Raw genomic sequence first — 122741 nt, forward strand, 5'->3', positions numbered from 1 at the left:
GAGCAAGGTACTGGCTGATTCAGTGTCTAGTGACAGCCTGCTTCCTGGTTCATAGATGGCACCTTGTGGCTGTAATTTTACACAGTGGAAGGGGCAAGGAAGTTTTCTCATGCTTCTTTAAGAAGGGCACCAATCCCACGCATGAGGGGCTAAAGCACCACCAATGAAGAGGACCAAGTAGTTTCATGGACCCACTGCTCTAACCCTTCCCCATCAGTCAGGACCGCAATCTGCCACAAACCAGTTCACGGTTATATGACGACAGAACGAGGCTGAACATGTTCACAGTCAAGGTGGCAAAGAAAATAATCAACAAAACACTTTCCATATTTTTCATGATCTTTTTTATTTAACATACATTTTACATGTAAACAACTGGCATAAAATTCATAAAAATACAATACTCCTATGCAATACCACTTTATTCCTGATACATCCTTTCATTTTCTCCTTAATATCATTGTCCTATTTTAAGACTACACTTTTTCTGCTAGGTATTTTTAGAGGCTTATCTTTTTAGAAATACTGCCCCAACTTTGTTTTTTTATGTCACAGCAATAGCTATTTTTATTGCCTCCTTGTCCATCCTCACCTTCCTCATACTAAAGCAATGATATTTTTAATGCTAAAAATGCATAAAATACTGAGCTTTAATACTGTTTTGTCATGGATATCGAACCTACTACTACTCTATGTTGCCATAAAAGATATTTATAATCTACAGCACCGGCTGCTACCAGATGTGACCAAGGCTGAGTGTGCAGTGTAGCCCAAGGCCTCTGTTCTAAACTGACTGGCCTAAAATATAATCATAGCTTGCTGGTGGAGTTACATTAATAAATTGTTACAAAAGGATTCTTCTGAAAAAATCTACTTTGACTGCTTTTAACTTTTCCCAGCATATGAAACAGTTCTAACAGTATTTTAATGTTTTTGCTGTACAGAATTTCCAATCATTACACGTGAATTTATTAGGAAGGGATTAGAGGGTGGGAAGAATAACTTTAAAAGTATGATTTTTTAAAAAATTGTAACCGCTGGATGTACAAAACAGCCACATTCGGGTGAGAAACAATCCCAGACAGGGCAGGGCATACTCCCTTCTTCCGGCTCACATCCAGGGCAGCTCTCACCCTCCTGGGCCTTAAGTGCCCTCGCCCTGTTTTTCTGGATTGCTGCATCATTGCTCAAATTCTACTCCTAACCCGCAACTCCCGGGCTGCTTCCCTGTTCTCTGAAACTGGCAAAAGCCCAAGAAATAAAAGTCACCCAGCAAGCAAGAAAGAGGGGCAGGCACCTGAAGACACTGACCGAACCTCGGGGTGAGGAGGAGGCCCCCTGGGTCAGAAGGAGGCCCCCAGGGGAAACATGGGCTCTGGGGCAGGCCGGGGCTGCACACTCCTCAGCCGAGGCCGTCTTTGCAGCTGTCTGTTCTAAGCAAGCTAGTGCTTCCCCCAGACCAGGCTTGTCCTTGGGCTCTGGTGAGAAGGCAGAAAGAGAACAGCTCTTCAGTGGCTCCCAGGAGCGGGCACTGGAAACCATCCCTGAGGACTCAGGTCTCAAGGACAATCCACAATGAGGTTAATCTGCCTGTGGTTAATAAAGAGAACACTGTATAATTAAATGTGTAGTCTGCCAGAGTCATGGTTTGCTTAGAATTTAAAATCTTAAAACCATTTCTCAGAACTATGAGGATTCACTGTTTTGAAGAATCTCATTTCACACAAATTAACTTCTAAGAAACAAAAATTCATACTAGGAATTCAAAGCAGGTTTGAACATTTTTCAAAATAAAAATAAATAGGAAGGAAAAAAAATAAAGAGGAAGGCTGAATATATTCATTCCTCATACTGAAATGATGGTTTTTGGAACCAAAATTATAGCATAAGGCTTAAGGCTTTGTCTTATTAAAGACAGGCAATTTTAAAAGCAAATATAAAAACTTCATTCACTTATCATTATTCATTTACTTTTTTGACAGAAAAATTATTCATGTTTTATTGTATCTTAATAGTAAAATAAAAATTACCACATACTACAGTCTACTGTTCCACTGTAAATTATGTCTACTCAAATATACATTAGTTTCTAGACGCATTATATTTGGGGTTGGTCAAAATAGTTTTTCTTAAAACTACAATTAAACATGAAAAATTTTAAAAGTGGTTTAAAAGTATTAAAATATAAACATTTGAATAATACTAAGGATGAGAAAAATACACAATTGCGACTAAATTTTTTTTCAACCAAGAATAAGTACTTGATAAACAACTAAATGAGTAAATAACACTTATCTGACAAAGAATATTGGGAGAGAAAGAGAGAAAGACACGATAATGCCACATGGTTGACAGTTACAGGAATTTGGTCCTGACTATCAGGTCCAAGAGTTTGGATTAATAATGGGCAGGAAATGCTTCATTAACAAGAGCAACAGAGAACAAAGGAACGTGAAGTGAAATAAACAGAAAATTCTACATAGCAAATACCCATGTCTGCCCCATCTACTCTTACTGAAGTTGATGACAGGGGCCGACATGATTGAGGAGAATTCAATAATCACTGAAACGTCCAAAAGACAAGAGCAAGAGGCAGAAAAAGAAGCAAGGGGCATCAATAGTCCATAAACTGTAAAATCAGCCCCTACACGGTTCAGAATGGACTACAGTTTCATATTATCCTTGGATGACCCATCATATTTTTTATACAGGTAGTTTTGCTCACTTTAGCACAAATAGTTAAGTCAAGTACAAGCATATACTCATTTGCATAGCAAATTCTATGGGGTGCATTGAAATAGTAACCAATTGATAAAAGTGTAAGTATTTTTACAATCAGAATGACATTCAAATTGACCAAATAAAACGTTTTCTATTTGAAAACAGTTACCCATAAAAGTTTTTGGGATTTGAATTAAAAACAAGGCGTGAGTTATTAGCAAAACATGAAAACCATGACTGATGTACTTCTCTGTGGGCAGCAGTCACTCTTCTATGACTTCCAAGACTTTGTAAACACTGTTCTGGAATACGGTGGTGAAGTGAGGCTTGGAATCCTTCACCAAGAGGTTACATAAGGGAGGTTTCCCAGCGTTAGCAGGATCTTCCACATCCCAAATTTCAGGCATACTGCAACCAGGCCTAGAAACGTTAACGTACAGATTCAAAACCAAAGTACATTATGTAATGGCAGATAAAGCAGAGCACACTCTTATATTTATGCTCTCATTTCATTTTTTTTTTCATTTTAAATTAATATAGTTTAAAAAAAAATCCTTTCAAAATCATTTATATTTATAAGCTGCCATAAATCCTCTTTAGAACAAGGTGAATGCAGCAAAAGTGACTATAAAGAAAGAAACAGACATACAAAATACGTGAATTCAGGTGGTGGGGTAAGAGAGATCTCAGTTAAATTCTGCCTCAGCTCCTTTCAAGAATCCATTTTTCCATCTCAATACACAAAGACCTACATTATTCTTTTAAATAGTTGCTAGCATTCCTACGTATTATTAACCATTCTTTTATGGATGGATATTTTAATTGTTTCCCATTCTGTCATTATAAAACCACACTGATAGAAACATTCTTGTGCCTATATCTTTCTGCAAGCTAAAATTCTAGAAGCAGCACTGTCGTTATGTCAAAGGGCTACCCAATTTGCCTCCATCAGATTATCTCCCAAAAAGGTTTTACCCATGAGTGTTCCCATGAAGAGTGTTTGGTGCAAATTTTTTGCACATCTCTCAGACACTAGATTCTATCGCTATCGAATACATGTGATAAGATGACTAGGCTTGGGCTTCTACCCTTTAACTTTCTCATACATGCCAAGGCCAAACTGTTAGTACACTGCAGGCCAACGGTAGTAGAGAGTGAAACACAGCAAGGAGAAAACTACCCAGCTACTCAGTTCAAATGCTTTCATGAAAAAGAGGGCAAAGCTGCCTTTCTGAGCTCTGTCTGCCTAAGCGTAACATCCTCTAGTCCTTATCTGAGTTCCCTGAAGTTTCCCTAGGCCAGCCAGCTCCATCTTTAAATAGCATTTAAAAATGTGAAAATTGGAATAATTTTCTTCTGAATTCATGTATTTTAATTTTATGTCAACTCTATTATTGGAATTAATGGGAAAGAAAGCAGAGAACTGAGAATAAAAGAGTAGTTAATTAAAAACTCATCTACAACTTGCATTTGAGTGTATTTTCGTACTTGTATTTGAATACAGGGTGTCAAGTATTTAAGGGATAATCAAGCCACACAATTAAGCCACTTGAAAATGAGATCACATAAATATAGTGCTCACTGTAAGTCCCAGATAAATATTAGTCCCTCTCCCTTTCTTTCTCTGTTTGAGTTCCCCATTTGCTCCCCCAGTTCTGACATATTTTTCTGTTCCAGTAACATACAGGAGTCTCAGGCTGGCATAACTGAACTGGAGAGAGGGCCAAGGCAATAAAGGAGATCTCAGCGCTGGGAGAAAGCTCTGTCAAGAAACTCAGTTCTTCCTACTGCAAATGTCAGCACTACACATTAGTCCTTCTTCCCTTTCCTCTCCTGAGCTCACCCTTTGCTTCCCTGTCAGAACAGACAGCACAACTTGTGTGTTTTGTTTCCAGGTTTAAGCCGAGTGCACCTGTCTAAGGTCTCCTGAGATTTACAATCCGTCTGGCTGAAACCTCACAGTAGATGGAGAGTGTTGTTTTAGTTACTGAGTGGAGAAAACAGACTAGGGAAAGCGTCTTCCTTAGCTTCCTCTTCTCCACTCCTGCTGGAGCAAACGCAACACGGGCAAGTGAAGGTCCAGACAGGGAAATCCAGGAGCCTCCGCCCCCCACCAGCTCTCAGTCTTAGTGCCCCTAGTGAGCTCTAAATGCAGACGACCCGAAGCCAGTGAATTCACTGCTGACCTTCTTCAGGGTGCAAGATTTGCTGCCATACTTCCCAATTTGTCTTTTCATCCTTTCTTGTGTACAAAAAAAGTGTTCTGACCATCAGAACATGAGATTACTAAAGCTATGCAAATTCAAGGAGCTCCATCCCCATCTCAGAACTAAAGTGCCCCAGCCTCCGCAGTTTCCACAGACTCACAACAGCATTCAAGGGCCTAGAGAACGCGAAGAACCTTGAATCATGGCTCGTCATTAGCTTGGGGGGAAAAAGGTCATGAAACTTTATTTTAACGTTCCAGTAACCTACAGGTGTCTCAGGCTGGCACAACTGAACTGGAGAGTGGAGCCCAAGGTAATAAAGGAGACCCCAGTGCTGGTGGAAATCTCTGGCAAGAAACTAAGTTCTTCTGATTGCAAATGTCGGCCCACCATTCATTTATTACAAAGTCCTCAGAAAATTGTTATGAAAGATGCTTAAGACCTTTTTGTCTTAAATTTATATGACAAAGCTAATTAAAGATGAGTACATGAATTTTATATATAGCCTTATTCACAAGGACTTAAACCATTTTCTAAATTATGACTCTAAGAACAATAACATTTTCTATAGATTCTAATTAAATTCAAGTCACGTGGGACATATTCATATGCAAATCATCCGGCAATCAAAAATTGTTTGAATTTCCTTGTGGGCAATGCTGATATTTTGTCACAGAATTATTTTTACTCCTGAGTCAATATTTAGTTATTTTGTCTTAACACTCTTGTGTCTCACTGAAATAAATGGTGGATGAGTATGATTAAGCCACAGATATAGCAATTTTCTGAAGGCTTCTGCTTAAAGAGTAGTGAGAATTTTAAAAATAATAGTATTCCATAAAATATCCTTGATTTCTGATGAAACTACCCATGTCTGTGCTGCTCATGGAGCAAATGCATTGGTATTTTAATAGAAAGCTACTGTCTTCTGCTGTCTAGTCACCCAAGTGCAACATTTCTACACACTCAACTTTGGAATTCACGTTTGCTTTTAAGATCTTACCAACTCTTGTTGCTATACTCTGCTTAGTGAACTTTTCTGCGGAAATAGATACTTCTTAAAACTATAAACTCAAGAGACTGTGGGTCACAGAAAAGTTACTTACGATCTCACTCAAATAAGATGTGAAACAGCAGAAAGAAGTTGCACTCTCAGCTGATGCTGGGAGGGGGTCCTGTCTATCACAGACATGGTGTGGTGCAGAGATGTGGCGTGGACAAACGAGGCCCTCACTGTCTGACTGACTTAATTACAAAGAGACTCTTCATTATTTAGTCTCAGACTCTGCAAGTCTTTTGAAAGAAAATACATCCAACTTTGCATGAAAGTTTAAAACGTTAAAGACAAATATAAGCAAACTGGGACATCATATTTTTTTTTTCCGAGGCAGATCAGCCCTGAGCTAACATCTGCTGCCAATCCTCCTCTTTTTACTGAGGAAGACTGGCCCTGAGATAACATCCGTGCCCATCTTCCTCTACTTTAAAGGTGGGATGCCTGCTACAGCATGGCTTGACAAGCAGTGCATAGGTCTGCACCTGGGATCTGAACCAGCAAACCCCAGGCCGCCGAAGCGGAATGTGCGAACTTAAGCGCTGCACCACTGGGCTGGCCCCAATATAATATTTTTAAGCAAGTGTACACATGCAAATCATTATTTAAAAAACAGATATTTATAATGAATAGAAAAAAAAGTTCAATTTAAGTGATTATCTAAAAAGTTTTTTCCACCTATACTTTGCCAAATGTTATATGCATCTCACACATATGACTAGTAAAACACTTGCCGTGAGACTGGATTAACTTTTTGCGTCTTATGAATATAAAACATTAACTGTGTTGAATACTCACTTGGATCTTCTTATACACCATGACTCTTCTAGAATGTAATAATTCACTTGTAACTTTATCAATTCTCGCTTAACTTCTTCAGCTGCTTTTCGACTATACATCGAGTATACTATTTTCGTTCTGGCTCTTTAAAGAAACATAATTGGGCAGAAGATTTTCAAGATTAAAAGGAAGCAATCAACCTACTAGGAAGAAAGACTACACAGAAGAATCAGGTCAAGAGAACATTCTTCATGGGAGTTCCTGCTAAGGGGCATCCGGGAGGTCAAAAGAAAAAGGCAGAAGTGGCATAAGAGTCCTGGGAGAAGAGGTTCAGTTTAACACATCCCTTCGTTTCCAAACTTAGCCTATTGGTTCATTTCTTTGCTTGTTTTTGTTTTAAATTCTCCATCACTCTATCACCAATAAGAGGAAGGCACCTTGTGTGTGGACAAGGATGGGCTGCACAAACACAGCTACAGGACTACTTCAAAGCCGCAACAGGCCCCACTTGGATACCAGCAATAACCAGTATGAAATGGCTCTCCATTTTATTCCAAGATTTAAAAGAAAACTAAACTTATTCAATACAATTGCTCTGGAAATTAGCTTGCTGAAATTGATTTTTTAATGAAAAAGCTTTTTATTTATAAAGTGTATGTCCCACTGCTAGACAAAAGAATATATTGATAGAATTCACCTAGTCACTTTGGAAATTAATAGCTTGACCTACCCGAGAAACTTCACGAAAATTAAATCCATTTCCTTTTCAAAGAGAACACAAAACTCTAACTTATGAACAAATAGCAAAAAACAAAAAAAAGATCATTCTAGCAGGTTATATTGTGAAAACCAGAATAAAACTTTCTTTGAATGGATTCCATTTCAACTGACTCCTGAGAATTCAAGAAAGATGGCCTACAGGAAAACCTTAATAACAGCTATAGGCTAATGACTCTTCGGGGGCACTTAAGGATGAGGACAACTAACGAGGCCCTGTATGTTCTACAGCCTTGTTAACCTGGAGAAAACTGATACGGTAAGATCCCTTTTGTGCTGCCTGGTAGAGAAGATAATCACAAAGGTTGTAGTTTTATTACCCTATTGAGCCTTGCCAGTTTTGTACCTAACTTCACAGTCTTATCTCAGCACTCCTCTCTCCCCTCACTATAAATCCCAGTTCACCACATCCTTTTGGAAACACTCCTCATTATTTTGCTGGTTCCGTCATCCACTATTTATATGAAAAATGCGTTTTCAACAATGTGAGAGTTGTGTACTGACCTCAAACCCGCATCTTCATAATGTGGATGATTCACAACGGGCCGAAGCGCGGAGAGTTTGACACTCGCCATTGTGGGCATGGCTCCCGCAAACACTGCATCTGCAAAGCAGGAGCAAGGTCTTAGGAAGCCACTCAGTGAGCGTCACAGGGATCTCCTTCTGGTCAACTCAGTCACTTCTCAGGTGAAAGGTGGAGGCCGAAAGAGGCTCGTGACTTAAAGATTCAATGGCAGGACCAGAATGAGGTCGGTGGCTGACAAAAGTAGCAGTCAGCAACTAGGCTTGGGTAAACTATTTTTCTTGGAATATAGAGCCTCATCATCTCATCATTGAGAATTTCTGGTTGTTTTTTTCCCCTAATGTTTAAGAAATCTTTCCTGATTCCAGGAAAGAGGTATCAAATTGACCAGAAAAGTTCTATAGCACCAAGGAATTCTGGAAGATGGTTTAATATTCAGTCACTTGATACTCAGATGACAACAAAATCTCCCTTTCTAAAGACGAATAAATATCAGATTCCATGAGTTCATTTCAAGAAGGAATGTGAAAGACTAAGATCAAAAATTCGTTAAGAAAATAAGCATAAAAATTATTTTAAATTGTGGTGGGTAAAACTGGATAAATTTTGAAAAAATTGGAATTTATGGAAAATAGCAAAATAAATTACTTAGAAAATACGTATAACATTTTCTTTGCAAACCACTTAAGTAAGACTGACATCTCCTTTTCTGGATAATCTAGAAGCAGTGCTGCTTAGAAAGAGTAAGACCACTGGAAGTAAACTGGGTTAAGAATTTTGCAGTGGTATATAAAATCGTGGGAAAAACAGTAGCAAAATAATATTACTTTTTTACCTGGCTTAGTACTATATTTGATCCATTCTATAAGTTCTTCTTGTGGCAAATTGCTGAATTCCCCTACAATATTCCACTGAGTCTGCAGATTTGCTGAACCTTGTATTGACATTGCTGCTAATACAGCAAAAACAACAGCACCAGGATGTACTTTGCAAAACAGCCATCCAAACAGCTGAAACCAAATTAAGAATACATTGACAATTGTTAGTACAAAGCAGCATGTATCCAATAAGCACTGGATCTTCCCAGAGAAGAATACAATCTCTGATAGAGTCTCAGATAAAGGATTAATTATCCTAAGGAAAAAGTTCCAGAAACAATGACCTGAGGGATCAAAAGAATTCTAAATCAGCCATAAATAGGTGGGCCATGATTGAAGAAGCTCTTCTTTCAACTTGTTCTCTCTACTCCCAGATTCAGGTAAGGCTGGGCCTACCACATAATTCATCAGGCCCAGCATCAAATGAAAATGTGGGGCCCCTTGTTTAAAAATTATTAAGAAGTTCAAAAACACCAGAGCATCAAACTAGGTGCAGAGTCCTTCTGAGTGTGGGCCCCTGTGCGATCACAGAGGTCCCACACCTGTGAAGCCAGCCTAGGGCACGGCTCTTTATCCTAAGTCATGGTGCAGGGTGGGTTTAAGATGAGAGGCTTCCCACCAGCCTGTTCTCCTGTCTCCGCCTGGAGGAGTCACCTGGAAGAGTCACCTGGAGGAGTCAGAAACAGTGGCTTCACGCCCGGGTCAGCCTCTGGGAAGCAGTGCCTCTTTAATATAATACCAGCATTCTGATTGGGAACCTTGAGGCTGGCTAATTTTCTCCATATTCAAATAGGTCACACTCAGTACAGTAGTCCCCACGACCCACGAGGAATACATTCCAAGACCTCCAATGGATGCCTGAAACCAAGGATAGTTCTAAACCCTATATATACTATGTTTTTTCCTATACATACATACCTATAACAAAGTGTAATTTATAAACTAGGCACAGTAAGAAATTAACAGTAACTAATAATAAATTTGGCTTTGGGGCCATTATTAAGCAAAATGAGGGTTACTTGAACACAAGCACTGCAATATCTGAAAGTCAATCTTAGTAGCCAAGGTGGCTAATAAATGACTGATGGGTGAGCAGTGTACACAGAGGGGACCAAGGGATGATTCACGTCCCAGGCAGGATGGAGCAGGATGGTGTGCGATTTCACCACACTACTCAGAATGGCACGCAATTTAAAACTTACTAATTGTTTATTTCTAGAATTTTCCATGTAATTTTTTTGGACCATGGTTGACCGCAAGCATCTGAAACCTCAGACAGTGAAACCACAGATAAAGGAGGACTACTGTAGTATCATTTTCTCTTTAATATTTTTTCGCTACATGTCTGTAGAGCTGGATTTCAAGTTTCCGGAGGGCATACATATACTTTTGATTTCTGATTTTCCTAACTACTACTTTACCCTCATCACTAGCGCATGGTGTAGCAATATTCAGCAAATATTTGCTAAATTTAAAAACAGTAATGCTGTTGCACCTTGGCTACCTGATTGATGAAAAGATGACACTATGGAGAAGCAGAGATTTGTGAATACAGAGCAAGGAAGCAGTTATCCAGGAAAAATACCCAGCAAATAAGAAGATGGCTTAAACTAAATATAAAAAAGTAGAGTTGGGGAGGTACATACAAATGCATACTCGTATAAATGAAAAAAAAAATGTTTAAACTTGATACTGAAAAAGAACAAATAATTTGAAAATACTTGTAACTTGAAATCAATTGTTAGAATTCTTTGTGATACCAATGTCAAAACAAAAAAGGTTGTTTCTACAATTTAAGCTCTTCTTTCTGTCAACATCTGTAATAATCATTCATGAATTCAGCCTGCACTGATTGAGCATTTGTTGTATGCCAAGGACTATTTTAGAAGTTAGAAGGGCAAATGGTCTGCTTTGGCCCTTACCCTCAGGAAAGATTAGTAGAAAACCACAACAAACTTTAACTGTAACAATTTAATTTGGGTAACAATATTATTTTAGGGCCACTCAATAACAAAGGCTGGAGTAAAATTATCATAGTAGCTATAACACCAACCTAACAACCATCTTACCTGTCTTGAGCAGATCAAGGAAGCCATAACACACATATGTGGTGTCAAGAAGAGTTTTAGTCTCATAATTAAAATACCAAGGGCTGTATATGCTAACAGTTGCAATGCATGATAAACCAGCTGAAAGAAAGAGAAAATATTTTTTACTCCCACTATTTGTGGAGTTTAAGAATAAATTGTTAAACTGGTGAATACACAGAAAAGGGGTCTTTTTCTTAGTAGTAATATTTTGATTTCTGAAATAAGTCTTAAAATTTACTTTTGAACTTTTCATTTTACTAGAGGACTAAAATTATAAAGTCCCTAAGACAAGTGGTTCTATAATTCTGCTCAGAGTCCAGCCTGTGGCTAATAAAGCCCACATTTCTGAATCTACACTGGTGCTACCACCAGACTAAGGCAGGAAAGTGGTAAACAACTGCTGTTTAAGATCCCAGAGCTGCACCTTGGAACAGCCATCAAAACCAAGCTGAATCACCAGGAGATGGGAGGAGCACCCATCACATCTCCAAAGCCTCAGGGCAAGGTGAGCAGAGAGCAAAGAGATCACCCGTCATGCAGAAGATCCTCCACATACGTATGCGTCTAACTGGGTTCCAGAGACAAACTGCTATTACCCTGAGGATGATCAGAGTAGACCAACTGAGTTCCCACTTAATTGTTTTAACAAATGGATGGTCATGTTTGTAGTATTCTTATAAAAACACATACAGGCCTACTTTGAAGATGAGTAGTGACAATTACCAATAAACTTACAACCTGGAACTAGAAAGAAAAGTCCAAATATATGCAAATATTAAAATAATGTAAATTTTAGCAATATCAGCCTTTACCTCTCCATGATCAAACTGGGGTTTTCTGAAATGGAAAAAGAAATACTACTATTCAATCATTCATGAAGCACTTACTTCAATTATTTGCATTTTTATCTTATGAGTTTTATGACTTCTATAATATTCCCTCAGGACACACATACATACAAAAGTCAAAATAACTAAAAGTTATAAACCAAAACTGGTGCTACAGTCTTTTAAGACAGTTTATTTTTTAAAAAATGACTATGCTGCATATCCTGCATAGATGAATACAGAGACTGAGTAGGCCAACAAAAGGCATGCTGTGGTGCATCCAACACCTCACGGGTGATACCCTGGCCAGCCGGGAGCGAAGGGGAACTCAGAAGCCTTCACAGTCCCATACCCCTGCTTCTCATTCCAAGTGGTCCCTCAGCTTCCTCATGAACTGGAGCTGCTATAGAGACAATTTAGGAAGCCACATAGGAGATTTTTTCAGCAGCAGCTCTGGAATATACCAATAGCCACAAAATTCCACCTTTATTAATTTCCAGAGAAAGGATACATGCCCAGGGCCCCACATATCCTCCCCATATCTCACTGAACCCTCCAGCCCGTGCTGATTCTCATCATAGCAGGGAGAGCAATCTTTTGGAAATGGGAATTCAGTCATGACGCTCCCTTACTTAGAACCCTCCAGTGGAGTCTTATGTAATGAGAATAAACTCTCAAATTCTTACCATGCTACACATGGTCTTCCTAAGCTGGCCCCCATTTCTCCGCCTTGAAACTCCTCTTCTACCATGTTCCCTCTTGATCACTGTGCTCCAGCCACGCTAGACTAATTTTGCTCCTTCAAACATCACAGAGGCACCTGTGTCTCCCCCGTTCAGTGCCCCTCTCCTTAACCACTCCTACTCCACTTGTCTGCTTTGTCTTCCCATAGAAAACCAAATTTCCATTTATCAGATTACTCAGTGATCATGTGTCTCTCCCTACTAAAATGAACCCTTCAGGAGTAAAAGGTACAAACCGATCCCTCCACTCAATTTCATTGAGCACAGATGACACCAAAGAAACATCAGTAAGCAGGATGGAAAAAAACCTTTGCCCTCACAGAGCTTACATGTAAATCGAAGGAGACAGACAAAAAGCAAATAAATAGAACATCAGATGGCAGTAAGTACTACAGAGAGAAAGGAAACAGGGTAAAAGATGAACAGAGTGTTGGGGGACTGGAAAGGCATCTATTAATCAGTGTGGTCACCAATTGAGTGACATTTCAGCATGGCCCGAGGAGCTGAGAGGTTGAGCCTGAGATCCCTCAGGGAAGAGCACTTCGGGCAGAGAGAACAGACAATGCAAAGCCCCATGGTAGGAAGGTCCTCAGTGGGCTTACAACAAAGACAGCCTGATGAGAGAAGAGAGAGCGTGGGGGGGAAGGGTGGTGCTACGTGAGATGGGAAGATGCAGGAGAAGCATGCTGGCAGGGGTACATTCAGAGGTTCAGTTTTCTGTTCACAAAATTTGACACTTCCACTGGACACTCAAGTAGAGATGACAAACAGAGAGTCACATGTACAAATCTGAGTTCAAGGGAGAAGTCTGGGTCAGAGATACAAATGTGTGAACTGGTAACACACACCTTTGCTATCTTGAGCACTGATATATTTCCAAGGCCTAGAACACTGCCTGGCACATAAAGCTCAATTTTTTTTTAAATGAATGAACAAATGATTAAATTAACCCCTAATCCAGGTAGCACATAATCTGACTTGAGAATTTGGTTTCAAAAATACTGATGTAGTAACAAACTCAGTAAAATATAGGGCAAATGAAGGAAGTGAAATGGATTTTTCTTTATTCTTCTTTCATGCCAAGCAAAAATTACCAGTTACCATTTATTGAGCACCTACAATGTTAAAATGCTCAGTATATCCCATTAACTCTGATCTTACAACTATTTATTATCCCAGTTTACAACCAAGGAAAGCGAGTCACAGAGCTGCTAAGTGACAAAGGCAGTTCTATATTTTGACTGATCTCAGAGGCAAAATATTTTCTACTACATCATGCTGCCTCTATCTTACTTTACCCCTTAGGTCCCTGAATAAAGGGGATACTCGTACTCACATCTTGATAACTAAAATGTATCTCCTACCCATCCCCTTTTTATATTGGCGTATTACTTTAGAACTTATGTAAATGAAATGTCAATGTTCCATCCTCCTTTCAAAAAAGCTCTGATCCTACTTGAATTGAAAACCCCATGAAGTTCAGTGGTTTCGCAATTATTTCTATAGGTTGAGTTATTCTTCAAAGGCCTGCTTTGTTTCTGTGAAAAGTTCCACCTTTCTCTTCCAGAGCTTCATACTATAGCTGTAACTTCATAGCTCCTTCCCGAGCTCTTCAGAAATGACTTCATCTCAAAGTGAAGAGAAATTCTGGCATTATATACCAGAAACTTTTTCCTTTTCCCCTGGCCTTCAAAGCTTCAGTATAAGCAAGGGCACAGTTACAGCAAATTGTTTCTAAATAAGAATAAGGATTGTCTCAAGAGTACATGCAATAATTTATCACTGGTTGGTAGAAATTTGGAGGTGAGAGAATAATATATAAGGCTGTGTGTATTCCAGTTATAAAAGAAAATACAGACACACATAAATTCAACAAACTCTACCCCCTAAAAAATCCCACAAAAGAATGAAAGTAAAATTAAAACTTTCTTTACTCCAATCTCCAATCCCATGCTCTTAATAGTTACAGGTTTTATCCTCCAGATCCCTCCTATGCACAAATAAGCACACAAAATCTTCAAATTTTAAACAAAAGTGTAATCATTCTATATACTGTTTCGTAATTTTTTAATTCAATGACGTATGATGGAAATATTTCCATAAAGATGGCCCAGCATTCCATTATATGATTGGGTCATAATTAAACCAATGCCTTACTAGTGGATATTTTGGTTGTTTCATTTTTCATATTACACACACAACCACAACAGGCATCTCTGTACCATTATCGCTGCATCCCTGTGAGCATTTCTAGAGGACACATTTGCATTGGTGGGACTGCTGGGCTGAAGGACAGGCCCACTGTAAGTTTTGCTAGTCATTGCCAAACTGCCCGCCCAACTACTTCCTCCCACCCCTGCAAGCACTGGGTATGATAAATCTTTACAAACCTGATTTAAAAAAAAAAGTTCTCCTTTACCTTTATCAGGGGATTGAGCATTTCTTCATCTATCTATTAGTTATGTGTCTTCACTCACTCAACTACTATTCTTTACTGTGTGCCAGGCATTGCATACAAACTGTTCAACATAAATGACCCCTCCCCCTTCAGGAGAGACAGGCAACATCAGTATTTAAATACAAATGGTGACAGATGCTGAGAGAAAGATAAAGGGTGTGATGGTGGAGAATACCAGGGAGACTACTCAGAAATGATGGTCAGGAAAGGCTTCTTGAAGAAAGAGACATGTAGGAGGTGGGAGGCAGGGAGCACAATTACGGGCTTAGTACTACTGCAAGACTGCCCAGGCGGGAAGCAACTGGCCGTGGTTCAAGGGAAGGAGGCCCGGGGGACGCGAGCGCAGTGGGAAAGGGAAGATGAGAACTTTTGTCTCAATTGCCTGCCTGTGTCCTTTACTCATTTTTCTAATGGACTTTTAGTATTATTCTTATTAATTTATAGAAGTTCTTTATATATGATGCTCATTAGTCCTTTGTCATATATTGCAAATACTTTCCCCAATTTCTCTTTTTCTTTGAACAATGCTTACAGAACTTACCAAATCAAGGTATTTATTTGGTCAACCTTGTCAGTCTTTCCTTCTAGCTTACAGGTTTTATGTCATACTTAACAAGGCCTCTCTAAGGCTAAAATTATAAAAATAATTCCCCGGTTAGTTTCGAGGTTTCATTTTTTTCTATATTTAAATCTTTATTCCATCTGGAGTTTATTTTGTGTAAAAAGTAAGGTATGGATCCAGTTTTTTTTCTGAGGAAGATTAGCCCTGAGCTAACTTCTGCCAATCCTCCTCCATTTTTCTGAGGAAGATTGGCCCTGAGCTAACACCCGTGCCCATCTTTCTCTACTTTATATGTGGGATGCCTACCACAGCATGGCTTGCCACATGGTGCCATGTCCACACCTGGGATCTGAACTGATGAACCCCAGGCTGCTGAATCGGAATGTGCACACTTAACCACTGTGCCACCGGGCCAGCCCCTGGATCCAGTTTTATACTTCCCTGCTCTCCTCTGAAAAAGCAGTCCATTAGTCCTAGAACCATCAACAGAATAATTTATTTTCCCTGTTCAACCGAAGCATAAAGCTGTGTCCTTCAAGTATAGATTATGTGTAGGGTTCCTGTCAGATTGGACTGGATGGGATGTGAGTATGAATAACTGATGTGCTGAGCTCTGCACAGACAGGAAATAATGAGAGAAGCAAAGAAGGGGGATGACAACAATCGAAAACGTCAATTATCAAATGTTGAGTGTACAACAGGTAACTATAAAATAAATACATTGTAAATATCTACTTAATGAATGGAGGAAGTAACAAAATTATTAATAGCATATTTACCTTATATGTGTCTGTTGTTTAGTTAAGACACCCCACATGTCACTAACAATCTGCAAATAGATTTTGAAACACTTTAAGACAGCTGTTTTGGGAAAAACAAAACTTTGACTAAAGCATCTTCTAAACTGTCAAACTTTTACTTAAAAATATAACAAGTATGGAGATGACTCAGAAAATCGTAATAATTACAACATAATCTTACATTTGTACAGTACTTGACCATATCTAATACCCAACAACCGTGTTCAGGCAGATTTTATTATCCTCATTTTGTAAATGAGCAACAGGCTCAGATGCATTAAACGATCTTCCTAAAGCCGGACAACAGCTAAGCAGCATTTCTGGGTCTTAAAACCTGATCTTTTGGCTTCTGATTCACATTCAGTGAATTCCACCATTCCAAGGTTGTTGGCAATGCCTCTCCTTAACCATACACACATGTAACTGGAGAACTGGCTCAGAGACTGATAAGCACAACTAGCTAATGCTGTGTTTTCATAGTTAGCAGTACCTGGCAGGTCATCTAATCTGAAATCCCATCCCCAGTACGGATGTCCTCTATGACACTGCTGACAGGTTTTAATCCAGCTCTTGGAAGAACCACCCAGCTGCTGCTTCAGTCTACAACACTTTCCTACTCAGTCCAGACCAATTCTGGTCAAAAGTCCTACCTCCTGGAATTGACCATAATTCTAAGGAGCCAAAATGAGTGTAATCTTATTTTCATTTGGCAGGCTTTTAAACATTTGAAAATAACTGTCCACTTTCTATTTGAGTCATTCTTCTTTAAATCAAACATCCCAGCTACCTACTAGGATGCCCGCCCACACAAAGGATGCAAAAGTACGAAGGGAGCAAAGAGCCTGGCACACAGCAGAAACTGACTAACCATAAACTGATCAGACTTGAAACGGCTGTGAGACTACAAAACTGAATACTATCTACATCCAATGAGGGGGGAAAGGTGCAGAGTCTGATTCTTGCTCTTCTCTTGCTTTTTAATGGACACGATGTAAGACAGGTAACAACCTCTCTGGTCTCCCAATTCTGTATCTGTCAAAATGGGGATAATAATATCTGTATCCCACAGGGCTGTTGAATAACCAATTGAAATAACAAACCTGAATGTTTTGGGAAAGTACAAATATATAAATGTGAACAATAATTATAGTACGGAATATTCTACAAATAATATGGCATTGTGTTAACACAGACATCACTACCTACAAATCAGAAAGCTTTCAGGGTCTATCATCTGTTTTTTGATTACAGATTAATCTCAATTCATTCTCTTAAAATACTTGCAGTTACAGAATTCACCAACTCTTAAAAGAAAAAAGAATATCACACCCGCTCTTCACTAAAGATTGGAACTTCCCTGGCCTGATTCATATCTGGGCTTAGAATTTCATTATCAAAGCCAAGTTGGGAGTCTAACTATTTTATCAAGTTTAGTAATACATTGTTAATATTCTATTTTTTCTTTCAATTAATAATAAACTCGATCCAGGAGTTAGTGAACACTGCACAAATTATTTAGAAAGGCATATATTAAATATTAGGGAAATATTACATAGAAGAAAAGTGAGTCAGTAATAATTTACACAGGCAAAAACAATTGTCTGGGTCAATATGGCCTCTATGATCATGTCTTTCCAAATACACGACTATCAAAACTTGAGCCATCCTTTTCCTATGTCTATTTTATGCTGGCAGATACCAGAATATATTTAAGGCCTATAAATTTTCATCAAAGGTTATTAGAAAGAAAATACAGAATACGTTTCAATAAATCTAAAAAACATTGTGTCTAACACATAGTCTAGTATATGTAACTACTACGTAGAAACAAGAAAATGTTTTATTATAAGAAAGAGCTCTTAAAGCAATGGACATACCTTTCTAACAATTGCAATAAACACGACAAGAACAACCGGAAGCAATAACGTCTTTGTATACCGCAGTGGAGTCTGAAATTCAGAGACGTTTTGTTAGAGGAAAATGTTGTTTTAAACAGACAAAATTTCATTTCAAATAATGAACCAAATGAACTTTAGAAAGCTAAAGTAGAGAAACATGAGCAGTCACCCATCTAGGGTCCAATCTACCCACTGATTCCCATCACAAAAATGAAGATGCATGTCCATAGAAACAAAACTCTCCAAAATGTTGAATTGAAAACACTAACAAATACAGTCCCTAAACACTTGTTAGTATAAAATGTGACCATAGAGATCACCGTTCACTTTTTGCACACTACTTTTCTAACTAGAGAGCCCAACTTAATATTCATCTAACATCAGCAGAACCCCTTTAAACGGCATGAACTTTTCCTGCACATTTTGTGGGGGATAAAAATCTTAACCATGATCCCACGATCCATGCACATACACACACGCACACAAAATAATGACCAATGTTTGCAAGAGGAATAAAAGCATTTTTACATTTTAACAACAAAGCCCCACACACTGCAATCCTATACACATGTCAATCATTTGACATCACAGTTTTAAACAACCCTGGGCTTGAAATTTCTAAACTGCAATTGATTTGATTACCACCACACTTTTCCCCACAAAAATAATCTTATCAATAATTATTGAGTCAAATAATGTATGCTTTCCCAAATATGTTTATAAAGAGAAATCTAGCTTCAACCATATTAAAAACACTGGTACATTTTAATTCTACAAAGTATACAGTAAGTAGCATTTTCTGATTTTGCTTTTCATTAGTCCAATTTTCTCACTCATTGTTCTGCATCAGACAAGTAATTTTGATAATTTATTATACAAAATGCATACTTCATGTGTTAGAAGTCCCATTAAACAGAGAATTTTTATGTTTTTATCTTACTATTTACCTTTATAAACATTTGGATAGTATTTTATACTTTAAAATACATAAACATAATTCTAACGTATAAATTTTAAATTGTCTTAACCTAAGCAAAAATAATATAACCAAAACTATTTTACTACTTGAAAAATTAGACATTTGCTAATAACAACAATAAATGTAAGAAAAGTTGTAAGATACAGGTGTTTGCCTAAAAAAGGCAATGTGTCAAAATTACATTAAACATATTTATATTTATATTTAACAAAATTTAACAGAGTTCAAACAATTTTAACATTACATTCCAGGAGTTTGCTTAAAAGGTATTTTTTAGTATTTCTCTTAAAAAGAAAATCAGATTAGCATCAGATTTGACAGCAATACTTTAGACTAGATGATAGTGGAGTAACTTATTCAAGATACTCAAGGAAAGATAGATGAGCCAAAGATTTTGTATCCAGCCAAACTGACCTTCATGTACAAAGGACATGGATAAAATATTTTGAACATGTAAAAACTCAGGCGTAAGGCTCTCATGAGCCCTTCCTGAGGAATCCACTGAAGAGCAAGATTCACACAACCAAGAAATGGCAGGGAGGGCTTCAAGCCCAGAAATCATAGTGAGCATTAAAAACAATGACCTACGGAACTACAACAACAGGGGTGTATGACAGTATGAGCAGTTATACGTGCCGGCAATGTAGAAGTAATGAGACTCTTAGATGAGGTAAGAGAGGGAGAATATATAGGAAGTAAAATCATCTCACTGATTATAGCATTACAATAAATTACAAATGTGTGGGAAGTAGGGGAGGGGCAAGAAGTGACTAAGTTTAGGATAACTCTCAAGAGGAAATCAATACAGGGGACCAAGGTTAACATATAAATGTGCTAATATAAACGAAACAAAACTATGAAACTTCCTGAGTACCAAAAGATATGCCAGAGAGTGTATACGCACAAGAACAACTGCAAAGGACACAATCCACACCTGCATGTGTGTGTTGTATTAGAATTACAAGTCCTTTTATTTTACTATTTCGTTGTAATTGTTGATTTTATCCTAAGCATAAAAGTAGTTATATACGCTCATTGTAAAAGCTAGAAAATGTAGCAAAATAAAGACGACAATCAATTTTACATTTTAATCAGTTATCAGTATTTCCTCCCCAAAGGACTGTCTGTTCACAGTCTTCACCCGTTTCTGCATGTGTGTGGGGGGTGGGGATGTGTTTTCAGTGGTGGGGAGGGAGAAGAGTCCTTGATAATGGTTTTTATTGATTTGGACAAGCTCCTATAGTAATTATATTAAGCTCTAGTTTCATTTGTTCTATTATGGCAAGAATCATTTCAGTTAGTCATTTGCTTCTTAATTTTTACAATATTTCATGTACAGATGTTTTAAGTTACATGCAGACAAATCTATTAAGCATTCTCATATAAGTTCTTATACTAGTATTATGCTCATTAAAGAATGAAGTTAATATTCATTGAAATGTCTCTCAAATTTATTTTTCAGGCTTCACTTATTTTTAACACACAAATCAACTATAACGAAGTTTGATGTATAATGTGATACAAGGCTTTCACCTGACCTCCCAGCCCAAATCCAATTTTTTAAATAATATTCCTTAAATAATACATCTTTTACCCATTTATCCACGATGCTGCCTGCAGTTCATATTAAGTACATACACAAAAACCGTGCTAAGTACATACACCTGGGTCTACCCAGCATTGTCTATTTTTGGCCATAAAAATGTTCCTGTCTTAGTATCCGTATACTTTAAATACTGTTGCTATCCATTTTCATTTCCTTCATTTCATTTCCATTTCATTTCATGTCATTTTTAATTCTTTTAATAAGATAATACAATTAAAATATGATTATTGTAGAAAATTTAGAAGATGCAAATTACAAAAAAAGTTAACCATTGATTATCTCTCTACCCAAAAACCACTATTAAAATTTTGCTCTCTTATACTTTATTCTGTGTGTGCTAATTATAGGTAAATAAGATCGTACCATTTTGCTCACTCCATTATACATCATAAGTGTCTTTCCATATCAGTATGATATCATGTTAAACTGTTCCCTTTTCCCCACTATATGGACGTACCACACAATGGATGCACTCTCTGAACTGGCACCATACTCTTGTCTCTTCAGCACAGTCCTTGTGAAGATATGCATGGAGATGGGAAACGGCAGGCTAGAAACAGCTCTGCCCTTTTTTTCAAATTGACTGAAGTCATGCTATGCCTCAATAAACAATTTCTTCTATCACATAACTGATGGCTCATGCTCTCAGGATGTAGCGGCATGTATATCCTCAATAATGTGAAAGGACTTCCAGTCAGTTCTAATTCTCTGCTGATGTTTACCATCTACTTCCTTTACCACTTCCTTAAGAGAGTCTTGATTTGCTCTGAACAAGCATTTTAATGTCTTGCAAGATACTCTTCCTTAGTTTCTTTAGTTTCTTTAGGCAGGTTTGAAACTATCACCTGTACACTTTTTACCAGCCATTACGTGTCAAAATCATTTGCCAGAACACAGGAAATGAAGACTGACAGGTTGCTGGAGTAAACAGTACATCTTTAGGACACGCTCAACTCAGAAGGCCTGATTGACAAGAGTCTGCAGCGTGATGCACTATTGTCCACTGGTCTGTAACTCAGGACATGGGGCTAACCCAGTGGGGCTCAAGGGGGAAAACGAATGTGTCAACAGAGTACTGATGGCCACTTTACCACATATACACATACAGCTTTGAAGGAAAATGTTTCACTGATAATAAAATATAATAAATCAGGGCCACATGGGTGGTGTTAAAAAAGACATATTATGTATATGTGTTTGTTGAACTAAACCAGCTCATAAAGGACTGCAAAATAACATTTTATGTAAAATACCATTACAATGTCAAAGTACTTTCCTATGTTTCTCATTTTGTCCTCACAATATCTGTGTGTAGCATACTACTAGAAACACGTAAGCTGTGACACAAAGAATAAGCGTCACTTGCTCAAGCACAGCAAGTAATATTGCAGACTTCTGTCTCACAAGCCACTACTCTCTGCTTTCCTGCCACACATCTGAATACAGTTTTAGAAAGAAGAATGCTGTTGGAATGAAAAACTTGTACTCAATGATATTTTAAAGCAATGAGATCATTCAAACAACCAACCACAGAACAAGCGGAAATGTAAGAGCTCGAGAGCATCCCTGAATTAATACCATTCCTGAAAAGAGGCCACTTGAAAAGCCTCTATGTTTACTTATCCGAAAAACTACTGCTAGACTGAATATGTTTCTAAATTATCAAAATGAGAAAAGACCATATATTTCAGGGAGCTGTACTAATGTAAATAGGAACATCTTCCTCTAAGCTGCCAGATTTTCCCTTCCCTTCAAACTGAGCTAACAGCACAGAGGAGAGAATCTGAAATAACAGGAGCACCCTTTATGCAAAACGAACGGACCAAAACCTAAGGAAAGAAAATTTGAAAGCACATCTTACCTCCTTCTCCATAAAGTCAAACTCTGCTGCACAGGTATACAATAAAGTATCAAAATCCTTGTAACTGAAGAATTTTGATGTTAACAGGTTGCCAATATGAGCCTAGGAAGGAATAAAGTGACGTACCGTTAGATTATGTCATGTATTGTACTAATGCATTTAACCTTAATAGTATCTAAAAGTAGTCTTCACCCCATTATAGAGCTCACTGTTCCCATGCCAGGCATGCTTCTGTTACAGAAGAAAGTGCCATGCCGCCCAACTTCAGTTCTCCCTTCTTTTGCTGATAGATGATAGCTCCAACACCATCCTGCCTTCCACAATCAATCACTGTCATCCCTAAGGCTTTTATCCCTGGGTTTTCCCTGCTCAATGTGCTAAAGCTGGTGAAATGCACTGCACAATATCTCCTTCGCTGGAATGGGCTTGGTAACACACACAGATGTCTGTCAATCACAAAGGGACAAGTGCAATGGAGTTAAGAATAGGAATGAGTGATTCAGATTTCTGAAAAGGGGATTGACAAGACTTTTTGAAAGAAGTAGAAATTGGGCAGGACATGGAGTAAAATGCACCTTTTGACTGACAATCAATATTGTGTAGTTCTTTACAAGTCACCAAGTGCTCTCACTTATGTCACCTCATCCACTTCCCACAAAAGCCATGTGAGGAAGGTGGAATTACTTTCATTTAACAAATAAGAAAACAGTTACCAAACTTTCAATTCATTATTGTCTAAAAAAGCAAGGACCAAAGAAAAGGGGGGAAACTGTATCTAAGACAAACCATAACTAAAACCCTAAAGGAAACCTACATAAGTAGGGGATGTGGGCGAGAGTAGAAATTAAAGGGTGGTGGGAATGTGCTGAAGAATCTCAAATATTTTCCCTTGTTGGGGAAGAAATATACGCTGATAAGTTTAAGAAACAATAGGGAGAATATATAGCGCCTAAAATAGCATAAGAAAATTATCTATTCAATGAACAGGAGAAAAAAATCTAAAAAGCAAGTAAGATAGTTGAAAAATCTCAAATAAAATGGAAGAAAGAAGTCCCAATATAACAATATTTGCCATACATATAAAGGATAGATCCTCAAGTTAAACTTAAGGAAAAAAGATCCAATATTATATTATCTACAAAAAACATACTTAAAACAAAAGTATGCAGAAAGGTTGAAAATAGAAGAAAAGAACAAGATAGACCAGATAAAGTGAACCAAAGAAATCTAGGTTAGCAATTGTAATGTTTCACAAAACTGAATTCAAGCAAAAAATATATGAAAAGAGAAAACGAATGACAGAATATGCTGGTAAAATAAACAGCAAAGCAAGATCGTACATATCATAAACATATTTGCAGCTAACAGTGTAGACTCAAAGTGTATACAAGAACAACTGAAAAAACAGTAGGAAGAAATTGATAAGTTGACAGTGTTCACTGGAAATGTTAAAAATTTCCCTCTAAAAGAGAAAAAGTAGACAAACGTTAACATCTAAATAATACTATTAATAAGCTCACAAACAGAATACAAACTTCACAAAAAGAGAACACATGTTATCCTCAAACACAAGTAAAATTTTTATTTATTTATTTTTGCTGAGGAAGATTGGCCCTGAGCTAACATTCGTTGGCAATGTTCCTCTTTTTTTGCTTGAGGAAGATTAGCCCTGAGCTAACATCTGTGCCAATCTTCCTCTACTTTGTATTTGGGATGCCTCCAGAGCATGGCGGATGAGTGGACTAGGTCTGTGCCCAGGATCTGAACTGGTGAACCAAGGCCACCGAGGAGGAGCACAGGAACTTTAACCACTCAGCCGTGGGGCTGGCCCCAGAAAATATATTTTTTAAAGTGTTTACACACCATGCCAAAATAAATTTCAAAGAATTCATATCATACAAATTTTTTCTAATCATAAATGCAATAAAATTGGAAAATGAGAACTAGAAATGACTTTAAAAATCCTTTGGCTAGAAACTAAGTAACATATAACTTAACCCTCAGGTAAAAATAAAATCAGAAAATAAAGCTGGTTTGTAAGACACACAGAAAAGTGCTATTTATAGGGAAATTCACAGCTTTAAATGCATTTATCAGAAAATAAGAGAGGGTGAAAACAAAAGAGCCAAGCACTTTCCCTCAAGCATCAGAAAAAGCTACAGAACTAGCCCGAAGAAATGAGAAGGAAATGAGGATGACTGAATTCAGTGACAAAAAGAAATACGACAAAGAGGACTTAAAAAAGGGGGTACTTTGAAAATAGTAGTATGATAAATAGAAAGTAGGAACAATAGCAAAAAGAAAAGAACATCTCTTTATAGGAGACTAATAAAATATTGACTCTAAATAAGAAAAACTACATAAAAGAGTATAAAAGATCATTCCATATATATGCAAAAATTTCAATAAGAACTTTTGTCAACTGAATCCTACAATAATTTTTTAAAAACAAGATCTGTTTGATGATATATATGATAACGGGTACGTTTCCTCTAAAGACATAAACTACCAATAACTTCTTAAGGAAGCAGATTCGTAGTAGAAAATCCTCCATGAAGCAAACTCCAGGCCCTGCGGGTTTCACTCGGATTCTACCAAACATTTAAGGGAGAAATAACACCAATTCTACACAAATTCTCTTTGAAAACAGGAGAGTAAACACTTCCCAATAATTTTAGGAAGCTAATGTTACCTTAAAACCAAAACCAGACAAAAACATTACAAGAAAATAAAACTACAGCCTAATACTACTCATGAATATAGGCAAAAATCCTTAAAAATATTAGCCAACCCAATCCAGCAACATCAAGAAAGAATAACACATCGTGAGCAAGTGAGGTTATCTGAGAAACACAAGGCTGGACCAACACTCAAAAATCTAGATGTGGCAGAGGAAGACGCGGGCAAATCCCCTTCCCCAATAACAACTACAAAATTGGACAAAACTCTCAAAAACCACATCAGGTTCTAGAAATTGACCAAAAGGAAAACAAATGGAGAAATATTCATTTATTTAAAAAAATGATGAACTTTGGGTAGAAATAGTGGGAGTCTGGCATTCTTGCCTAGGTTGCTCCCACCTACCATGAGCACCACCACCACCTCCCCCAGCTTGGTAGGCATAGTAGTTCCACCAGGGCCAGGCTGGCCATGAAAAGTAGAACCTTCGCTCCTGGAGGGAGCTAACTTGTTTTGGTGCAGAGAACAAAAAAATCTATGCTCAGAGGCACTGTCAGTAAAAGTAGCAAACTCAGTAGGAAATGAAAGGCAAAAGCTCACAGCTCTGCCAGCTTAAGGTTGCAGTCCCGGTGCTGTGAACAGCAGACTGGCAAACAAGCTAACATATCTTAGAGATTCTGGAAATGAGACAAGCAACAAGGGGTAGGTAAGTTCTCACATCCCTGGTGGACCAGAAAGCTGCATACATGCGCTGGGGGATCCAAGAGAGCCCAAACTCTCTACAAATCAATGACTGACTGGGAGGTGCTGTATACATTCATGGAAGATCCAAGAAGGTGGGGCAGACAGAAAAAGAAGGGCCAATCTGATATTCAGATAAGAGTTAACACAGCAGGCCTGAATGCTATCCTTTGAAAAACCTGCTAGCAAGGCTGGCCCTTGGCTGGCATCAGGAAACATGATTTTGGAAGGCTCCCACCACCCTAAATGATAACAGTGGCTCACTGTACCTAAACTGTACAAACAACGTGCTTTATGCTGAACACCTACACTCCTTCTGGGAGTCTGGAATTTTGACACACGCTAGGCAGAGGGTGCCTATGTAACCAGACTCCAGTGTAAACCCTGGGGCACTGAATACTGAGCTGCCCTAGTAGACAACATTAGGCTTCTACCAAAAAGAGAGTTGACAGGAGCAGGGATGGGAAATCCAGGATATACTAAGAAATAGCTCACTTGGTTCTGGGAAGGGAAGTGCTTCTGATTATCTTAATAGAGAAGGGTGGGTGGAAATGCTTCTCAAGAGCTATGCAACCTTGCCATTCCTTTCCTTTGATCAATGTCAAAATTAAGAATTTATGAGCTGATGCCCTTGATCAATGTTATAGATTTCTAGACATATTAAAGTTGCAACTAAATTATTTCTAATCTGGAAATAACTGTTATTGTAGCACTTCTTTTGGCCCTGGTACAACATCAGGCTGTGACAGAAATGACAGTAGTCAATTCAACCTGAATCAATACCTTAACTGGCTTGCCTTCCCCCAGTGAGAAGACAGACTCCATAAACCTAGGACTTGGGCTATCTCACTTCTCCTCCTCCTCGTTCTCTGCATCCTGGCCAACAATCACCTTTGAGCTTCCATCTTCATCCCTGACTTGTAGGAGCCTTCCCTGACTCTCCCCCTGTGGATTCCTGCAGCACTGTGTACTTATCTTTACCATAGCGTATTACATTGCATTATATTTGCTAGAAACCGTTCCTATCTCCCACTAGACCAGTGGTATTCAGTTTTGTTTCTCTAGGATGCATTCTACTGCCAGGCGCATAGCAAGTACATATTGAATGAATGAATAAATACATTTTAGACTACAGTTTTATACTTTTAAAAATCTTTTCACAGTTGTAGACTACTCATTTAAAAGTTCAGTTGTTTTCGATCTTTTTTAAGTGAAACATTCCCTTATCCATACGAAAACCTGTATAAATGTCCAATATGTAGGAGAATAAAGTAAACTGCCCTTGGCGAAAGAGGGCTGGCAGGGGGACTGGGAAGCAAACGGATGCCACAGAAGAGTCTTTAGAAGTCCCAGGACTTCACAGAACCCAGTTTCAAGTCCATAGCTTTCATCCACCACAGGAGGAGGAAAGATAGCCAATTCAAATAAATTGCAGAAAACACATGTGATTTACGTTGCTCTTTCTGTGTCAGTTGTTGTGTTGCTTTCTCTTTTCATTTAGTTAATGTGCTTACTAAAACACCAAAATAAAACAGGCAGCGCAAAATTATGGATAGGAAGAATCCTTAAAATAATAAAGCAGAATTCTTCTCATTTTATTTTCTCTCCTATCCAAATACCAAAACAAAGCAAACAAACCAACAACAAAACCTCTCTTAAGAGGACTAACTTGGATTAAATTACCTATAAAGGCTTATAAACAAACCTTTCACAAGCACTGACCAGAAAACTGGAGGAAAAAGAGAATGAGACTATAATACGATGTATATAGTTTAAGAGGCTCTGAGGATGGCATCTTTATTTGTTACAAGAGGGGATTATAAAGAAGCCAGAGAAAAATGCCTGAATAGAGCTTAAAATTTGAGGTTAAGTCTCTAGAGCTTTCTTGCTTTAAAATTTTAAAATCTTTATGATGTAGAAAGACCAGTAAAATGAGAGAACTGTGTAAAAAAAATTAATTGGGGAGAATAGAGACTATATTCATAGTCACATTTACTTTCTAGTCTAATAAATAGATAAAATAACAGGTGAACAGACTTCATCTTAGAATTTGGTTTCAATAATGGTACTTTAATAACTCGGGTAATCCATTCTTAGCCTGTCTGATTTCTGTTCAAGCCTTTCAAGTTTAAGCAAAAATGCACTTACATCATCTGCAATGCCAAAGATTTTAGATGTCAAATACTTGAGTATGACAGTTCCAAACAACCAAAAACATCCTTGGATAACCTACAAAAGAAAAATATAACAAAACAAAAATAGACCAACATTTCACATAGCCATTCCATAGACATAGCCTAGGAAGAAAAAAAATAAATGCTTTAATCATACATGAAATAATTATCTCCAGATCCAAGAGAAAATACTAAAAAATGCAACTTAAATTAAAATAAAGAACGTTACTCCAAAATCAAGGGGCTATCAGTAAAAACAAAAATATACACATACAATCTTATCAAAATTAATATATTTTATAGGAGACATACAGCAATTGCAGTTAATTCTCCTTCTACTAATAGTTTCTTACACATGCATTGCTCCTCAGAAAAAACATGGCTAATAAAATAAACAAAACTGAAATTCTTTAACTGACTATTCAATATTAATCTTAGCTTGCTTCATGAAAAGGGCAATTTGGCACATTAAAATTTGAGCCCTAATATGTTACAAAACTATGAGATCCCCTGAATTACATAGATCATTTCCTTAAAAGTAAAACATAAAACTAAAGATATATTTTACAGAAGAAAAAATATGCATTCAAATAGATTGATTCTTACCCATAAACTAAGTTCAGATACATTTATTCTCAGGAAATGTGGTTTCATTGCCAGTATACCCTGCATGGAGAAAATAGCATAGCATACAGTTAATACTTATAGACATAAATTCAAGTACCAAAAAATATATCTAAATATTAGGACTGTCAAGAATCTAAAATTCAGCACACTGTCGATGTTCCACATAGCATTACCACATGCTCACTGCCTTCAAGACATAGCCCTCTGTTATCCAACGTAGATTAGGGCAGTTAGTGAATTTGTAGGGTTGAAAACAGAATCACCATGTGTGTGTATATATATATATTTCTATGGTTGATTTTACATCTCTGATTTACCTAAGTAGTATGTAATAATTTTAGAATTTTAGACAGGTGTCTTATAGTCATAAGGTTTTCCTTAAGTTAAATATGATTAACTCTTAGAATAAACTACAAATCAGTTTTAAATGGATCAGCTAAGTACTTCTCCTCTATCAAATCTTGTGTCTTTCCAGGTCCATAATAGCCTCCCAAAGTACAGTACCTATATTGATCCAAATCTACTTCAAACTTGGGGAAAATATGGCTGGAGATCAAAATACAAATATATGAACCAAAATTAAATCTTTTCAGAAGTTTCTGAATATCTGAGAATACAAAATGTGATAAGGTTTGGATTTCAAACTAATAAGAATAAATAAAAATAGGCAAACGTGTGTTCATAGTTAAATATTCAAAAACATGCTATATTCTGTAATGGTTGGCAATACTTATTTTTACACATCAAAATATATGAAATATACACAAATCTGCTCAGTTCATACCTAAGACGCACCTTGGTGTCAAGCACCTAGTAGGAAAATTGACACACTGTAGGTGTTCAACTAAACTGAAGAGAAATTTCCTGCAAAATGTACTTAGATTAGACTTTACTGATATGCAATTTTCCATTCAATGGTTTCCCTGTACGCAAGTACCAAGAGTCAAGACTTTAACCTGAGTAATACCAGGACTTGTTTGCGTATACATGTAAAATACAGAACTGAGTACACTGTCACATTTCCTAATTACAAACAGAATTCAATGATTAAGAACTATCATTAATCTCAAAGCACAGCAACTCAACTAATGATTTTTTTCATTGTTGAAACACAGCATCACCATATGCTAACTGCTAATTTCTGTGATTAAGTACACTCGAGTCACACCACTTGAAAAGGATGGCAGTCTAGACTGGGAGGAGATATATTCTTGGGAAACGGGATCTTAAATATTATTTGTAAAATGGGACAAAGAAATAGGAGGTCCCAAATTTGTTCATTGGTTCTAGAAATCAAGAAAGCGGAAATGACCTGAGTAACCTAAATGATTATGCAAGGAGCAGGATACATTTCAGTTAAGACAGCACAATATCCTTCCTCTTCAGGAAACCGGCATCATGCTAAAGCACATGCACTTTAAACATAAGGAAGAAGTTCTTTCCTCTTAGGTTTGCAAAACATTGTAATGGTGAAACCCACTAATAAAAAAGGCATAACCACTTCCGGAAGTCCTTAAATTTAGGGAGATTTATATTTAGAAAGTCATCCTGCCAAAAGTGGCAGAAAGAGTTAGATGACCTTTCACAGTTTGCTCTAATTCTCTAAGACAGTCTCCTGATAATCGAAATCTGTTTTTTATAGTGAGTTAGCAAAATATAACTGAATCATCACCTGATTTAAACTACCTGAATATTTCACGAAAGGAGACAAAGAGGGAAAAACCTGCAAAACCAAGACCTCAAGCCTCTGATCACAGCGGAACAAGGAGGAGAGACCGCTGCAAGATGCCAGAGGGAGGAAAAGAGAGTGGAGCAAGAACAGGACAAAAACTGAAAAAAGGCAAGGAAAAAAGCAGATAGCATAGAAACCTTTCTAAAATGAACCCTGGGGCTAAAACTCAGGCGACAGAAAAGATGAGGAAGGAGAAAGATAGGACAAATTAGGACTAAGAGGCAACATGCTATGTTTTCCAATATTAACTTTTGTTGTATTTCTTTCCCGATTTGGAAGTGAGGACTTGAACACTCCATCACACATAGATGCATTCAGTAAAACACTTGAGCGGTTCTTACAGAAAATCCCTCACGACTCCTAAACCAGTGATAAAGAAACTGATGAACCATTAGTTTCAAAAACAGCCATGTAGTTAAGGAACACTTACCCAAATAATTACCAAAGAGGAAGCATAATAAGAAGTTAATAACATTGAGTTTCCAAACATCAAAACAAAACAAAGTGCAAGAGAAATCTGGAAAAATCCAAGAAAAATATAATTAATGCACAGAAAGCAAAAAAACATTTTTTATTCTGAAAATTGCACATGCCCACGATAAACAAAATTTAAACCGCTTTCAAAAGGGAATATGCAATGAAAACAGCCCACGTTCTATCCCACACTTCAAAACCTGAAAGATCACCAACATTGTGTGCACCCTTCCACTGACTCACGTGTACAAATTCTAGCTTACATTTTTTAAACACCACAAATGCAAACTTAGCCCATAAATTCTAGTTTATATTTTTGCTTGTTTTTACTCTTAATTTGTTTCAGAGAGCTTTCCATATCAATCCAAACCAATCTAATTCATTCTGTTGACTAACTGAAAAAAGTAGTCCACTCTGGAGTTGTGCTATAACTTATCTGACCAGTCCTCTGACCACTGCTGAACACATTAAGTGCTTTCTAGTTTAGTTTAGTTTGTTTTTCCCATTGCAAACACCACTGTGATAAACGTCCTCGTGTGTATCTTACATACATGTCAACATATTCACGAGATAAATTACTAGAAGTGCAACTGATGGATCAAGGGTACACACAAAATAAATTTTGAAAATACACATAAATTAAAAGTTGAAAAAGTACTGACAAATTGCCATACAAAATATTGCACCAATTTACTCTCCCACCAATCGGGCGTGAGTTCCTGCTCATACACACTCCTACCAACACTTTTAAATATTTGCCAATCTAAGAGGAGAAAAATGTTGTTTCAGTGTTTCACTTTTCCATTCTTTTAATAGTGGGTGAGACCCAGCATCTTTTCTTCTATTTGCTGTTTATGTTGCTTTGTGTGTGTGTGGGTATGAATTACCTATTCCTACCGCCCATTTTTCTATCAAGTTATTTTCCTTAAGAGCTCTCTTTATATATTACAGAGAACATAGCTCCTTACCAAATAAACATATTGTAAATATTTTCCCAGTTCATTTTTATCTTTGTGGTATTCTGTATTGTGATTATTTTCCAGATTTTTATGTTAGTCAAATTTATCACTTGTTTCCTTTAGGTCTTCAGGATTTAGCTCCATTATTAGAAAAGCCTTTAAAAATAAAATAATTCACGTTTTCTTCTAGAAGTTTTATTTTGGGTCCACTTATGTGAATTTCCATATGAATTTTAGAATCAGCTTATTCTAAAAACTGACATTTTAACTAGAATTGCTTTATTCAATAATGTACATTACATTAATCACTATGTCTGTCCAATATTGAGTCTTTAAATCCAAAAATAATACATGTTGTTTCCAATTCTTTAAGTGTTCTTCTGCATATGTTACTAGGAGGTGAAGTTTTCTTCACATAGATTCTGCATGTTAAGTTTATTTCAAAGGATATTATTTCCTTTGCTATTGTATCAGAAATCTTTTTTCATCACATTTTCTCATTGTATATAAAAAAGTTATGTTAAATATGCATAAATAAATACAATCTTTCATTGTTTCCAGTAATAATTAGTTTATTAATTTGGGGTTTTTAGGTATTCAAAATCATATCACTTGCAAATAATAATACTTTTATACCTTCCTTTCCTATTTTTGAAACTTATTTTTTAGTTAATTGTATCCACTAATATTCATGCAACAATGTTAAGTAATAAGAATGGCAGTAGGCATACTTATCAAGCTTCTGGCATTAACGGGAATAGTTCTATTGATTCAGCATTTTGTGTTATTAGCTTTTGGTTTAAAATATATGTATTTCAAATTTCAATGAAAGATGTATTTTCATTTTAATATGATCTTAAAATCAGAAATAGATGTTGAATTTTATCAAATGCCTTCATAGCATCAAAGGAACTGATCATATTGTTGACCTTTTTAAAAAGTTATGAATGTGATAAATTATATTAATAGAATTTCTAATGTCAAATCATTCTTGCATTCCTGGAACGAACTTAACTTGTCATGGTATATTATTCTCATATACATACTAAACAGGTAAACAAGAAAATTCTCAAAACTTTATGACAATAGTTTTTTTCCAGAAGTGCTAAAATTTAAGAGTAATTCTAAAACTTTCTCAATTTTGGCAAAAATTAGCAGAATACTATCATTTTGAATAAACAGGTTCATAACCAAGAATCAGGCAAAGCAATGCCAAGAGTATTCAAGAGAAAATAGAAGGTAGTATAAGAAAGAAGGTACTAAAGGTCTGGGGAGATGTTCAGGGTCCATTCCCAACTCAGAAGCAAGTGTGATCAAACCCTCCAAGGGCTTTGATTCTCACTCCAAAGAAAAGCCAAAGGCCTTACAAACATCTACACACCCTCTAAGGTCTGCCTCACTCACCTCTGGGACCTCATTTCATATTACTCTTTCCTCTCTCACTCCAATCCTGCCACATCTTGCAGATCCTAGAACACACCAGGTACACTCCCACCTCAGAGCATTTATGCTTGCTGTTTCCTTTACCCTAATGGCTGCTACTTGAGCTCCCTCATCTATCCCCACATAACCTTCTCAGTGAGGCCTTCTCTTCTCAGTGTTATAAATTACAACCTCCCCTGTTACTGGCCCTTAGTTAGTATCAGCCCTGACATTGGTTCCCCCACAATGAACCAGGCATATATGGGTTAAAAGTAAGGCACACATTCCCAGGTCCCCGGTTCTTTAGTTACACTCATACGTAAATGCTTCTTTAACCTCTGACCTCCTTGAGCTATAGAGCCAAATAGAAGTTACAAATTCTTAAAGTCCAGATGGCCTCACGCTGGGCTCCCACTAAAGCTGTGGCTAATCACAGGACCTTGAAGTTCTTTTACAGAGAAACTAATGTCCAGAGAATATCAAGAAATAGAAGCTTCCCAGGCCCAACTCCTCAGCTTCCTGATGTCAGAGTCTACCTTCACCATAGAGATAAACAGCCAAGGACACTCATCTGAGAAATCCTTTGTCTCCTCCACTAGAAAAAGACCCAGATACAGGCTGATGGGAAAATGCTGACCAAGAAGGCCACAGACCCCCTCCCCTAAAACCCCAAATAAAACCCCTACCCATTTCTTAACGGGGAGCAAGCAACTTTTGGGGCACTGGCCCTTGCTTTGCTCCCTCTGCCTGGCAAAGTAAAGCCTTTCCTTTTTCACCCAAGACTCTGTTCTCGTTATTTGGATTGACATCAGGATCACAGACCGAACTTTCAGTAACACTCCTACCTACTCAGCAAATCCCACCTTCCTCGTCTGCTTTATTTTCCTTACTGGTACTTACTCCCATTGAACATCTTGTTTATCTTACATACTTGGATTACTTCTGTGTACACTAGAATATAAGCTCACGGAAAGAAGGGATTTTTTTCATTGTTTTTATCACTGCTATATCCTCAGGACCTAGAAAATGTTTGACAAACAACTGGTGCTGAAAAACATCAGTAAATTTAAATTTGAAGAAGAAAATTTGAACATTAATAAACTAAGAAAATTGAGAATTTAGAAGGTACAGAACAAAGGAGAGATTATTACAAATTATCTTAGTATCTATGTCTTTTTTGAGTATCCGTATTTTAGCAAATTAAAAAAAATAAGGCAACACTGTGAAAAACCATGTTAGTGAACTTTAAAACTTAGATGATACGGGAAAATTCCTAGCAAAATAAAAGTTACCAAAAAAATGACTCAAGAAAAAAGTCTAAATTGTTCTATTATCATAAAATAACTTAGATCAGTAATTTAAAATCTGTCTACAAAGAAAATGGATATCTACAAAGCTATATCTGTCCATATAGCTTAACAGGCCAATATCTACCAAACTTTCAGGGACTATTCCTTCAAATCTTACACAAAATCTATCACAGACACAAAAAGTAGGGATACTTTACAATTAATTTTATGGGGTAAGAATAAATCTGATATCAAAATCAGTCAAGTGTAGCTGCAACATTCTTGGAGAAGGGCAGGAATCTGTCTCCCCCCAGACAATAACTGCCCCGGTGGAATCTATCTGATACAACTATTTTGGAACTTGGGAGTCTATCAAGACTCGCAACTTCCAGAAGAACTTCTGGACAGGAAATTGTAGTTAATTTCAGTCGATTCCGGCTCTTAGCTCAGCAGGAGCTACCCATCCCTCATACATCAGCCCTGATGCAAACAGCCCTGCTCAAGTTTAAAAGCAGAGCTAACAAAAGCAAAATAAACAAGGGGAACTACATCAACGTAAAAAGTTTCTGCAAAGCAAAAAAAAAAAAAATGACCAACAATATGAAGAAGCAACTTACGAATGGGAGAAAATATTTGCAAACCATCTATCAGATAAAGAGTTAATATCCACATAAGGAACTCTTACAACTTAATAGCAAAAAAAAGTATCTCATATAAAAACAGGCAAAGGACCTAAATAGACATTTTGCCAAGGAAGACAGACAAATGGCCAACGGGTACATGAAAAGGTGCTCAACATCACTGATCATTAGAGAAATACAAATCAAAACCACAGTGAGACATTACCTCACACCTGTTAGAATGACTATTGTCAAAAAGACAAGAGATAAGTGTTGGTAAAAAAGGGAAAAAAAGGGAACTCTTTTTCCCACTGTTGGTGGGAATGTAAACTGGTACAGTCACTATGGAAAACAGTATGGAGGTTCCTTGAGAAATTAAAAATAGAACTACCATATGATCCAGCAATCCCCTCAAAAATGAAAATAGGATCTCAAGAGATAGCTGCACTCCCGTGTTCACTGCGTTATTTTCAGGGAAATAACCTACATTTCCATCAATGGATGAATGGATATTGAAAATGTAGTATATATATACAGCGGAATATTATGCAGCCATAAGGAAGAAGGAAATACTGCCATTTGCATCAACATGGATTAACCTTGAGAATATTATACTAAGTGAAATAATCCATTCAGAAAAAGACACATATGCTTGATTCCATTTACATGAGGTACCTAGAGTAGTTAAAATTACAGACATATTGAGGGGCTGGCGGGAGGAAGAGGAATAGGGAGTTTTTTTTAATGGGTATAGAGTTACAATTTTACAAGATGAAAAGAATTGTGGAGTTAGTGATGATGGTTGCACAGCAATATGAATGTACCTAATACAATTGATGTAAATACTTAAAAAGATTAAGAGGGTAAATTTTACGTTATGTGTATTTTACCACAATAAAAAAATGGAAAAAACTTTCTTTTTTGGAGACAATTCTGTCTTTTTTCCTTTATGCAACTATAGGGATTTAGGAATTTGTAAGGTGATAACAAAAGAAGATATTTCATAGTTAGTAAGTAACTAAGTTCCACAGACAGTAAGTCACGTTATAAAGCATATATTATTTAGCCAAGACAGGTTCTACTACCAACCAACCCTGCGTAATATTAGTACTTTTATAGCTGTAGCTTTGAGTGAGGGTCCTCATCCAGAGTTGCCTATGTGACTGTGTGATTGATGGACTCTAAACGCTTAACAATTATTCTTGTTTTTACTGCAATGTAAAAAAACTATAGTATTAAACAGTTTGATTAAAAAAATAAGCCAAGTGTAAGAGAAGAATAATTACTATCCAATCCCATTCATGAATAGGACTTAAGTCTCTTAACACAATAATAGCAAAGTGAATCCAGCAACATATAAAAATTGTGTTTAGCCCAGAAAAGCAAGGTTTCTTAACATAGAAAATCAATTAAAATAATTCACCACCACAACATATTGAAGAGGGAAAAATACACAGGATCATCTAGACAGATGCAGAAAAGCATTTGATGAAGTTTAGCCTTTACTAATTTCTTTTAAAAAGTGCTCAAAGTGTAATGAGAACATGCTAAAAGGACAAAGAAGTCAAGTTGAAGTAGCAAATCTGGAACAAGTCAAGCATCAAAATAAATAATGGAAATAGTGGATTATACTGCAGTGAATAAAGCAGATGAGATTTTCTCTTGGACATAAGAGAAAAACTGGTAGAAGATCTGAACAGAAATGTCACAAAAGGAAACAAAAAGGGCCCATAAACACCAAAAAGATGTTTGGCTTTATTGAGAATCAGAGAAAATGCAAGTTAAGGCCGTAAGATACCATTTTATACTCACCAGATTGACAAAATAAAAAAGGATATAGAATAATATGAACTGCTATACATTACTCTTTGAAGCAGTCTAATCATTTTTGAAGACCAATGCAGTATTAAATTATGGACTTGAACACATATATAATTTACCACCGAGAAATTCTACTACTACATAAATACCCCAGAGAAACTCTTAATGTACATGCCCCAGGAGGTAATTGTAAGAAGGTACAGCATTATTCATAAAAGAAAACAGAAGAGGAAAAAACTAAATGTCTTTCAACAAGAAAACGGATAAATAAGTTGTGCTCTATTTATGCAATGGAAAATGCAAAGAAAATGTCTGAACTCCAATAACATACAAATCCCAGAAACCTGAGTGAAAACCTAAGTCTCATAAAAGGATACTATTTTTATAAATCTTAAAAAAATACTAACCTTTAATAATAAAAACATATTATTTAGGAATACATATATGGTAAAGTCAGAAAGAAGAACAAGTTAATTATAATTTAAAAAGTCAGGGTAGTGGTTATCTCTAGGAGAAGTGAGTGGGGTATGTTCAGGGCACACACGTGCTTCAAAGTCACGATGGTTCTATCTTTCAGTTGGAGGGTAGGCTCATGGTTGTTCATTTCATAACTTTGTTTCTAACTTCCCTATATATTATAAATGGTCTATATGTACCAATTATTAGAGAATAAACAATAATAATGGCATATTATAAAAGCATTAAAATTATAGGAAAAAGAGAACATCAAAATTGTAAGAACTAATGACAAAAACAAACGAAAGAATAAACATTTATCAAAATCAACCATCCAGCTTTAGGACCTTTGCTCTAGCTGTTCCACCAACCTAGAATATTCTTCTCCATGACATCTGCTTAGCTAACTTCCTCTCCTCCTCACAATCTCTGCTCCACTCTCCACTGCTCAGTAAGGCCTGCTCTAACTGATACCAGCCTGATACCAGTTTCCCTACATTAAACCCAGCATATATGGGGTTAAAACCAAAGTACTCATTCCTTGCTTACTCCCTGGATTCCTGGCTCCAGAATCCACTATCCTCCATGGAGACAAAGGGCCAAGGATAATCACCTGGATTCATTATCTCCCCCTCCCCCTCACCAAGGAGCTATAGGCTGCTGGGACAGCTGCTGACCAGCAAGGTCACGGGCTCCCTCCTCTCTGCAAGTAGTCTCAAGGCAAAGACAGGCTGGTGGGAAAGCTCCGATCAGCAAGGCCATATGCTCCCCCTCCCCTACCTAAAACCCCAAATAAAAACCCTTCGTTTTAGCTTTTTGGGGAGTTTGGGATTTCAGCGTTAGCTGCCCTCTCTCCTTACTCAGCACTGCGCAATATAAATTCTTACTTTCTTCAACTACACCCAGTGTCAGAGATTGGCTTGCTGCACAACGGGTGAGCGAACTCACTTCAGGTTTGATATCATAACCACCTCATTGGACACCTCCCCTGAGGCTGGCATTCCTGATCTCCCTGGGGAACCATGGATTGCTCTTTCTTTCTACAGTCCTTATCACCTTCTAACATACTATATAATTTACCCATTTACTACGTTTACTATTTATCCTCTGTCTTCTCTCCTTCCTCCACTCTCCTGGAATGTAATCAACGAGCGTGCTGGGATCTTTGTAGCTCTGCTCACTGGTACATCCCGTGTGCCTGAATAGTTGGTGCTCAGTAAATGAACATGCTACTTCATTTTAACAGAAGGCTCCTGGACAATATACAATTCCATGCTTCTCCTTCATGAATTATCTGTTTTACTGGTAACATAGAAGTCAGGCACAACCTCAAATCAGATAATTTGACCTAAATTAAAATTTTCTGGGTGGCCTATTTAAAACAAGGTCTGTTAATTATATCACAGTTTTGAATTACACTTGTTTTAGTTATGGAATTATATTACAACCAGTTTCAACTGTGAACAAATCAAATACTAATCAGAAGTTTGTTTTAAGGTCAAACTAAATGGAAAAAAGAAATTAAAAATCATTACCATGTGTATATAAATGATCTTCTGTAATTTGCATATATCAATATATCCCACAACATATACTGCAAATAATGATGCAATCTGAAATTTAAAAAGAAGTTAAAAATTACATATATAGTGAATAGCTCTAAGAATGAAGAAAAGATTATCCTTATTGCTGTTCCAAACTGATTTATATTTATATTTATATTGAAAGTGAGATCTTTAGTTTTCCTCTTACCTGCCAATTTATTACTGAATATGGTCAATATATCAATATAGCAAATATTGGTTGATTTTTCTCTTCCATATACAGTTCTCTCAATTAACCATGTAAATTATCTACTTTGTGGATTATCCAAACAATACTCATTTTAACGTCAGGGTGACTCTACTGTCAACATGTACAATAACAAAGTGCCCTGCCCAGTCAAAAAACATGCAAATTTAATTCTAATATATGACAATTAATACATAATTAGGGAAGGTACATCAAACTCAAAAATAATTATTTAATGCATGTGTGTGTGAAAATACATTAAGTTCTGCTTGTTAGTCACTCTTTACAAGTGTCTCCATTAGTGTTCTCTTTTATTTATCCAAATATTCACATTAGTTATTATCACATTTTAAATTAGAAGGAGTACTTTCATTACAAAGGGATTTTTAACTTTCTCTACAGTTTTGAAGAAAATTGTGTGTGCATTTACCAAGAATTCTAAGAGTACTGGAGAGATTTAGATGAATTAATCGATTAAATGATGATAATGTACGTCTTAGTAAAATATAGAGGTATAGTGCCTCGCCACCTTTCTGCGTGGAGAAAGCAATTCAGATTAACTCCACACTTCTCCTACCACAGAAACATAGTATAAACACATTGCAAAACAGCTGAATACTTAAACATGTAACTTAAGTTCTATTCATCAAGGTTTTTTTCTCCAAACAATCTACAACATTGTTTCCCATTAGCAAGAAAAACAAGGCTTCTCTTTGCCCAGATTTATCCATGGGAGCTCTGCATTCTTGAAGGAAGACTGAGATGACACAATAAACAGTTCATATTTCATACAACTTTTTGGAAACAAATCTATATTTTTCCCCTTTATGCAAAGAAGTGTGCATTGTTACTCAACATAAGCCCCACAGAGAATCACATCGCCTCCTCCCCTCACCCCACGCAACCCCCGCCCCAAAAGGAAAGAGAGGGCCTTCCCCACTAACTGGAAGGGGCTGAGCAACACACAGCAGGCCTCCAGGGTGGAACCCTAAGGAGGGACTCTCAGGGACCCTTCAAACTAGAAACACTTAAAATGTAATCACAGTAAAGAAGACAAAGGAATCTAAAAGAATTAAAATTGCACAAATAGAGCCTCTTTTTTTAATTAATGATAAAAGCAGCCAACCTTACAGACATCTTGCTAAGTACCAGGTAATGTGTAAGAATCTTACATGCATTACCTCATGTGATCCTAACCACAACCCAATAAAGTAGGTTATTTTATTTTCTCTATTTCACAAATGAGAAAACTGAAACTAAGAAAAGTTAAGCAGTTTGTGCAAGTCAAGAAGGTAGTGGGGCAGGCCCTGCAGCCTAGTGGTTAAGTTTGGTGCGCTCTGCTTCCATGGCCCAGGTTCGGTTCCCAGGTGCGGACCTACACCACTGGTTGGCGGCCATGCTGTAGCAGTGACCCACATATAAAACAAAGGAAAACTAGCATGGATGTTAGCTCAGGGCAAATGTTTCTCAAGCAAAAAAAGAGGAAGCTGGTAACAGATGTTAGCTCAGGGCAAATCTGCCTCAGCAAAAAAAAAAACAAAAACAAAGGAAGCTAGAGAATAGTTAGGACTCAAATCCAAATCTGACGTCATTTCTCAAGCAAGGCATTTCAAAGAACATTACAAAGCAATTCTTAGACTGCTTCATACGAATATGAATATGGCCAGTAAGATAAAATAGTAGTGGCAGGCGGGGAGATGAACACACAATTTACTCTCTCTCTCAACGAGCTACCTTTATCTTGCTTTATATACCTCTATTTGAAAAGAAAGGGAGACAAGCGTACTTGGAAAGATGATAGATCAATTACAGACTGATAGGGGAGTTATATAAAATATGAACTGTTTAACTATTTATCCTATGTGTAAAAATGTACAGCATTATTCATAAAAGAAATACATTTTACTTAAGAGAAATACTATAGTTTACTTAAGCAAAATACTTAAAATTATAGCACTAGTCCTCTTTTAAGCACACTAAAAATATTGAAAAACAAATATAAGCATTGTTATAAATTTGAGTTTAATAAGTGCATTCTACTAGTAAATAAATAGTTAACACCCACTAATAAGTAAATCTTACATATCCCCCTACCCTGAACTTTCTTTAAAAGTATTAACTAAAAATCATTTTAGGCCTTAGAATCACATAACATCTCAGTTTTATAATTTTACACAAACGATTTCACATAATCAAACACACTAAGCTTAAGTCAGTTTAAAAATGTAAGTGCCTTACCTGAGTGAGAAGCACAAACTGAGCAAACTGCCACGGAAGCATGAAAAACACATTGGAGATGCAGAGTGCAATCAAGCTGCCTCGATAAAGTTTTGTAGCCCTTGAGAAGATAAAATAAATATCAGTAAGTGTAAGCAGAAAATACTCTAGCATGGATCCCAACTGCTGGAAATTAGAATCTCTAAACATGATCCGGTTATAACATGACCCAATGGGTTAGAAATTATACCTCCCGACACTCAATTACAATAGTTTTCTACGAAAAGTAAATACTCATTATTACTATAAAAATAAAGTCTGCCAAAGAGAGAGAGGGCATCTGGGTCAGTATATCCATTAAATTTTTTCAAACTATATTTTGGTGAATGCATAATCAAACTTTTTTTTTAAGGAAGATTAGCCCTGCGTTAACATCCATGCCCATCCTCCTCTATTTTGTATGTGGGATGCCTGCCACAGTGTGGCTTGATAAGCAATGTGTAGGTCCACACTCGGGATCCGAACCAGTGAAAACCAGGCCACCAAAGCAGAGTGCGCAAACTTAACCACTGACCCACCAGGCCAGCCGCCATAATCAAACATATTTAATGCTGCATTCAACAGAGTCATTTGGAGAGACAGAGGACGTCTATGAAAAATCAAAGAAAGTAGCATATTCAAAGTCCTAAGTATTCTGCAGACAAGCAGGGCAAGAATTCAGAATACGGGCTGAGCAGCGAGGAGAGATTTCGTAGAGGACGTGGGATAAAAGCTGGGCCCTGCACAGGCAGGACGCAGAAAAGAGGAGAGGAGGCAAAGGCGGGGGCCACTCTGGAGCCACCTTTAGAGGCTTCACTTTGACCCTGACTTGTAATTTAGGGGATTTTTAGGAGAGTGAGGTAATTTTATCTTTCACACTAGTTTTAAGAAGTACTTTTCTCTTAAATCAGTGAGTCAATGTGAAGACCCTGACATCTTCACAAGGTGGAGCGTGCATGTTGACACACCGAGGTCCAACGTGTGCACCCTGGATACAGTAAGAAATCCTCCTTAGGACAAACCCACCTGGGCGCTGAGCGCCACCTCAAAATGCCTCTCTCCACTCATTAAGTCTCCCTTCCCCAAAGGACATCCCTCTCTGCTATTCTAATCCAACTCTTCCCATCATGCCCCTAAATGAAGTATTTTAAAATCCAAGTAACACATTAATGAGTTATGAAATCAATTTATTAGATTAAAAACAACAATTTTTAATGGAGTGAAGTAGAGAGGAAAAATACATGATTGCATCCTACATAACAAGGGTTCTTATCCTTTATTATTCACAATTCCTTGAAAGTTCTGTTTCAGCCGTTTGTGTGCACACACGAATGTGTATACTAGGTCACAATGTAAGACGGATTTTATTTCTTGTAGATCAGAGTCAATAAGTTGGAAAGCCACTGTCTAAAATAAAGCATTTCTCTGCTTTTTAGTACTGAACATGATTTTCATTCTATGGGTAATGAGAGAGAAAGACTTCTGAGCAGAATTTAATACTAATTTGGCAGCTGGGACAGAATGCACTGGGAGGAGGGGAACAAATGGAAAGCAAAGGAATTCCACCTGCTGATGGCACAATCAGTATAGCAATGAACTAGGATAACAGAAATATTCCAGGAACAATCAAGAACTAGCTAAGACTATAGCTGATATTAGGTGATTTATACAAAACTGAATTTCTAAAAGTACTTAAGATTCAAAACTGGACAAAACCAATTTGTTAAGATAAATATCTTTTTAACCTTATTTATAAATGATTTCTAGCATTAGGAGTAGTCTCTTTTCTAGCTTTGTCACAGTATCCTCAGCAGCTGCAGCCAACATCAACGCTGCTCAGTTTCCTCTTGGCTCACCCATGCCATCCACTCCCTGCTCCTCTCAACACCACGAGCTAGAATTACAGGTGGAAACCAAGAACTAAAGGAAATGGCTACTCCACCGAAGGAGACAGAAATCAGTACCAAGGATGAAATATCAGAAGATTGAGAGGAGGCTGTCATTCTTCAGAATAAAGGCAAGAAGTTTGCCACAAATCCAGAAGAGGATGTAGTTTTGCCCAGGAAAAAGGACGACAGTCAAGAAAGCAGCCATCATCCCAGGGAAATGAAAGCAGCCACCACACTTCCACACAACCAGTCACACCAGCCACAGCAGTAACCACACCAGGGAACAAGGGAGCCATGCCAACCAAGGAACAAAGGACAAGCAGCCTGCCCCCGACAGGAAATGATGAGGTGCCGGTGAGGATGGGGAGGAGATGGAGATGGCGATGAAGCTGAACCACCAGTGGGAAAAGCTGCTGCAGCTCTAGGAACATGAGAAGGAAGATGCCAACTAAGATAAAAACAAAGAGAATGGAAGAAACTTTGAAGGAAGGAAATTCTCCTAAAACTTTTCTGCAAAAACCAAAAATAAAGACAGAAATGAGGACATAGATGAGGCTGAAATGACAATGATTAGGAGGCAAAAAAAAAAGTAAAGAAAGAGCTGGCCACAAAAGCACCTGGAGAACACGAATGAAGAACCTAACAGAAAGCAGCCTCTGAGGCCAAGAAACAGCAATGGGAACAGCCCCAGTGTGGTTGGCAGAATAACGGTCTCCGAAGAGATCCATGTCCTCATCATTGGAAACCGTGTATGTCACATTATATGGCAAAGTGGAAGTAAGGTTACCAATCAGCTGACTTTCAGATAGGAGATTATCCAGGTCGGCTCAGTGTCATCACATGGGTCCTTAAAAGGCCAGAAGAAGGTTGGAGTAAACCAATGGGAGAAGGACTCAACCCACCATTGCTAGCTTTGAAGATGGAAGGGGCTATGAGCCCAGGAATGCAGGCAGCCTCTAGAAGCTAGAAAGGCAAGGAAATTGATTCTTCCCTAGAGCCTCTAGAAGGAGTGTAGCCCTGCCGGTACCTCAATTTTAGGATTTCTGACCTATGGAACTGTAAGATGTAAGATAAATCAAAGTTTGTGGTGATTTGTTACAGCATCAATAGGAAAGTAGCAGAACCTTCTGCAGTACATCCCTCAGGATGGATCAAAGGAAGCAGTGCTCAGCAGGTGGAGCAGCACCATCCACGGCTACTCAGATCAGAGCAGATCAGGAAGGAAGTGTGAGCACCAGCAAAGGTTCGCCATTGCTGGATTTAAGACAGAAGCTGAGGCAGAAGAAACACAGAAGTTAAAGACTGATGGGCAGTCCACTGTCTGCACTATACTGGAGGAAAAAGCCAAGATCGAGAATGCGGATGTGGAAACACAGCCTTGGTGAATCAGACACTTGGATAGCGCAACACTTCTTTCGGAATCGTTTGAGAAGGAAATGTCTATCAAGGCGCCCCAGAGCTAAAAGTTATGAATTCAGAGAGTTCACTTTATTAGAAGATGCTAAAAAAAGCTTTAAATCTTACAGTAGAAGAGGAATTTAGGGGAGAGCAATGACATTGGAGTTGCAGGGACTTTAAACGCTAGTACAAAAGCTGCGCCCATCTACATCCTGTGAAAGGCAGATCTGAACACACTACAAGAGACAGAGCCACATAATGGATCTGTTCCAACCAAGACCATCATGGGGGAAAGGGATGGCACAAGGGTTTGGAGTAACAGACTTCAACCATGTTCTCCTGAATTCTGCAGATCACTGAGGGGAGTTCTTAGTCTGAGTCATCTTCAGATTTTCATCATGCTTCGTTCTATTTTTTCATAGGCCCCGTTTCATTTTATTTTTGCCCTCTGAATCAAGGCAGCATCTGTCTAAACTCAGTATTTGTCAAACTGTTCTGGGTCCTACTCACTTTCCACTTGTGTGGTGCTTGCATCTCTGGCTGAAGGCCAAAGACACAGAAGAGCCCCATCCAATCCTGAATTTCCAGCAGGAATTCTCCTGGCGTATCTTTGGTCTACTGCGTTTGGTTCTTTCTACCCCTACAGACTGATTCTCAGAAATGCTAAACAAATGTAGAAAGAAGAATTCCGCATGTTAATGTACCTGACCACAATCATTCCACGAACTGTTCTCTGCTCCAAAGGACTCTATCTTATGGGATACACGTTACTGCCGCCAGCTTTCCCCCTTCTTTTTGCCTATTTTTGGGAAGCTGTAGTGGTGGCAGAAAATGACTTGAGAAAGTGGGGATGGCAGAGGAAGTGGAAGCAGCTTTGCTGCTCCTTGAGCAGTATCTGTGGACCACTAAGAAAAAGGAAGACTAGAAGGCACATTAAGAAAACGTTTTTGGTAGAGAATATTTTGAAGTTATACTCTTAAAATACTGTCATGAATTCAAGCCAGCATCAGCATCATTTTAATTATTTTATTACACTGACTGTTTTTATTATGGAAACTTAAAAAATTCTAGCTTAAGTTATTCAATGGAAGACAAACAAACAAACAACAACTGAAGATAAGTCAAAGTTACCTGAGAATATGAGTCACAAGCAACATCTGAAGCACAAGGAATGGATATGAGAAGCTCTCACGGAGAGGTGGTGTCCACATCACACGGGTACACTGAAAAAAAGTTCAGAGTGTATGGAATATTTGCTAAATTTGTTAAGTAAGACACACCAAGTGGAAGCCACTATTTATAAATACAACGAGTTTTTTTCACACATAATTTTAATGGTGTGTTGGAAAACAAGCTACTAGATTTTCCACCAACAGCAAAACTAGGAAGTGAGAAACATTACTGAGAGGGAGACACACATAGCATAAGATCTTGTGAAACATTAACATCATGAATTGTCAAGAACAACGTAACAAAACTTCAACTACAGCCTAAAGGGAAAGTACCAGCCAGAAATGCTCTGCCAAAATTAAAAACATTTCATTTGAATGGGTGTGTAAATTAACTATAGTGTGTCTTCTTTCACACAAATTTCAGCAAAAATATCCATAAACAATACTTCAAAACTCTTCGTAGTCATCAATGTTAGTATTTTCATTCACAATGCTGCTAAAAAAGGAGCATTCCACTTTTGCTTTTACTTCTTCTTTGTCTAAACTACGCTGGGCTGGAAAATACTTAGAAGTGGCAGAGGGGATCAAATAAAGTAATGAAAGTCCTAAAATAGTCAAGTATCACCCTTTCTGAAAAGCTCACTTTGGACTTAATAATGTACTATCCCGGTTTTCATACTCAATCATTATTCTAAATATATACTATTACATATATACTATAGCATATATACTAAACATATTATTAAGTCCATCTTTCAATTTAAAGACAACTGCATTGGATTAAATATAAAGTTTGATATTACTACTTCTAAGCTAGTCACATCAGAAGAAATCATTACATCTCCCAAGTCAAGCAGCGCTAATTTAACAACTATGCAGAATGACGAAGACGGCAGTGGAAATGAGCCTTTCCTCTACTCCAGCTCCACCGCAGGCTATTAGATAGTTCTACTACTGCCATAGAAAGTTGGAGCCAATCTACTCCTCTCTTTTACCAAAACTCATCATCCTCTATGAAATTTAACATAGACATCTATAAATGAATTATACACACACGGGAATTCTGAAAAGATTTAAGAAGTCTTTTAAAAAGCATACTTGTTACTGGAATGTAATTTTAAAAATCTGTTAGTTTACTAGATTAACTAGAGATTTCAACACGATTGATAGTACAGCTATATAACTAAAATTTATAAAGCTACCAATCTCTGTGCAAAAACAAGTAAGAAAATACTTAAACTATATGTAATGCACAATTTGAGAATTTTCCTCATACAAACTGTTGACCCACATTTATTTTGTTACCCAAATTTAACTATGTTGTCATTTCTTAAAAATTCATTTCTTTTAAAGCTGAAGTCACTCAGTTCTCTAAAACTCAATTCCATCCTCTGTAACATAAGGATAAGCACACCCAATTACATAACCATAAAAGAGAGCACGGTCTTCTCCCCTAAAATGTTAAGAGTGAACAAGTTCAAATGTTACTGTTGCTCCAAGAACACTGTGTGCTTCACTAGATCTGGTACAAACATAATTGCTGGTCCAGATGACCCCACATATTTTGAAAATAGTAAACAGATTTGCTTTAATCATATCTTAAGTTTCAACAAATATTTTTTTCTTTAACTATAAATGGAAAATAAAAATCTACAGTTCCCTATATAGACTGACAGTTCAAAATACCAATGCCTTTTAAAGGCATTATCTTGAAATATAAGAATTAAAGAAGGAAATATACCTGAGAACCGCTTCAAAAAGGGTTACACAAACATATCCAGCACTCTAACAAAATACAAGAAATTCCTTAATTGTGAAATGAATTCAATGAAAATCTTACACTGTTTAAACCATCATCATCCAGTATATAATTTTTAGCACACACTTCATAGCACTGAATAAATTATGCCTACATATGAACATAATACTACCTAGATATTGATGACAACAGGCTTTTATTTTCTGCTTAGTAAAGGCTGAAATTTTTTAACCATTTACTCAAGAATCAAAAATAAAGGAATTTTAGCAATAGATAGACTCATTTTTCAGTCTCTACTTTCAAATAGTTTACTTATATTGTTAGAGTTCTAGCATAATCTAATCAATTTCTCTTCATCATTTAAAAATAAATAGGAGTATGACTGACTAGTGAATTAGAAATTGCGGTTAGAATCAGTATCGAACAGGTCACGTTTAAGGCTTATCCAGAAGTTTTAACTAGAGTTGATATGTGCAGGATCAATCGTAACTTGTCAGTATAATGCTTGGGTGTATTAGCCCACTTCTGACTGCCGTACTGCTATACCAGCTACAATATTGATTTCCATCGCTTAATATCAGCTATAATACTGCTTTAAACACCATATTTACATGGGCTTCCGAAAACAATTTCTGGCCACCATAGGTTTGGCTACCCTCCTACAGAGAATGGTATAGGTTTAAGGATTCTATTATCCAGATGTTAGCCATAAGAAGGAGAGGGGCAATGGCCATGGTTTAAACATCTCCTATTCGATGTTTCTTACGACAGGTAGCTACCATGGCTTACAGAGACCCTTGGCTTGGCACAGGCTTTCTGCAGCTGTTGGCACTACACCTTGAGAAGAAGCCAGGTGGCCGTCTTGGAGTTTGTGTCTCTTGCTGTACCGCGTACTGGTACGCTGCTCAATTAAACAGCCAGTTACAGATGTCAATTTGAATTTGTAATACAACTTGGGCTCACACAGGAATTAATGTTGCAGTGATATATAATTGCTATTATTGAGCTTTATTATCTTAATCAATTATTTCTGCTGGTTCTATGAAAAGAAACATTTATCTTTTTTGTCTCTGAACTTCTAGGATATCAGTATATCCTATCCTAAGTTTACACAGAACTTCTGTGAAATCACTCAGCTTTATTGGAAAAGTGATGAATTTTTGTTTGTTTGTTTTTTGTGAGGAAGATTGGCCCTGAGCTAACATCTGTTGCCAATCTTCCTCTTTTTGTTTGAGGAATATTGTTGCTGGTCTAATATCTGTGCCAATCTTCCTCTATTTTGTATGTGGGATGTCTCCACAATGTGGCTTGATGAGTGGTACGTAGGTCCACGTCTGGGATCCAAACTCATGAACCCCAGGCCGCTGAAGCAAAGCACACGAACTTCACCACCATGCCACAGGACTGGCCCAGAAAAGCAATGAATTACATCTTCATGACTCAATCTACCACTGCAGTGACTCCAACTTGACCACTCCTTACTCATTTAACATAGAAAACATATCTGAGAAGATATTATCACTATCAAATCTATCACCTTTACCATGTGGTTATAAACTACACTTCTCAAGGTTATCAACATAATCAGAATTCTGTCTATAGTATGAAATGTTTGTCAAAACACAAAAGCAGTATAAATATAAACTGAAACTAATGATTCTAACTGTATTATCAAAATGGCAACATAACATAGAGAAGCAAAAATAATTCAAGTAACTTTTGATCTATTTTACTTTTGAACTCTGTACACCCTTACTAGAATATACTCTTAGGAGAAAAAAAACTGCAAAGAAACCTTAAACCTTACATAGTGCTTTTGATTTTGGTAACAGCATTAGTGTACTAATTCTGAAACTATTTTGTGTGTAGTATAGAATAAAGGAAATAAGAAAATACATTTAAATTGTGGGGAGGAAGGAGGTAGAAATACAGAGTGGGGGGAAGGCAGAGAAGAACCCTATGATCCCGGATTAGAATTACTGGACGAATCAGCACAAAGTAATGACTTTTAAAAAGCATACTTCCTAGCTCTCTGCTGAAAGGAGCTAAAAGTAATGACGTCCATGGCGATGGGCACACAAGCACCCTGCTTGTGGTCCCTAAAGACCGTTTTCCACTAAGAGGATCCAAGGTTCCTTGGAAAAGAGCTGATTCCACATCTGGAGACAAGAAAGTACTAAGTGGTCCTGAAACACCTTTTTGTGCATAGATGTAAGTGTTCAAAGGGATAGAGGGACATATCGAAACGACACAGAAGAGTACCCAAAAAACTGTAAAATACTTAGGAATTAACCTAACACAAGATTTTCAAGACACAGAATATTGCTGAGAGAAATTAAAGATTAATGTAAATGAAAGGATATATCCATGTTTATGGACTGGAATATCTGGTATATTTAGGATGTCAATTCTTCCAAAATTCAAGGCAATCACAACTAAAGTCCCAGCAGGTTGTGTATGTGCTGAGGGAGGAAGGAGTCGTGGCACGTTGATTCTAAAATTTATATGGCAATACAAAGAACCTGGAACAGCTACAGCAACATTGGAGAAGAACAAAGGTGGAGACTTGCACTACCAGACATCAAACTTACGAAGCTACAGTATTTGATAATGTGATACTGACTTAAAGATAAACAAACAGACAAACGGAACAGTATCGAGAGTCTAGAAACAAACTCACAAATATAGTCACCTGATTAATGATAAAAGAACCACTACAATTCTGTAGGGAAAAAATGGTCCTTTCAACAAATGGTACTAGGTTAACTGGATATTCAAATTGGGGTGGAGAGTGGGAATGTTAAATCTACTTCAGTTATACACAAAAATTCGAGCTAGACCATAGACCCAAAATGTGGCAGCTACAATAACCAAGCTTCTAGGAGAAAACATAAGAGAAAATCTTTGTGATCTGTAGTAGACAAAGATTTTCTAACCAAGATACATAGTACTAAACGTAAAAGAAAATACTGATAAATTGAACTTCATCAAAAGAAAGAACTTCTGTTCATTAAAAAACTCCAGTAAGAGTGAAAAGGCAAGCCATAGACTGTGAGAAGATATTTTCAGACAATATATCCTACAAAGAACTCCACAGAATTGACAAAGAATTCCATATACCAATACAAGAAATAAACCACCCCAATTTTTAAAACGGGCAAAGACTTAAATAGCCACTGCACAAAAGAGGATATCTAAACCAGATAAGCAATATAAAAGATGCTCAACATCATTAATCATCAGAAAAATGCAAACTAAAACCATAATGAGATTCTCTGTCACTCATCAGAATGGCTAAAATAAAGAGGACAGCCAAAACCAAGCAGTGACAAGGATGTGGAACAATTGGAATTTTCATGCATTGCTAGTGGGAGCGAACACTGGTACAAGCACTTTATAAATATTGCAGACATATGTTGAAAGAAGTCAGCCATAAGAAAGTATGATTCCATTTATATGAAGTCCCAAAACAGGCAAAACCAATTTATAGTGATAGGGGTTGGAACAGAGGTTACCTGTTTTGGAGGAAGGGGAGGGATATAGATCAGGTGGGGACAGAGGAGAGCCTGATGGAGGGCTGAAAACACTATGTCTTGATCTGGATCATGGCTACATTTTCCTTCACATAGGTAAAACTCCACTGAGCTGTATGGTTAGGATATTTAAATTTTAGTGTATGAAAACTTTACATCATAAAAAAGAGAGAAAGGGCTCCTACTGGCCCAAATTGTAACAATTTGGGAATCAAGAATTATTATGATGGTAGTGTATTATAAAACACTAAATAAAAAAAGAATACATGCATATATAGTAACAGAAAATGAGAGGGAGGGGAGGATTTGTCTTTACAGAAGAACACTTGTAAATAAATATAGAAGAAATGATAGCATTAGGAAATTACAATTTGCAGTGGCCAAAATAATAGAACTAATCCAGGGTCATCAATGGATGCTACAACTATTTGGTAGAATGTTATTGGGGAACAGGATATTCACAGTGCCTCAAAATATTATCCACTGATCACTTATTAATTTAAAAGGAAAAAAAGCATCTTTATAATAGAGAAATCTGACAGACACCACCTTAACCACATGATCAAAGTTAGTAAATTCAATATGAAGCAAACTGGGCTCAAACACCTCTAGATGTAATGTAGAGAAAGGATACAAGATCATCCATGTGGCATTCTTTACAAGAGGGTGTAATTTCAATCTATCAATGAGGACACAATCAGACAAATTGAGATTATGGGGCCTTCTACAAAATAATGAGCCCGGTCTCCTCAAAAATGTCAATGTCACAAAAAGAAAATGAAAAGAGTCAGAGGAACGGTTCTAGATAAATTCTTCTAGATAAAATGACTACTAGATGCAATGTGCGATCCTTAATCAGATTGTGAATCCAAAACAAAAGCATGAAGGAATTTATTGCAATAACTGTGAAACTTGAACACGGACTGGTTCAGACATTTTACATAACTACCAGGGATAAATTTCTTGAGATCATGATAGCAGTATTGTGATTACACAGAATGTCCCTGCTTTCAGGTAATATATACTATATGAGAGATGTCATCATGTCTGCAACTTACTTTAAATGGATCAGAAAAATGTGTGTGTATGTGAGAGACAAAAAGCAAAAAATAGTAAAACTGGTGAATGAAGTGAATCTAGAACTCTATGTAGGTTTTAAACTTTTCAGAATAAAAAGCTGGAGGAAGGAGCCGGCCCAGGGGTGTAGTGATTAAGTTCATGTGCTCCGCTTTGGCAGCCTGGGGTTCGCAGGTTCGGATCCCAGGCACGGACCTCCACGCCACTCATCAAGTTGTGCAGTGGCAGTGTCCTACATAAAAAAGAGAGGAAAACTGGCACAGATGTTAGTGCAGCAACAATCTTCCTTAAGCAAAAAAAGGAAGATTGGCAGCAGATGTCAGCTCAGGGCCAAGCTTCCTCATGGCAACAGACGTTTGCTCAGAGCCAATCTTCCTCACAGAAAAAAAAAAAAGGCTGGAGGAAAAAGTACAGAAATGTGCACTTTTTTGGTGCTGCCTTTTAAGGACAAAATTTACAGTGGAACTAGATGTAGACCAAAAGAAAATATAGAACATCTGTTGGCTCTACCTTCATACCTGGGAACAACTGCATAATTTAGGTATGGACCTGCCATAGGCAGAGTCTTGGCTGGGACCAGTAAAAAACAGATTTCTAACAACATAAACTGGAATCTGGAAAAGCCATGACACAAAAACAAATCTTTCTGACTGACAACTTACCCCCCACCAACCCTGGATACACACACACACACACACATTTGGTGGAGTGAGGAGCAGCAGGGGAGAGACAGAAAGCAGAGAGGACTCTCACAATCTCACACAGTGCTCAGCTTCCAGGAACTTGCTGAAGTTGAATCCAGACATGGACTTAAACTAAAAAGCTGAAAACTAACCCCCTCCCAATTCAAATGCTGAGAAGACCAAAGAGATAATGTCCTGGGCTGAGCATCTGGAAAGTCGGAGATTGAGCCAAAGGGCAGAGAGATCCTTAATTCATTTGAAACTGGAGGTAAACTAAAGCAAGTTAAAACTGCAGCCCTGCCCACCTTAGCAGGACTCATGGTGGATCGAAATGCTCAGCCCCTCAGCCTACATGCCTGACATAGGAAAAGATGTTCCCTCTCTGGGGAAAAAACCAAGAAAAACAATTATCCAGTTCAGGCTTTATCCTTTTATATAAAATGTCTTGCATAAAAGAGAAAACTATGAGACCAGCAAAATAGCAGAAAAATATGACCCCCAACCAGAGACAAATTCTAGTCAATTGAATTAAATCCACAGATAAAGCAGACATTGGAATTAGCAGACAAGGACTTTAACTATAATAATTAGGTTTAACATTTTGTAGAAAAAGATCAATAGAATGGATGAACAGATGGGAATTTTCCACAGAAATATGAAAGCCTTGGAAAAAAATGAAATTCTGAAATTAAAATGCATCTAAAATGAAAAAATCACTGAATGGGCTTAATAGCAGACTGAATGTAACAAAATAAAGTATCAGTGAATTCAGGGACACAGCAAGAGAAAATATCCAAATGGAGGCAAAGGAGGAAGAAAAAACAAAGAAAGAAAAGAGGAAGAGTGTCAAAAACCTGTGGGACAACATGAAAAGTTGAACATACATGGAATTAGAATCCTCAAAGAAGATGAGAGAGAGAGCATGGAAGACAAAACATTTGAAGAGAAGATAGTTGTTGAAAATTTTCCAAAACTGATTTAAAAAAAGGCAACCCATGAAATAACGATGTTCAGTGAAGCTTAAGTAGGATATATATAAAGAAGACCACATCTGAGTTCATCACCATCAAACCAATAAAAGTCAAATATAAAAGAAAGTCTTCAAACCACAGAAGAGACACATCACTCATTGTAACAACAATAAAGAATGATAGCTGACTTCTCATCAGACAATGGAAGCCAGAAGACAAAAGAATGATGTATTTAAAGTGCTGGAAGATAAAGCTATCAACCTAGAATTCTTATCCAGCAAAAACACACTTCAAGAAACACAAAATGAGGACATTTTTAGACAGGCAAAAGCTAAGAGAATTTGTTGGCAGCAGATCTTCACCATGATGCTAAATAAAGTTCTTAAGGCTAAAGAGAAATTATACCAGATGGAAATCCAGATCTGCAGGAAGAAATGAAGAACACCACTTAAACCCATACTGAAATACCCAGTTGTTCAGGATGACTAGGAGTTAATTCGGCACAGGCTAGGAGATAAAAGGGAAAGGAAATATGCAAGGCATAGGAAACGGCATGTGCAAAGGCCCTGAGGAAGGAAAAGGAATGGACCGAGGAAGGAAAAGGACTGGACCAAGGAAGGAAAAGGAATGGACCTTTGTAGGAAATGGAAGAAGAAAGGACAATAGGTCTGAGGCAAAGAAAACAGCCTGGAAAGTGGTGATATATAGCAGGGGCCAAGTCATGAAGGCCGTTGTAAGCTAGTTTTCTGCTTCATTATAGACTAATTTTCAAATCCACATCAACAGATTCATTCCCAGCTAAGATTAGCACACTCTCTGGTTTTGGACTTTTAATGTAAGTTCAACATAAATTCACAAATCCATAGGCACACCACTCAATAGCCTAAATAAATAATACATCTTGCACTTATACTATTTTCCAAACTAATGTAAAAAGTATTTAAATCATTTCACTCTTCTGTGTAACCCTCCAGTGGAAAGACGGCCTTTCCATCTGCTCCAAATAAACATTACAATGACTAAAAGGGACTACAGAACCAGCTCCCTCCACATCCCACCTCCCATTATTAACTGTCTGGCCTTATCCCTTCCACTCTGCTCCCATCACAATGGCCTCCTCACTACTCCCCAGATAGGCCAGTACTCTCTCATCTTAGGCAAAAGATGGTCCTACTTTCACATGATTATCCACAAGGACAGGGTCTTTGTTTTACTCACTGGCACATCCCCAGCATCTATAAGTACCTGGCATGCAGTAGGCCCTCAGTATATGTTGTTTTAATTGAGTTGAACAAACTGAAGACCCAGAATAAATGTCTTGGCCAAAACCTTACCATCACTGGAAAGGGAACAGAGGAAGGGAGGGAGGGAGGAAGAGAAAAGGAGATAGAGAGAGAGAAAGGGAAAAGAAAAGAAAAAACAAAAGTCCCACAAATTGGCAAGGACAGAAGTTTGTAGTTGTCCTTGGTAAAAGATGAATGACAGTGTTGTCTTTGAAATCCTGCCCCTATCTAAGAGTCACATGTGTTGGGAGAAGTCTGGAGACATGACTGGTGAATCAGGAAACTTAGAATCTAAAGCCAAATTGCTGATCTATAGTTCTGCTATGTTTTTCATTGAAAGAACAATTTCTAAACATTTATTAAAGTAAAGATTCAGCTTAGCAACCTTGAGCCTAACAATTAACCTTTCAGTACTTCCATTTTTATACACACATCTAAAGGCTTTTCAATCAGCATGCTAAAAATCTTGCAGAATCAACTCATGGTGCATCCATCTTACCTTATAAGGGAACATTTCAAAGGCAGGCAAAATTGTTAGCTTTCATCTTAGCAATAATTCTCAATAAGGACAGAATCAACATTTAATTTAAAAAGATTGATAAGTGAAAACATCTGCATAATTTTTATTATGAAAGGTATAACTTCAATATTATTGATCTTTACTGTGAGCAATTAATAGCTCCTTTATTGCATTTTTACCTTTCAGCTCCGAATTTTAAATTTCTGTTTTAAATAATTTGATTAATCTTATATACTACACATTTTGCAGTTTTTTTGTTAAGGCAACAATTTTCCCTTGTAAAACCATCTGGGAGAATATTTTAAAAAGTATATCACGTCTATCTTAGACTGAAGCACAGAGAAAACTAAACAATGGAAATGGAACTTAAAAGGAAGTTAACAATTCACAACTATTTTTTGGCACATAAACCACTCACTCACATGATTAAAATAACTCACCTAAGAATGAAGGGTACCAATTAGAAACCCACTAGCAACTCCAGGGAGCAAAATTCTGTCGATGCTCTAGAATAAAGTTCACTAAATGCATGACTAGGTACTCCCAGAGCAGACGCTTCCCCCCATATAAAAATTATATATTTGGGGCAACAGTTTTAAAATTCAGAAAAAAATAGGGTGTGAAACTCTCACAATCTGAAAACCAAAATAAATATAAAATTATAACAAAATGGTTTTCAGTTACTTGAGTTACCATTATTTTACTCACAACTGCAGTTTATACTCTCCATTTTAATATGTCATTACTCAAAACAGTCACTTTTCTAACTCTATAGCTACAGTTACTGATATAAGTACCATTAACAACTTGACTATTTCAGTTAAACTGCTAATTCTCATCACATTTAGTTTACCTATTCCTAAGCAGAAAGTGATGTCTAAGCATAAATACACCAAGTAGCTGAAAAGTATCAAAAAGAAAATCTACCAACCTGAAAAATGAACTGAATAGCTTGAATTTCATTGTTAAAAACTGAAAAGACTTTGTAAGGAACAATGTTTGTGCTACATGAGTATCAAAATTATAAGAAAAATGTAAGCTCAGAAATTAATTATCCTTAATTTACACTGAGGTTTAACACAGTAGCGCTTCCTGCTTAACAGACAGTAGTCTTTAAAACTGTGTCTCAGAGGCCAGCCTGGTGGCACAGCGGTTAAGTTTGCACATTCTGCTTCAGCAGCCCGGGGTTCGCCGGTTTGGATCCCAGGTGTGGACATGGTACCACTTGCCAAGCCATGCTGTGGTAGGCGTCCCACATATAAAATAGAGAAAGTTGGGTACAGATGTTAGCTCAGGGCTGGTCTTCCTCAGCAAAAAGAGGAGGATTGGTGGCGAACATTAGCTCAGGGCTAATCTTCCTCAAAAAAAAACTGTGTCTTGGCTTCAAAATTTTCAATAATCCCTTTCCTCCAACATCTTATTGTGGGCACTCAGTGCTGCTTTCTTCCATTGTTAAGCAGTTACTTCCTATTTCTTAGCTCATTCTCACAGAATCTGTGCTTCTAAATGTTGTATGGTCCACACTATAACACTGAGCAGCATCCATAGTCAAAAAGAGCCACACAATTGTGGGGTTTTTTCCACTCAAAATTCAGACCACGCCAATTAATTGATATCATATTGAAATCATTTTTTTGTCAAATGCTCTAATCTATAAGGCCACTCTAGCTTTAAATTTCTGTGATTCTAAACACTAAGTATGTGATGGTTCAAGATCCATTAGTAACCTGCTGAATAACAGAAGAAAGTTGAACCTTGACTCTACAGTTGAGTTCTAGTATGACTACTCTTAGAGCTTTGTAACATGTGCATATTCAAATACTGTAGACACTTAGTGTCTAAACACACAAAATGATTACTACTTCACTCAAAGCAAGCTTATCTTTCTTTTCTTTCCCTCATACAAAACTTACCATAAAAGGAAATGAGACAGAGATATATTACTAGAAATTCATTTACAACTATGATTAATTTAGTGGAAGGATTTCATTGGCACCTTGAATTTATATTAGAATTTAATTTAAGCTAAGTTATTAATAATAATACAACCTAACAATTACATAGGAGTTACTGTGTATCAAACATTATTCTAGGCACTTTACACATATGAATTTATTTAATCTCCCCAATAATCCCATGAGATGGGTAACGTCATTACACCCATTTACAGAGGAAACTAAGGAAAATGAAACTAAATGACTTGCCCAGGTCACAAAGCCACTAAATGGCAGAGCCAGTATTTGAACACAGGTAGCCTGGATTCTGAGTCTATGCTTTTTACAATACCGTTGTCTTTAGAAAGCCTTTAGATATGTGCAAATTTATAGGTATAATAAAATATTCTGCAAAGGACACTTAAAAGTATATCAAAGTTTAATGTAAATACATTAAAATAGAAATGTTCTATCTAGCTCCTACAACAAAAAGTTATCCCCACACAAGGAGGTTACACTATATCTATGGCTGGCTTATTTCTATTATAACCAAAACATAAGCTTTCACAGTTTTAAATTATATAAAGAATTGATACAGACCCACTATTTCTTCAAATCACTAAAAGATACATCACCTACAAGATATAATGGTCACGAAAAGTTAAAATAAATGGTAGTGTTTAAAATTTGAATCAAAATAAGATGAAACACTTGAAAAATGCTACTATAGATTAAATTTAAAGAAATTAAATTTAAAGAAGAAACCTGTATGTCTATAAGTAAAATCTAAAATTTCTAAAAATATTTGACTGACTCCTAAAAAAGAAATTTGGATTTCTGGAAATTAAATCCCCTAAAGATTTTAAAGACATTTGGTGACTACCTACCTCTCCGTGGTTGAAAAAGAAGCACAACACTGTGACTAGGCCTCCCAATCGGCTACCGCTGGAAAAGAGGATAAGAAAACGTTAACTCGAATAACAGAAATCCAGGTCAATCCTAACAAAACCTTGAAATAACATGATAACCTTCCAGTGCTACAAAAAGTTTCAGCCACACTAGGACTCTACTATGCTTATTTGAGAGACAGCTTATTTCCTCTAAAATATCATTAGTCAAAACAAGTTTCATATTTTAAAAATCATTTTCCATCTTCAAAATGTACAGAAAACACAAAAACGGACAGGGAATAAAAATTTCGTAATAGTCACGTTACTGTGCATCTTGCAACCTGATCCTTCTTCTATTTTTAATTCTTTAGTACCACATATTTATTTGTGTATTATTTCTGTTTATTTGGGACACATGACATACATTCAGCAAAGGGAAGGGAGAAGTGCAAAAAAGGGCTTTATGGGGCCTGGCCTGGTGGCGCAGTGGTTAAGTTCACCCACTCTGCTTTGGCGGTCTGGGCTTCATCGGTTCAGATCCCGGACGTGGACCTACGCACCACTTATCAAGCCATGCTGTGGCAGGCGTCCCACATATAAAGTTGAGGAAGATGGGCACGGATGTTAGCTCAGGGCCAGTCTTCCTCAGCAAAAAAAGAGGAGGATTCGTGGCAGATGTTAGCTGAGGGCTAATCTTCCTCAAAACAACAAAAAAAAGGGCTTTATGGTCACAAAGTTGGAAAACACCACACTGTCTCTTGTTCTTGGTAATTCACAAAGCACCTGAACACATCAAAGATTTAACTAATTCAGTATTTCTCAAACCCTATCCCCAAGCTACTTTTCTACAGAACACACTTGGGGAACACTAGGGTACAGATAAAGTTTTATCTTTCATTTGTTTTCAAAAACTTGTGAAATAGAACACAAATACCAAAATATGACCGTCAGGCTTATAACTCTAGCTGAGAGTCACAATGGTATAGCATGGCAGGCCTAATAACTAAACCTTCATTTGCTCAGTAAGAGTAAAACATATCCCCCACTCTCCTCCCTGTCTGGCCAGAAGCCCCTGGGTAGGGTAAAGTAAGGCTGTTTTCGGGTTTGTTCCATCATTTCTTTTATCTTTACTCTTGAAATCATCTTACTCTCTTTAGCTCATGCTGCTTTCTCATTATTTTACTCAAATATCCTTCCTTCCTTCTACCCATCCAACAAGTATGTGTATAACAGAGAGGTAACAAAGAATCAGACGTAGGTCTTCTAGGCCATTACACTTACTCCTGGGGACGTGTGAATGAGGAAACAAAGAGGAAGTACAGGAAAGAGCGGGGATAATACGTGTCACAAGCACCTCCACCCAGGAGGAGACAGGAAGGGCTGGGTCCCCAGCACAGGTCAGTTAGCCTTAGCACAAGAGAGTGAAATCTGCACGTTTAGTGGCAGGTAGCACAGCCACTTGCTGCTCAAGAGAAGAGGTGGCAGAGCTAAAGGTTTGAGAAAAAGGAGGTATCTGAAATACCACTTGTAACAAGGGAAACAGAAGGGCTGCAGACACATCTGTAAGGGACCAACTGAAGTTGAAGACCACAAATTCAGAGAGACATTAAATGGTAGGACTGTGTGATTTTTCTCCAAGAGTTATCAAGCTAGACTGGCATAAATGAAATATAAAGGGGCAAAGAAACAGCATATTGGCCAGAAAGTGGTTGAAGGGATAGATCACAAAAATGAAGGACAGATAAAGGAGCTAGAAAGCAGGAGAGGCCAGGGATCAGAAGGCAGGGTTCTCTCCTCAGAGGCGCAGCACACATGCTTCAAAAGACCAGCAAACAGGCAAAGCCCAGGCTTCATTGCGAATGATGAAACATTAGAAAGATTAAGAGTGGATTATGGGTTAAATAAATAAAAAAATAAATTTTAATATTTTGAACTTATTCTAACAAGACAAAAAGTACAGAGGTCTACATATTTTAAAAATTGGTTTCCTCCTTGTCACCCTCCTCCATCCTATTTACCTAAGATAATCAACAATAACATTTATGTGTCCATTCTTCCAAATCTTTCTCTATACCCATAAAAATATATATATTAATGTAATCATACTAACATCCCTCTGTAATGTGTTCCTTTTCTAATTAATCTATCATGAAGATTATTCCTAATCAATACATGTAACCCAAGGCATTCTTTTCAATGGATGCCAAATATTGCATAGTACAAAATGTACTTCAATTTATTCAGCCCTTTCCCTATTACACAGATATTATACAGATATTTTTCAGTTTCTTGCTACAATAAAAAAAAATGTTAAAATAAACATTCTTGCACATGTAAACACTGGTGCTTTTATTTCTACGGGATAGATCTAACTGTGAGACCGCCAAGCCAAAGAATGTGAACTTTCCAGAAAATGCTATGCCAGTCCACACCCACCACAGTATACAAGGGGTCTGTTTCTCTACACAGCACCAGGTGTGCCCAGGCCCTTTTACATTTTGCCCATCAGAAAGATGGAAACATTTTTCTCATTGTTATTTGACTTGTATTTCCTGCCGACTTGTCCAGAGCATTGTCTTAGTGGGGTTTTTTGACAGTATGAGCTTTCTCTTCTGTGAATTGCCTGTTCACATTCTTGTTCATTTTTCTATTGGATTGTCTGTTTCCCTATAAAGGTTAGGGATATCAACTTTTTGACTGTCATATGTGTGACAAAGCCTTTGATATAATCTATGGTGTATTCTGCCAGAAAGAAATTTTAAATTTTATGTAGTTAAATGTCAATATTTTCCTTTATTTCTTCTGCACTTCCTGTCTTGTTTGTGAAGGTCTTCCCCATGTCAAAATGATATAGTGTTCTAAACTTTCTTCTAGGATCATTGTTTTTTTACACTTAAATCTTTCATCCATAGAAACGTATGTGTAAAGTCCTAATTTTGTTCTCTTTGAAATAGGCAACTATGCTAATACTATTTATCAAATATTTCTTTTCCCAGTGAAACGAAATTCAGTCTTTATCCCATATTAATTTCTTACAATACTAGAATCTGTTCTATTCTAGCCAATAGATTTAATTCTATAGTTTTTGTATCACATTATTTTTATTACTATAGCATTATAGCAATTTTAACACATGATAAGGAAAGTTCTCCACCCCCAACCACTCTTATTTATTGATTTTTTGTGTGTTAGGAAGATTGGCCCTGAGCTAACATCCATTGCCAATCTTCAACTTTTTGTTTGAGGAAGATTGTCACTGAGCTAACATCTGTGCCAATCTTCCTTTATTTTATGTGAGACGCCGCCACAGTGTGGCCAGATGAGCAGTGCTAGGTCCGCGCCCAGGATCAGAACCCACAAACCCCAGGCCACCAAAGCGGAGCACACGAACCTAGCCACTGCACCACCAAGCTGGCCCCCTACTCGTATTTTTAAGATTTTTTTTATGTAATTCTAACCAGTGCCCCTCCCTCAAAAAAAAAAAAACTGTTGGGTTTCTGATCAGAATGTCACTAAATTTACATATAATTTGGAAAGAACTGTCATTTATATGATGGTAAGTCTGATCATTCAGTTGGATAGTTTGTCTCTCTGCACTTATTCAATTCTAATTGTATTTCTTTGGATAAAAATTTTATGGATTAATGTAGCAATCAAGTACCTAGAGTTAAAACTTCTAGAAATAAAAGAACATGATAAAATCTGATCATGGTAGAGTATTTTAACATTTTCAGAATTTGGCAGGTCACATAAGCTAAAGGAAACATAATAAGGATTTGAATGAAATAATCAACAAGATCAATTTTATGACTATATATAGTATTTTGACTATAAAGAGAATATATATTATTTTTTTATGTCCCTGGTGCATCTGGCTGCAAAGAAACCTCATTCTCTGATTGAAATCCAAAATAACCTAAAACACAAGAAAGATGGAAAAAAAAAAACGCAAAAACAATACTTTGGGAATTTAATGTAAAATTCACTCTTAAAAATCCCCTGGAACAAAGAGAAGTCAAAACTGAAATGTTATCACCTTAGTTTTTGTTAATGGCAGAGTAAAAAGATAGGGATGGGGATGGTAGCAAAGAGAGGACAAGGACAGAAGAGTCATTAATCCAGTTTCCTGACCAAACCTCAGGAATAGGTGTACCCAAGAAGTCTCCCGTCCTCACTCAACTGCCGGGGCTCTGAGGCCCGACCTTTTCCTAAAGGCGGAACCAGTGTGACAAAACTCGCTCTGCACCAAGTTACCGTAAAACAGATTATGGTCCAGCATCAGCTCAATACAGCCAGCTCTGCTCCACTCACCAGGGAGGCAGATTTTCTGGAATGTTTTCAGGCCTTGTAGAGCCAGGAGGGGAGAATGAAATTTGCTTATCTACAAGGAATGCTCTGAGTTACAATCACTATGAAATGACGTAATCTGCAATAATCTAAAGCAGTGTCCTTAGTATGTGCCTCCTTCCCTTTGACCCTCAGAGACTACCACATAGGTCATCTTATGTTTGCTAAACAGAAAAGATGGAGTAATCAGAATAGTTAAAACTGATTTCCATTACAGTTGATCAGTTGATATTTCAGCATTTCCTAGTGGTTAAAAAAAAAGTTTTTCTGCAATACTACCACCAACTGTTAGAAAATATGAAAGTTCCTATTGTGCAAATTTTAAAGCATTCTAAGTTTGCTAATTCTACCACATTTACTTATACACCTCATTCACCTTTTGAGCCTCTATTTCCTTAGATATAAAATGAGAGGGTAAGAATGCAAAAGATCTTAAAAATACTTTTCAGTTCTGACATTTAACAATTTTACAATTTTCTTCTTTAGTACATCCTTAAGTGACGGATTCAAATCAATCATCACATTTTGATAGGCTTCATTAATCATTAAGGTTTTTACCTCTAGTTACCAAAGAATGTTGAAACATGCAAAGTTCAATGTTCAGAGAAAAAAAAAAGTAATCATAGTTAATTGAAAACAACATTAAATAACTCTTCAAGTTTTCTTGTTACATAAATGCTTAAGAAGGATAACATGAGAGAATAATTTGGAAATCATGGAATTAAAAGAATTCCAGGCTCAAGTTTGAGATGTCAAGCTTCAGCACCCCGCTAGCTGGATGAAGAAATGCCCAGCAGGCCTGGCTGAGAGCTCAGCACATTCCCCTAAACTTAAGGTGGGTACTAGGGAGCATTAAGGAAAGACACAGAAAGTAAAAGTGAGGAATGAGAATCAGGAAGCCTGAGAAAAGTTCTCAGCTTAGTCCTTCCAGTCTGTTACAAGCAACTAATTAATGCCTCTAACTCTGTCTGCCAGGGCCAAGACACAATATTTTATTTACTAGATTGTGAACTTCCCAATTCATCACTGTAGCTGCCAGTGCCTAATACAGAGTCTTGCCAATGGCAGAAGGTCAAAAGATATCTGAGGAGGAAATGAAAACATAAAAACTATCCAATCAAAACTGCTGGCATTCGTGGGGTTTTTTTGAAACTTGTGGTCAAACACACCACACCTCACATCGTTACTACCCTTGTTTATCAGCCCAGATGTGGGCTCCTGCTCTCATCAGCACCGTGTGCTCAGTGGAGCCCCAGCTGTGACCAACCACCGCAGTGCTTGACTCCCCTTCCAGACCTTTTACTCTGTCCTCCGAGCCTCCCTTCCACGGTGAAGAGCTTCCTTCCCCAGCGCCCCCAGCCTCTACCCAGATGCTTCCTTCTCCTCCTGCCTGGAAACCTCACTCTCCTCCAAGAAAACACTTCCCCTCGTCACTCCATCATGCTCTTGTATGGCTCAAGGCCTGGAGGTGAGGCCAGTAGCCTCCTCTATGGCCACTTGCAGACAGCACTCCTGGAAGCTTCATCAGCCCCTGAACTCGCTTCTCGCACTTGCCCTCCTCACAGCTGTTATCTCCCAACACTCCAACTCATTCCCCACAATTCACAGCTGTTCTCCTTCCTACAGGCATGCCGAGCTTTTTACTCTCTGTTGAGAACCACTGGAGAAAATTACACCAGTGTGAAAACGTGTGCTCCCCTAAAATTACCGAACAAAAAACACCTGTCAATCACAAAGCCTCACGATCACTGCTTCCCACAGATCTCGAAGTCAATCCACTTCTCCGCATCCCACTCCCACTACACTGGCTCAGGCAGCCATCTTCCACAAGACAACTGCAACACCTTCCTGCGTGGCTTCACTATATCCAGGCGTGCTCCCTCCACAGAACATTCTCTACACTGGAGGTAATGCCACCTTTAAAACTAAGTTAACCCAATCAGGCTAACAGCATCCACTCACTCCTTCATTGGCATCCCACAGCTCTCAGGAGCAAATCCAAATACCTAAATGTGTCCGAAATGCCTTGCAGAATCTGGCCACAGCGTACACCTCCAGACTCCTTTCACTATTCTCCCTCCTACCCCAAAACCTGGGCTCCAGCTATACTGTCCTTGTCACAGTTCCTTAAACTAAATCACACACTGCAATGTGGAAAATGGCCTGGCGGGGAGCAGGACTGGTGGCAGAGCTGAGGCAGCCTTAGTGAGAGAGAAGGCCACGGTGTCCCGGGGAAAGAGAAGGCTGGGGTGTCCCAAGGAGAGAAAATGCCGGGGTGCAAAGACACCAGAGGTATCCTGAAGAAGGAAACCAATAGGATTTTGTGACTACTTAGATTTCGGAGGTAATTGAAGAGGAAAGTCATGGATATCTCTCAAAGGGGTCAGAATCGGGCAACAAACAGTATGGTTAAGCCATTTGCTGAGCCAGTGACATAAAAGGGGGCAGGTTTGGGAGAAAGGACTCCAATATTTTCAACCAATAACTTTCATCAATTTATGCATACTGAAGAAAAATGCTTTTCTTTTAAATATTCATATACAACCGTTAGACCAAATGATTAAAGATGTGCAGGCAGGCCAAGATAACACAACATGCAAAGGAAAAAAAAACACGGAGCTGGAAAAGTTTGAGCTGGTACAATCTGCAGCCTGCTTAAGACACGTTTTTAGCCAAAAATCCAGCTTGCATAAACAGTAAATGCTTGATGTTTTTAATGAAGTAAGAACAAAAGAAATAAAACAATGGAAGCAAAATTGGCATAAAAAGATAAGAAATTCAAGTTTTCCTTAAAAGGTATGGGATTGGGGAGAAGTGAAGAGCTCACATAAAAAGCCAGTCTGTTCTGCCACAGAGCCTAGAGAACACTGAGTCACTTCACAGGTAACTTGCGTTGGATCACGAGAAGAGAGTAGGAAAATGAGTTATACTAACTATGACTATTCACTTTAGGATAGAAAGGGGGACATCAAGCAAAATTAAAAGGGAGGCTTGACTAATCTTCCAGGCCCTCAGGGCTTCTGGAACATATTTAGAAATAAAGTAGTTTAAAAGAAATTGTTCCTGGTATCAAAGAAGCCACTACAAACCTCCAAAGACCAAAGAAGATAAAAGAGAAGAACAGAAAATCAGAGGATGAATGTGTTGTTCTCTGTGACTGGTCCGCTCCTCAAGTGAAGAAAAGGCATTTTCTGATGACTAGTTATGTCTACAAAAGAATGGCCAGGCTTTTCTCACAAAAGCTGAGAAGCAATGGAAAACTGAGTAGAGACAGAGAGAGAAAGGTGAAATATTCAAAAGAGGAAGAAGAAATCAGGGACAGATCAGAGTGGCCACAGTGATACTGAGCAGCAGACCTTAAATGCAGAGAAGTTCATTAGAGTTTTCGTCAAAAAGCTACCTTGGGGGCTGCCCGGTGGCGCAGCAGTTAAGTTCACCCCCTCCCCTTCAGCAGCCCAGAGTTCACCAGTTCAGATCCTGGGCATGGACCTAGGCACTGCTTGTCAAGCCACACTGTGGCAGGCATCCCACATATAAAATAGAGGAAGATGGGCACAGATGTTAGCTCAGGGCCAGTCTGCCTCAACAAAAAGAGGAGGGTTGGAGGCAGATGTTAGCTCAGGGCTAATTTTCCTCGAAAAAAAGAAATAATAATAAGCTACCTCAGTGCAATAGGGGAATGGAAAGAGGAACAGAGACTACTGGACTCTGCCCGGGTGAGTGCCCTGGGGCCCTCACATATACAAATGTCCACTTACCAGAGGCAGGGGGGTGGGGAATTGTCACTGGTATCTGTGTCACTTCCACACTGAATTGGTTAAGAATCAGATGTGCCTCCTCCACTCTCTCTTCTCCTGTCTGCTGGCCTATGTAGAGGCTGCTGAGGCTGGTAAACGAAGGAGCTACAAGATGAAAGGAGCCTGACTCTCTCCAAGCAAAGTGCCTTACAATCTGATCATTCAATAATAAAACACACTAGTCAGTAAGGCCCAACCACCTTACAACCTTCTAACCAACTTTTACAAGCTACCTCATTCTTAAATATAAATGTCAAGCTAAGGATCACCAGACTGTGAGGAAGCTTTCAATGTGAAAAACAGAGACTAAGACAAATTCACAGGGGACCTGGAGTTAACAAAGACAAGGCAAGAGGCAGAAGAAAATTTCAAGCTCAAAATTCTTTAGGAGAGCTGGAAATCTTGCAGAAGGTACAATAAAACATACCAGAAAAAATAAGGGAAGAAAAAAGCTAAGAAAATTAGATTTCAATCCAAGAGTCCAACATTCAAACAATAGGACTTCAAGAAACAGAGACAATGGAGAAGAGAAAGTCATCAAAAGAATACTGGAAAAAGTTTTCCCCAGAACAGAAGAAGGCAAGAGTCCAGATGGATAGAGCCCACAGAGTGTCTGACGAAAAGAATGAAACAATATCTACCACGTCATGACCTTTAAGACACTAAAGAGGAAAAGAAGAACCTAAGCCGCCAGAAGGAAAAAATGAGCCACATAAAGAAGGAATTGACGGCAGAATAGCACCTGACTTTTGAAAAGCTGTACTGAATCTTAGAAGACTGGGGAACAAAGTCTGAGGGAAAATAAATTACCAAAACCAGGCAAACCAGCAATCAAGTATAAAAGTAAAATAATGTTCCAACATGCAAGATAAATTTTTTTTTTAATTACCTCCATGTACTCTTTCCTGAGAACTACCTGAGGATGGGATCCTCCAAATGAAAGAATAACCAAGAAAGAAGGCAATATAGGACTCAAGCAATGGTAAATCCAACACAAGAGAAGAAATGGGAACTCTCAGGGTGGTGGTGAGCAACTGTCCCAGGACCACAGCAGTACGGCGAGCCTAGAGAACGCCCGGACCAGGGTTGAACCAGAAGGGCAGAGGGCTACAGGAGGGAAGTCCTGGAGGTGGGAGAAGGAGAATTGAAATGATGGATTTTATACATTTGGCAAAGTATAAAAGTAAGCATGCTACAGTTCAGTTGCAGACTTGGAATTAATGGGTATACAGAAAACTAAGGAAAACAAAATATTAGGCAATTATTAACTACAAGAAAAAAATTGTTCCCAAGTAAACAATTATTTACCCTACTTGACTGAGCAGTGAGCGATATTTATATTGTCATCATAACATAAACATGGACTACTGGTTTACACATTAGAATCACTGAGGTGTCAAAGATCTGAAAGTGGTTACTCTGGACAAATGGATGGGTGGGTGGTGGAGACAGATGGAGCAAGGGACGGCTGCTGTGTGTCGCCTCAAAAAGCCAAATAATGCCACAGTCAGGTACGTACACACAAAATAATGACAATTAAGCTCAGAAACATACTAATAAGTATCACACCCAGCTCCAGAACACAATAATAGAAAGAAAGTTGTTCGATGAACTGATTTGGGAAGCTGTTGATATTTGTCAGACAAAGAGATATGAGGAAAAAAAAATCATAAAAGTTTTCCAGACAACATTAAAATAGATGTTCTTATTTACCACGAAAAGAAATAAAATAGTGTATCTTATTGATTTGGGGCTTGGAGACTATTAGAAGAGAAACTTTTCAAAAAATAGACTGAACCCCTACAAACTGCCAGATCATTCAAAACCATGGGGCACAATTCTATATGGAGGATGGTGAATCGGGGAGAGACGTGCAATCACTGAGACAGACATGCAAGGAAACAGAAACATCATACACAGTATGCTCCTTTCATTCTAATTTGCAAAGCATTAACAAAATGGTTCTAAGAAAAATAATGAATGAAGCAGCTATTAGAATGATTACAAAATCACAAGTATGAGAACGAAAAAGGGGGCAGAACAGGATCTTAATAAATGCCAATACTAGAAAGAGTAAAGTTCTACATGTCAAACTAAAATAAACAATGCCGACAGAAGTATTAGCACAAAAACTGCAACATCCTGGCAACTTTAGAACCTTTAGGAAATTAACTATTCCAGAAAAGAGAGTGCAAAGTCTAGATCCTTCAAAGTGCCATTTTTCTTTGAAACATTTTAGATGAAACTTTTTTATGAAATATAAATACCATCTCTTTGGAAATGGAATAAACAGCTTTTTATTCATTACTCAGGGTCTTTAAATATAAATTAACTAAAGCTGCAGAAAATTGAATTACTATCGGAAAGAACATTTCAAAAGTATTCATCTCAAGACAGCAGAACACGGTGGCTGAAAGCACACACTGGAGCCTGTGTTCAAATGCCAGCTCTGCAAATGACTAGCCGCGTGACCTTGGGAAAGTTTTTTAATGTCCTTGTGCCTCAGTTTCCTCCTCTATAAAACAGCTAACCTATCTCAGAGGGTTACTCATAAGGATCAAATGAGTTTATGACTATAAAGAGCTAAGACTAGAGCTGGGCACATAGTAAGTGCTATGTATGTGTTTCTTCAGTAAACAAATAGTCTTAAGTAAAGACTGGAATCTGCAGAGGGAAAGCTTCAGATGAGTCCTTTGGAAAAATATTTCCTAAACTGGTAAATGTCAATAAAGCTTATGTGATAGATAATAATATACTATTATTGTGCCTTTCATATATGGCAACCATGACCTAAGGGTTTTTTTCAAAAATTTATTTATTCACTTGATTCAATTAAAAAATAGTTTCTGAAGGCAGGCATTCTTCTAAGTGCCTTGCAAACATTACCTTATTCTGTTCTCACAGAGAAGACAGTGCCTCCTAACTCATTTAGGTCTTCCCCCTCGTACTCAATCACTTCTTAAAAATTCTTCTATCATCTTCCATTTCAGTTAACCTGATAAAACACTTCACCTCCCCATTACAACCCTGAAAGACCTTTGTCACCTCATATTTTCTTTTATATCTGAAGGCAAAACAAAGAACTGGCAGTCACTCTAAGTTCTTCCCACGTCATTTATTCAAATTATATAAAAACTCAATGTTAACAGGTTCCACCCACAATTTAGAGATTCCATACAGCTCTTTTCTTCTCTAGTCTTAATCATGACACCCTAGGATAGCCAGACATCTAAGGGAAGCTTCCAACATGGAAGGTTGAACCCAAAAGATATAAAAAAGCAAACTAGAGGATGCCAAGGTTATTCAGTGAAGAAAAAAAATCATTCATATCCTCAAAGAGAAAGATAATGAATCCATGAAACAAAAATACTATTTTTTGAATGGAACATTCACAGAACAAATAAAAATTCTTGGAAATTAAAAGCATGATAACAGAAATGAAAATCTCAGTAGAAGGGTTGGAAAAATAAAGTTGACAAAATTTTCTAGAATGTAGAATAGCAAAGATAATAAAAGTGGAAAAAGACACGAAAATTAGAGGACCAGGTAATGCAACATCCAAATAACAGAAGTTCTGAAAGAGAAAACAGAAAGAACAAAATAATTGAAGAAATAATTCAAAAAAGTTTCCTAAAAATGAAGGGCATAAGTTGCAAGATTGAAACGACCCATCATATGTCCAAGATAATAAATGAGAACAGATCTATACCAAGACATATTGTTGTGAAATTTCAGAATCATGGAGACAAAGAGAAGATTCTACAATCTTCTAGAGAGAAAAAGGGGAGAAAAGGTCACAAAGGTTCAGCAATCCAAAGAACAAGGAATGCCTGAATAACACCCCCAGAAACAAGACAATAGTGTGATGCCTTCAAAATTCTGAAGGAAAATGATTTTCAATCTAAAGTTCAATACTCAGCCAAACTATCAATCAAATATGAAGGCAAAGACATTTTCAAATACGTAAGGTCTCAAAAATTTACCTCCCATCTAACCACTCTCAAAAACTACTAGAGAATGTACCAAAGTGAGAAAATAAACCAAGAAACAAGAACAAATAGGATAGAGGCACAAGAGATCCAATATAGGAGAGCAATGAAGGAAATCCCAATTGGATGGAGAAGGAAAATGCCAAGATAACAGACAGTCACCAAACAATAGAAAGCAGTGAGTCCAGAACCAACTATGGACTCACGCCTAAGATCCTCATGTTTTATTGAACCTGAGGATAATGCCCAGGTGAGCCTGGAACAAATTCTTGTCTGTATTTTGTCTTGGCTCCTACTTGCCTGACTGTCGGCATCAGCTAAAGGCATCCATTTCACCCACAGAAGCTGTCCTGCTTTGGTATGCTCCTGAGAGCCAGAGTACACAGTGGTGAATTGAGAAACAGGGGATAGCTCCTCGCCTGATGATATTTCTGCTAGACATTGAGGACCAGGCCCACACTGCATTTCTTCCAGATGCCCCTACTGAATGAGTCCTACATTTATCCCAGAAGTAGCTCACGACCTTGCCCACTGACGTCCTAAGCAGTAGCGCTCCTGGTTAAAAACCTATGTGTGATTTCTCAGACTGGACCACAGACAATTACAAAGGTTTACCTGACAGGCCTCACAGGGAAAGCCGCCCTCCCCACACCAGTTGTGGTGCAACTGAGGGATGTGAAGACATGGCTTGTTCAGCTATCGTCTTCTGGAAATTTTCATCTAATAATGGAAATACTGCCCCTTCCTTACACAGCTAGGTTTGTGCTTGATGCTCAGTTTTTCAAAACTAAAAAATATATCATATTTGAGGATACATACATAGGAGGTAAAGTTATAAAGAAAAGCAAGGAAAATATTAGCCCAAAAGTTAGGATGTCATTTCCTCTGAGGTTGGGAGAAGGGAGGAATTTTAAGTGAACGAAAGCTTCTAATAATGACTTACTTCTTAATCTGTGATGGGTACACTGGTGTTCACTTTACTATTCTTTAAAAATGTTATATAAAGATTTTATACAATTCCATAGGCAGGACACATTTCACACATTAAAAAGTTTTTTAAAAAAGGATAATGGGTGATAGAGCAGATAATGTACTCAAATCATAAAGATACACAAAACATAAATGAGGAATTTCATATAGCTTATAAACTTCACAGGTCTTATAAGACCCCAACAGTAAAGTTCAGTAAAGGTATTCCACGGAGCACAGCAAACAAAAGTCCAAGTAGGCAGCACTGACTGGAGAGGGACCAGGCAGTTCAGACGGACAGACACGGCATGAGCTGAGTTTGTCCCGCAATGAGTCATCAACCCAACTCACTGCCCACTGTTCTCTCCAAAACAGCTGCTCAGATGATGCTTAATCTAGAATGAACCAAATGAGAAAGAGCCTAAAAACCAAAACGGGGTATTCTCTGGGTACCCTGAGACAGGACACTGAGCGGGAAGGGCAGATTCTATTACAAGATTTAAAAATCATACTCGAGGGGCTGGCCCCGTGGCCGAGTGGTTAAGTTCGCGCGCTCCGCTGCAGGCGGCCCAGTGTTTCGTCGGTTCGGATCCTGGGCGTGGACATGGCACTGCTTGTCGGACCACGCTGAGGCAGCGTCCCACATGCCACAACTAGAGGAACCCACAACGAAGAATGCACAACTATGTACCGGGGGGCTTTGGGGAGAAAAAGGAAAAAAAATAAAATCTTAAAAAAAAAAAAAATCATACTCGAACTAAGTGCTTTAATGACTCTGCTGTATCTCCCTTGTCTCAGGAAATGTGGGAAATGTGGGAAAGGAATTTTTGTCCATCCTTCAGCTATGGTTTTAACGATGGATGTAGGAACTCTAAAGATGGTGGCAGCTGTAACCAGGGAGAGACTCTGAAGAGAAAACGAAGCACAAACAAATAGAGACACAGGCTCTTGGGTTGGCCACAGCACTTCTCTGTGAAAACCCTGGGTGATTTTATGCATCATTTTACCATCCTAAGATTAAAAACAAACCAACAAAACAATGGCTTGGCTTGGTCACCAGACAATCATTGTAAAATGAGGTGGTAGGACAGGTGGATGGGACCATGTCCTCACCACTGGTGAGATTGGAGCGCAGTGGAGGAAGTTATAGAAGTTTTAAAGACTAGATTAGGGGGTGAGAAGGAGAACCCAAGGGGCAGTCCAACTAAAGAGTCTTGTTTCGGGGCTGGCCCAGTGGTGCAGTGGTTAAGTGCACATGTTCTGCTTTGTCGGCCTGGGGTTTGCTGGTTCGGATCCCGGGTGCAGACATGGCACTGCTTGGCAAGCCATGCTGTGGCAGGTGTCCCACATATAAAGCAGAGGAAGATGGGCACGGATGATAGCTCAGGACCAGCCTTCCTGAGCAAAAAGAGGAGGATTGGCAGCAGTTAGCTCTGGGCTAATCTTCCTCAAAAAAAAAAAAGAGTCTTGTTTCAATTTTGTTCTTTGAGAGGGGAGGGTAAGGATGCACGTATTCCTAGGCAGATGGCAGGAACCAAGACAGATGGACTGAAGGACGGCAACAATAAAAACTAAATGGTAGCAAGTAGGGGGACACTCTATAACACCGACAGAGGACTGAGCCTTAAAACAAAAGCATGTCTTCCAATGGACATCCCTCTTTCGGGACTAATTCTGTCCTAAATTAATTTTCCACTAATAGAAATATTCACCCTCAAAAAACTAGGTTTGTTTTGACTTCCTTTGAATTCCAAAGCCAGGCAAAATGACCAAAACCAGCTACCTGAGGAACTACACACACCTCTGGGACATGGATACACACACATACACACACACAGCCTCTATCAGAGAGGTGACAGAGACGGGAAACAAATGGAGCAGCAGGTGGGGAAGGACGGAGAGGTGATATGTAGAAACAGGCCTTCTTGGTTAAAAGGGCTTTCAAAGTCCCAATTTCAGCTTTCATGAGGCCCAAATACTTGGTTTCCTGTCCCTAATTCCACAGACCTCTGTATCCCAGCATTGCACTCCCTCTTTTATTTGAGCTGGTCAGAGTATTTCTGGTGCACTATTTCCAAAAAGAAAGAAAAAAATCCTGTTTAGAAACCCTGTCATTATTTGTACACATCTTCTATATCAATAAAATTTATAATAGATTTTATGTACGTATGTATGTATTTTTTCCAGAGAGAGCTGGCTCTCTGGAACATTTACCAACACACCACTCCCTAAGGGTAAATAATTAATAGCTATATATACCATCCAATATACTCTTACTCAATAATGGCTTAGCTAGAGGGAACCCCAAACACCAGAATACTACTAAAATCAAAGTAAGTACAAGGAATAGAAGGGTTAGTATTACTTGCTCGGTATTTGCCCTTGAGGTCCAATAAGAAAAGCTTTTCGCATTTATCAATAAGAGAATTTCGTTCCCCAGGAATATATACAAAAGCAGCAACGGGGATTTTCCTAAGTGCCTGCCCACCACTCTCTTATGTCCCCTCCTCCCTACAGAACAGAGACGTTCACACTCAGGGTCTTAAGAAACTGTCCTCCAGAAACTGTCAGTCTGCAGCTGAGAAACAGGGTATCTTCTGCAATAAACACCTGTAACTATGAATTAACAACACAGTGTTTAAAAAAATAAAGAACAACAAATGTTTTAAAGAAATACTAAAATACTGAGAATTCCAGAAAAAGAGATACATCATGAACAGTCTGTGTTTGCAGAAAACATCTTACTTCATCTCCTCAGGTCAGAGGATGGCAGCCTGACCCCATTTCACCTTTTGGCTATGTTTTCGACTTTCTCTTCTACTTCCATCCCTGCTGAAATTGACTGGCTTACCTGACTTCAGAAACTTATGTCTGTATTATTTTTAAACAAATATACTTCTGGATTAAAAATGTCATACTCAATCTGTCTATAAATTTCTAATCTGCTAGACAAATCTCAACTTCTATTTCTCAATACATCACACAATTTATAAAAAGATTCTAAACACAATTTTAGATATCTCCCTCTTTATTCTTAACCCACATGTTAAGAAGTCTGCAGCTTTATCCCACTTTATAAAATTAGAAGGGTGACTAACTAACCATCAAGGAAAAAAACATCAAGAACGAACTAGTAATTTGAGTTGAGACCTCTAAAAATACTCACGTCAAGAACATTTAGAAACGCAACAACAACAAAAAACTGATAGAAAAGAAGTGATAGAAGACTTCATTTAACATAATATAAACCAGGATCACCACTGACGGGATAATTACACACCCGCCCTTGGGGCACAGGGCAATAGTCAAGGCTTTCTAGAATATGAGTGGCTCCATAATGCACAAGAACTGGACCCCTAATTGGGGATGAGTGGGGCTGGAAAGAACCTTGATTTTAGGATGTGTTTGGACCAGGCTAAAGAGATTATTCACAATTAAGAAAAAGCTAGAAAACAGAGCAAAGGGAGAGCCAGAGAAATGAAAATGTGTGCCATGACTGCAGCATCTATATGGAAGCGCAGCTCCAGAGGGCAGACCACCGATAGGTAAAAGAGTCAGGCAACACCCAAGGGGCCACTGGGGCACAAAGCAGTAAAGTGGGTGGAGGTGAAATAGGCTGCAGCCCTGGGAGCTGGGAGAAGAGCCAGAAACAGCTACTTGGAAAGACCGAAATACTCTAAGGTAAGTCACTCCCTTGTGCTACCCTAAGCAGTAGTCTACAGATTTTTTTTACACTAAAACTACAATAAGAAATGAAAATTTACACTGTAACAGCACAAGCATGTGTATACACATATATACAACAAACAACAAACAGAAGTTTCTCTAAATAATACCTATCTTATTAAATGTAGTGCACTCTTATTTACATTTGTATTCTCTTCTTTCTCATGTAAAAAAACCTGCTGGGTTCACTCACTAAATTGATTTTAAAACCCTACGAGGTCGTGCCCTGCAGTTTGACAGACACTGTGTTGAAGCAGTCACTGGCTGACCTTGGGGACAGATGGAAGTCAAGGGTCTCCTGAGATCATAGCTGGTCTTGAACACTTTCCCCTCTATTGATCAAATTTCTGATTTCCCTCACTTGCTTTGGAATAGGTTTCAAACCAGCCTGGCATTTAAGTCTTTCTTCAACCAGCTCCATCCACCTCTCCAATCTTAATCTTCCACAATGCCACTCAATAATCTGCATCCAAGTAAAACGGATCTCTCTCTCCCTGGGATTCTTTCCTCCTCCACCTGTCCAGAATGCTCCGATCTTCTAAGGGTGGGCTAAAGAAACCCCTCCACACAGAACAAATTTCTCCTGCCTCCAGAACCGTGGGCACTTGACCTTTGCTGTCTATCTTCCATTCACACACAGCACCGCCATCTCCCATCTCAACCCATGGCCATACTCACAGAACCCAGTCATGCAGGATCAAAAAGAAACCACTTGATTATACTTTAAACGTTGACTGAACAAATGAAGATGCATCTCTGCGTAAAGAGAAAAGTGCCGACTGGGGACTACTGAGCCTGAAGACTGAGGAATCTCAGGTCAGGGGCCCAAACCACCAAGAGCCCCTCATCCAAAACCAGAAACTCGTGTTCTCTGCAGCAGATAGTGCACCTTCAGCCTTTGCAACAATGGTTATAACAAGCATTAGGAAAAGGATGCTGAATGTTTACTTTAATAAATGTTTAGAAATTCTTCCTTCAATGAAAAAAGTAGCAGAACTACAGATCAGCAATTTAGCAGTAATGTCATGTTCCCATATTTTAATTTCTCCTACTTAAAATCTAATCTACCAAATGTAATAAAGCTATCTAGAAGACAGATGGGCAGCACTTAGCAAAATGAACAGATGCCCCCAAGTTTCTCCACCCTGGGCTCGTCAGGATACAAGGCCTTGCCTTCCCTCAAGTCAGCCCCCTCTTCTGATTACCAAATACTTTGGGTTAAGTTATTTGTGTCTTGTTTCAAAAGCAAAATTTTCACATCATCTTTTAATAATGCATTTTCATTTGTCTCCCCCAATAAAATACTTAAAAGAATTTTCCTAGAACTAAGTCAGAAATATTAGCATCAAAGTATATTAAATCTATACGCAAATATACTTTAAATTGATCTTCTAATACCTTCCTCATTTGACAAATATTTATCAAGTAACTGCTACATACTCAAAACTGCACAAGGAACTCAATAGATCTTTAAGGTACTAAACTGAAAATCCACACTTCCAAAGCAAAGAAGATAACAGTCTAATAGCTGTTTCAAACTCATTAACTCAAATTGAAAATTATATAACTATGCTCATATTTTTGTACTACAAAGGATCAGTAAGCAGTAAAAAAGGAAATTCTAAAGATATTGTCATGGTAAAATAGTTCAAGTATACATTGTGGTGAATTGTCCAAAAAAACAAAGAAGAAAACTAAACATAAAAACCCTTAGGAAATTTGTCAATCTTTTAGTTTTAGGAATGTTGCTCAACTAGGAAGCAAATCAGGTCAGATATTAAACATCTGCATAAAATATATTTCTATTATAACATTAGCAAAGTAAGGGCCATTAACACCTTCTGATAATAAGTGATCCTTTCCTTTATATTTTATGTAAACAATATATACTGCTTATGCTCAGATGCCTATGAATACTTAAAATTTATCAAATATCCCCGCCATGCTCTATTTAAGCCTCTAAAACTATTTTCAGTTTGGCTGGCCCTGCCAAAGGTGAAATCATTCAAATGAGAAATACTTTTATTTATACAAGTTGACATTTTAAAACTGACAGTTACAAAACTGAAAAGTTAATGATTATCTCACTATTTTTATTATTCTAGTATATAATATTATAAACATATACTAAAATACTCTCAATGAAGTCTTACCTTAAATATGTGCCATATATGAAGAATAATGCCATCATTAGTCCATTTAAAATAAAAATTACAGCAACATAAAAGCAAGCAGGATCTCCCAATCCTTTAAAAATAAACAAAACATATGTTCTAACTATAAATTACTTTAAGTGTCTGGCAATTTATATTAAAATGTGCTCATTTTGAAAATGGTTGCCAGATATATTAAATGGTTGTCTTGGTTCCCATACAAACACATGACACTACTGAGGAACACAGATGAGAACAGGATGGTAGCTACATAGTTTTAAAACAGAGCTGCAAATTTGCAGACACTCCTCCTGGTGAGGTGTGGGATCATGCCCCAGCTTTTGAGACTGGTTGGCTTGTGACTGCTTCAACAAAGGATGGCAGAAGCCATACTATGTGACTTCTGAGGCTAGGTCATAAGAGGCCATGCAGTGCCCAACTTGGAACTGGAGTATCATATAAAAAGCCTGACCACCCTGAGGTACCATGCTATACAAAAGCCCAAGTTGCACAGTTAGGGCACATGTAGATGTCCCAGGTGACAGTCCCAGCTGAGCCCAGCCCAGGGGCCAGAATGTAAGTGTAGCAGCCTCTAGTTAATTCCAGTCTTCCCAGCCATTTGAGCCTAGTAGAGGCCCCTGACATCATGGAAACAAACCCAACCTTGCTATGCCCTGTCCAAATTCCTGACATGGAGAATCCACAGCATAATAAAATGTTGTTGTTTATACCACAAGTTTGGGGTAAGTTTATTATGCCGCAACAGATAAAGACCAATATCATAGAAAGAAACTTGCCTTCACAGCTTTCAATTGGACTGAGTCCTTCCCCTCTGGTAACTGTCCAACATATCTTGGTTTGAATACCAATCAAGTCCATTATTTTGGTATAAATTCGGTACCAGCTGGCTAAGATTACCTATTGTTTAAAAAAAATAGAGACATCATAAGAAAAGCTATTATCGTCAACAGTTTCATTACTAGAATATTTTTGAGGCATTTCAATAATTATCAAATTCTCCCTTCCTGTACCATCCATTTGGCAACTTTTAAATCTAGTAAAATGAACCTCCCAATCCCCTACACAGATTCTCCACTGGTCAGTCTTCAACTGTTCACCTATGAGTAAGAACAAAATATAACAAGAAACATGCAAGATTTGTGTTTTTCAAAAGCTATAAAAGTCTACTAAGCTATATAAAAGAAGATTTGAACAAACAGAAAGATACTAGGCCTTTTTTGAATAGATCTGATTTTTCAAGACGTAAAATCTCCCTAAAATTAATTCATATACATAAAATACTGCTAATCAAAATCCCAAGTGTCTATCTAGAACGGTTATCTAGAAGAATAACAAGGAGACAACTGAAGAGAATGTCCTCACAGATATTAAAATTTGTTACTGTAAATAATTAAAATAAATAGGGTGATACGGACACAAGAATAGCCAGGCACATCAAAGTAACCATGGCGGAAGCTGTGGAGTGCCACCCAGATCCCCCTTCAGCGCTGAGGCACTCACTCCTCCAGCAGCGAGGAGGGTTGGCGGCAGACAGCTCTCAGCCAAGACCCTCTATGGGGACTACCTTCTGCTAAAGAGAACACATTCACTAAAGTTCATACCCCCTACCCAAGGGCAACTGCATGCAATGTCTGACTAGTCAATAGGGAGGAATACAAAGGCCAGGGGCCCTTGACTCAAAGTAGGACAACTGCAGGGTCATTCCAGCTCTAGAGCTTCCCATGGGACTGGCTGAGGCGTTTGCTGTGACTACATCAGAGCCCAACTCCTCCTCTTGCCCCGCCCTGCTTCCTTCATCCCTCTTCAGGTGTTTCCCCTAAGGGCGCTCCCTAATACACTTGCTGTATGCAAATCTCTGTTTTACAGCCTGCTTCCCAGGACCTCAACCTAAGGCAATACTAAACACAAAGTCCAAAAACAGATGCAAGTGTACATGGATAATAATTTTGTACATGATAAAGAAAGCTATTTCAAATCAGTAAGGAGAAGATGAACCACTCATCCAAGTGTTAGGTTGCACAGAAGACCATTCTAAAAAACCACAAGGTTAGATTCCTGCCCCACACTGTGCATCAAAACAAATTCCAGATAAATTAAAAGTTTAAATATCTATTCCACGCAAATGGCAAAGAAAAGAAAGTGGGGGTAGCAATACTTGTATCAGACAAAATAGACTTTAAATCAAAAACTGTAATAAGAGACAAAGACGGGCACTACATAATGATAAAGGGAACAATCCAACAAGAAAATATAACACTTGTAAATATCTACGCGCCCAACATAGGAGCACCTAAATATATAAAGCAATTATTAACAGACATAAGAGGAGAAATAGACAGTAACACAATAATAGCAGGGGACTTTAACACTCCGCTTACACCAATGGATAGATCATCCAAACAGAAGATCAATAAGGAAACACTCGCCTTAAAGGACACATTAGACCAGATGGACTTAGTAGATATATACAGAACATTCCATCCAAAAACCACAGAATACACATTCTTTTCAAATGCCCATGGAACATTCTCCAGGATTGATCACATATTAGGCCACAAAACAAGTCTCAATAAATTTAAGAAGATCGAAATAATACCATGCCTCTTTTCTGACCACAAAGGTATGAAACTGGAAATCAACTACAGAAAGAAAACCAGAAAAGCCACAAAAATGTGGAGATTGAACAAAATGCTACTGAACAATGATTGGGTCAATGAAGAAATCAAAGAAGAAATTAAAAAATTCCTGGAGACAAATGAAAATGAAAACACGACATGCCAAAATCTGTGGGATACAGCAAAAGTGGTTCTACAAGGGAAGTTTATAGCAATTCAGGCCTACCTCAACAAAGAAGAAAAATCCCAAATAGACAATCTAAAAGTGCACCTAAAGGTACTGGAAAAAGAACAACAAACAAAGCTCAAAATCAGCAGAAGGAAGGAAATAATAAAAATCAGAGCAGAAATAAACGAAATAGAGACTAAAAAAAACCAGAAAAAATTAATGAAACCAAGAGCTGGTTATTCAAAAAGATAAACAAAATTGACAAACCCTCAGCTAGACTCACCAAGAAAAAAAGAGAGAAGGCTCAAATAAATAAAATCAGAAACGCAAGAGGAGAGATTACAACGGACACCTGAGAAATACAAAAGATAATAAGAGAATACTATGAAAACATATACGCCAACAAATTGGATAATCTGGAAGAAATGGATAAATTCTTAGAAACATACAGCCGTCCAAAACTAGACCAAGAAGATGTAGAAAATTTGAATAGACCGATCACCAGTAAGGAGATCGAAACAGCAATTAAAAACCTCCCAAAAAATAAAAGTCCAGGACCAGATGGCTTCCCTGGTGAATTCTACCAAACATTTAAAGAAGACTTAATACCTATCCTTCTCAAACGCTTCCAAAAAATTGAAGAGGAGGGGAGGCTTCCTAACTCCTTCTACGAAGCAAACATTATCCTGACACCAAAACCAGACAAGGACAACACAAAAAAAGAAAATTACAGGCCAGTATCACTGATGAACATCGATGCAAAAATCATCAACAAAATACTAGCAAATCAAATACAACAATACATTAAAAAGATCATACATCATGATCAAGTGGGTTTCATTCCGGGGATGCAGGGATGGTTCAACATCTGCAAATCTATCAATGTGATACACCACATTAACAAAATGAAGAATAAAAATCACATGATCATCTCAATAGATGCAGAGAAAGCATTTGACAAGATACAGCATCCATTTATGATAAAAACTCTAAATAAATTGGGTATAGAAGGAAAATATCTCAACATAATAAAGGCCATATATGACAAACCCACAGCAAATATCATTCTCAATGGAGAAAAACTGAAAGCTATTGCTCTAGGAACAGGAACCAGACAAGCATGCCCACTGTCACCACTCTTATTTAACACAGTACTGGAAGTCCTAGCCAGAGCAATCAGGCAAGAAAAAGAAATAAAAGGGATCCACATTGGAAAAAAAGAAGTGAAACTGTCACTCTTTGCAGATGACATGATTTTATATCTAGAAAACCCTAAAGAGTCCACTAAAAAACTTTTAGAAATAATAAAGGAATACAGTCAAGTTGCGGGATACAAAATCAATGTACAAAAATCCATTGCGTTTCTATACACTAACAACGAAATAGCAGAAAGAGAAATTAAGAATACAATCCCAATTACAATTGCAACAAAAAGAATAAAATATCTAGGAATAAACTTAACCAAAGAGGTGAAAGATCTGTACACCGAAAACTATAAAACATTGTTGAAAGAAATCGAAGAAGACACAAAGAAATGGAAAGATATTCCGTGCTCTTGGATTGGAAGAATTAACATTGTTAAAATGTCCATACTTCCTAAAGCAATCTATAGATTCAACGCAATCCCTATCAAAGTTCCAACAACACTTTTTACAGAAACAGAACAAAGAATCCTAAAATTTATATGGAACAACAAAAGACCCCGAATAGCCAAAGGATTCCTGAGAAAAAAGAACAAAGCTGGAGGTATCACACTCCCCAATTTCAAATTATACTACCAAGCCATAGTAACCAAAACAGCATGGTACTGGCACAAAAACAGACACACAGATCAATGGAACAAAATTGAGAGCCCAGAAGTAAACCCACACATTTATGGACAGCTAATATTCGACAAGGGAGCCAAGAGCATATGATGGAGAAAGTAGAGTCTCTTCAATAAATGGTGTTGGGAAAACTGGACAGCCACAAGCAAAAGAATGAAAGTAGACCATTCCCTTACACCATGCACAAAAATCAACTCAAAATGGTTTAAAGACTTGAATGTAAGACCCGAAACCATGAGACTTCTAGAAGAAAACATAGGCAGTACGCTCTATGACATTGGTCTGAGCAGCATATTTTCAAGTCCCACGTCTGGCCAGGCAAGGGAAACAAAAGAAAAAACGAACAAATGGGACTACATCAAACTAAAAAGTTTCTGCACAGCAAAGGAAACCATCAACAAAACGAAAAGACAACCTAACAATTGGGAGAAGATATTTGCAAACCACATATCAGATAAGGGGTTAATATCCAATATATACAAAGAACTCATACAGCTCAACAACAAAAAAAACAACAATCCAATTAGAAAATGAGCCAAAGATCTGAACAGAGAGTTCTCCAAAGAAGATATACAGATGGCCAACAGGCATATGAAAAGATGCTCAACATCATTAGCTATCAGGGAAATGCAAATCAAAACTACAATGAGGTATCACCTCACTCCGGTCAGAATGGCTGTAATTAACAAGACAGGAAACAACAAATGTTGGAGAGGGTGTGGAGAGAAGGGAACCCTTGTTCACTGCTGGTGGCAGTGCAAACTGGTGCAGCCACTATGGAAAGCAGTTTGGAGTATCCTCAGAAAATTAAGGATAGATCTACCATGTGATCCAGCTATTCCACTGCTGGGTATTTATCCAAAGAACTTGAAAACACAAAGGCATAAAGATACTTGCACCCCTATATTCATTGCGGCATTATACACAATAGCCAAGATTTGGAAGCAACCTAGGTGCCCATCAAGGGACGAATGGATAAAGAAGATGTGTTATTTATACACGATGGACTACTACTCAGCCATAAGAAATGAAGAAATCCTGCCATTTGTGACAACATGGATGGACCTTGAGGGTATTATGCTGAATGAAATAAGTCAGAGGGAGAAAGTCAAACACCATATGATCTCACTCATAAGTAGAAGATAAAAACGACAAACAAAAAAAAAACACATAGCATTGGAGATTGGACTGGTGGTTACCACTGGGGAAGGGGGGAGGGGGGAGGGCAAAAGGGGTGATTAGGGTCACATGTGAGGGGATGCACTATAATTAGCGTTTGGGTGGTGAACATGATGTAATGTATCCAGAATTTGAAATATGATGTACATCCGAAAAAAATAAAAATTAAAAAAAATATATATTCACAATAAAAAAAATTTAAATATCTAAAATATAACTATAATGACAAAAGAATGAAAATTGTTATATATATGAATAAATGAAAAACCATGAATTTAAAAAATTGATAGATACAATATTTCTGTACAGAAAAAAATACATATACATCATACACAAAGCTAAAAGGCCAACAAAAAGCTGGAGAAAATGTTTTATCCATATAGCATAGTATTAACATCATGCATATAATAAACAAGCTCTTACCAAACTTCAATAGAAATATAGACAAAGGGCATGAATGAGCAATTATTTTTAAAAGTGAAAATGCATTTTCAATATAGAGCATTGAATTAAATGTATATATAGACATATATATAGGAATGAACAAAATACATTGCTAGTGGGAATTTCAATTAGTATAACCTATCTAGAAAGCATTTTGGCAACATGTACCAAAATCATTAAAGCATATACTCTGTTAAACTAAACAGTTTCACATGAATAAATTTATAGTTCAAAAAACATAAGGATGTGTGAGAAGATTTAGCTTCAAGGATGCTTATTGCAGCTTTAGAATATTTAAAAAGTTGAAAACAGCCAAAATTTTCATAGAAGATGGACTAAATAAACAATGGTAGATTGTATATATAGCCATAAAAATGATGCTGTGGAAGAAAAGATGACATAGGAAGAGTGTTGTAAACATTCTTAAAAGACAAAAGGCATTTATAAAACAAATGTGTCATGTGATCCCATTTCTGTAAAAGTAAATGTGTACGTGGTTATAGAAAGTACTCAATAAGCAGTATGTTAGTAAGAAAACACTGAACCTTGGCAGCTACTTATTCGTCTCTCTGTCCTCTATCTTTATTTCCTTATTAATCAATCAGTCTAACTCACTGATCTGGAAGTTGCACTCCTCCTTTCACTCAACGAGAAATGACCGGGATCCCTGCTAAGAGCTGGTACTGAGTCAGGCTTGAGATCCCCACGGAGACCAAGGCAGCCACGGCCCTGGCCTCAGGTGACGTGCTGTCTAGCAACATCAGCATGCTAAGAAGGGGTAACACAGGGAAAGTGTGCTTAACTGAAGAACCTCATACCAAGTCAAGGAGGATGGTCACATCGCGGCCTGGCCCTGGAGAATGCTTAGGGATGTGTCAAGTGAAGGCAGGGATGGAAAAGGAGAAGCCAAAACAAGTTACTGACATCACTGCCTTCCTCCCTCTCCTCCTGGGTAAGCCCACCATTCCCCTACGCCTACCCAGAGAAAGGGCATTCAATTAAATAAAGACACAGAGGGAAAAGACATCATTTGACAAATGACATATAAAAGTAATGGTGCCCCCTTGCTTTAATCCCTGTAAACACACCAAATCTAGTTTTCACATTATCTAAACCATGTAATCATAATAATAGTTCCCATAAAATCAGTTAAAGCCCCCCAAAATTAATAATGATCCTTTTTCCATATTTCTTTCCAAGAAAAGATATGCATTGGAGCCAGCCCAGTGGCATAGCAGTTAAGTTTGTGCACTTCACTTCAGCGGCCCGGGGTTCACTGGTTCAGATCCCAGGCACAGACCTACCCACCACCTATCAAGCCACACTGTGGCTGGCGTCTGTCCCACATATAAAATAGAGGAAGATGGGCATAGATGTTAGCTCAAGGCCAATCTTCCTCAAAAAAAAAAAAAATGAAAATTTTAAAAAACAAAAAAAGGATATGCATTTTCTTTAAGAAAATGAGACAAAATTTAATATATTAAATTACACCTTAGATTTAGAATCAGCATTTAATACAAATAAAATTTTTAAAAAGTTTTAAAAAATCACAATTGAAAAATGTAACAACTTACCTCGGGGTAAAGATTGAACCTTTTTAATGTATTAATAACAAGAGGGTATTCAGTCAGCTTATCATTCATAATCATCCACACTCCATTCAAAAACGAGGGTGCCTCCACAATAGTCTTGAAGTAGGAATAATATAGTCCCTGAAATAAGCATATGTTAAAGTTATAATAAAAAGTACATAATTACTATTACTATGCCTCGTATTAGCTTAAAAAAATAACAAATACACTGCTTTTGAAAAACAAAGCAATCAAGCAAGTAATATCTACAATTAATTTCACTGGGTTTTGATCACTGATAAATTCTTAGAGTGCAAAAAACCTACATATTTTAGTATAACCTTGTCTTAATTTAAACAGTTGAGCTCAAAATAGCTTCAAAAATAGTTTCAACATTTAAAAAGTAATACAACTCAGATAGCATACTTCATTTAAGAAAACCTTATAACCCAAACTAATTTAAGTATTAGAAAGGGCTATCTTAGGAACAGGGTGAGCAAGTGGTTTATTATGGAACTTTAGCTTACCCTAAACCAAGAAATCTTCTCGAGCCAAAAATGTTCCCTACTAACTGCTTTTTGAATCCTCAAAATCATACTATCAGCCATTTTTCCTCCAGATTTATATGTAACAATGCAAATATATTAAGAAGGCTATATATTGATGCATTACATATAAATTACATTCAGATGTCAACTAATTTTGCAGATTATGTTCCTTCCCTTCAATTCAGCATAAGGTAAGAACCCTGGAGGACTGGGCTGTGGGGACGGAGGAGAGGGAGAGTGGTAGTACTCTCATTTTGAGGGAAATAAATAATTTTTTAGCTTGACATACTAATTAGGAAGGATATCAAGGTTGGAATAATACATAGGCTAAAGAAACAAGCAAGTACTAGAAGCCTTATGAGGGAGTATAAGTGGCAGTATAGAGCAAGACAGATGAACACAGGAAACAAACTCCATCCTCCATACAAGTCTGCCTAGAACTGTCCTGGTAGCCAGTACCATTAGCTGTCAACTCTAATATTCAATATTTTAAAAATATTTCCTATTGTACTTGGTTGAATAATATCCCCAAAAAGTTCAGGCCTACTAGAACCTGTGAATGTCACCTCATCTGCAATAGGTTCCTTGCAGACGTAATCAAATTAAAATGAGATCACAGGTGGACTCTAAATCCAATATAAGTGGCAATCTTTTTTTTTTTTCCTGCTTTATCTCGCCAAACCCCCCCGTACATAGTTGTATATCTTAGTTGCAGGTCCTTCTAGCTGTGGGATGTGGGATGCCACCTCAACGTGGCCTGACGAGCAGTGCCATGTCTGCACCCAGGATCCGAACCGTGGGCCACTGCAGCGGAGCACGCAAACTTAACCACTCGGCCACGGAGGCGGTCCCCTGGTAATCTTATAATAAGATGGAAATTTAGACACAGAGACATAGGGGAAAATGCCATATGAAGATGAAGGCAGACACTGAAGTGACTGCATCTCCAACACAAGCCAAGGAACACCAAGGATTACAGGAAACCAGGAGAAGCTAGGAAGAGGCAAGGAAGCATTCTCCCCTAGAGCCTTCAGAGAGAAGGTGGCCATGCCCATGCCTTGATTTCAGACTTCTGGCCTCCACACTGAGAGACTAAATGTCTGCTCTTTTAAACCACGTAGTTTATTGTACTTTGTTACGGCAGCCCCAGGAAACTACTATAACCTACCCTGTTTTGTAGGTTTGATTTTGGAATCATGTAAATATCTTATTTAATTATAAAACAAAAATTTTCTTTTCTTCTTCTTCTCCCCAAAGCCCCCCCAGTATATAGTTGTATATTCTAGTTGTGAGTGCCTCTGGTTGTGCTATGTGGGACGCTGCCTCAGAATGGCATGACGAGTGGTGACATGTCTGCACCCAGGATCCGAAACAGGGAAACCCTGGGCTGCTGAAGTGGAGCACTTGAACTTAACCACTTGGCCACAGGGCCGGCCCCTAAAATAGAAATTTTTAAATCCCTAAATATCAAAAGAAAAGTAAAAGAAAGGAATTAACTATTTATCAAGTTGGGAGAGGATTTCATACAACTTTAACATATAGTAATTTTACTGTACACCCTAGAGGAATATATCCTCAAGTCAAAAAGAACTGAAAGAAAGCTTTCTATTGTTTCCAGTAATCATTTTTCCATTTTCCTAATAATAGCTTTGGTACTTTTATGCCTCAAATATAAGTAATTTGAAACCAAAACTCTCAGGCTAACAGAAAAGATAAATTTAATATCAAATAAGTAAAACCATCTAATCCTAAATTTCAATTTAAAAATATAAATTAATGATTTATTTTCTCTTAAAATTGTTTCCTAATTCTATTTACTAAAAAAGCCTAGACATGATGGCCAATCTAGTATAAAATAGTAGCAATGAGCATCTCTCACACCAAAATTATGGTCTCTAAATACCATTTGCCACTGAAAGGAATGGGAACTCCTTGGAAAACTGGATGATTCCAGCTCTGGAGAGGAAATATCTTGCAGTACCAGAAGGTTAGGAAGCTACAGAACACTAGTGAGGTCATGTCAAGGGGGCACAGAGCCAACTAAAAGGGCTCTCACCAGCTAAAGATAGGTAAGTTTACAAAGCATGTTAAAGTCCATCAGATCATAATGATACTCCAAAAGAAGGGACTCCATTGGTCACCACTAGCTGAAAGATGCTAGGAACCAACCCATTTTTCTGAAAAGTGGCAAGTAAAAAGAAAGAATCAAGCATTTTCCTGTCTTTCCTATATGAAGTGTACCCCAGAGAAACAAAACAGGTATTGTGGGAAATTTCTTCTTTATGGAGGAATTATGGTTAATAAATGCAGGGGAAAAAAATAATAGAATAGATAGATAATCACCATTTGGCAGTTCTAAAGAAATAGCTGACCTAAGCAGATGGCTAGGCCATAATGGAGGGATCAGCATGACAACAGCTAAAGCCATTGATCAATCTTAACATCACAGAAAGTGAGACCACCACAGACGTTGTGCCTGTTGATATAGTACAGTAAGTGCACAGCACCACTTATCAACTATACCTCCCAGAAAAAATCAAACCTTCAGCTACGAAGACGTTGATCTATCAATTTTCAGGAAACTTGAGACAATGGAACATAATAAACAACATGAATGACTGTAGGTAATTCTAGAGGACAAATGACCTGATTCTTCAACAAATAAATAACAAGAAAAAGAACAAAAATGAGAAGAGAAATTTATAGATTAAAAGACTTAAGAGACACATTAACTAAATGCAACGTATAGACATTGTTTGGATCCTGATTCAAACATACCAACACACAAACTAAAAAAAAAAGGCAATCAGGTCTATTTAAACTCTGATGGATATTTGACAATATCAAGCAACTGCTGTTCATTGTTTTCAAGCGTGACAATGGTACTGCGTTAAAAAAAAAAATCCTTTCTTTTGAGATACATATGAAAGTATTCACAGATGAAATGAGATGACGTCTCGGGTTTCCTTTAAAAGATGGGTGTGCAGATGTGTAGATGAAAGAAAAACAGCTGTGTGGTCAGTTGTTGAAGCTGGGGGATGGGTAGAGAGTTGTCTACTCTTTCTCCTTTGGAATATCTATGAAAATTTCTGTGACAGAAAGCTTAAAATTTATAGATTACTAAAATACTACAATAAAATACCACATGAAAACTAACCATTTCAGTGCGAAAAGCCATCTCCCTTTCCAATGTCGAGAGGTGAGAAAAATGACGATCATTTTCAAAGAGGTGTGTAATATGGCTCCTGCAAAAGCAAAAGACAACAAAGCAGCAGCGCTGAAACTTAGACAAAGCATTATTTTTAAAAGAAACTCTCAAAGAGAAAGTAAAATTATCTACAAATTTGCAGATAATTTTATAATAAAACTCAAATACAATGGCATCCATATTTGTTTTTCCACTCAGCATGTCTTACATTTCTACTAAAATTTTTCTCTGTAAGAAAACACATTCAAATTAGATTTTTAAATCAGAATGGGGGCCAGCCTGGTGGCATAGTGGTTAAGTTCATGTACTCCACAGTGGGGGCCCAGGGTTCGCTGGTTTGGATCCCAGACACGGACCTACACATCACTCAATCAAGCCATGCTGTGGCAGCATCCTACATACAAAATGAAGGAGGACTGGCATAGATGTTAGCTCAGGGACAATCTTCCTCAATCAAAAAGAGAAAGATTGGCAGTGGATGTTAGCTCAGGGCCAATCTTCCTCATACACACACACACACACACAAAAAAAAAAACCTATAAAATCAGAATGAACCAGAATAATGATATTTTAAGTCAAGTACAATAAAATTATAGATTAAACTATAAATGTCACTGGATTACCATTTCAGAAATGTCTGATTAATGAAATTCATATTTCTCTCTACCCAGAAGATTAAAAAAAATTAATCTTCCTCTCAACACAAACACTATATTAATGTGAAGAAAAGGAGAGTCTCAAATATAACCTCTTTAATAATAGATCTCTTTTTTTATTAAAAAATTATATTATTCTGACCCTGATTTATCAATTAAACTATTTTTGCAGACTACTGTGTCGCATGTGATAATATACATTCATCCTTAACATACTGAAATTATTCCCTTATATATATGGGAAATAGCTTTGGTAAGTTATAAACATCCTCATAAAATACACCATAGGAGAAAAACAGTCTTACCAGTGCAACACTGCTGCGAAGGCGGCTGGAAGAAAAGAACAAATTTAAATTACTATGTCAGCATACAGAAACGCTTCCACCTTACAGAAAAGCATTCCAAAGATAAGCACCAGCACCGTGAAGTTTGGGATGTGTAAATGTTGGACTCTTAGGGATTAGGGAAAGAATACTGACTCTCTGAAAGAAGCCCCAGGTGTGCTTAAAATACCAATAGACTCGACTCTAAAGGAATTAGGCATATACTTACAATTTTCATTCACTCACTCATTCAAGAAAATATATGAAGGACAATTATTTGCCAAAAAATACACAAGGTACTCTCAGATGGAAACTTCCATAAACAGAAGTGCCAGAGGAATAGAACCAACGGTGGGAGGGAACTTAGAATAAAGAAACATGGTAACCTCAGGGAACAGGACTGGGGATGAATAAAAAGAGGAACTGCCACATTTTATACAGCGCTTCAATATCTGAACTTTCATAACAAATTTGACTATTTTTTAAACAAATTTAATATGAAACAAGTAAAGAAAGAAGGAAGAGACGGAGGGGGATAGAAAGAAAAGGTAAGAGAGAGCAAACAAGTTAATAATAAAATCAGTCTCATGAGAATCAATACTTTGCTTTCTGTCCAAGTACAAAGAACATATTAAGATGAATCCAGAAAATGCCATTCAGTTTTCCTATATCACAAGATTCCTCTTATCGCAGGCTTGATTAAATAATCACTATCTAAGGAAATGAACTATGAAAATACTGTTAGAAATAAAAACCTGCCAGCTCAGATCTTGTTGCCTTATTCTTAAAGAAGTATTTATATTTTAAAAACTTAAAAAATACATTTTGTCTAGGAGATATTAATGGTTATAAAAGACAGAGAGTTACTTTCTAGATCATTGAAACTGCAAATATTTAACTAGGTTTGTCATTTGACGTTTGTTTGTATATGGTACTTTGATCTGAAATTTTATTTTTTTCTTATTGACAAATCTACCACCCACTTCCTTTTTGGTTTCTGCCTTTAAAGACTTCATCTACCATAATAAAATTTGGGTTTTATTTTCTCAGTGATCTAACTATCATGTTCTGAGAAATCATTCTTCTCTCACTGAATGTAAAATGCTACCTTTATCATACTGAAGACTTGTCACAATTTATACTTTGGTAATACCTTTGAGATTATAATTGGGATTTCATTTCTAAATTAACTTGGGAAGAATGTACATGTTGACAATATAAACCTGTATATTCATGTTCATAAACATGGTATACGGACCATGTTCAATTATGCAACTTAGTTTTCAATTGCCCTTGAGAAAAATCCTATTAGTAAATACATAATTCATAGTTAATTCATATTTCTTATTAAGTCTTTCTTGGGAGTTTAAGATTTTTTTCCTGCTAATACCCATGAAGTCTTTTTTCATTATATTTTACTGGATATTGTTAAGGTATTTATTTTTGAAGCGTATTTATTTTGTAATATATTTATTTTTGGCTCATTTATTAAACTATTAATTCTTAATAGTTTTTTGGTTTACCATCTTCGATTCTCACATTAAATAATATTATTTAAAAATGATAATTTTGTTCCTCTTTTATAATTTTACTCTTAGTTTCTTCTTTTGACAATAATAATAAACTTCTAGAATACCGCTAAATAATTCTGATAAAAGAGGGCATCCTGGCTTCGGCTGATTTTAACAGCAATGCCTTTCACATTATGCCTTTAAATGAGACTTTGACCCTCACAATTCTGGAGGGATAAATAGGATTTCCCAAGGTCATCATCCCTCTGCTTCCTCAGAATACCACAATTTCTCAGGAGAAGGACAGAAGGTACAAAGCGGCCTTTGGTGCCTTCCTTTGATTCCTTTAATTCAATCCTTGCAGTACGCGTGTAGACAATTCTTGGGAGTTCTTGGCATTTGGATGGCACTCTTTCATAGTCTCCGGAGTTAATTCCTAATCTGCTCAATGTTTTGGATTCCTTTATTTGTTTCAATTTAGTAATAATAAAAGCCACTAACATTTGAATTTTTATTACATGCCAGGCACTTTTTAAGTGGTTTACTTGAACTAACTTAATAAATTCTTACAACTATCCTATGTGGTGTGTACAAATACTTCCCCAGGCTACAGATGAGAAATTGAGGCCCAGAGAACTTTAGTAACTTGCCCAAGGAAACAAAGTGGGTAAACAGAGAAAAGGAGGTTGGAGGCAGGACTTCTGGCCTGAGAGCCATGCACTGCACGGTCTCCTGCGGAGGATGGAGGGGGTGAGACCAAGGCTGAGGCCTCCTTACCCTAAAGGATCACTCCTCTTCCCTTTTTTAGTATTTTAAATATAAAAGGGGAAAAAAGTGGCAATTCATCTGTTGATAGTATGTTTTATAGAAACTATTAATTTTATATAAAAATGTAGAGCTATGCTTTATTCAAAATTGAAATAAATTATACATATATGTCATTTGAAAATGAAAGCCCCAGTGAAGCAGATACTGCCTTGTGAGCATATAACTTAAGCATAAAGACATAAAATGACAAAACTTCTAAAGGCACCCCCAAAGAGCTTTTCTTGCCTCTCGCCTACAGAAAAGATTATATATGATTTTCTCTAAATTTATTCCAGTGATGTCAACCCTGTCTATAGTCTTTTGGGAGTGCCACAAAATTGATAATCCCTTTTTTCCATTTAACACATATGCTATTTTTTGTCATTCTAAGATACTGAGGTAAATACAGCATGTTTTTTTAAAAATAAGAACATAAAAAAAACTTTCAAAAAATCCAAACCTATTCCGTAAGAAAAAAGTATTCAAGGAAAGGCTTGCTTTGTAATGTAATTCAAAAGATTCCAATCCAATGGCTGAGAATTTTGAATGGTTCTTATGTTTAGCTGGAAGCATATAAATTACCAACACTCTGCAACTAAATTGGACACTCCTTCCACTTTCTGATTAAGGAAATTTTGTACTAGATTATATGTTTCATTGTATCAATTTTCTGTCCTACAGGATTTGAGCCAGCCACTTCACTGAAAATTATTCTATTATTAGAATCTTGTTTAAACAAAACAGAACTAACTCCCCGAGGGTAGAAACAATGTTTTACTCAACTTTACTCTAGTACTTAGCAGGAGGCAAGGACATAGCCCAACTCAAATGTCTGCTGAATTAAAGTGTACAATTTGATATAGTTAAGGGGGGAAAGGAAATGATCCTAAATCATGTCCACATAATAAGCCTAAGTTGAATATACTTTAATGGATAGATGCACAAACACACTCATCTGCAGGTAACAGTTTTTGGTTTTGCTTTTATTTTCGCAAAAATGGAGTTCCCTTTGATTTAGTGCAAATTAGACCCCTGTCTACATGCAGCCGGCTGCCCAAGCCTCCAGTTCTTGGCCTCAAAGCCCAGCACAGCCAGGGAACTGGGGTAGAGGACAGGGAGCGAGCCAGGGGCTCCCCTGAGTGAGGTTCCCATGCTCCCTCTGACACTCGCTCCTTCTAGCCACAATTCCCAAAGCCAGTCTCATCTACCGTTCTTCCCCTCCCTCCAGATCGCCCCACCCGGGCAAGTCCAGTGTCCTCGGAAGGTGGGGAGCAGACACCCCCTGCCCCCACCCTCCTGCCTGGCCCACAGCAGTCAGCAGCAGTAAGGAGGGCGGAAGGAACGGAGAAAGAAATGGGAGTTTGCGTTCTGCGAAATCCTCAAGGGCTCCCAAACCAATTCCCTGTGGGCCCAGCCCCAAGCTCCCTGACGCCTCTCGCCTCCTCTCCCAGCCTCCTCCTGGAAGCCACCCCACACTAGCAGGTGACTCAGAAGTCCTGGGTCCCTCCCCAGACACACCCGCCCCCCTCCCCAGGATTGCTGGGAAGTAGGGCCCTGCAATCTGCATTTTTAAAGAGTTCACAGCTGAGTCTCCTGCAAACTAAAGTTCGAGACCCCCTGTCCTTCTTTCTCTCTTCCTCCTCCTCAAGCTGTAAGAGCAAAAGCTATGAAGCCAGCATGGGCTGCCTTGCCTTAGCCCCTCCATGGTAACCTGCAGGGGGCTCTCCTGCAACTGCAGCCGCGACATGTATCTCTGACCACGAATACATTTTCCCATCACGTTACATGTTCTTCCTTACACGTGTACTTCATCACCAGCGTTTGACTTAAAATTCAGAGAGCACCTTCGTAAACTCTCTCATTTGATTCTCACAACCAAGCTTCCAAGTATTTATTCCCATTTTACAAATGCTGGGCTTCCAAGCGGTACACAGCTGGCAAATGGCAAGAACTACCTGAACCCAAGGGTTCTGATTCCAAACCTCAGTTTCTTTCCTCCATGACAGAGCTGCCTCCTTTCCCACTTGTGGGCATTTGGTGGCCTCATCTTGTAACATATTTATACGAGAAATATATTTTAAGTCCAAAATGACTTGCAAAATTTAAAAATGCAACTTATTCCTAAATTGAGGTTAATCCATACTTAAAGCATTCTAAAGAGTTTTAGCCTCCCTAACCCTCAAGTGACAAAATGACATAAAAAAGAGGTTAAGGATGCTCCATAAATCTTTTGGACAAGGTTTCCAAATAAACCTTGACAAGTTCTATCTCGACCCCTTCCTAATATTACTAACCATTTCTTATTGTTCTCAAGGGTCCCATCAGAGTTTAAGTTTGTTTCCAGAAGCTGAAGTGACCAGTAGATAATGTCCCCGTTCCACATCAACAATTCATCCTGGAGAACACAGTCAATTTCCAAATGTACAGATCTAAGCATCTCCTCCTCTGTTTGAAAAGTCCCATGACTTCCCACAGCTCACACCACGGAGCCCACACTCTATTTCCAGCTAATCCCCACCACACACCCTTCATGCTGGCTGCACTGGGCGACCATCCCCTAAGGTACCAAGTGCTTTAACGATGGCATGCCTTTGCTCCTGCCTGAAAACTCCTAACTCGTCCTTCAGAGTCAAAGGAATTCAAATGTGGCATTTTGTGAAGCCCGTCCTGCCACCTTAGCTATAACACTTTTATTACGGCACCTAAATAGCTAGTCATACACACAATAATTTTCTCTGCCAGAATGCAAAGGCCTTGAGGCTGAGCTTGAGTTTAATTCACCTTAACATCTACATCTCCTAGCATTGTGCCCACTACCTCACCGGGTTGAAGCGTTAAATGACTATCACCAGGTAAGAGAAATTATAGGATGTACTCAATAAAACAAAAACTTAAACACCTAAAGACAATGTCTAAGCACTTCAAACTGCTCAAAGACTTCCCATTACATGAAAAATTATATATTACAATAAAATTAATACATTAAAAAAGAAATCATATTTCTATAGTACCTGAAATGGAACAAATCCCAGTTTCTGTGTAGTGAACTAACGAGTGAAAAGACATTCATTAGTTTGGGAAAGAGAAAACCATCATGGATACCACAAGCTCAGCTCCTTCCTTCTTCCTAGCACCTAGATTTTTGTGTGTTATGAGTGCTTTACAGTCAACAAGTATCTACATGCTTACCACATGCACAACACATTTTCCTAGAAACCAAGAACAACGTTAAAAAAATGTTAGCCAACATCTGTGCTCTTAAAGATAAAATCTTGGAGAGATAAGACTTAGATACATAAAATAATGAGAGAAGACATTAGGCACTCAAGCAAATGGCACAAAGTCTATGAACTGTAAGAAATCTGAGAAGGCAGACCAGTGATGAACTTCTCAGGGCAGGGTTTACTAAAGTGGGATGGGGGAGGGGCAGGGGGGCTGTGGAGTCTCAAACATGATTACAACTTGTGTGAGGATTTATCGTGGGTAGCCAGAAAAGAAGACAGCTACAATAAAGCTGGATGTGGATTTCCATCCAACAGGACAAAAGAATTCCCATTACTAATACTGATGGTACAGAACACAAATGATAATGACAATAATGAAATAACATTTATTGAGGGCCCGCTCACTCTATAGAGAGTATGTCAGGCTCTCAGAGCTCCAGGAACACCAGGAAGGGAGTCTGGCAGAACTTTCCAAGCAGTGGGGCCTGCAGTGCCAAGAATGCGAGTGCCAGAGTCCTGAAGGCCAGTAACCTCCAGGCTTTGAAGAGATCATTTATCCCCCGAGCCCATGCCACACAAATATTATCATTTTATACACGTGCCGCGATGTGAAAAAAGCTGGGAAGCACTGAGGTAATCACTAAAGAAACAAAGCAAGTTTCAGAGAGAACATCATAACGCAGCAATAGAGAGCCACAGTAGTCTAAACCCTGTTATTGCATTAGAATCATCAGGGGCACTAAAGAAAACAGAGATACTGGAGTATTCATCCAAGCCCTACATCTGAAACTCCAGGGATGTTTTTTTATCACAAGTGATTCTGACGTACAAGGTTAATTATCACTAGTACAGAAATGACTGGAACAAAATCTAGGTAGTTGCACAAAATTTAACGTGAGAACTAGGTCCTTTGTATTCCAAGTGTCCTCCAGCAGTAACTGTATCACCTGAGAGCTTGCTAGAAATGCAGATTCTCAGGCCCCATCCCAGACGCCCTGACTCCAAACCTGTATTTTAACACGACCCCTCAGGTGACTTACAAACACATTTAAGGGCAATGTCTCAACACTGACAGCACCCTGGAATCACCTGGGAGCTCTGAACATTGCTTGGTCTGGCACTGGGGAGATTCTAACGTGCAACCAGGGTTGAGAACACTGATCTAGGAGGAGCCTGTTAAGATTGCCTTCCTCGGCCCCACCCTCAGAGATCTCAATTCAACACATCTCACTTGGGGCTTGGAAATCTACATTTTTAACAATTTTTATTAGGAAAAAGCAAATATAAACTCAAACCATACTCCAAAGGAGAAACTGTCAAGATCCTGACAGCTGAAAACAGTGATTAAGACAGGGAAAGAATTAAAATTAAAAATCACATTCTTTTTACCTTCCCTGATAAGAAAGTCATTCTTAGGAAATATTGTTTTGATTCTAAATGACTTATAAGGAATTTAGCCTGAGTCTCATTTTCACCAAATGTGAAATGAGGGGTTTTTACTTCCTTCTCTCTCTTCCTAGCGCTTAACGACCTTGTACAGCAACAACTGTCACCTCTAATAACTTGGGACTTCACACTCTCCGAGGTGCCTCCGTGGTTATTTTGTTTGCGTTTTGATCTTCCTACTCGCCAAACAAAAAGTCTCTCGGTAGGTTGGGCCTTTTAATTGTTGACAGATGTTCTTGACAAGCCAAGAGACCTTGACTTCAATCCCAAACTTCACCCAGCGAACTCACTAACAACGTCAGGCCACTCGCCTGGCCTACTTTAGCTTCCTCATATGTAGAATTCCAGGAGGTAACCTTTAAGTTCTATATTTTTATGAAATTTCCATGGAGATCAAAGGTGAGAAGAGAGTGAGAAATAAGGTCTGTTTTAAAAAAAAAAAAACTTGAACATCTCACAAATGTCTCAAAGGTCACATGTCCAAGATAGAATTCTTGATATTTTCCCTCAAACCTGTCCCCTCACCCACACCCCTAGTCTTCACCATCTCCATGAATGCCACCCTCATTTTCCCAGTTACAGCAGCCAAAAACCCACCGTTCTTCCTTTTCCTTCAACCTAAGCCCAATTCACCAGCAAGTCCTACCATTTCTATCTCCAAAATAAATCTCGAATCCACCCCTTCATCAAAGCCAACAATTCCCTCGCTGGATGCCTGCCAGAGCCTCCTCAGTGGTCTCTCTCCACTCCTGTCCTTGCACTGCCACAACCCATTTTCCCCAAAGCAGATTTCTCAAAATAAAAATTAAATCACCTCACTCTCCTGTCCAACACTCCTCAATGGCTTCCCATCGCACTAGGAATAAAACGGAAGCTCCTTATGGAGCTCTGGTTGTGCTCATCTCACACTGATGCTCCGCCACCCTCTCTCCTTTCAGCACACCGAGCTCCGCTCTGCCTTAGCACCTGCTGGAGGCTCCATGCACAATGCCCTTCCTCTCTTCCTCTATACAGTGTGAATCTTCTTGCCTGCGGGGCTCGGCTTTAAGGCTACCTCCCAGAAGCCTTTCCTGACCCTCTTTAAAGTGGGTATTCCCTGTTTTTTTCTATCTCAGTCACTGTTTTCTTTCCTCCACTGCAGTTACTGCAATGTGCAATTATTTTTATTTGCTCCCCCCCCCCCGCCAGCCCCTGCCCCACCTTCTAGAACGGACGGTCAATGGAGGCAGCTATCTTGTTCTCCAACAAATAGAACCTGGCATAACAGGCATTCAATAATTGAGAAATGTAAATGAAGCTACTTTTATTTTACATATATTATCTTATTAACTCTTTGCCATAACCAGGTGAAGCATTTATTATCCCCATTTTAAAGATAAAGCAACTAAGAGCCAGAAATATTAAGAGATCTATAGCTTTCAAGTGCAGAAACAGGATTCAAATGCAGGTCAGCACTGAGATGCCTATGGTACTTCAGACGCCACACTGCCTCCTACCCATCCCAGCTTCCAACACCTCGACCCGACCCTCTGCCTACACCCAGTTTCTTACCCCTTCTGCCCCTAAGATGTCATGTGTTTCCCATTATATAGGCTTCCCAGTACTCATAAGTTGTAGATAATAAAAGCAGTGGCAATTTTGCCTCCCCAGGGACATCTGCCACTATTTGGAGACATTTTGTTTGTCACAACTGGGGAGGTGCTACTGGAAGCTAATAGGTAGAGGCCAGGGATGCTGCTAAACATCCCACAATGCACAGGACACTACCCCCAAAGACTTATTTGACCCAAAATGTCATAGTGCTGAGACTGAGAAGCCTTGCCAATAAAGAACCAGCTTAGAGCAGGGGTGCAGTTGCCACTGACCACAGGAACCAGGCAGGTAATGTAAATGAGTCATATAGGACAGATGTAAGGGAAAAAAAACAGTAGTTTTTATCATCTATCTTTTCCATATTCAGGTTACATTTTTTATTATGTTTTGTAAGCAGCATCTTACACTATAGTTTTTCACCACAGGCATGCCTTGCTCACATGTTTAACATGTATATTCTTCACTTCCACGAAGGCAAGTACCCCTTCCATTTTTCCTTGAAACACAGAGCCCTCTCCAGCTATTCCTGTCTTCCCTCTTTTGATAAGGAACGTGGGCATAAGAAACATGTCACTCTTCTCTCAGCTGTAATTAAAATACAGCCGTATCCGATGATAAATGGCAACTCACAGCCCCAGTTTTGGGAAAACAATAGAGACTAGGAGAAAATCTGGCAAACTGAACTGTGTCCCCATTTAAAAGAGGGGAAGAGGTAAATTATAATACCGGGGGATTGCTGCCATGCAGGAACGTCAGCTCAGTGATGCCAGTCTGCTTCTGCGGAGAGGTATGACATCAGACTTTGAAACCACTGATGCTTCCCTCCACCTCACCCCACTCCCGGATTCTGATTCAACTGCTCTGATGTATGGCTTGGCTATGGGAATTGTTTAAGCTCCCAGGTGACTCTAGTATACAGCCAAGACTGAGAACCAGCAGTCTAGTCCAGGTCTCCCACTTTCACACGTGTACAAACGGAGGCTTAGAGAAGCTAAGTGCTCTGCTCGGGCACCCAACTGGTTTGAAACAGGTATAGAAGTAGAAACAGTTCTTCTAAGGCAGTGTTTTCAAATTGCGGGTCATAACACTAGATCATGAAATCAATGTCATGATTTAGAAACAGCATTTTTTTAAAAGGACAGAATAGTAAAATCAGAGTGCATTGTACCTTATAGAGATAAGTGTTATTACACGATTCTTTGTTTTAAATATATGCACATATGTGCTGGTTAATCCCATATGCCTTTTCAAATCATTCTCCTCCCTTCTCTGCTTTGTTACCAGCCCCAGGAGGATGACCCTACAGAATGATTCAGCTGGGCCCCTTGCCTGAGAGTTTCCAGTTGGTCAGCCAGTAAGAGGCACCAGCTGGAGATGAGGATGGGAGGAGTGTGTGGGGTCGCTCTCATTCTCCTGCAGAGCCAGAGATGGCAGCACCTTCTCATTGTTGACAGGCCCTGCGTGCTTCAACGTCCTTTGTGGGTTCCTTAAACATGCTCACACTTTTGAAAACAAGTCCACTTATTAAATCTATTTCCTGCCAGGACACTGACATACATAAATAGATCAACAGACAGACAGACATGTGCCTAAATGTACTGGACTGCATTTTCAGAAGTGTGAGCAGATGTAACACAAATCGTATTGCTTACTGTGGGCTGTGGTCAAAAAAGCTGGAGAAACACTGCCTCCCCTGGCTGATACAGGGAGCTACTGGGTTGAAACTTCTAAAAATAAACATTTTAAGAACAATTCTTTATGACTGTTACCATTAAATAATAAATAATGTCCAAAAATAAGAAAAGCATATATGTTTATTAAAATGGATTTTTTAACAGTGCTTAACCCTGCCCAACAGCAGAAAGGGCCACTTTGGTAGATTAGCACATATGGAGGAGATGAGAGAAACTGAACTAGGGACCCTTACTCAGTGTCTTAACTCTTAAAAATTTGTGCTTCTACCAGGGAGCCTCAAGGTGTAGTTTCTTCCTAAACATAAAAGAAGCAATTTTTGTCATAGTAACGTCCCATACTAAAAAACTGTACAGTGTCAGCTCAACTGTCACCCATTCTGGGAATAAGTGGGGAAGAAGACAGGAAATGAGTCAGCTTTCAAAAATGTCTAAACTCTGATCCTCTTTGCAGGCCCAAGCATATGGGGCCAAAGAAAGAACCAAACATCCCAGGTTCAATCATTCTCCAGAATTCTCTCTCAAGCTGCCCCACAGCTTCCTGTAGATGATTAGCGAGGACACAAAGTCTTCTAGACCTTAGTCTGGTCATCAAACATCCATACATCTGATGGCCAGCTACACCCAAGAACATGGGACAGCTCCTTCATTGTACCTCCTTCCAATGCCCAACAAGGTAAGTCAAGTAAAGTAACACAGTCTTATATTAACACAAAACTGTATTTAGCTATGAGCACTACTAAATTCAAATATAAGCCGTCCAATATAAGAAGATTCAACGGAAATGCAATTACAAGAAAATACACATGCACAAAAGAAAATGCAATAGATATTATTCTGTGATTGGTTACTATAACCTCCCTGAAGAAGTGATGCCATTCCATATTGCACCACAAAGTGGTGAATGTTGATATTAACCATTCAAGAAGAATGCCACTTCCTTCTGTCACCAGACCTCAAATCAGTATTACGCATGTGCTTTTATAACAACTAAAACTTGTTAAATGCTTTAGATGCAAAGTGCCTTCCCATATATTACCCACGCCTTCTAGTTCTGCTCCTCAGGACATGCCCAGGGAGTAAGTAGGACAGGTGACAATCCCACATCACAGAGAAGGAAAGGTCTGCAAAGGAAATAATTTGAAACTGAAACCCAACTGAACCACTGTGCACTGGAGCTGGAGCCCATCTCATCGCCTGTCCCATGCTGCCTCCCCAAGGTGAACTTCTCCAACCTGTACACCAGCAGCGCTTGTCAAGCTCACCACTGCAAAAAGGAGGAATGTACTGAAAAGACAGAATTACTCTACACTTAAGTCTACCAAATAAAAAAAAAAAACAGTACCCCCATAACAGTATCAACCTTTCGAGCCCACTAAAAAACACACACACACACACACACACACGCACACACAGTGATGACTCTGGCTTTTTATGATTGAGTGGCTTCTAGTGGTGGCTGTGATCTCAGGGGACGCCGATTTGCTGCGCTCTATTCCTCGGCCTATACTGAACTCCAAATTCTTTTGGGTCACTACGGGAATCTGAAGACATAAGAAGAGATAAATCACCGATAGTTAAATAATTCAGTAACCAAAGCCTATTAACGGCATTATATAGGAAACGCAATGTTATAGAATTTTACTGGCTGACTTAGAAAAATCAGGCCTGTTATCCAAACTGCTATAACTTGCCTTATCAGAATGTCAATCAGAAAACAAAGGAAACCTCAAGTCGGGCCACAGCCTATGAATGTTTCAACTTTATTTTTTTCAGCACATTGTTACACAGCATCCATTCGGTGCATGGCCGCGGGAGAGGAGGGGAGCCCTCCCCATCCCACGTTCCCAGGTCAGCAGAGGGGATTAAGGCTCGGGCGCCCGGAACACCACACAACCTGGAAAGTGATGTGCCGAGGGGAATCACAAAGTGCCACCGGCGGTGTTTGCGGCCAAGAAGAAAAAAGCACGCTAAAATTTAATTGTAAGTTTAGCAACTTTCTAAGACAGGGAAAGTGCTTTGCTTTGAGCTCAACGGAATCGCTTCCAACCCGAAACAAACCATCCTCCCGGGCAGGGGCCGAGATAACGGGCAGGCGGCCGGTCGGCGCCAATCAGCAGCGCCCCAGTGTCGTTAGCGCAGACCTGCCAGCCCGCGGCCAGGCCGGGCAGCTGTTGATCTCGGGGCCATTTTTTTAAAGCAGAGTCAGAGCGCGGGTAGGAAGGGCGCGAGGAAGGCTGAGCCCGGGGAGGGGGAGGGGAGGAGGGAAGGACGTCCCAGAAAAAGTCGGAGAGGGCTGCAAACTGGCGGAGCCCGGCCGGCGGGGCTCGGGGCGCGGGAGGGGAACGGAGGGGGAGGGCCCGCGCCTCAAAGTTCCGCGTCCGGCGGCCGCGCGCCGGGGCTGCTCACCTAGCAGGAGCGTGGTCCAGGTCCGGCCGCGCCCCGCGCGCCGCAGGCCCAGCGCCCCGCGCAGCCCGGCCGCCAGGCGCCCCCCGAGGCCGCCCCGGGCGGGCGGCGCGGCGGACTCGGCGCGGGGCCCCTTCCTGCCCGCGGCGCCCTTGCGCCCGGGGGACGGGGGCGCGCGCTCGGGCCCGGGCTCCCCGGCGCCGGCGTCGGGCGCCCCCCTCAGCGGCGACTGCGAGGCGCGGGGCGGCTGGGGCGGCTTGGGGGCCGCCTCCCGGTGCTTGTTCCGCGCCTGCAGGACCATCTTGGCATAGTCGCGACCGCTCGCTGCGCGCGCCCGGACGGCGGCCGGCGAACGCGGACTGGCGGGGCGGCCCGGGCGCCGCTCACTCTCCGGCGGGCGGGCTGAGGGCGGGCCGGTCCCTCCCCGCGGGCCGGGAGGCGGAGAGAGCTGCAAGGCCGGGCGGCGGCTGCCTGTCTGGCGGTGCGGCCGGGAGGCGGCGCCGGACTCGCGCGCCCGCCGCCGTTGCCGCCGCTCCGGTTGTCACGGCGACCGCGGAACGCCGGGGGGCGGAGGCGGGGACACCCTGTGAGCGGCGGCGGCCCCGCCCCCGCCGCCCCTCCGCGCCGGACGCGCGCTCCCGAGCACTCAGCGCGCACGCGCGGACTGACGGCGCGGGTGGGGCCGCCCCCACCGCTGCCCCGCGACCCCGGCCCTGCTCCTGGCCAGCACCGGGGTTCGGCGGGGGCGGGAGTGGGGGCCGCCTTCCGGGAGCGGCCGCCCCTCCCTCTGGGAGTGGCTGGGAAGAGAAAGAGGCCCTCTCCCGGCGGGGGCCGCTGGTCCAAGTTTGGGACCCGATTAAGGTTACGCGTGCAGCCCGGTGAAGCCCGCGTGGCCCCGGCGGCGCGGCGCGGGGGCGTGTGCACCGGGAGGAGGCGCTGGGGAACGACCACGGGGGGGCGCTGTGCGCGCGCTCTGGAGCCTCGGTGGCTCCGCCGCTGGAAGGCTGGAAGGCGAGCGGACCAGAGTGAAGCGCCGTCTCACCTTTACTCCACTAAGTGTAACCTCGCAATTTAGAACGTTGCCGTGTGCAGCTCCCTCGTTCACGGATGCGACGGACAGTGCAACTCGACCTGAAATAGCAGCAGAGTGTCTCGCGGTAGCCGGTAAGGGTCGAGGCACAAGTGTGTGCCTGATAGTAAAAGGGTGAACTGAAAACCAGGGTAGTAGCCCAGGCGGAAGGTGATAAAATTGAACGGTCCGAGGAGGAAAGATTATCAGTACGTATGTTCTGTTAATTTCACGTGATGTAGCCTTGCGGCTTAAAAGAAAGCAAGCAGGAAAACTTCATTTGCTGATAAATACGAAACTTTAGTCAAAAGGTATTTTCTTTCACACAGCAGCAGAATGCATGAGTAAAAGAAACCCAGGAAGGTTAGGAAAAGCGGACCGCTCCCAGTTATCCTTCCTGTCCTCCACCCCGCGTTCTTTGCACAAAAGCCTACAGCCTCGTGGATGACAACTGAGACGCTCCTTTCTTGCGGCGTCCAGGGGGCTTGTTCCAAAGAGTTGTCCCTAAGTCCCAATTTTGTAAATCAAGCCACACCGCTCTGATAATTGTCTCCATGGTAATTCCAGGGGCTTCCCGTGACTATAGATCCTCAGCTAAGTTTCTCTGCCTGGCGATTTCTTTATTAAGGAAGTTAATGCTGGCATTCGTTCACTGTTACGCCTTTTCAACAGACAATGAACTCTTTTGTAAAGGGAAAATGTTTTTCCGAGCTAACTAATAATCCCTCATACTCTGTATATTTTGTGAGTTTGGATTTTCAGATGTCGTCATTGGAGCAGAGAACACCTATTTTTAGACACTTAAAAAAAAATGATTGAAAGTCCTATCACGGAATGCTTGGATTTTGAAACCATGTGTCAGATGGATCCAGGGTTACCCTCTTGGATTAATTTGGAAGTTATTCCCATTATATACCCAATATATTCCTAATATTTACCCATTAGAATAAAAGAAGCCTAATTCAATGTCTGTTAAAGGTGACACAAATAATTTGTTGACTGATTTTTTTTTAAATGGTTAGAAAAACACAGGGGAAAAGAGGTTCAATATTTGAACTGTTGGATTGCTTGTCTGTGTCCTGCGGTACATGGTGGCATGGGTTCCAGAACCGCCTCCCTTCAACTGGGACCATTTTACCAGAAAAAACACTTGTTGAAGAATAAATGAGAGATTGAGTGAATGAATGCAGGAGATAACAATCAAATGATGATTCAGAATGCTGCCTTCTGTAGTGTCCTGGAGGGTCACTTTGTGCTAACCCTCCTCTCCCGTGGTCTCAAATTTCTAGAGGACAAGAGTGTTCCCTGTTCAACTTTGTGTTGTCCCACAGAGCCTGACCAGAGCCTCAAAGTTTGTTGAATTGAATTGAAAGAGGAACATCTATGATTAAGACACATCCACTGGGTTTGTATCAGTTCTACCAGTGCTGACAAGTCCCCTTCCTTGCTTGGCAACCAAGTGGAGAATCCCACAGAGGGGCAGCATAGGGTACTGGTTAAAAAACATGGTAACTTTAGGGGCTGGCCCCGTGGCCGAGTGGTTAAGTTCACGCACTCCGCTGCAGGCGGTCCAGTGTTTCGTTGGTTTGAACCCTGGGCGCAGACATGGCACTGCTCATCAGGCCACGCTGAGGCGCATCCCACATGCCACAGCTAGAAGGACCCACAACGAAGAATATACAACTATGTACTGGGGGGCTTTGGGGAGAAAAAGGAAAAAGATAAAATCTTTAAAAAAAGAAAAAAAAAACATGGTAACTTTAGGCCTGTATTCCATTCTTTCCTCTGATACATATCAGCCTTGGGATGTTGGCCAAGTTACTAGACGTTTTTGAATTTGGATTTCCTCATCCCTAAAAGGGGAGTGATAAAAAGTTATCTACCTTACAGGTTTGTAAAAATTAAAGAAGACAATGTATGTAAGGTATCTAACAATTACTTGCATCAAAGTAATTGCTCAATAAATATTCAAAGCAGTGGATGACGTGTAAGGAGCATGGCAGTTCCTCTGTCCTCCCAGCGCCTGAGGCTGACAGTTCAGGATGGGTGTGAGGACACAGGGAAGTGGAGCACAGAAGAGCAAGGACAGCTGTGTGATCTCTGGACCAGTCCTGCACTTGCTGGGCTTCAAGCTTCTCGGCTATATGAGCTCCCCCGAAGTTCCCTGCTTCCCACATGTGCTTTACAAGCACGAGCTCCCCCGAAGTTCCCTGCTTCCCACATGTGCTTTACAAGCACGAGCTCCCCCGAAGTTCCGTGCTTCCCACGTGTGCTTTACAAACACTGCCCATTTGGTGGGTCATTAAGCCTGGATAAAATAGTAGGCAACTCCTGTGGCCCCTCTTCCCCCCAAAATAGGAGGATGTTTCACACAGGAAGAGTGTGGAGCAGAAACTAGAACAGTCACAGACAGTTACATACCAGATTTCATTTTGTATTTATAACTGTGAGATCCACAAGAGCAATGAATGCAGTTTATTCATATTTGTATCCTTAGGCCAGTGCCTGCCACATAGTGGTGGATGCTAAAAAAAAAGGACTAACAGCTGCATTTTAAAAATGTGTTGTGCACAGGTGATCCTATGAATCAATTCAAGATGATAATGATATAGATTAAGCATTACAATTACTGTCCACTTTTAATGTGCTTTTCTTTTCAAGAGTTCCAGATGCACTAGCAAAGTACTTCCTTATGTGACACTACGGAAATGCTGAGCCAAAGCAGACAGATTCCAAGGACAGAAACCCAACAAAGCATCCCACTGAAGAATCCCTGGTCTGATCCCCAGGGTGCAAACCCAATCCTCTTCTCACTAAAAGCTACATTTTGGGCATTTGAAATAACTAATAATTAAAAAGTAATTTTAAAAAAATGGGATGGAGAGTGAGGAGGAGATTAAAAGGAGGAAATGAGCATAAAATAAAGAGGAAGAGCATAAAATAATAGAGGAAGACAAGTAAATGCCCAAAAATAAAGCTTCATGATATTAAAGTAGAGGGACCAGGGAAATATTGTTAAGTGGGCAATGAAAAGCAAAATTTGGTCAAGGAAAGACTAAACTGGAAACCAATTTCCTTATTTCTCTATGTTGGCATTTTAAAGGCCTCATTTAAAACTTCCAAATTTCCCCCCTTTTCCTCCCACTTGCTCTCCTGTCCACAGACTGACAACAAAAGGGGAATCTTTTTTTTTTTTAAAGATTGGCACCTGAGCTAACAACTGTTGCCAATCTTCTTCTTTTTTTTTTTTCCTGCTTTTTTCTCTCCAAATCCCCCCAGTACATAGTTGTACATTCTAGTTGTGGGTCCCTCTAGTTGTGGCATATAGGATGCCACCTCAACATGGCCTAAGGAGCCATGCCATGTCCGCGCTCAGGATCCGAACCCTGGGCTGCCGAAGCAGAGCACGCAAACTTAACCACTCGGCAGCGGGGTCAGCCCCCAAAAGGGGAATCTTGACTGTGGCATCTATTTCTCATTTCCTTGGACGAGGTTACTTGATCTCTTTATTGGAGAAGTGTCTTGGGGTCTAGATTCTGGAAGTTGTCTCCCTCAGCAGTTGCTAACATCAAGAGAGGAACCTGCATAATCCCAGCATGCTTCACAGAAAGCTAATGTGGATGCAACAAAGTATATCTGTGTAACATTCCACTTTCAGCGAAGTTCTGACATTAACTTGTCACTGTGTTATAATGTATTCCTTTAGTCTCAGGTGAGAACAAATGTACATTGCTACTTTGCTGCTTTTCACATTTTATCTTCTGTCTTTCTGGTAGCTGACCTTGCAGGTCAGACTGTTCATGCTCCAAGGAGTGCTCCTGAGAAACTCAGAGAGTTCATTATCAGTCCTAGTTCTAGTGCATCATCAATAACCACTCCACTGCAGAGGGGCACGTCTCCCTAAAAAGCAATGCCTGTTGTTGACCATGTCCCTAGTGTCTTAGCAGATATTACAGATGTTAAAAACTCGTATGCTGAGTCCCCATCCCCAAAGGGCTTACAGTTCAGTTGGAGAGACAGGGTAAGCTAGAGCAAAATACACTTCTGTAGGGAAATATGTGATTCAGAGCATAAGGACTGAAAGAGTTCCAAAGAGAGGAGACCATGGCTGACACGACTGAGGAGTTTTCAGGGAGGAGATGAAACCAGGTCTAGGCCTTGTTGAAACAGTTTCAACAGAAGGTAACATGGAAAAAGTGTTACAGACAGGGAACAGCACATTTCTGAAAACCTTGTGTGCCAGGCATATAGTAGATGCTGATATGAACATCTTAAGACCTTTTGGGAATGAGGAAGGGAAGAAACAATGAATGTAAGATTGAGGGACAAATGAATGGATTAAAAAGTGCATGAATGAAGTAATGACTGGAGCATGAAATGCCCAGAGCCCCGCAAATATATCTAGACCTGAGCAGACTCCTTGCCGAAGGATGCTGAGCTCCCTCCATACCCGGGTAGCCTTAGGAATATTGGGAGCCAGTGGATTCCACCTCCAGCCTCTAACTGGGGCCAGGACTTGCTTGCATCCAGTGGGCTTTTGCTGACACCTAGCCAGAAGCCTGAGCCTCCCTCTCACCTGCTCCAAGACACAGATGAGGTGGGGGACTGGTTCATTTAGACATTGTATGGTCTGTCTCCTGTTCCTGTTCTCCAGGGATAGCACCTGGATGTATCACACAGCTTAGCCTCTAAGCTTTTCCCTCTACCTGACCTTTCCTTGTGCTCCCTGAGGCCACCAGCCCATGCCTGATACACTCAGCTCTTCTCAGTAGTCTCCACCTCTTGGCTCTTTCCAGAGCCCCTTCTCCTGTGACAGGTTCATTCCCCTACAACTCTACTATTCTTTCCCTGGAGCTTCTTTCTGTCTCCTGCAAAGCTCCTCTGAACTTTGTCATCTCTACCCTTCATCATTGCTGTCCTGTACAGACTACGTGGTAGCACCCCCTCTCCCCCCATTTACTCTACCCCTGGCCCCCAGTCTTCTCAGCTCCTACCAATGCTGTGAATGACTTCAGCACCCTTCCAACACCCAGCCTCTCTCAGCTCCTTGACATCCTCATCTCTGGTGACCTACACGCCTACTCCACGTCATCCACCCACTCTTATGGTCTCATCCTGTTCCTTGTCATCACTGGCTTTGCCTCTGCATTGTAAAATTCAGACAACCCAGCCCCCCACGCCTCCAAGCCTCTTCTTTATTCCATGTCAAGTGCCAGGACCCATCACTGCAACTCCCTCTCTGCCAGGATCCCCCTCCCTCCTGCCTCAGCAACCTAGCAAAATCCCACTGTCCAACTTTGGATCTCTATCCACGGCACTGAGGATTGCTGGAGAAATCCCACAACTTAGGAGACAAGAACCACTAAGGATTCTTAGCTTCCATCAGCAACTGGACCCTGCGTGCTGCCCTAAAATCCTTCTACATTCTCCTGGTCCCAGTCTCCAGAGCAGATATAGCAAATGTTCACTAGTGCTGTGGACTGAATGTGTGTGTCTCCCCAAAATTCATGTGTTGAAACCTAACTCCCAGCGTGGTTGTGTTTGGAGGTGGGGGCCTTTGGGAGGTGATTAGATCATGAAGGCAGAGCCCTGAGGAATGGGATTAGTGCCTTTATAAAAGAGACTTAGAACTCCTTCACTCCCTTCAGCCATCTGAGGACACAGTGAAAAGACCATCTATGAACCAGGAAGAAGGCTCTCACCAGACACCAAGTCTGCCAGTGCCTTGATCATGGACTTCTCAGCCTCCATAACTGTGATAAGTAAAATTTCTGTTCACAGGCCACCTAGTCTATGGTATTCTGTTATAGCAGCCCCAACTAGTCTCTCAAACCTGCCACACTGTCGCCAACTCCCACACTCCCAGAGATGGCCTTTCCTCTTACTCCAAGGAGAAACTGGACACCTTCAGAAGGAATTGTCTTCCTGTCCTCCCATATACCCATAAACTCACCCAAGATTCTCCTTTCATCATAAGGAGGAGCCCCTCTTCCATACACAGCCAACCTCTCCCGCAAGGGTTGGCTGACCCCATCCCACCATCTTGGTGCTTCCTCCTACCAACTAACTGCTTGGTCGTCTCTCCACTGTTTGGGCTGCTTTCCAGCAGCCTTAATCTTGCCTGAGTGACTTCTCTTAATTAGATCCCTCCCCCAAACCAAAATCTCCCCAGGACAACTGCCCTCTCCCTCTCCTTGCTTTCATTCATAGACATTCCTGGTAGAGTTCCTTGTGCCCCCTGTCTCTACTTCCTCATTTCTCAGTCATTCAAGCTCATGGAAGTCTGGCACTGTGTCTAACACTCCACAGAACTGCTCTCACTGAGATCACCAGTGACCTCCATGTTGCTAACTTCACAGGACATACTAGTCTTTATCCTGTCCTCTGAACACACCCTTCCTTTGGTTTCTCTGACCTGCACACTTGGTTTTTGTGTCTCTTTGGCTGTTCTTTTCCAGTCTCCTTGAAGGCCCTTCTTGTTCACTAAATGCTGATGTCCCCTATGGTTCAATAATGAGCCTCTCCTCTTTGTACTCCATGTACAATCCCTGGGCAGTTTCATTACTGCTTTTTTGCTGGAGATTTCCAACCCTGTGCCTCCAGCCCAGATCTCTTCCCTGAGCCTCAGACCCATATCTCCAGCCACGCATTCAATGCTCACACTGGGATGTCTTTTTGGCACTTCACCCCCCAAATCCAAACCTGCTTCTCTTCCAATCTCCTCATCTCAGTAAATGGCACCACAGTTCTCCCTATTTCCCTGTCTGGGAATATTTTTTCCCCTATTTTTTCTCTCTCACTTCCAATATCCAATCAATCACAGAATCCTACTGACTCTGTCTCGCAAATGTCTCCCAAATAAATTCCTTTCTTTCCACCCTCATTTTTCCCATGGCCTTCAGCAGCACCTCCTGACTGCTCACTTTGGATCTTCTCTTGCTGCCCGTCAGTCTTCCAGAGAACTATTTCTAATATGCAAGTCTAATGATGTCATTCCTTTTTTTAAAAAAAAAAAAAATTATTCAGCACTTCCAAATTCCTAAACATGACTTACTAGGCCTTTGTGATCTGTGCCATAGCATACCGTCTCCCTACTCTATCTTCTCCAGCCTCATCCCTCACAATTCCCCAATACTCTGTGCCCTGTATCCCTCTGCACCTGGACACATGCTGTTCTCTTGAACTGTCACACTTCTGTCTGCCTAGCCCCTGCAAGTTCTCCTGGATAACTCGGATTCCTCCTTCACTTCTCACTTAAGAATCAGTTCCTGCGGGAACTTTCCTCTCCTCCCTCCACCCTCCTCCTCAGCTATACATCTAGTAACCTAGACTGTCTGTTGTCATATCACTTACCACACTGTCTATTTGTTGAGACCAGAACAGGACAAATATGAGACCAGCTTAAATGTTAAACTAACTCTTTGGAAGATGTTTGTGATTAGCGGTACTTGATCTTGTTCATTAGTTACAAGCAGAGATTCACCATTTGAAATTCAGGGACTATAAATTGGATGTCAGATCCACATCCATGAGAGCAATGCTGTGCCCCCAAAGCCCAGAGCAGGAGCCGCACACACAAGGTGCACAGTACATATTTGTTGAATACATAAATGAATCGAATCTTGCTTGACATAACTCTAATACAGATTCTTAACAATTAGAGAACAGAATGGCATAAGCCTAGCCTTTATTGATTTCCACCATATATTTCTAAACTATAATTATTTTGGAATAATTTTTCAGATATGTTTAAAAGCTAAGAGATTTAGTTGTTTCACTTACCAAGCAGCTATTAATTCAACTCACCGCGGCTCGTGCCACTAATCCTGGTTTGTTTTCAGAAGCTAACATGAAGAGAATAGCTGGAGATGATCCATTGCCATCTCAAGATGACCTGAAGTCCACAATGCTCAGCAAAGCTGGAGTGAGTGAACTCCTTACTTCTACCTGCCAAGAAGCTCCATGTTGCTACTGTGTCCATTTTGTCCCAAGCAACAGGTTAGGGAGGAGTAACAGGTAAGAAATCTTTGGCTCTTCAGAGAAAACTGACATGGGTTCCAGCATCTGATTTTGCATCCAGCCAGTGAGTGTTGTTTCTGGAGTCAGAGCTGCTCTAGCAAGAGCTGAAGTGTAAGGTGCAATGAAATAGTGCACTAGCCTTGGCACATTGCTTGAGGAGCAGTGTGCACCATGCTGGGTTCCTGGAAGTTTTGGGAGGCTATGGGTATGGATTCTGTACAGTCTCAGGAGGAATCGAAACCCAGTTGCCATTGACCATGAGTTAATGAGAGAATTGGGGGACAGAGGAAAAGAGCTTATCCCAATCCTTTCTGAGGTGCCCAAACCTCTGTTGGGTGTAGTGGACAAAGGAGCAAGAAGTGGCAATTACTGAGCACATGGCCTAAAATTCCATCCTTGGTCCTATGACTGCACTTTACATGGACCTCTATCCATGGAATTTGAGGAGTTTCCACCTCAAGATGGGAGTGACTGGGTATGAGTGCAGTGGTGTTAGTGAGAGTTTGGGACCAGTGCTTTTCTTGACACTGAGGCTCTCTTGATACTCACTTGTTCAAAGTGACCAAGTCAGAGTGGGTTAACTTGGGGCTCCAGATTCCCCTGAACAGATGCCACAACAACCTACCCAGTGATTAGCCCACGTGCTGTGTCTTGCCGTGAGCAGAGTATAGTCACATTTGGATGTACAACAGCCTCGTGAGTAAGTTGGCATTGCCCACTCTGTGGTTCCTTTGGCAGCCTATCATAGCGCATGCTATTCACACACAGACTAGATATTTGTTCTTCTTTCCTCATCTCCCGCCATGAAATAAACACAACTAGGACTTTAAGAAGTTACCTGGAGGGCACATAACTCCTTCATTGTCAGCTTCAGATTTCTAATCTGCAATGTAATTTTCTTCATGGCAGTTAGACTTGCATGGAGAATCTGATGCGAGTCATTTGAGGTAACACAGAGAACCCCATAAAACAAGATCAGCCCTCAACAGCACTCCTGGACAAGCAGCGCAGTGCTGGAGCATGCTTGAAGCCCACTCCAGCCGGAGGAGATGCACAATGAAATGAGGACATTGGGAAGTTAAAAACTTCTACAATTCAGCAAGTTAAATGCAAATGTTTAAAAAAGTTTCTTTTACTACAATCTTACATGTTCTAAATTTCTCTTCTTTTATGATTTTTTGGACAAATGTATTTATTTCTAAAGCCATTGAGTGAATACAATGTTTGAGAAAGAAAGAGTATGGTGAGTCAAGAAGAGGACTGAGGACCTTAACAAGCATGGCCCTTGGAAAGGAGAGAAGGCAGAGAGTAGGAAGGGGACAAGTAAGGGGAAAGGCAGCTCAGTAGAAGCGCGGAGGCAGAGACGACACTGATGTTTGGAGTCCCTCAAGCAGTGGATGTCGTGCCTCAGGGAAGCATCCCTGAACCCCCAGGACAGGCCACCTGCTGAACCCCAAGCCTGCCTCATCGCTGCTTCACTCAGCTAATGGCGCTCCACCTTCACCAGTTTATTTACTGGGATTCCATGTCCAATTTTATTTTAAATGTGGCATCGCTGCTTTAAAAAATAAAGTCAAGCAAAATACCTAGGAAGCTTGATTAAAATGCAGATTATTGGCCTCTGCCCCTAAAGAGTGAGGAGTTTGGGGTGAGGCCATGGGTAGCCTGCCTTTCTAGCCAGGAGGTACCTGACCACATCTTGCAAAACCTTTCTTGGATGGTGGCTTAAGACTCATTTACTCCAAATGAGGTTCTGAGTGTTTGAGCTCACATCCCCAGTAAATTAAGATTCTTTCTTTTGCTTCCATTTTGCTCTTTTTTTTTTTTTTTTTTTGCTGGGGAAGATTCACGCTGATCTAACATCTGTTGTCAATTTTCCTCTTTTTCTTTTTTTTTTAATGTGAGCTGCCACCAGAGCATGGGCACTGACAGATGAGTGGTGTGGTTCTGTGCCCAGGAACCGAATCCAGGCTGCCGAAGTGGTACACACTGAACTTTAACCACTACACCATTGGGGCTGGCCCCATTTTGCATTTTTTGAAGACAAATATTTTTTTTAAATTCCTCTATTATTAATATTTAATAACCTGTACATTTGTGAAGGAGACATTCAGGAGAAGGAAACAAGTTTTGCCTGTAGAAAAAAAGGAAGAGCAACAGAGATACATTTTCATGACGTTGAGCCTTCATCCTTCTTTTCCGAATCAGATTTTGGATTAATAGCTGTTGAATGTCCACGATAATTCTTCTTTAGTAGTTTAAGATGGATCTTGGATACAAGTCCTGAAAATACTGCCAAGAAAATGAGGTAGGTAACAACAGGCCATGTACTATTTATAAAACTTGTGAAAAGGTTACACAGATATATTATTTTGGGCTCTGTGGGTAGCATCTTTGGTGTCACCTGACCGTTTTCTTGGAACCTCAAGTTGGGGGAGGAGGGGGTGGGGATGCCCACAGCTGCTCAGTTCATCCCCACATGCCTGCCAGTTCTCACCCCTGGAGCTCTGGCAACATTAACATTACCTGGGAGCCTTTAAGAAATGCCTAGACCTCACCCAGACCAAGAAAATCAGACAGGGAGGGCATCTGCACCTTTTAGAAGCTCCCCAGGTGACTCTGCCAAATGGCGAGGCTGAGACCCACAACTTTGGGGAAAGGAGAAATGATCTCTATTCTTATTCCTTGGCTATATGATAGATTTCTAAGATATATTAATTTATCTTTACGCAGGGTCTGTACGGTAAAAGGAAAAAACACTGAGGTAACAAAGAATGCAGCATCGACACGCAGAAGGGCCTTTCACACATCAGAGGCAGACCTGTGTCTGTGGCCCTGGTCTCTGTTTGAGTCCCTCTTTTGTAGCCTCTCCAACACTTAGTTGGGGCCACCAAAGCTTCTTTAACCCGCAGTACACAGTAGTTCACAGCATCACTTGGAAAAGAATTTGGAACTTCAACCTGGAAGGCCATGGATTCACCTCGGACTCCTGCTCCTTCTCTCAGCCCAGACCCAGCTTTCTACAGCTCAGAAAACCTGAGCAGGACTCTCCCCTTCCCCACTCTCCCTGGACTGGCCAGAAACAGAAAGAGCCTGAAAGTGATAAATGTTGGGAAGGAGAAATGAATCAAGGCACAGGTGTGAGGAGCCAGTGAAGAGAGTCACGAAATATTTTCGAGAAAAGCTCCTTGTGGCAAATTCTGTTTTTCCTGGAGCTACCCAAGCCCAAGACACACTTCTGGAGCCAGCCAAGGAAGAGGCCCATGGAATTTTAAGTATCTTGAAAACAAAAGAAATGCAGGCAGAGGCGCCCTATGTATTTATGAGCAGACATGATTCAACGCAGTAATGATGCATTTGTTCTTTATGCCCAAAGACAAAATTACTGGTAAAACATCAAGGAAAACCCTTGGAAAAGGAAAAGCCTCATAATAACAAATATTAATAGCTACTCTAAAACTGGCCTTTACCAGGTTCTGGGCACTGTTCTATGTCTTTCATGCACATTATTTAATCTTCATAACAACCTACAAAGTAGATACTTTTATATCCCCAATTTGCAGAGGGGAAAACAGAGAGGCTGAGTAGCTCACTCCAGGTCAGACAGCGAGTTCGAGGTGGAGCTGGGATAGGAACCCAGATGGGGCCACTCTGCCTGACCCTTGACTCCATGCTGTCTTGTGAGGTTAAACACTCATAAAAGACAGACACCATGAGTTGTGGTTTTCCTTAAGAGCTAAAAATTTCTTCCTTGAAAATAAAGGCTAAAAAGCCCATCCACAAGAAAGTGTGTTCGGGGCAAGTGAGTATGGCATATCCCGGGGATTAACTTGACTTCTCTTCAATTTATATATTGAAAAGTAAGTCCTTTGCAGACTTGGGAACTCTATTGTTAGTAACAAATGACTTGCACCACCACTGACAGCCCATTGCAACCCCCCAGCGGGGTGCGACACCACCATTGTGGAAAACAGACCTGGAAAACAGACCTAAGCCGAGAGGGATTTATTGTGACTGAGTCGGAAAAGGTAGCTGGAAGGTGCATAAAACTAGATGTCAGCAGTTCATGTCAGGTCTCTTAGATTAGTGCCTTTCTGGAAAAGTGGGCAAGAAAAGTAGCCAGCGGAGGAGCTAACACATCACAGTGTGGCAGTCGAGCCAGCAGAGATAAGCTTCAGGGCGTCCTGCTGCCTGCCAAAACTACAGGACAGAAGTCCCAGAAGCCACAGCATTTATTGCATAAGATGAAATCACTCCCAGCTGAGAATTCTCCCCTTTGAAACAGCAAATGACAAGCCCTGGGGAGGAGGAATGAGCCACTTCTTCCAGGACATTTGCAAGCTACCACTTGGCCATTTTGGTCCCTTGGCACTCCTGGTAAAGCAGGCGACTTTGGTAAGTCACTGAATGTTACTGTGAGAAGATGAAATATATGGTTCCCTAAGTCCCTTCTAACTCAAACCCCCTGTGGTGCTTTGATTAAAAGGAGCCTGGTGAGTCGTCTTGATTCACCGTGAGAAGGACCAGCTGAGACTGCTGGATTTTCACAGCATGCTTTCCTCCTGCCCTCGATCTCCCAACAATCCACCCCAAAGAGTTTTCTTTTTCATTTCAAATGAATAGATTCTGTAGAACCCTAATGTATCTTTGGTTTGCAGATTCTAAAATATGCGTTGCTTACATTCAGTCGATTTAGCATTATTTAGGTTATAAGCCTAAGACATCTCTATATATCCAAAAGTTATGTCCTCAGACTTCCCTTGATCTAATTATGTGCTCTTTGAGCCATTAGTTACAAGTAATAAGAATTCCACTTAAAATGCATTTTGTGATATTTCGTTAAAGAGAAGAAACTATATTGGAGAAGTTTGCTTTTAAATATCGACATATGCCTTTTGATTACGTTTCAGATTATCAAGATAAATTTAAAAGAGGCAGCCCCATTTAATGTAGTAATTATAGTGGTGCATCACTTAACGATGGGGATATGTCTTGAGAAATGCATCATTAGGTGATCTCGTCATTGTGCGAACAGCATAGAGCATACTTACACAAACCTAGCTGGTATAGCCGACTACACACCTAGGCTGTATGGTACTAATCTTATGAGACCAGTGTTATAGATGCGGTCCATCATTGACCAAAACGTCATTGTGCAGCACATGACTGTATCACAAGATCTGTGTCCATGACCAAAGCTCTGGGTGGTTTTGTTATTTAAGAAATGTGATGTAAAAACTTTCATTCAAGCCAGCCCTGATGGCCTAGTGGCTAAAGTTTAGTGTGCTCCACTTCGGCAGCCGAGGTTCAGTTCCTGGGTGTGGAACCACACCACTTGTCTGTCAGTAGCCATGCTGTGGTGATGGCTCACATAGAAGAACCACTAGAACTTACATCTATACACAACTACGTACTGGGGCTTTGGGGATGAGGAGGAAGAAAAAAGGAGGAAGATTGGCAACAGATGTTAGCATAGGGTGAATCTTCCCCTCCAAAAAAAAAGATCTTTAAAAAGAAATTTCATTCATATACCAGCATGCATTGAGTACTTACTATGTTGAGCAGTGTGCTTGATATTGACAATACAGTTGAATGAAACAAAATCCTGCCTTTAATTCTATTAAAGCAGGAGAAGATGAGTAAGTAAGTTGTAGCAGCTAACCTTTAGAGTGTCCTTCCATTTAAAAAAAAATCACTTAGCTCCTCCCCACCAGTCCTCTCCTCCGTCTTTCTCCCTTTTCCCCTCCTACACCCAGGAGCCTCTGGCTGTGTCATGTGACTTTCCCTGCATCCAGAGCCTACTGCTATACTATGTGACTTGATCGTTCACCCTAGATGAGAGGGTGTTGATCCATGCAGGGCCAAGCGTATCATCCCTCCCAAGAATTTGAGCCTATAACTAAGAGGTTTAACTTAGTTTGGGCAAGTGTGCTGCATGAAAGACTCAAAATAGAAAATGATGGAGCAGCCACCTTCTGCTTGTCAAGTAAGCTGAGAAGGAGAAATAATTAGTCTGCAGAAAGGGTGGAATGCAGCAGACACGGTGAGAAGCAGAGGTGGGAGAGAAAGAGAGAAGGAGAGAGAGAGAGATTGAGAGAGAGAAAATGGATGAGTGAATAAATCCTGGAGAATCCTGCTTCCCACCAGTTGTTGGTTGCAGACCCTTCCTGAGGTCTAGCCATGTTCCAGGACTCCTGGCTTGAGGCACGCTGCAGTTCTCTTTTGTGTTAAGCCTGCTCACATTGTTGTTGTGTTTTTTCAAAATGTTTACAACCAAGAGTTCTAGCTAATAAATGAGTATAATTATTAGTAGTATGACAAGTGACATGGGCACAGGACAAATTTTTACTTATTTCTACACACAGAGTAAAAATGGCAATTATATTTAATGATAAATAGGCCAATGACAACTCATATTTGTTTTTAAATTCTTTCCACTATAAACATTCATCCGCAGCAAAATTTGCAAGACATTGGGTTTGGCAGCGGGGGTAACGATATATAGCAGTGGTGGGAAACCTTATTTTGATTAAAGACAAATTCATGAGAAAGCAAAAATACTTCCAGGCTATATTTCTCTTTCCTTCAAAATGGCTTTATTATTGATCCTATGGGGAAAATTATATTCTTATTGCTCAGGTGATGTATTTATTGAAGAGGAGAATGTCAGTGAGAAACTGTGTTTACTTTTCAGCCTCTGCAATATTATAATATGGTCCAATTTGAGAATTAGTAACACCAGACAGCTTTTTGTAATTGTCCATCTCTGATGTTTGCACAGCACCTTCACTTTCACCACCTGAGTTCATCTGCATTAGCCCCATTTATCCTCCCATCCCCTCAAAAAGATCTAGCCCAAGAAGTATTATTATCCCCATTTAACATATGGAGAAACTGAGGCTCTGTGGAGGTTTCAAAGCGTATCTGTAAATCCTTTGACACTCTTCCCACCAGGAAGCAGAATCTATATTCTCTCCCCTGGAACATGGGCAGAACTTTCACTGCCTCCAAGAAAACAATGTGCTGGACTGTGAGGCTGGGTGACAAATGGCAATTGAATTGCACTTGCCTGTCTCCTGGGACAAGCACCATTGGAGACTGGGCCTTCGTGCAAGAAGCCCAGCTGCCCTGAAGCACCATACTGAAGAGTCCACATGTAGGGACCACACTATGTAGGGAGAGGTGCCTGACGAGCCCCAGATGTTCCAGCCTCCAGCTGTTTGGGACTCCCCAGACCAGGCACCCATTATATGAATAAAAAGCCCTTCTAGCCCAGTGACTGTGTGACTGTACTTGCAGAGGGACCAAAAACTGCTAGCTGGGCCCCTGTCAACCCCCAAACAATGAAAGATAATAAACGCTCATTTTTGTTTTATGCCACGAAGTTTGGAGTGGTTTGTCGTACAGCAGACTCCAAGGGAAGTAACTCACCAAGATCGCTCAGGAACTTCCCAGGGAGCTGGGGCTTGAATCACTTCATTCCATTCTGTGCACTATTAACCTGACAGCTGTGGGCCCTGGGGACCAGAGAAGAATAAGGTACAGCCCAAGCCCTCCACATTCTGGGCCTCCCCCTTCCATGTCATCCTCACGGCAGCAGCTCCTTGCTGGAGGTGGGTGGGGTGGTTTCTAGAAGGAATTACCTCCAGGGCACTCTGGCTATTCCTCTGCACCATGATGTGTGTAGGTGGCTTCTAGCCCTGAGAGGTTCCAAGCCTGCTGCCAGCCTTGGCTTTCCCTCCAGTCCTTCTCTGATGAGTTGGTTGGCTGTGTTTGCAGTTGAAGTCAGACAGTGTTACAAAGGTAGGTGGGCGCCATACAACCTGCCTGCAGAGTGTTGCTTAGCTCTGATGAATTACACCCAGTCCCTGGTCTCACATTTGGCTGGATCTACAGGAAAAATATGTGCGTTCTGGGCCCCAGCTGATCTTTTCATCTAGCTTCTGTTCTAAGGTAAACATTCTGTTAAAATTGTAAATTTTCATCTGCTTCTTCCAGATAAATTGGTAAAAAGGCATAAAATATATGAAAGTCATTTTTACTTGTAATGAACTCAAGGCTGGTGGGCGGCCAGCACTCACCAGTGTCCTGGGATTGTCCTGTATTGCAAGGGGAAAGGGACATTGACATAGAAAACTGTGGGAATCGTGCTCCCAGGGGCACAACAGGGCTGGGGAATTGTGCACCAGGCGAAAATAAGTAATCTTTTTCATTTCTGGGGTATATGTGATGTATTTTTGTTTGACATCCATATGTTCATGAATTAAATCAACAAATATTTACCAAGTATTGATTTTATTAAATTTGTCTTTTTAAAAATGAGAACCAGCTTGTTTTTGCCTGCTGTAAAAATCAAAGCCCACTTAAAAGATTCATTACCAAATTTATCTTTCTGCTTCTAGGCTTCCTTTAATCAAGGTATTCCTGTACAGTAAAGAAGGAGGAGTCGGGGGGATGGAGAGGAGGAGGAGGGTTCAAGGTTGTGATAAGGCGTGAATAATACATTTAGAATATTAAGCACAGTGCCTGGCCCATGACAGGTGCTCAGTAAGTAAATGGTAATTACAGAGCATCCCTGTTCTTGCCTTATCATTCCAAGGCTTCTCCGCCAGGTGGATACAAATGAGGTCAAGTTAACAGGACCATTTACACTTTGCTGGCTGGTTGGCCTGACTCACATCTGCAGGAGCTTCACGCCTCCTCCCTTTGTAAGTTCTATGCCAGTATTTCTGGGACTCTCTGGAGGATGTCTCTCAAGTGTGCAAGAACTAGCCCACTGCCCTGCAGGCCTGCCTGTGCCCCACCTGTCACCAGGATGCCCTGTCTTCAGCTGTCATGGCCTAGAAAGCTACTTTGCTGGGGAGTATAGTGTCTTTGCCACCCACTGCTCTGATGTCCTGAGAACAAAGCTGTCCTGTGGCCTGTGACAATGAAGCGTGGGCGGGAATGAGCAGCTCGGTGTTACCAGGTGTGGGAGGAATGCCAAGCAGGTGCTTGCGAGCTCCTGTGTTAGAATTCACAGACAAAATGACTATTTAAAAAAACAGATCTTCTTTCCTCTCCCTAGGAAACAGACAAGCTCCTGCATCTCAGGGGCTGGGCCGGGACAGGGGTGAGTAACTGCCTTCACACTGAACTCGGAGTCTCCTCTATCTTCAGCCGTGAAGGCTTTGTTATCCGGGCCAGCTTGTTGCCCCCTAACCTCTTCTCTTGGGAGGTCTTCTTTCCTGGGGGTCTCTTCAGCTCCCTGGAAAGAGCCAGCCCCGCCGTGGGCCAGCCTGTGTCCTCCTCTAGGAGGCTCTTCTGCTGTGCCAACAGGCTGCCATTGGTGTCTTAGGCTCAGGGGCCCGCACTTCAGGGCTGTTCTATGGGAGACCCCTCATGCATCTCCCTCCTCCTCAAAGGACTGGCCACTGTGGCTGCCACAGCTTTTCCCCAGCTCCTGCTGAGATTAGGCTCTTTCTGCCCCAAAGTGACAATTCTATCAAATGACCTTGGGTAGTCTGGCCTCTCCAGGGAATGGAAAGAAACCAGTATGTAGTGAGCACCTACCAAGTGCCAGGCATTGTGTCCAGCCCCTTTCTCTCCCAGCTGTGTTAGGGTTCCCCTTTTATAGAGAGAGTGATGGCAGCCTCCTTTGCCCTGGGCAGGATCCAGGCCTGGAACCCGACTCTGGCTGAATCAACAGTCCATGCTTCCCAGAGACCCTGTCTCTGTGTTCCCTGAGGGAATTTTTGTTCATAACTGGTCACTACTCTGGTGTTGTAAGAGTTATTAGAACTCCCTCAAGAGTGAGGCTGTTAGGGCCGGCCTGGTGGCATAGTGGTTAAATTTGTGCACTCTGCTTCAGCAGCCCAGGGTTCACGGGTTCAGATCCTGGGCGTGGCCCTACACACCACTCATCAAGCCATGCTTTGGTGGCATCCCACATAGAAGAACTAGAAGGACTTACAAGTAGGATATACAACCATGTACTGGGGCTTGGGCATTGGGGAGATTAAAAAAAAGAGGAAGATTGGCAACAGATTTTAGCTCAGGGCCAATCTTCCTCACCAAAAAAAATAAACTAAATAACAACAACAACAACAAAAGAGCTAGGTTGAGCCTGACTCAGTGCAACACAATTCTGGCTACCATGTTCCTCCTACATGGCCTGTAAGCTGGCCCTAGACCCAGGCTCCACCCATTTGGTAGTCTGGCACCTTTCTGGGGTCTGCAGTAACTGTCCATGGCTCCTCCTTGCATGTGTCTCTTCATCCTGAGGTCCAAGATCCTGAGAATCACCTCCAGTTTCTCCAAGGGGCCTAAGTTCCCTGAGGACATGGGATCCCTGGTGGCCTTCCTGGTGAAATCTTCTTTTTCATTTCTGAGACTGGTAGTTTTTGTCCTCTCTCTCAGTTGAGCTGGAGCTTTATCCATTTTATTGATATTTCCATTGACTTTGTCTATTGTTTTTCCAGTTTCATTTTCATTGATTTTTGCTCTTATCTTTATTATTTCCTTCCTTCTGCTTGTATTGG

At 39.6% G+C, this 122741-nt stretch overlaps 1 protein-coding gene across 5 annotated transcripts; it reads right to left on the reverse strand.

The window, feature by feature from the left end:
* Window positions 1–327: 327 nt before the first annotated feature.
* On the reverse strand, window positions 328–103543 carry DPY19L1 (dpy-19 like C-mannosyltransferase 1). 5 transcript variants are annotated; one of them, XM_070616221.1, is made up of 23 exons: window positions 103137–103535; window positions 90438–90462; window positions 89426–89513; window positions 85724–85861; window positions 78693–78813; window positions 77896–77989; window positions 58912–58969; window positions 46224–46315; window positions 41788–41887; window positions 39294–39371; window positions 31148–31234; window positions 28965–29024; window positions 28333–28413; window positions 22765–22866; window positions 18298–18369; window positions 16400–16449; window positions 11843–11867; window positions 11010–11129; window positions 8898–9072; window positions 8044–8143; window positions 6781–6906; window positions 2968–3141; window positions 328–1590 (listed from the first exon to the last, which is right to left on the reverse strand). In XM_070616221.1, the coding sequence occupies exons 1-22, from the start codon at window positions 103432–103434 to the stop codon at window positions 2985–2987; spliced, it is 2247 nt and encodes a 748-aa protein (XP_070472322.1). In that variant the 5' UTR covers window positions 103435–103535; the 3' UTR covers window positions 328–1590; window positions 2968–2984. The 5 variants fall into 5 exon arrangements, with proteins under 5 accessions (XP_070472322.1, XP_070472326.1, XP_070472323.1 ...); XM_070616225.1 differs by having other exon boundaries at window positions 328–3141; window positions 103137–103543; XM_070616222.1 differs by lacking the exon at window positions 31148–31234 and having other exon boundaries at window positions 103137–103536.
* Between the last annotated feature and the right edge of the window lie 19198 nt (window positions 103544–122741).

Source organism: Equus przewalskii, chromosome 4 (genome assembly GCF_037783145.1).
Source record: "Equus przewalskii isolate Varuska chromosome 4, EquPr2, whole genome shotgun sequence".
Lineage (NCBI taxonomy): Eukaryota > Metazoa > Chordata > Mammalia > Perissodactyla > Equidae > Equus > Equus przewalskii.

Excerpts from the sequence above, each read along its gene's own strand:
- DPY19L1 (XM_070616225.1), bottom strand. The coding sequence starts at position 103,434 with ATGGTCCTGCAGGCGCGGAACAAGCACCGGGAGGCGGCCCCCAAGCCG. Across the intron at positions 90,463-103,136 it reads CTGGACCACGCTCCTGCTAG|CCGCCTTCGCAGCAGTGTTG; the intron begins GTGAGCAGCCCC and ends CTTTTCTTCCAG. Across the intron at positions 6,907-8,043 it reads TATGAAGATGCGGGTTTGAG|AGCCAGAACGAAAATAGTAT; the intron begins GTCAGTACACAA and ends GTTTCTTTAAAG.